The sequence below is a fragment of the Salmo salar genome, chromosome ssa17 (genome assembly GCF_905237065.1).
Source record: "Salmo salar chromosome ssa17, Ssal_v3.1, whole genome shotgun sequence".
NCBI lineage: Eukaryota > Metazoa > Chordata > Actinopteri > Salmoniformes > Salmonidae > Salmo > Salmo salar.
The window spans coordinates 30,693,986-30,827,936 of NC_059458.1; the positions used below are offsets into that span (position 1 = coordinate 30,693,986).

Below are 133,951 nucleotides of genomic sequence, written 5' to 3' on the forward strand. Positions count from 1 at the left end.
AGCACCTGAACAAAATCAGTCTTTCGGCGCGCGAGAGAGAAGGTGCGCGCTTATGAATTTACCTTTCCAATTGATCATAGTACTTTCCGTGTGAAATATTACAGTTTATTTACATTTTAGACTACCTGTGGATTAAGTAGAAATGTTGTTTGACTTGTTTGGACGAAGTTTACCGGTAGCTTTTTGGACTCCTTTGTCTGCATGTTGAACGAGTGGATTACTTAAATCAATGGCACTAACTAAACAGACCTTTTGGGATATAAAGAAGGATTTTATCGAACAAAACAACCATTCATGTTGTAGCTGGGACCATTGGGATTGCAAACAGAGGAAGATCTTCAAAGGTAAGTGATCGCTATTTGTGATTTTGTGAAGCCTGTGCTGGTTGAAAAGATTGATAATCGCATGGTATGCTTTCGCCATGAAGCCTTTTTGAAATTTGACAACGCAGTTGGATTAACAAAAAGTTAAGCTTTTAAATGATATAAAACACTTGCATGTTCATGAATGTTTAATATTACGAATATTTATTTGAATTTGCGCGCCCTGCAATTTCACCGGATGTTGTCGGCAGGTGTCCCGCTAGCAAGAAGCTAGCCCTAAATGACAGCTTGCTGGCCTTTTAAAAAAAAAAAAATTGTATTTCTTATAGCAAGACTTCGAAGACGGATGTAAGTTCTTTTTTTTCTGAATGTTAGATACAGCAGAAGAGCAAACATGCGATGGCGGTACCCTATGGCAGTTATTTATTCAAACCCATAACCATTCAATCTTCATGAAGAGAAGTGAAAGCCTTCTTCTGCATCTAATTCTAGTCCTTTATTAATCGATGATGTCATTAGAATGATGACGATATGGACAACTGAACTTATTTTGGGTTGGTGCCCCCCCTTGGGCTGTGCCGTGGCGGAGATCTTTGTGGGCTATACTCGGCCTTGTCCCGGGATGGTATGTTGGTGGTTGGAGATATCCCTCCAGTGGTGTGGAGGCTGTGCTTTGGCAAAGTGGGTGGGGTTATATCCTACCTGTTTGGCCCTGTCCGGGGGTTTCATCGGATGGGGCCACAGTGTCTCCTGACCCCTCCTGTCTCAGCCTCCAGTATTTATGCTGCAGTAGTTTATGTGTCGGGGGGCTAGGGTCAGTCTGTCACATCTGGAGTATTTCTCTTGTCTTTTCCGGTGTCCTGTGTGAATTTAAATATGCTCTCTCTAATTCTCTCTCTCTTTCTCTTTCTTTCTTTCTTTCTCTCTCTCGGAGGACCTGAGCCCTAGGACCATGCCTCAGGACTACCTGGCCTGATGACTCCTTGCTGTCCCCAGTTCACCTGGCCGTGCTGCTGCTCCAGTTCCAACTGTTCTGCCTGCAGCTATGGAACCCTGACCTGTTCACCGGACGTGCTACCTGTCCCAGACCTGTTGTCCCAGACCTGCTGGAACCCTGACCTATTCACCGGACGTGCTACCTGTCCCAGACCTGCTGTTTTTCAACTCTCTAGAGACAGCAGGAGCGGTAGAGATACTCTCAAAGATCGGCTATGAAAAAGCCAACTGACACTTACTCGTGTGTTGCTGACTTGTTGCACCCTCGACAACTACTATGATTATTATTATTTGACAATGCTGGTCATTTATGAACATTTGAACATCTAGGCCATGTGCTGTTATAATCTCCACCCGGCACAGCCAGAAGAGGACAGGCCACCCCTCAAAGCCTGGTTCCTCTCTAGGTTTCTTCCTAGGTTTTGGCCTTTCTAGGGAGTTTTTCCTAGCCACCGTGCTTCTACACCTGCATTGCTTGCTGTTTGGGGTTTTAGGCTGGGTTTCTGTACAGCACTTTGAGATATCAGCTGATGTAAGAAGGGCTATATAAATACATTTGATTTGATTTGATTTAATTTAACTGTTGAAAGGAGGAAGAATGAAGCAACAATAGAGAAAGAGAAGAGGTAGGCTAATAACATTAAGGGAAATATTTTTAACCTTTATTTAACTAGCCAAGACAGTTAAGAACAAATTCTTATTTACAATGACGGCCTATCCCGGCCAATTGTGCGCCGCCCCATGGGACTCCCAATCACAGCCGGATGTGATACAGCCTGGATTCGACCAGGGAATGTAGTGACACCTCTTGCACTGAGATGCAGTTCCTTAGACCGCTGCGCCACTCGGGAACATGGCCTGACTAATAACTAAGGGCAGGACACTGTGGCAGGTAAAGACTGGCAGACAGGTCCTACTATATGGTCCAACAGGTCTCCAGAAACTGACTATCAGAGGCTGTTGTGGCTACCAGCAGGGTATCTGTACTAGGGGCAGACTTGTCAGAGGAAACAGTCTCTGGGTCTGACACAGTCTGAGACTGGAAGGAGGGAGCGCTCTGGGCTCCATTGGCAGGAGCTGGCTTGATCCCTAGAGCAGGGCCAGGTAGTACCTCTATGACAGCGTAAAGGGCTCTGGCTCTGGCGGAGACCCCCCAACCGGACCAGGCAGGGACCTCCAGACGAGGGGAAACTCAGTCTCAGGGTCAGGAGCCAGATCTGCAATAATGGCTCTATATAATACTGGAAGCTTACATTTTTTCTGGATTTGGGGACTATGAAAAAAACCCTGGTAGCATGTCTGGTGGGGTAAGTGTGTATGTCAGAGCTGTGTGTAAGTTGACTATGCAAACAATTTTGAATTTTCAACACATTAATGTTTCTTATAAAACATTGAATGTTAGCTAGAGACTGGTATTCAGGCTAGTCCATTTCCCCTTGACACATGAATATCTTACATGTCGTTCTCACACACACTTGGTTGTGTATGCTGGCTACACATGTATAATATACAGTACTTACAAATCAAATCCGCTTGCTGTGTAGAGCATCGTTCAGATGCCACCCTTATCTTTGATTTCACACTCAATTTGCTGAGCCAATCAAACGGCTGTAGGGAGAGACTTACTTCACAGATACATCTTTGAGCAAGCAATGGTACTGACACACACAAGGGAAAACCTTCATATAGGTTAAGTTAATCTCACCAGTAGATTCACTTAGCTATGCATGATGATACATAATGTTATTACCTCCAACCTTGCAAAGGTGTTTTCCTGATACTGTTCTGTGTTTACTTTCACTTTCACTGGAGGAGGAGTTGCAGAAAGACTAGCAATTGTCCTTATCTCTATGGGAGGAGCTCACAACACAAAGCCACATTCAACATTGGCCAACAAGGTTGCAGAACAGAGCTTGTTATTTTTTAAACTATCCAATGTACTAAGTTACCATGCCTCTCTTGAAAACGGTTCCTAGCTTCAAATAATGCTTTGCCACACATCATCCAGAGGTCCATCACCTAGCCTCACCTAGCCAGACATTGCTGCCATGGCTCATGTTAACAGTTACCTTTCTATTCTACTGCTATTCTTTACTGAGGGTGAGTTACATCAGTTTTCATATGAAGTACTTGATAAGTCTGTAGGTCTAAAATGTAAGTTATACAGTATAATACATTTCAGAGTTGTGTTTCATTATGAGATGTAGATAACTACACTAAAATGTATAGGTGCATTATACATCAATTGTAACTGCATATAGTCCTTAAAGGAATACAATTAATTCATTATTATTATATAATAATTAAAATTATTATTATATTATTTGAAGCTAAGGTGCCTTTTTTACGGGTGAATGGCCGGTCCAGTCACCATCAGTATACAAACATCAGCATCTTCCTGTTCTATACTGTTTAAAAAAAAATGGAACTTAGAAAAGTCCTTGTAGCTTAAATATCCAAGTTGCATTGACATTTGAATTGGGAGATTTTTGAGCTGACATTGAATCCTCAGTTTAAAATACTGTGTTGGCTTAAAATACATGTGTCTTATTAACATATTTCCCAATGTCCCTCTCTGCAAGATGTATTTTACTTTATTTTTGTACATTTACTTGCCAGGGACCAGTTTACAGTTTAAATATATATTTCAATAGCTGCCATATGATGCATTATATCAGCTATAGCAAAAAAGTGGATTTGTTGTCAGGACAGAAAAAAGCACTGTCCAGTCAATTAATTGGATAAAAACTGAAACTGGAAAGAAGTCAAGGGGGACTGGACTCTAAGTACAACATTAACATACGTGTTTCAAACTTCATACACACAAAACAGCCTAGAAATGATTTTATTAGGATCTCTTTTAGCCCACCAAGGGCTAGTCTTTCAAGAGTCCTTTGAAATGTACAAACATACAGAATGGGAATTGAAATGATAGATGCAATACTGCATATACCTTTAAATGTATTTATGCTGTTGTTTAGTCCCTTCATAGTGTTCACTGCAGGTTGCTAAAATGTAGCGCTATATTAGATGTGTGTACTAAACAGCCTGTAACTTTCTTCATGCAGGGCTCTCTCAGCTGGTGAGAACACAGCAGTTTGTCACAGCAACCCTGGGAGAGGATGCTCAGTTCAGCTGCAGGCTCATGAAACCCAAAGACGTGCTTCAAGTCACCTGGCAGAAAGTGACACCAGGGGGGACTGAAAATGTGGCCACCTACAACAATCGATTTGGACCAGTAGTCAACCCACCTTTTCAGAGGAACGTGGAGTTTGAAGACGAGGGTCTGCAGAACTGCTCTATCGTCATCAGAGGAGTGTCAAGAGGAGACGAGTCCTGCTACAAGTGTCTGTTTAACGCCTATCCAGAAGGAGCTATCAGCGGCAGGACCTGCCTCCAAATTAATGGTAAAATATGATCACTGTAAGGAGGGGTTAATTCACTCTAAAATCCAAATTGTATAATGTGGATTCACCTTAACATTAGACTACTTTTGGGCCTCCTGAGTGGTGCAGCGGTCTAAGGCACTGGCCGGCCAGGATGTCCTTGTCCCATCGCGCTCTAGAGAGTCCTGTGGCGGGCCGGGCACATGTACGCTGACATGGTCGCCAGTTGTACAGTGTTTCCTCCGACACATTGGTGCGGCTGACTTCTGGGTCAAGCGAGCAGTGTGTCAAGAAGCAGTGCGGCTTGGCAGGGTCGTGTTTACATTTACATTTACATTTAAGTCATTTAGCAGACGCTCTTATCCAGTTTCGGAGGACGCATGGCTTTTGACCTTCGCCTTTCCTGTATCCGTACGGGAGTTGCAGCGATGGGACAAGACTGTAACTACCAATTTGATATCATGAAAATTGGGGAGAAAAATGGGTAAAAAAATTAATAAAATATATTAGACTACTTTTGAGGTCTTAAAACAATGTCTCATATCCCTTTAAAACAGGAACAATGGCCTCCAAATGCCTTCAATCCATTGTTCTACCTTGACCTGTGCGTAAATGATTAACCCAGGAACAATTCCCTCAAATCATCATGCATCCATTTGACCTTGATGTACATGAAAACATTATAGTATTTACATTAACTGTGAACTGTGTCTGTTGTCCTATAGAGCTGTATGGACCCTCACTCCTCATCACACAAACCAACAACAGTCACACCACTCTGTCCTGTTCTGCTACGGGACGACCTGCTCCTACAGTAACCTGGGACCACATAGAAAACATCAGTCTAGACAAATCCAGCATGGCTGATGTCACCCATTCCGATGAAACAGTCACTGTCACCATAACTGCCATGGTGGCAGCGTCCAGTCTACCTGACAAAGACACCAGGGTTAGGTGTGTAGCGTCATCCCGTGGTGCCGTCAAGGAGGTTTCCATGGTGATTCCAACTAGGGTTCAAGCTTCATTTGCAGGTGAGAAACGGTTAGGGTTAATACCACCATAATATATTGACATGATCAAGAACATGATGAAGTACTGTCTGTGTTCATGATGAGGTACTGCCTGTGTTCATGATGAGGTACTGCCTGTGTTCATGATGAAGTACTGCCTGTGTTCATGATGAAGTACTGCCTGTGTTCATGATGAAGTACTGCCTGTGTTCATGATGAAGTACTGTCTGTGTTCATGATGAATTACTGCCTGTGTTCATGATGAAGTACTGCCTGTGCTCATGATGAGGTACTGCCTGTGTTCATGATGAAGTACTTCCTGTGTATTTCTGTGCTAGGTCAATCTCAGGTCTCTGATGATGACAGGATCAGTGGTAAGTGGTTGTTATTCTAATAATGACAGGCCATAATCAACCTATTGACTGACTCTTTTACTGTTCAACTTTCAGGTGTAGTGCAGAGACATATTTACATGTATGAGGCGTTGGTGTGGTGTACCTGGGAATTTGACCTCTGTCTTCTCTTGTCATCTCTCTCATTCACAGGTGCAGTGGTTGGTGCAGTGATGGGTTCAGTGTTGTGTTCAGTGTGTCTCATTGCTGTATTCTGTGTAATATGGCTGCAAAAGAGGAGAAAAGATACCTCTTCCAGGTAGATAAAAACTATTACCTTGAAACTGAACAGTTACTCTGAATTGAATGTGATTTGACTGCCAGTTGTTTACCAGTTGATCTCTAATTTGATGTAGAAAACCCCCAGTTCCTGACCCTGAAATCAGCAGAACTCCCTTAAAGACACCAGCAACATCCAAACAGTAAGATGCTCATTCTTATGAACATTTAAGAGATTATGATGGATACCTATTTGAAAGAAAACATGATAATTACATTTTCTGAGAATGTGCTATACAGGTTAAAACTCATTCTCATGATTAAATAATTGTAATGAATGAATAATGAATCAGATGATGTGGTTCTTGTCAGTATATTGTTTATTTTGATTTATTTCAGTGTCACACCAACCTCCAGTCCATCACAAATGTGAGTATCTCTTCAACATTTTAGCAGCTTTTTAAGATAAATAATAATTATATAAAAAATAAAAAAACATTTGTTTTTTCAGGTCACACTTGTCAACCAGCTCAACAGTCAAGCGTAGGATGACTAAGAAGTAGGTTAACTTTCATAGTCTCTTAATGTCTTCTGTAATCTCTCTCATTGATCAAGAAACTTGGGAATGAAACTTGGAAATGTATTTCTGTGGTGTATGTTTCCTGCCGGTACATTGTCTGTTTTGATCTCTTTCACACAAAGCTCCAGTCCGTCACAAATGTGAGTATTTTTACAACTTTATTTGATTATCCCGATAGAAAGCGTGAAACAGACAGTATTGAGAATGTTACAAAAGCTTTTAGTATAAATTAACAAAAATACAAAAATCTGAACATAACAAAAACATTTCCTCTTGTTTCAGGATACCATCCCTCAGCTCGTCTGACAAGCGCAGGATACAACCAGCTCAGGAGGCTGTAAAGAAGTAGGTTTACACCTTCATTCTCTCACTGTCTGCTGTAGTCTCTCTTCTTGAGGAAGAAGCTCTGAAATGATGTACTACTGTGGTGGTCATAGAGTAGTCATGGTGACTGCATCATGCATTCAGCTGCATGTTAGTATTTCTTATGCTTTGTTACTCATCATGTCACTAATGTACTATATATTCTCTCAACTTGGGAAAGATGTGTATTTCTGTGATCAAAGAGTGGTCATGTTTATTACGTCAGTGTTTACATCACTGTCTGCAGGGCTGTTTCTAGATTTTTGCCCTTCCTCTTGGCAGCTTAAAAGTTAATGTCCTGCAGTTCAACAGTATGTTGAGACCCCGACTGACTTCCTAAAACATATATGATATATACTGTATAGAAAAACATTGTTTTGGTTGGGGGCCCTAAGCAGCCGCTCACTTCACTTAAGCCTAGAAACGGCACTGCTTATCAATACATTGACCATGTTCATTTCTTTCAGGACCACACCAATCTCCAGTCCATTCAAAATGTTGGTATTTGTACAACTATATTTGATCATCCTGGTAGAGTGCTTGAAAGAGATGATTGTGAATGTTAAAATGGGTTACAATAACCCCAAAATTCAAACATTACTTAAAAATGTACTTTTTGTGTTTCAGGATAGACTCCCTCAGCTCCTCAGCCAAGCGTATGATGCAACAAGCACAAGATGTTGTAGAGAAGTAGGTTTAAGTTCTCTTGGTTTTTATGGGTTTTTTATACCTATTCTCTCATTGAACAAGAAGCTCTGGAATGATGTTTTGAGGTGGTGGTCATGGTGACTGCATGCATGCAAATGAGTTGCATTTGTTGCGTTGCTGCATTGTTGTTATGTTATGTTACTCATGTCACTAGTATAGGATACTCCATTCAGTCAATATTTAAATTACCTTCTTTCATACAGATTATCTCCTCAGAGACCAGATGACCTGCAATGTAGAAGGTGAGCTGAAATAATCATGAATAATTACAAAGATGCAGTCAGAAGTATATATATTTTTTAATAAATATCTATGCCATTTTGTTGTATCTATTTTAGGAAACTTTTAGAGGGTTACGAGGACTGAGTGACTACCATACTGTTTCACACACATCTGTGTGGTTCAGAGACCGTTTCTATCCATAGGCATTGTGGGTACTGAATAGTGGACTGAATGGCTGACACACATAGGCCTGCTGGTTATTGTATATGTAAATACACTATGTAAATATAGTTTGTAGTTGGTTAATGATGAAACATGATAAATCCACACTAGACTTGTTTGTGGTTTTATTCTTCACTTTTTTATAAATCAAGTGTTGTGATATTATAGTCTACACAATGTCATAATGTAGACTACTTTCATGGTGTGTGTTGTTGTGTGTGTGTGTGTTTTCTTTCTTCACTTCTTATAAATCAAATGCTGTAAAATACACAATGTTGTAATGTACTTTGTTGTGTTTTTGTTTTCTACTTTCTAAATAAAATGTTTAAACAACGTTGTAGTGTATGTTGTGACATGGCTTGTTATACAATGTGTCATAAATCTGCTGCTGGAAATGCTTCAAGTGTGAATTGTCTGATTCTTCTGCCACTCAAGAGACCAACCAAAAATACATACAATTGCCACTAGAGGTCACCTAAATATAACTTTAGAGAGAGATTGTTGAGAAACGGGATTGACACTAGTTTTGCAGCACTCATGCAACTGCGCGCCACCGATGGTCCACTTGATCCACAGTTTACTTGACTGACTCTCTCTGACGTCTCTCATAAAGAGGCAGAACGCATCACACCTGGTCTCTTCAGTTTAAAGACTTTTGAAACATGGATTTGATAGTCAGTGTACCAGATTGTTTTACACCATACAGAGGACATAAGTAATTCTCACTAACTCCTTGCACTGCTCAATGGTTAAGTAGTTGTTAAAGCAGAGTTAATTTGTTATAGGTCCCAGTTAAAATAAAACGTTGTGTTATGTTTGATATTTAATAAGGCTAAAAACTTTAATAATAACGTTTAAAATTGTCGATATTGAATTATTTTCTAAAGGTGATACAAACCTATAGGGTTTTATTTATTTATTTCACCTTTATTTAACCAGGTACGCTAGTTGAGAACAAGTTCTCATTTGCAAATGTGACCTGGCCAAGATAAAGCATAGCAATTCGACACATACAACAACACAGAGTTACACATGGAATAAACAAAACATACAGTCAATAATACAGTAGAACAAAAGAAAACAAAAAGTCTATATAAAGTGAGTGCAAATGAGGTAGGTTAAAGCAATAAATAGGCCATGGTGGCGAAGTAATTACAATATAGCAATTAAACACTGGAATGGTAGATGTGCAGAAGATGAATGTGCAAGTAGAGATACTGGGGTGCAAATGAGCAAGATAAATAAATAAATACAGTATGGGGATGAGGTAGGTAGATAGATGGGCTATTTACAGATGGGCTATGTACAGGTGCAGTGATCTGTGAGCTGCTCTGACAGCTGGTGCTTAAAGCTATTGAGGGAGATATGAGTCTCCAGCTTCAGAGATTTTTGCAGTTCGTTCCAGTCATTGGCAGCAGAGAACTGGAAGGAAAGGCGGCCAAAGGAGGAATTGGCTTTGGGGGTGACCAGTGAGATATACCTGCTGGAGGGCATGCTACGAGTGGGTGCTGCTATGGTGACCAGTGAGCTGAGATAAGGCGGGGCTTTCCATAGCAGAGACTTGTAGATAACCTGTAGCCAGTGGGTTTGCGACGAGTATGAAGCGAGGGCCAACCAATGAGAGCGTACAGGTCGCAATGGTGGGTAGTGTATGGGGCTTTGGTGACAAAACGGATGGCACTGTGATAGACTGCATCCAGTTTGTTGAGTAGAGTGTTGGAGGCTATTTTATAGATGACATCACCGAAGTCGAGGATCGGTAGGATGGTCAGTTTTACGAGGGTGTGTTTGGCAGCATGAGTGAAGGATGCTTTGTTGCGATATAGCAAGCCGATTCTAGATTTAATTTTGGATTGGAGATGCTTGATGTGAGTCTGGAAGGAGAGTTTACAGTCTAACCAGACACCCAGGTATTTGTAGTTGTCCACGTATTCTAAGTCAGAGCCGTCCAGAGTAGTGATGCTGGACGGGCGAGCAGGTGCAGGCAGTGATCGATTGAATAGCATGCATTCAGTTTTACCTGCGTTTAAGAGCAGTTGGAGGCCACGGAAGGAGAGTTGTATGGCATTGAAACTCGTCTCGAGGTTAGTTAACACAGTGTCCAAAGAGGGGCCAGAAGTATACAGAATGGTGTCGTCTGCGTAGAGGTGGATCAGAGAATCACCAGCAGCAAGAGCAACATCAATGATGTATACAGAGAAGAGAGTCGGCCCGAGAATTGAACCCTGTGCCACACCCATAGAGACTGCCAGAGGTCCGGACAACAGGCCCTCCGATTTGACACACTGAACTCTATCAGAGAAGTAGTTGGTAAACCAGGTGAGGCAATCATTTGAGAAACCAAGGCTGTCGAGTCTGCCAATAAGAATGTGGTGATTGACAGAGTCGAAAGCCTTGGCCAGGTCGATGAATATGGCTGCACAGTAATGTCTCTTATCGATGGCGGTTATGATGTCGTTTAGGACCTTGAGCGTGGCTGAGGTGCACCCATGACCAGCTCTGAAACCAGATTGCATAGCGGAGAAGGTACGGTAGGATTCGAAATGGTCAGTAATCTGTTTGTTAACTTTGCTTTCGAAGACCTTAGAAAGACAGGGTAGGATAGATATAGGTCTATAGCAGGTATATATATAGGTATATACCCCCTTTGTTTCTTATGAAGCCTAAAGACTGAATATCAGACAGTAGCATGGATGTGTGTAACTGTTTGCTCCCTCAACTCTGCTGCCAACAGCCAATCGGCTGTAAAAGCCGCCGGCTAGTGAGCATTCTGAATTTGTAGGCTCTGAGGTGCTTGCTGAAGGCACATACAGCGCATTCGGAAAGTATTCAGACCCCTTCCCTTTTTCCACATTTTGTTACTTACAGCAGGGGTGGGCAACTCCAGTTCTCGGGGCCTGATTGGCAGAGGTGTGGACTCGAGTCACACGACTTGGCCTCGAGTCAGACTTGACTCACAAATATGATGACTTGCAACTCGACTTTGACTATAACACCAATGACTCGTGACTTAACTTGGACTTGAGCCTTTTGACTCGAACTGACTTGATATCCTCCCCAAGTCCAATATTTAAAATGATGCTATTAAAAAAAGCATAAACTCTTCATTTAACAGATTACAGTTTGAATCGGACAGCAGCCAATTAAATTGTGCCAGCTGGGAAAAAGTTGCACGTGGTAGTGCAGAGGATCGTCAGCGGCTGAATTCAGATGGAGCCCTTGGAAAGATGATACCCCAAATTATTATTTTTGGTTATAAATACTACGCGGTATCAACAAAAAATTGATTGCAACTTGCAAAACATTTGGGAAGAAAATTACAGGAGGCGCAACAACTTCCAACTTTGTTTGACATTTGAAGCTGCACAAAGAACGGTAAGTTGTGGCTAATATAGCCGACAGCTAACGTTATATAATTTATAACTTTGCTAGTGTAGCATGTAGGTTAACGTAATGTTAAATCAATGAGCCTCCACACAGTCAGTCAGTGTGGGAAGGTGATCATTGCACCCAAGATTGAGCTACAACTGGCTAGGCAGCTGGTAGCCTAAATCCTGCCTGATGTTACTTCTGTTCCTAAAACCATTGACATACGTTAGCCTACTGTAACCACACAGAGAGGGGATGTGTGTGTGTGTGTGTGTGTGTTAAGGTTGGGCGATTGTGTACAAGCCTACATCGCCCGTGTCACGTCCTGATCATAGTAAGTTGTTATTTTCTATGGTAGAGTAGGTCAGGGCGTGACAGGGGGTGTTTGTCCGTTTTTGTATTTCTAGGTTTAGTTTCTAGGTTTGAATTTCTAGGTTGGTTTTATTTTGGCATGACCTCCAACTAGAGGCAGCCGGTTGTCGTTGTCTCTAATTGGAGGCCATATTTAAATTGATGTTTGTCCCACTTGTGTTTGTGGGTGATTATATTTTGTGAGTATGTTTCTTCCTCCTGCGTCACGGTTTGTCGTTTTGTCTTTCAGTTTATTTTGGTCTTGCATTTAAGTTTCACAATCGAATAAATATGTGGAACGAAACAGACGCTGCATTTTGGTCCGATCATTTAAACAGCCGTGACAACCCGATTGAGCCCCATAGCGATCATTGATAGTCGATCGCTATGGGGGAGGTCTTTCTCATGGCTACCCATGTATTTCCATGGAAATATAAAGTTTATTTGGAAAGTAATAAATATATATATTTTTAAAGCATTCATGATTTGCGTAAATGTAATATACTAACTATTACTTTTGTTGAAAATATGAAATGGTATTACATTTGGTGAAGAGCACATTATGACTTGTTTAGGACTCGAAACTCAAAGTTTAGGACTTGAGACTTGACTCGGACTTGCCTGTCTTGACTTGGGACTTGACTTGGGACTTGAGAGCTAAGACTTGAGACTTACTTGTGACTTGTAAAACAATGACTTGGTCCCACCTCTGCTGATTGGTGTCACTTTTTCTCCATCCCTAGCAAACACAGCTGATTAATCCAATTGCATTCTAAACTGAAGATCATGATTAGGTGATTATTGGTGTCAGTTAACGCAGCCTTGTTCTAAAATGTATTAAATACCTTTTTTCCCTCATCAATCTACACACAATACCCCATAATGACAAAGCGAAAACACCTTTTTTTGTTTTACAAACAAACAAAAAAATAATACGTATTTACATAAGTATTCAGATCCTTTGCTATGAGACTCGAAATTGAGCTCAGGTGCATCCTGTTTCCATTGATCATCCTTGAGATGTTTCTACAACTTGATTGGAGTCCACCTGGGGTAAATTCAATTGATTGGACATGCCTGCTTCTGGAGACAGGAGGATATTTCATCCCTCAAAACGGGCATGAAAAGCATTGAGCTGGTCACTTGGACCCGTGCGAAGGCTCTTCGCTCCTGGGGTTACCGGATTCCAGAAATTGGAACTAGTAATGGGGTTGCCAAGCTAGGAAGTTTAGCAAGATAGCCGACATTAGCCAGGAGGCTTTTTAGTCTAATTGAGGCTATCTAGGCTCTTTCACCGCAGCATGGTCCTTTTCAAATAACCAAGCAACTTAACACTACATATACTAAACAATAGAGCTACCCAGACAACTCCACTGTGGGGAGGCAGGAATAGCTAGTAATAGCTAACTCACCTCGGTGAGTTAGCCAACCTAGCTAGCACGCTATGCAGCACTTGTTAAGCTAGCCCAGTCTCAAGTCTACGTACGACCGGATCACAGAGGTGGAACTGGACCCTTCATCAACAAGTCTAGGAAGAAACGTAATCGGTGGTTGACCAAGACAGACGCATACACAACGCCCAGGCAGACAAGACATTTCCTCCGACCAAAGACCCAATCCATCTCTGCATCCCGCAAGGAAGTCACTATCGGAAACCACAAGGCCCCTGAAGAATGCTACATGATTGTCAAGAGAACCTGTGCCCATGACTAGGAAACAGTGCCAGCTGCGGGCAAGCCACTTTTACCGACACCATCTCCTAGTCCTGCACACAAACTGATTAGAGTGAGGGCAGCCAGAACATGCACCAAGCCAAGACATACAAGGTTTCAAACCCGATCCCGGCTTGTTAGCCTTTTTCGTTTCGGTCGTGTTTGCCATCTTACTCATTGCTACAGCCAGGCAATTCCAAAGAATAACTTAGTGGTTTGTAGGAAACCAGGAGAACAAATCCAAACTCCAGCACACAACGTCCAGGGGTGTGCACGCTCTACCATAAAGGGACAGTTTAGTTGGTGCAGAAGGGACATTCTGAACTTTGAAGGCCGAACCTAGGCGCTAATGACGCCAAATGCATTACTTTACTTAAGTAATAATTACTATTACTTAAATTGATACCCAAGATTTACTCAACCAAACACACACCATAAGTCTATTTTTTTCATCACTTTTTACTACCACAAGAACTCATACACCTTACATCAATAAAAGTTCAACACGTGCTATCATTTTGAAATGGAATGAGGTTAAATAAATTAAGGATAAAATATTGCAGACAAAGAAAATAAGTGGACTAATGTCATATTTTGTAAGAGAAGTGAACATTATCTAAGCTCATCCTCTCTTTGGTCTTTCCATAAGTAAACAGCAGGTGCTGCTGCTGTCTTGATAAAGCCACAATCTGGAGTTTGTGTTTTAGCCCAATGATAGCAACATTAGCTGAGGGATGGGGATGGAGAAAGGTAACATCACAAGCATCGATACTGCAATAACACAAAAACATATATTATATTTGGTTAGTGTTAGTGTTGATTGAAACTAACCATAACCGGCATCAGTTCTACACTTGATAAAAACACCCTTCAGCCTTGTGGTGGTGCAGAATCTATCATTGTTTGTGTCTAAAGAAGGAAGTGGACCTGTTGATGTGTCTGTGGTAGATCATAAGACCTCTCTGTGGTGAGTTCTCCACAAAGACCCCAGTCACAAAGACCAAGATGCACTAGCAGAGGTGTAACACGAATACAAGCTAGACAACAGCAGCACTTCCTATGCTCAGCTCTCAAGGTCCATTATAACTAAGTCAACCCAGCATCATTTTGGTTGGCTTTTTACCTGGTTCCTATATTAAGCAAATAACGCTGAATAGCCGTTAAGTTCTGTACTCGGTCTGTGCAGACAATATTGAGTAACGATTGGTTCTGCAGGTGGTCAGTATGTTTGTATTCAGTCTGGTTCTGGTTCTGTGGGGTCTGTGCACAGCTGTTGAAGGTAACAGGGATGTATTGCATGATAGATAACATTTCTTAACATCTGTCATCTTTGCAACAAACTGTGGATTGCAGTTCAAATGCAGTTAGTCAATAAGAAATCAACTTTCCATAAAACAGTACACTCAATCTGTTTCCCTTCATGTTTGCAGTGACTGAAATAAAGATATCCTTCTGCCCAAGCGAAACACCTCATCAAATATTTTTTGTAATGGATAAGATAGAGTGATAAGTGGGGGGAAATGACTGTCAAGTGTAATTTCGGACCGACCATAATGGTACCGACTTCACTTATGACCCCAGATTCACACTACATATAAACTCAGCAAAAAAAGAAACGTCCTCTCACTGTCAACTACATTTAGTTTCAGCAAACTTAACATGTGTAAATATTTGTATGAACATAAGATTCAACAACTGAGACAAACTGAACAAGTTCCACAGACCTGTGACTAACAGAAATGGAATAATGTGTCCCTGAACAAAGGGGTCAAAATCAAAAGTAACAGTCAGTATCTGGTGTGGCCACCAGCTGCATTAAGTACTGCTGTGCATCTCCTCCTCATGGACTGCACCAGAATTGCCAGTTCTTGCTGTGAGATGTTACACCACTTTTCCACCAAGGCACCTGTATGTTCCCTGACATTTCTGGGGGAAATGGCTCTAGCCCTCACCCTCCGATCCAACAGGTCCAAGACGTACTCAATGGGATTGAGATCCGGGCTCTTCACTGGCCATGGCTGAACACTGACATTCCTGTCATTCCTAAATGTGAATCTGACCATCACCCCTGGTGAGACAAAACCGCAACTCGTCAGTGAAGAGCACTTTTTGCCAGTCCTGTCTGGTCCAGCGACGGTGGGTTTGAGCCCATAGGCGACGTTGTTGCCGGTGATGTCTGGTGAGGACCTGCCTTACAACAGGCCTACAAGCCCTCAGTCCAGCCTATTGCGGACAGTCTGAGCACTGATGGAGGGATTGTGCGTTCCTGGTGTAACTTGGACAGTTGTTGTTGCCATCCTGTACCTGTCCTGCAGGTGTTATGTTCGGATGTACCGATCCTGTGCAGGTGTTGTTACACGTGGTCTGCCACTGCAAGGACGATCAGCTGTCCGTCCTGTCTCCCTGTAGCGTTGTCTTAGGCGTCTCACAGTACAGACATTGCAATGTATTGCCCTGGCCACATCTGCAGTCCTCATGCCTCCTTGCAGCATGCCTAAGGCACGTTCACGCAGATGAGCAGGGACCCTGGGCATCTTTCTTTTGGTGTTTTTCAGAGTCAGAAGAAAGGCCTCTTTAGTGTCCTCTAAGTTTTCATAACTGTGACCTTAATTGCCTACCGTCTGTAAGCTATTAATGTCTTAACCACCATTCCACAGGTGCATGTTCATTAGTTGTTTATGGTTCATTGAACAAGCATGGGAAACAGTGTTTAAACCCTTTACAATGAAGATCAGTGAAGTTATTTGGATTTTTACGAATTATCTTTATAAGACAGAGTCCTGAAAAAGGGACGTTTCTTTTTTTGCTGAGTTTAGAGACTGGCAGTGTTTCTACACATCACCAACATACAACCATCTGATATAGGGAAAGGGGGATACCTAGTGAGTTGTCCAACTGAATGTATTCAACTGAAATGTGTCTTCCGCATTTAACCCAACCCCTCTGAATCAGAGAGGTGCAGGGGGCTTTGCTCAGGGGCAGAACGACAGATGTTTACCTTGTCAGCTCTGGGATTCAATCCAGCAACCTTCTGGTTACTGGCCCAACACTCTAACCACTAGAACTACACCTGTGAGTGTGTACATCATGGAGGAACATAATTTTATTTCAATATTTCTGTCAAAGCTGTGTTTGGTCTGACGGTGTATATTTAAAAAAATAAAGGAGAGCCACACACTCTAGGAGCTCAGATGCACAAATGTCCAACGTTTCGACAGACAAGCTGTCTTCAGGGTATGATGAATATTACCTCTGATTACTTCCCTAAATTCAGTGGCTTTTAAATTGCTAGTGTGAAAATGAAAATCACATTTGAGAGAAAATCCTCTCACAAACTCCCTCACAAACCCGAGGGGCCTCATTTATAACCATTGCGTAAATTTCACACTAAATATCTGTGTGCGCCATTTCTGAAAAGACTGTGCACCTATAAAAATAGAGATTTATAAACTTGGAGCACGCCATGCATAGGCATGTTTCCCATTATAAATCAGACCCGTACTGAAACTGTATGCGCGTAAAAGAGCATTAAAACTCCACCTGAAAACGCTCATCATTCAGCTGTATATGGTCCTGGTGCACCAAAAAATACGAATTTCTGCATCTTGTTGTGTAAAAATCATTCCTTTCCCAAATTAGCCATGGATGGTGATAGGGATTTTGACTTTTGGTTTTACTTAATTCTCTGTACTGGCCAATGAATAGAACAGCGATTCTGAACCAACCATCGGTGATTGTGGAGGCCAGGTCATCTGATGCAGCACTCCATCACTCTCCTTCTTGGTCAAATAGGCCTTACACAGCCTGGAGGTGTGTTGGGTCATTGTCCTGTTGAAAAACAAATGATAGTCCCACTAAGCGCAAACCAGATGGGATGGCGTACTGAGTAAAGGGTCTGAATACTGATGTAAATGTAATACTCTAGTTTTTTTTAATACATTTTCCAAAAATGTGAAACCTGTATTTGCTTTGTCATTATGGGGTATTGTGCATAGATTGATGGGGGGGCGAGGATAATAATTTAATCAATTTTAGAATAAGGCTAACAACAAAATGTGGAAAAAGAATACTTTCTGAATGCACTGTATATATGGTACCAGTCAAAAGTTTGGACACACCTACTCATTCACGGGTTTTTATTTTATTTTTTACTATTTTCTACATTGTAGAAAAGACATCAAAACTATGAAATAACATATGAAATCATGTAGTAGCCAAAAAGTGTTAAACAAATCAAAATATTTTTTGAGATTCTTCAAAGTAACCACCCTTTATGACAGCTTTGCACACTCTTGGAAAAACCCTTGAATGAGTAGGCGTGTCCAAACTTTTGACTGGTACTGTATAGTATTACAATGGTTCCCCCTCTAGTTTTTGTCTTGCTCAACAGGAGAGCAGGGACGTGAGTGTCTGTCGCTGTGCTGCATTTGAAAAAGGACTTAGTCACAGCGGTATGAACAGATAGTGATGCAACATTTGAAGTAAAAATTCCAGGAAAGTGTCCCGTCTGATTACCTAAATATGTGATACTTTATATTTGTGTAAGATCCTTGCATCACCTGATTGTGTGGAATTCTCTCCGTACTTTAGATTTTTTACCATTTGTTCTTTGTAACAGGCCTTATATAGTTCATATTCTGTACTGTAGACTACATCAATTGTTAAGAAATATGTTTAATTTCACTATCTGTTGTTATGTACATTAGATAAGTGAGATGCAGCTGGAATCGTCCTCTGGTTGAGTGAGACATGTTCACATGTATCAATGTCACCACAGTAACATAAGAACACACCTGCCAACTAGGATATAAGACAGGTACTTCCCAAGATATAATGAACATGTTTTGGATCTGATGTTTGGGTCAGAACACACCTTTTTATGCAATTTCCCATTAGGGGTTTCTATGGAAACTACACACATGCACACAATTTAACACACACACACACACACACACTGCAGTACACTACAGTGCCCCTGGAGAAGTTTGTCTCATCTGACCTGGGATTTTAACCGGCAACCCTTTCACCAGATGACTCCTCATACACATTCCAACACCCTTTAAACAATAACAGGATATCAAAGTTTACAGTGATATCAGATAAGGAGTGTCTACTTTTGACTGCTCCTCCTTTCCTGGAATTGGATTCAGTACAACACTCAGTTACCACAGAGGCTGCTGAAAGTGGCCAGAGTACTGTAATAACCCTCCAGTCAGGATGGTTCCTCCTTCATTCTTTTCTACAGTAACCCTCAGACCTTCTGTTGGGCCACTCCCCCTGAGACACCCTCAGATAGTGGGGTCACAGCCAGAGATCAGCCATTATTGACAGTGACCCTGGAGTTGGCTCTGGGATTCGAACCAGCGACTTTTCACTTATTGGCCCAATGCCCTTAACTGCTAGGCTACCTGCCACCCTTAGGCTACTCCCAGCTAGAATGTAAATGGTAAAATAACAGAACGATGGGATTAATACACATCTATAATTTAATAGGCATGCTGTTTGTAATAAAATGTACCATTACAATTAAGATAAAAACAAATTATATACAAATCTAACTGTGTTATACTCAGTGGTGGAAAAAGTACCCAATTGTCATACTCAAGTAAAAGTGAACCAGCAAAAAACTACTTCAGTAAAAGTGTTAGAGTATTTTGGTTTAAGTATCAAAAGTAAATGTAAATTCCTAAAATATATACAAACCAGACGGCACCATTTTCTTGTTTATTTACGGATAGCCAGGGGCAAACTCCAACACTTAGACATCATTTACAAACGAAGCATGTGTGTTTAGTGAGTCCGCCAGATCAGAGGCAGTCAGGATGACCAGGGATGGTGGGACTGTGTGAATCGGACACTTTTCCTGTCCTGTAACAGGTACTTTTGAGTGTCAGGGAAAATGTATGGAGTAAAAATAACATTTTCTTTAAGAATGTAGTGGAGTCAAAAATATAAATAGTAAAGTACAGATACCCCAAAAAACTACTTAAGTAGTACTTCAAAGTATTTTTTTACACCACTGGTTATAGTAAGGTTAACATCACTTTCAATTAATAAATTCATAACTATCTTAAACACTTTCAGTTTCACTTGTGTAATGCAACTCGTGTCTTCTACCCACTGGGGCAGTGGACTTCCCCCTTTTGATATGACATTCAGACACAGTCAGTCACTACACATCTCCTAGGAAGAGGAAATCCCACAACCCCTAACACCAGACTAACAATGGAGACCAGCAACCACCAGGAGAAGAATCTGGTAACTTCCTGCTGACACAATTACCAGAACAGCACTTAATGTGAGAAGCATGTTGTGAAAACTCTAAACCCCTATGACACACACATACTACTGTAATGGATTTAAAATGTCTGACTCATAAAATGTTCACCTTATTCCCATAACACAGAGTCATCATTTCCCACATTGTAAAATGTTTTTTTTTTTTATGCAGATTGACTGAAATGTACTGTTCATCAAGTGTAGGCCTATTTATACTGAACAAAAATATGAAAACGCAACACGTAAAGTGTTGGTCCCATGTTTGATGAGCTGAAATAAAAAATCCCAGAAGTTTTACATATGCACAACAAACTTATTTCTCTCCAATTTTCTGCACAAATTTGTTTACATCCCTGTTAGTGAGCATTTCTACTTTGCCAAGATAATCCATCCACCTGACAGGTGTGGCATATCAAGAAGCTGATTAAACAGCATGATCATTACATAGGTACACCTTGTGCTGGGGACAATAAAAGGCCACTAAAATGTGCAGCTGTGTCACACAACAATGCAGATGTCTCAAGTTGAGAGAGTGTGCAATTGACATGCTGACTGCAGGAATGTCCATCAGAACTGTTGCCAGAGAATTTAATGTTAATTTCTCTACCATAAGCCACCTCCAACGTCATTTTAGAGAATTTGGCAGTTCGTCCAACCAGCCTCACAACCGCAGACCACATGCAACCACTCCAGCCCAGGACCTCCACATTCAGTTTCTTCACCTGAGGGATCGTTTGAGACCAGCCACCCGGATAGCTGATGAAACAGAGGAGTATTTCTGTCTGTAATAAAGCCGTTATGTGGGGAAAAACTCATTCTGAATGGCATGGGCCTGGCTGCCATTGGGTGGGTTTATGCCCTCCCAGGCCCACCCATGGCTGCACCCCTGTCCAGTCAATCCATAGATTAGGGCCTAATACATTTACTTCAATTGACTGATTTCCTTATATTAACTGAAACACAGTAAAATAATTACATTGTTGCATGTTGAGTTTATTTCTGTTCGGTATAGCTTCTGGGGGTGCAGCATAAGCAGCAAATTTGTGTGGAACTATCTGTAGTTGTAGTAGCCTGTTGATGCCTTTGATGTGATGGCCTCTAAATTGGAGTTTAGTTTGGTACAGAGCCTGTGAACAAAAATAATGTTACGTCAACAAACTATAGCTAAATAGATTTCCCATTTAATTTTTTTTGCTATGACGTCATTAAGGTTCAGCCTACTGTGAGCCACAGAAAATACAAGAACTAACTGTTCCTTCTTCCTTGTCATGTATTTTACAGTAGATGTCACATTGTAATTGGCTACGGCCGGGAACCACTGGGGAACTAGGCTACTCTCTAGGCTTCCCGCATCAACAATTTAAGGGCTTTCCAAAAGCATTCTTGCACTTTCGCTGAATCTGACTCACTTCACGTGCAACTAACGAAGCAATATATTATGGTACAACGTGAGAAACAAAACCATGAGCTTTAGTCAACATTCACTAGCTGAGAATGAATACTTTTCTCATTCTCTTATGCCTGCTCTCTGAAGGTAAATTGTTTTCCATGGCTTTCTGACTTGGGGTTGATTCTGCTCATATAAGATAATATAGGTTAGGTTAGCAACATTTACCAAGTTTGACAGGTAATTGATTATATTGTATGTAGGCTAAACTTGTTTTATTTATTTACCTGTTAACATTCCTTCTTCCTTTTGTAGCGGTCTCTGTCAACGTCGTAGCTAGAGGAGACACCAGGGTTGACTTCAATGCCGACGCATCATATACCTGCACCCATGCGGACTCGACAGGTGTGCTGCAAGTCACCTGGCAGAGGCTGTTCAAAGACGACTCGGTGGAGAATCTGGCCACCTACAGCAAGCGGTTTGGAGCTCAAATCATAGACCCGCACCGAGGCAAGGTGGTTTTCACGGAGGCATCTCTCAACTCGACGTCCATTACCGTGAAGAATGTAACATGGGCGGACGAAGCCTGCTATATTTGTTCCTTCAATGTTTACCCGAGTGGATCAAGACGCAAGCAGACGTGTCTTACAGTTCAAGGTATTTAATGCACTGAATAACAACAGTTTTAGGGCTTACCTCTATTGTTCTCTATTCAGTTGAAGTTATATTTTAATGTTAGTGATATTGTAACTCAAAATAATAATCGTAAATCAGCACAGGTACAAACAAGCACATCAGGTCAACTAATTATCCAGCCCAGGATTAGACCTAGTTGAATCAGGTGTGCTGGTACTGGAATAGAAGTGAAAGTCACTGGGGGTATCCTCTTATCGAGCATTCATAAAGACTTCATAAGGAATACCTTCAGTACATTCGGAAAGTATTCAGACCCCTTGACTTTTTGCACATTTTGTTACGTTACAGCCTAAAATGGATTTAAAAAAAATAAAGATTTGCAAAAATGTCTAAACATGTTTTTGCTTTGTCATTATGGGGTATTGTGTGTAGATTGATGAACTTTTTTTATTTACTCCGTTTAAGAATAAATCTGGAACATAACAACATTTGGAAAAAGGGAAGCAGTCTGAATACTTTCCGAATGCACTGTAGATGCTTCACTAATACATTTATAAGCAAAACCAATACAGGTAATATAAAGGTCCTTACATCTGGTGCTTCGCCAAATATAGAATAATCCTTTAGTCACCCTTTTTACAGCAGGACATTTGCTAAAGCATGATATCTGAATAATACAGTATGGGCGGTGTAAAGGTTTATTAGGGGTTTATTAGGAGAATAGAAACACTATGCTTTAGAACACCAGCTAACTGCAACTATAAATCACCATATTGGCATTGTTACATCACTGGCAGGATTTAAAACAATGTCTGAAACCCAAAACTTTCAGAAAGACCATGAACTCTGCATGCATTAATTAATAAGGAAAATTGGCTGGTGTCAAACCATATATGAAAACATGATACATATTTTGAAAGCAGTTCTTAATTGATCTGCCTGATAAAATAAGTGATATCAATAAAATCAATATGATCTAATATTCCCTGTTTCATCTATTCAAAGGTGTATCTGAAGTGAGAGCCACAATGCAAAAAGTCCCCAGCACTGAATCTAAAGCAGACATGGAAGTTGTGGTCAGTTGCTCTGCCACGGGTAAACCAGCACCTTGGATCCAATGGAACATTTCTGCAGCAGTACCCATAAAGACACCTAACAACTGGACTGTCATTAACAAAGACCAAACTGTCACAGCCATTAGCAACATCACCCTCCAACTGTTGCCAGGCTCAGGGGGATACGTGGACTGTATCGTAAACAATGGGATGAGGACACAGAGACACGAGCGGGTCCTGCTTCCTATTCTCCCTGGAGAGAGGGAGGTTGAAGAGGGTACGTAATGTTGACCTATTATATACTTCTAAACCGTACTCTTTTAGCGTGTCAGATTAGTCCAACTTGAAAACAACTATGAGAAAACATCATCCCTAGCTCTATAAATAGCATGCCAAATTCATGATGTTAATAGTAAACATTTACATTTGGATACATGAATTTGGCGTTCCATTTACAGGCTACATCATCCCCAGGGACATGTTGTGAAAGCCTTGTGACCAGCATCATCGTGCAATAGTGCAACATTCTGTTTCCTGAGATCAGAACGCAGCGATTTCAGGCTGGTTCCAAGAGGCTAATGTTGTGATGCTATTAGTGCTGTTAGTAATCTTATCTCACCTGTTGGGTTTAATGTTGTCTACCATGGCAAAGCATCACGAGTCACTCCCTTTTAAAATCACACTGTAGTCAAGTGTTGTGTTGAGTTCTGGGTACTTTCCAGCCCCTCAGGGAAGCTACATGATGGATGATATGATTGGATAGATGGGACAGAACATGATGTCAACATGTTATTCAAACTGAATGCATTTAAAAGGAAGGATGTAAAATTACTCGCCTTTCTCTTCTGAGTAAATGCTGTCTCTCCAAACACATGCTCACTGGAATTTCATGTTTCATCTTCCAGATGACAAGAGGACATCCCCGTGGGCTGTTGCCATTCCAGTATTCCTAATCATTTCCCTTTTAGTCATCTTTGGCTGTGTCGAGCTTCAAAAGAAAAAAGGTGAGTCCGTACAAGATTATCTGTAATATGTAATATCTTTATTTGAATATTCTTAGTAAGACAAATGGAATGAATTGAGTCATCAACTCTATATATGGTTCTGACTTTTATCAAATAAACTGTGAACAGCGTATGTCTTGGAGCTCAGGAATGTTTATGGAGAACGTCCTTTTAGATTCACTGTAGTACAGTATAGTAACCTTCACATTCTATCTGGCAGGTTGCAGGCAAGCAGTGTTGACAACCACAGCAGACGAGCAGGACCCTCTTAGGAGCATTGTGTAAACATCTGTCTGTTGCTGACCGTGCTTATATGCACTGTAGCTGACAGATGTTTTTGTTGAGGACTGGAGCACCTGTTGTTACTGAGCCTGGATGTTGAACCTTGTTGAGTCATTCTTACGCAGTCATAAATAAGCTAATTATCACATGCATTATACAAGCCATGATATGGTTAATGCTGTTTAGAGGTACTGAAGTGGCATTTTAGGTTTCAGAGATTGATGGCCTCTTGTAGGTGAGTGTTGTGATGTGAGGTAGGTTACCTGTTGCCTGGCTACCCAAACTCCTTGCTCCGGCCAAATGTTACGCCACGCCCAAGGACGTTAGTTTCTTCTTCGCAGTGATTCTGGATTTGAATACCTCCCCAACCTTTCACCGAATGCCAACACATTCTGGGCCATCTGATTTGTCCGGTAACGATGGGTTGAGTCAGAACTAGAACACCCGTGGGTAAAACAGCAGTTTGAAAATTCATCATTCGATTTTACTCTGATTGGTTAGAGACAATCCAATCGCTGAATACATTGTTTGTACAACGCCCGTCATGACCCTCGTCACCTCCAACGACTTCAATAATAACCCTAACCTTATTCAGACTAAAGTATGTAGTGAACGACAAAGCAGCTGAAAAATGTAGTTTGAGTCGTCAGGCTAGGTTACCTCATCTATTAGGACAACACCACCTACTGTTTGAATGTACTTTATTATAACATACACCAAGTAGAATAGATTTATCTATTTATTTTATCTTCTAAATAACTTAGTAATTTATTTCAACCCATTTCAATACGATTGCACTTTTGTTCAAGTTAAGTTTACAGTGTATTGTTATTATAATTCTATGGACCTACAGGTAGTTTTGTTTTTCTTCATGTTATGTCAGTGTAATGTGTGAATGTATTTGAGCCCTTAGAATGTAATGATGATAATGTTTGCTCTTTGATTGTTTGATATATCCTCATGTTTGAGTTCCTATTGTTATTTATTTAGATCATGGATGTTGCTTGTTGTGTTTGACCCCACTTGATTTGACACTGTTTATAAATCAGGCTATTATTCTCACTTGATCTGTACAATGTTTTCAGTTGATTAAGATTCAGAAACATTCTTTATATGGATTGTGTTAACCCCATTTTGATATTAAACTATTCGCTGTATTTAAAAAAACACAAACTTCCCATTGTCACCTTGTTTACACTAACATCACCAATTTAAAATAAGGGTAGGTTTTCCAAGCTCGATTTACAGTAACATCCAGATTTAAAATCCGGGGAAGGTTCTTATAGCTCTGTTTACAGTAACATCACCATTTAAGATCTGGGGTAGGTTGTTATAACTCTGTTTACAGTAATATCACCATTTAAAGTTAGGGGTAGGTTGTTATAGCACTGTTTATAGTAACATCACCATTTTAAATAAGGGGTAGGTTGTTATAGCTCCTCCTTGTTTACAGTAATATCACAATTTTAAATCAGGGGAAGGTTCTTATAGCTCTGTTTACAGTAACATCACCATTTAAGATCTGGGGTAGGTTGTTATAGCTCCTCCTTGTTTACAGTAATATCACCATTTAAAATCAGGGGAAGGTTCTTATAGCTCTGTTTACAGTAACATCACCATTTAAGATCTGGGGTAGGTTGTTATAGCTCCTCCTTGTTTACAGTAATATCACCATTTTAAATCAGGGGAAGGTTCTTATAGCTCTGTTTACAGTAACATCACCATTTAAGATCTGGGGTAGGTTGTTATAGCTCCTCCTTGTTTACAGTAATATCACCATTTAAAATCAGGGGTAGGTTGTTATAGCTCTGCACCAGGCTCACTTGGCTATGTGTGTGTAATATTTCAGCTCCTTTCTGTTTTATGACCTGAGAAGTGGTCCTTTAACCTTAGCAATTAAAACTGGTAAAACAATGGTTCTGGCATTGGCTAACACACTATGGAAGAAAAGCATAAAAAAACATCTATTTAAAATCTCACCAGGTGAAGTTACTTTTAGCCTAGTGTATGGGGAGGGGCATATGTCATTCAACCTCATGTTGGTTGGACACAGAGGGAAATTCAATTTCCCTCTCTTTACTCTCAAGTGACTATAAGAGAACTCACATTTTCACCAGGTCTCCTGCACACTACAACTACCTGTTTATTCTGCTAGTAGTCTAGTCATTTCTAAAGGTGAGCTAATTAGTTTTATGCATGGTATACTGCATTTTCAGATTTATTTTCTGAATGTACACAATATTGCTGATACTATTGCTTTTCTTTCTGAAATGTAGTGCTTTTTACAGCAGTTCAAACCTGTATTTCACTACATTCATTATTTTGTATAGGCTATCTATAGCTATAGGCCACGTGTCAAACTCATTCCATGGAGGGCCGAGTGTCTGCGGGTTTTCGCTCCACCCTCGCACTTCATTTATGAATTAAGGTCACTAATTAGTAAGTAACTTGCCTCATTTGGTTGTCTAGGTCTTAATTGAAAGGATAAAACAAAAACCTGCGGACACTCAGCCCTCCATGCAATGAGCTTGACACACCTGCTATAGGCTAAATTAAAGGTCAATTATGAATGTAGTGTAGTGAAATGCATGTAGTGTAGTGAAAGTCACTGTATAAACTGTATAGTGTAGTGAAATTCACTATATCAACTGTATAGGGTAGTGAAAGTCACTGTATAAACTGTATAGGGTAGTGAAAGTCACTGTATAAACTGTATAGGGTAGTGAAAGTCACTGTATAAACTGTATAGTGTAGTGAAAGTCACTGTATAAACTGTATAGTGTAGTGAAAGTCACTGTATAAACTGTATAGTGTAGTGAAAGTCACTGTATAAACTGTATAGGGTAGTGAAAGTCACTGTATAAACTGTATAGGGTAGTGAAAGTCACTGTATAAACTGTATAGTGTAGTGAAAGTCACTGTATAAACTGTATAGTGTAGTGAAAGTCACTGTATAAACTGTATAGTGTAGTGAAAGTCACTGTATAAACTGTATAGTGTAGTGAAAGTCACTGTATAAACTGTATAGTGTAGTGAAAGTCACTGTATAAACTGTATAGGGTAGTGAAAGTCACTGTATAAACTGTATAGTGTAGTGAAAGTCACTGTATAAACTGTATAGTGTAGTGAAAGTCACTGTATAAACTGTATAGTGTAGTGAAAGTCACTGTATAAACTGTATAGGGTAGTGAAAGTCACTGTATAAACTTTATAGTGTAGTGAAAGTCACTGTATAAACTGTATAGTGAACAATGATTTAATCAGTGAACAAAGTAAGAGGATTGATCTATAGTCATAGTTCCTTATATTCACTGATGTCCACACATTCTGGAGTTTGTTACTTTAATAATTCACCACATGAACCCATACTGCAGTCAGTTACTAACCCATACTGCTGTCAGTTACTAACCCATACTGCAGTCAGTTACTAACCCATACTGCAGTCAGTTACTAACCCATAGTGCTGTCAGTTACTAACCCATACTGCAGTCAGTTACTAACCCATACTGCTGTCAGTTACTAACCCATACTGCTGTCAGTTACTAACCCATACTGCTGTCAGTTACTAACCCATACTGCTGTCAGTTACTAACCCATACTGCTGTCAGTTACTAACCCATACTGCAGTCAGTTACTAACCCATACTGCAGTCAGTTACTAACCCATACTGCAGTCAGTTACTAACCCATACTGCAGTCAGTTACTAACCCATACTGCAGTCAGTTACTAACCCATACTGCTGTCAGTTACTAACCCATACTGCAGTCAGTTACTAATCCATACTGCAGTCAGTTTAAAAGCCCCTTCATTCATAACTTCCTCCTACTGTACCTAGACTAGATTATAGACTACTCCCCCTTCTGAGTACTACATCACAATACTATACTTTATATTGCAGGAATCTCCAACTCTGTTCCTGGAGAGCTACCGTGCTATAGGTTTTCAATCCAACTCTTTTCTAGCACACATTATTTAAATAATTTGCTGGTTGTGAGTTGATTTATGTTAGATGCAACTGGAGTTGGAGTATAAACCTACAGGACGGTATCTCTCCAGGAACAGGGTTGGAGTATAAACCTACAGGAGGGTGTCTCTCCAGGAACAGGGTTGGAGTATAAACCTACAGGAGGGTATCTCTCCAGGAACAGGGTTGGAGTATAAACCTACAGGAGGGTATCTCTCCAGGAACAGGGTTGGAGTATAAACCTACAGGAGGGTATCTCTCCAGGAACAGGGTTGGAGTATAAACCTACAGGAGGGTATCTCTCCAGGAACAGGGTTGGAGTATAAACCTACAGGAGGGTGTCTCTCCAGGAACAGGGTTGGAGTATAAACCTACAGGAGGGTATCTCTCCAGGAACAGGGTTGGAGTATAAACCTACAGGAGGGTATCTCTCCAGGAACAGGGTTATTATTATTATTATTATTGGCAGACTCAACAGCCTTGGTTTCTCAAATGACTGCCTCTCCTGGTTCACCTACTACTTCTCAGACAGAGTTCAGTGTGTCAAATCGGAGGGCCTGTTTTCCGGACCTCTGGCAGTCTCTATAGGGGTGCCACAGGGTTCAATTCTCGGGCCGATTCTTTTCTCTGTATACATCATTGATGTCGCTCTTGCTGCTGGTGATTCTCTGATCCACCTCTACGCAGACGACACCATTCTGTATACTTCTGGCCCTTCTTTGGACACTGTGTTAACAAACCTCCAGACGAGCTTCAATGCCATTCAACTCTCCTTCCGTGGCCTCCAACTGCTCTTAAATGCAAGTAAAACTAAATGCATGCTTTTCAACCGATCGCTGCCCGCACATGCCCGCCCATCCAGCATCACTAATCTGGACTGTTCTGACTTAGAATATGTGGACAATTACAAATAACTAGGTGTCTAGTTAGACTATAAACTCTCCTTCCAGACTCACATTAAGCATCTCCAATCCAAAATTAAATCTAGAATCGGTTTCCTATTTCACAACAAAGCATCTTTCACTCATGCTGCCCAACATACCCTCGTTAAACTGACTATCCTACCGATCCTTGACTTCTGTGATGTCATTTACAAAATAGCCTCCAACACTCTACTCAGCAAATTGGTTGCAGCCTATCACAGTGCCATCCGTTTTGTCACCAAAGCCCCATATACTACCCACCACAGCGACCTGTATGCTCTCGTTGGCTGGCCCTCGCTTCATATTCGTCGCTAAACCCACGGGCTCCAGGTCATCTATATGTCTTTGCTAGGTAAAGCCCCGCCTTATCTGCCGAAATTGTTTCAACCCCTATTACTAGCCTGTTCAACTTCTCTTTCGTATCGTCTGAGATTCCCAAAGATTGGAAAGCTGCCGCGGTCATCCCCCTCTTCAAAGGGGGTGACACTCTAGACCCAAACTGCTACAGACCTATATCTATCCTACCCTGTCTTTCTAAGGTCTTCGAAAGCCAAGTTAACAAACAGATTACCGACCATTTCGAATCACACCGTACCTTCTCCGCTATGCAATCTGGTTTCAGAGCTGGTGATGGGTGCACCTCAGCCACGCTCAAGGTCCTAAACGACATCATAACCGCCATCGATAAGAGACTTTACTGTGCAGCAGTATTCATCGACCTGGCCAAGGTTTTCGACTCTGTCAATCACCACATTCTTATTGGCAGATTCGACAGCCTTGGTTCCTCAAATTATTGCCTCGCCTGGTTTACCAACTATTTCTCTGATAGAGTTCAGTGTGTCAAATCGGAGGGCCTGTTGTCCGGACCTCTGGCAGTCTCTATGGGTGTGGCACAGGGTTCAATTCTCGGGCCGACTCTCTTCTCTGTATACATCATTGATGTTGCTCTTGCTGCTGGTGATTCTCTGATCCACCTCTACGCAGACGACACCATTCTGTATACTTCTGGCCCCTCTTTAGACACTGTGTTAACTAACCTCCAGACGAGCTTCAATGCCATACAATTCTCCTTTCGTGGCCTCCAACTGCTCTTAAACGCAGGTAAAACTAAATGCATGCTATTCAATTGATCACTGCCCGCACCTGCTCGCCCGTCTAGCATCATTACTCTGGACGGCTCTGACTTAGAATACGTGGACAACTACAAATACCTGGGTGTCTGGTTACACTGTAAGCTCTCCTTCCAGACTCACATCAAGCATCTCCAATCCAAAATTAAATCTAGAATCGGCTTCCTATATCGCAACAAAGCATCCTTCACTCATGCTGCCAAACACACCCTCGTAAAACTGACCATCCTACCAATCCTCGACTTCGGTGATGTCATCTATAAAATAGTCTCCAACACTCTACTCAACAAACTGGATGCAGTCTATCACAGTGCCATCCATTTTGTCACCAAAGCCCCATACACTACCCACCATTGCAACCAGTACGCTCTCGTTGGTTGGCCCTCGCTTCATACTCGTCGCCAAACCCACTGGCTACAGGTTATCTACAAGTCTCTGCTATGGAAAGCCCCGCCTTATCTCAGCTCACTGGTCACCATAGCAGCACCCACTCTTAGTATGCGCTCCAGCAGGTATATCTCACTGGTCACCCCCAAAGCCAATTCCTCCTTTGGTCGTCTTTCCTTCCAGTTCTCTGCTGCCAATGACTGGAACGAACTGCAAAAATCTCTGAAGCTGGAGACTCATATCTCCCTCACTAGCTTTAAGCACCAGCTGTCAGAGCAGCTCACAGATCACTGCACCTGTACATAGCCAATCTGTAAACAGCCCATCTATCTACCTACCTCATCCCCATACTGTATTTATTTATTTATCTTGCTCCTTTGCACCCTAGTATCTCTACTTGCACATTCATCTTCTGCACATCTACCATTCCAGTGTTTAATTGCTATATTGTAATTACTTCGCCACCATGGCCTATTTATTGCCTTAACTTACCATAAATTCCGGACTATAAGCTTTTTTCCCACGCTTTGAACTTCGCGGCTTAAACAATGACGCGGCTAATATATGGATGTTTCCCGCTTTCAAATTTGTGGGTCCTGACAGCGTGGAGCATTGTCAAAAAATCCACTATCATCAACAGGTTTCGAAAGGCTGGAGTGCTGCATGTTGAAAAGGGCTCAGCGGGGGACTTGCCTCCGGATGAAAGTGACGAGAGCGACAATGAAAACGATCCAATATCGGATGAAACAATTCTGAGGCTATTCAACTCCGACACCGAGGAGATGGTTTCAGTGCACAGGAGGAGGAAGATAGTGACCAATGACTTTCTTGGTAGGCTACTGTTTACTGCTAATTTTAGATTTTTTGTTACAAGCCGTGTTTCGTTAAAGCCTATTTATTTTTGTTACAAGCCGTGCTTCGTTAAAGCCTATTTATTTTTTGTTACAAGCCGTGTTTCGTTAAAGCCTATTTATTTTTGTTACAAGCCGTGTTTCGTTAAAGCCTATTTATTTTTGTTACAAGCCGTGTTTCGTTAAAGCCTGTGTAAAGTTCATTTGTTTCAATGTACCGGTAGGCACCTGCGGCTTATAGACATGTGCGGCTTACTTATGTTCAAAATATGTTTTTTAAATTAATTCAGTGGGTGCGGCTTATATTCAGATGCGCTTAATAGTCCAGAAATTACGGTACCTCATTTGCACTCACTGTATATAGACTTTTTGTTTTCTTTTGTTCCACTGTATTATTGACTGTTTTTTTTTTATTCCATGTGTAACTCTGTGTTGTTGTATGTATCAAATTTCTATGCTTTATCTTGGCCAGGTCGCAGTTGCAAATGAGAACTTGTTCTCAACTAGCGTACCTGGTTAAATAAAGGTGAAATAAAAGAAAAAAGAAATCTCAGCTCACTGGTCACCATAGCAGCACACACCCGTAGCAAGTGCTCCAGCAGGTATATCTCACTAGTCACCCCCAAAACCTATTCCTAATTTGGCCGCCTTTCCTTCCAGTTCTCTGCTGCCAATGACTGGAACGAATTGCAAAAATCACTGAAGCTGGAGACTCATATCTCCCTCAATAACTATACGCATCAGCTGTCAGAGCAGCTCACAGATCATTGCACCTGTACATAGCCCATCTGTAAATAGCCCATCCAACTACCTCATCCCCATATTGTTATTTATTTATTTTGCTCCTATGCACCCCAGTATCTCTACTTGCACGTTCATCTTCTGCACATCTATCACTCCAGTGTTTAATTACTAAATTGTAATTACTTCGCCACTACGGCCTATTTATTGCCTTACCTCCCTAATCTTACCTCATTTGCACACACTGTATATATATTTTTTTCTATTGTGTTATGGACTGTACGTTTGTTTATTATATGTGTAACTCTGTGTTGTTGTTTGTGTCGAACTGCTTTGCTTTATCTTGGCCAGGTCGCAGTTGTAAATGAGAACTTGTTTGTAAATGAGAACTTGTTCTCAACTGGCCTACCTGGTTAAATAAAGGTGAAATAAAATAAAAATGAGATACCTGCTTTATGACTCATGTGCTGTTCATTGTGTCTGTTGTTGTTCTATAGAGCTGTATGGACCCTCACTCCTCATCACACAAACCAACAACAGTCACACCACTCTGTCCTGTTCAGCTACTGGACGACCTGCTCCTATAGTAACCAGGGACCACATTCCACCACGGTCGATGTCACCCACCCCAATGAACTGTCACAACTACTACAACAGTGTCCAGTCTACCTTACAAAGACACCAAGGTTAAGTGTGTGGTACCTTCTGGTGGTGCCACTAAGGACGTTTCTATGGTGATGTCAGTCAGTGATTAAGTCTGATTGGCTGGTGAAAGAGGCCATGGTTTGTCAATACATGCATGATAATTGGCATGATAGGTCAATCTCAAATCTCCAATATCTGGATCAGTGGAAACTCAGTGATTGGTATAGTGCCAAGTCATAGTCAACCCACTTACTTACTGTAATAGTGCCAAGTCATAGTCAACCTACTTACTTACTGTAATAGTGCCAAGTCATAGTCAACCTACTTACTTACTGTAATAGTGCCAAGTCATAGTCAACCAACTTACTTACTGTAATAGTGCCAAGTCATAGTCAACCAACTTACTTATTGTAATAGTGCCAAGTCATAGTCAACCTACAGTATTTACTTATTGTAATAGTGTCAAGTCATAGTAAACTATTTTCTTATTTTAAGAGTGCCACGTCAGTTAACCTATGTATGTATTGGTATAGTGCCGTGGCAGTGTTGTGGTGCAAAGGGAGAAATTACAATGTTATTTATAACATGTCATGTTGTTTACCCAAATTTACCCCCATAAACCCTCAATCTTTAGCTGGGTCACTGTGGTGGAAGATCAGGTTTTTATTCAGATATCTGAGAGAAAGTACAGTTTTACTGTGACATTGATTGACAAACTTACATGTGTTTTTCCTAAATACCATTAATGCTGTTATTCTGGAATATGTGCTGTGCCTTCCAGTGGAATATGAGATTTGACTGCTTTCAGATTACTTTATCAAATGTTCTCTTTTTTGATGCACAGAGCCTGATAACCCTGAAATCAGGAGGACTCCCGCAACTAGATTCATTATGATTATATTACTTAAATAATATGTATGTGGACAAAACATTATATTACAATGTTTTTTGCTGTTTGCAAAAACAATATATTTGCTCATATTCCTTTTGAAGGTTACGTTGCAAATTCAAACATTTTACTCAAACTACAACATGTTCCACAATGACTGTAGTCCCATTGACAGGTTTTGCATTAAACCTTTATGGTAGACTGTATAGATGCACTATTCCCCACAAAGATCTCTGAATTGACCAAATTGAAATGTGACAATTCTTCTTTGTTGTTTCTCAGAAACTGCTGAGCATGGTGTTGGTTGAGCAGGAGCAGCACTACTTCAAGTCTGAGGCAGAGTTACCGCTCAGCTTACCTACTTGTCTGTCTGTCTGTCTGTCTGTCTGTCTGTCTGTCTGTCTGTCTGTCTGTCTGTCTGTCTGTCTGTCTGTCTGTCTGTCTGTCTGTCTGTCTGTCTGTCTGTCTGTCTGTCTAGAAGCGTCACTACAGACACCCTGGTTCGGATCCAGGATGTATCACAAGCAGCCATGATTGGGAGTCCCATAGGGCGGCACACAATTGGCCCAGCGTCGTCCGGGTTTGGCCGGGGTAGGCCGTCATTGTAAATAAGAATTAGTTTTTAACTGACTTGCCTAGTTAAAAAATAACTAAATACAAATAGACATACAGTAGAAAAGAAGAGCTCCATTTTGGTTTAGCCTGACCACCCATCCACATTGCTCTGGCCAAACGCCACGCCCCTTTCTTCTCCACGATGAGTCTGGATTTGCTTTCCTCCCCAACCTCTTCTACAATCCAAACACATTGATCTTCACATGATATACATTTCCATCACACCACAATGGATTTTAATTTTTTTACTTCAACAACGAATCAAAGCGGATCATTCAAACTCTGTATTGTGAACCTCTTGCTAAAGTAGTAAATTGACAATTATGGGATAAGATAAACCTAGAAATGGCCATGAGACAAAGTTGCCCCCTATATCCTTGCTACTATTTGCATTATCTAACCACTAGCTCATCTGAGGGCAAAAGGGGGTGCAACTCAATATTAGGAAGGTGTTCCTAATGTTTTATACACTTCGTGTATTGTCTTTGGTGACGTGCTGCTGCTCAGCTGTGATATTTGTAACTTCTGACTATTCTACACCACACAATACTACTAGTCAGCTGCTTATCAAAACCTTAAATATTAGAATCAGGTGTGGTAGAACAGGGCTGGAACAAAAACCTGCACAACCGTGTGGAGACCCCTGATTTATATTTACTAAAGTTCCTATGTCTGATGAATGTATGTTTGGCTGTAAATTGTGTCTTTGTGATAACTCACTTTTGTTTACATGTATTTAGTGCTAAGCCTGTCTTCAGTAAACTTTAAAGTACAAGGTTTATGTTGATGATTTGTGTATTTTCCAGGAGCTTGCACGATTGTCTTGTTAAAAGATATTAGGGCATATCTTTCCAGTTTATCACATATTGGTTTAAATGGGTTTCTGGTTGTTCACTTCCCTCTGGAAAATCAGCTGTTAGTATTTCACAGTAACATTGAATAAATACTAATAACTACCTTGTTTCTATTGCCTTTTTAATACTTTTACTACAGATAGATGACACACATTACTAACGGCTTCACACATAACTACAAGTTTGGTAAACGTTCCTACATAATAGTACAGCTACACTTTAGGATTGAATGGTGGGAAACCGGTTACAGGGATTCACCAGGATTACCGCCCAAAACCGCTCCCTTTTACCGGGATAAATAACTGCAAGAAACCGGTAAATTAATAAACTATGTTAATGAACAGTATTGCGTGAAATGGAACTGTGATGTCTAAATCTGGCTTCTCTACGACCCCTGCATGATGAATCATCCACGCTCAGGGTGAGGACAGACAGACCAACTGTATTATGGTCTCGTCATGGTGACAGGTAGTGACAGGTAGGCCTACATTTGCTGCAGCATAACCTATCCTACAGTAATATAAAGACCAAATGCGTGTCTAATTTACCCATCTCCTTCTGGCTTTCGGGAGTCACCTTGTTATTCCATTTTTTTAATTGCAACTGCTGATTTGAATATCATTGCTTTAAATCAGTGCAACCGTGAGCACTCTCTGTCTCTCTCTCCGTCAACTCCATTCAAATTGCATCCAAAATAGATAATCCTGTTCTAGATTGACATATAGCCCGATATATTGATGTTCTAGGCTACATAAGTCAGGTAATACATTCAATGCAGCATTAGCCTTATATTTACCTAATTAATTATGGGTTATGCATAATAGGCTCCTAATTTATAGCCTCTCTCTCTTGTGTATTATGCAAGCAGCTGTGCTCCATTGGCCTCTCCTTAAAAACGACCCTTAGGTCTTGGAGTCCTATGCAAGAAAAGCTAGACTATACATCTTCTTAGGGCTAGGGGGCAGTTTCCTGAATTTCCACCTGACTGACGTGCCCAAAGTAAACTGCCTGTTACTTAGGCCCAGAAGCCAGGATATGCATATAGTTGATAGCATTGGATAGAAACCACTCTGAAGTTTCTAAAACTGTTAAAATAATGTCTGAGACTATAACAGAATTGATATGGCAGGCACAAATACGACCAGAATTTAAAAAAAACAGCTCCCAGGCTCTTATTATGGAAACCTATTGCTTTATATATATATATATATATATATATATATATATATATATATATATATATAGATATATATATATGTATATATAGCAATAGGTTTCCATAATAAGAGCCAATATATATATATATATATATATATATATATATATATATATATATATATATATATATATATATATCCATCACCCAAATTGCAATTCCTATGGCTTCCACTGGATGTCAACAGTCTTTATTCAAGGTTTCAGGCTTATTTTTTGAAAACGAACAAGTATTTGGAGTTTATGTTAGGAGAGCACCTGAACAAAATCAGTCTTTCGGCGCGCGAGAGAGAAGGTGCGCGCTTATGAATTTACCTTTCCAATTGATCATAGTACTTTCCGTGTGAAATATTACAGTTTATTTACATTTTAGACTACCTGTGGATTAAGTAGAAATGTTGTTTGACTTGTTTGGACGAAGTTTACCGGTAGCTTTTTGGACTCCTTTGTCTGCATGTTGAACGAGTGGATTACTTAAATCAATGGCACTAACTAAACAGACCTTTTGGGATATAAAGAAGGATTTTATCGAACAAAACGACCATTCATGTTGTAGCTGGGACCATTGGGATTGCAAACAGAGGAAGATCTATTGATTTATTGAATCGCTATTTGTGATTTTGTGAAGCCTGTGCTGGTTGAAAAGATTGATAATCGCATGGTATGCTTTCGCCATGAAGCCTTTTTGAAATTTGACAACGCAGTTGGATTAACAAAAAGTTAAGCTTTTAAATTATATAAAACACTTGCATGTTCATGAATGTTTAATATTATGAATATTTATTTGAATTTGCGCGCCCTGCAATTTCACCGGATGTTGTCGGCAGGTGTCCCGCTAGCAAGAAGCTAGCCCTTAATGACAGCTTGCTGGCCTTTTAAAAAAAAAAAAAAGGTATTTCTTATAGCAAGACTTCGAAGACGGATGTAAGTTCTTTTTTTTCTGAATGTTAGATACAGCAGAAGAGCAAACATGCGATGGCGGTACCCTATGGCAGTTATTTATTCAAACCCATAACCATTCAATCTTCATGAAGAGAAGTGAAAGCCTTCTTCTGCATCTAATTCTAGTCCTTTATTAATCGATGATGTCATTAGAATGATGACGATATGGACAACTGAACTTATTTTGGGTTGGTGCCCCCCCTTGGGCTGTGCCGTGGCGGAGATCTTTGTGGGCTATACTCGGCCTTGTCCCGGGATGGTATGTTGGTGGTTGGAGATATCCCTCCAGTGGTGTGGAGGCTGTGCTTTGGCAAAGTGGGTGGGGTTATATCCTACCTGTTTGGCCCTGTCCGGGGGTTTCATCGGATGGGGCCACAGTGTCTCCTGACCCCTCCTGTCTCAGCCTCCAGTATTTATGCTGCAGTAGTTTATGTGTCGGGGGGCTAGGGTCAGTCTGTCACATCTGGAGTATTTCTCTTGTCTTTTCCGGTGTCCTGTGTGAATTTAAATATGCTCTCTCTAATTCTCTCTCTCTTTCTCTTTCTTTCTTTCTTTCTCTCTCTCGGAGGACCTGAGCCCTAGGACCATGCCTCAGGACTACCTGGCCTGATGACTCCTTGCTGTCCCCAGTTCACCTGGCCGTGCTGCTGCTCCAGTTCCAACTGTTCTGCCTGCAGCTATGGAACCCTGACCTGTTCACCGGACGTGCTACCTGTCCCAGACCTGTTGTCCCAGACCTGCTGGAACCCTGACCTATTCACCGGACGTGCTACCTGTCCCAGACCTGCTGTTTTTCAACTCTCTAGAGACAGCAGGAGCGGTAGAGATACTCTCAAATATCGGCTGTGAAAAAGCCAACTGACACTTACTCGTGTGTTGCTGACTTGTTGCACCCTCGACAACTACTATGATTATTATTATTTGACAATGCTGGTCATTTATGAACATTTGAACATCTAGGCCATGTGCTGTTATAATCTCCACCCGGCACAGCCAGAAGAGGACTGGCCACCCCTCAAAGCCTGGTTCCTCTCTAGGTTTCTTCCTAGGTTTTGGCTTTTCTAGGGAGTTTTTCCTAGCCACCGTGCTTCTACACCTGCATTGCTTGCTGTTTGGGGTTTTAGGCTGGGTTTCTGTACAGCACTTTGAGATATCAGCTGATGTAAGAAGGGCTATATAAATACATTTGATTTGATTTGATTTAATTTAACTGTTGAAAGGAGGAAAGAATGAAGCAACAATAGAGAAAGAGAAGAGGTAGGCTAATAACATTAAGGGAAATATGTTTAACCTTTATTTAACTAGGCAAGACAGTTAAGAACAAATTCTTATTTACAATGACGGCCTATCCCGGCCAATTGTGCGCCGCCCCATGGGACTCCCAATCACAGCCGGATGTGATACAGCCTGGATTCGACCAGGGAATGTAGTGACACCTCTTGCACTGAGATGCAGTTCCTTAGACCGCTGCGCCACTCGGGAACATGGCCTGACTAATAACTAAGGGCAGGACACTGTGGCAGGTAAAGACTGGCAGACAGGTCCTACTATATGGTCCAACAGGTCTCCAGAAACTGACTATCAGAGGCTGTTGTGGCTACCAGCAGGGTATCTGTACTAGGGGCAGACTTGTCAGAGGAAACAGTCTCTGGGTCTGACACAGTCTGAGACTGGAAGGAGGGAGCGCTCTGGGCTCCATTGGCAGGAGCTGGCTTGATCCCTAGAGCAGGGCCAGGTAGTACCTCTATGACAGCGTAAAGGGCTCTGGCTTTGGCGGAGACCCCCCAACCGGACCAGGCAGGGACCTCCAGACGAGGGGAAACTCAGTCTCAGGGTCAGGAGCCAGATCTGCAATAATGGCTCTATATAATACTGGAAGCTTACATTTTTTCTGGATTTGGGGACTATGAAAAAAACCCTGGTAGCATGTCTGGTGGGGTAAGTGTGTATGTCAGAGCTGTGTGTAAGTTGACTATGCAAACAATTTTGAATTTTCAACACATTAATGTTTCTTATAAAACATTGAATGTTAGCTAGAGACTGGTATTCAGGCTAGTCCATTTCCCCTTGACACATGAATATCTTACATGTCGTTCTCACACACACTTGGTTGTGTATGCTGGCTACACATGTATAATATACAGTACTTACAAATCAAATCCGCTTGCTGTGTAGAGCATCGTTCAGATGCCACCCTTATCTTTGATTTCACACTCAATTTGCTGAGCCAATCAAACGGCTGTAGGGAGAGACTTACTTCACAGATACATCTTTGAGCAAGCAATGGTACTGACACACACAAGGGAAAACCTTCATATAGGTTAAGTTAATCTCACCAGTAGATTCACTTAGCTATGCATGATGATACATAATGTTATTACCTCCAACCTTGCAAAGGTGTTTTCCTGATACTGTTCTGTGTTTACTTTCACTTTCACTGGAGGAGGAGTTGCAGAAAGACTAGCAATTGTCCTTATCTCTATGGGAGGAGCTCACAACACAAAGCCACATTCAACATTGGCCAACAAGGTTGCAGAACAGAGCTTGTTATTTTTTAAACTATCCAATGTACTAAGTTACCATGCCTCTCTTGAAAACGGTTCCTAGCTTCAAATAATGCTTTGCCACACATCATCCAGAGGTCCATCACCTAGCCTCACCTAGCCAGACATTGCTGCCATGGCTCATGTTAACAGTTACCTTTCTATTCTACTGCTATTCTTTACTGAGGGTGAGTTACATCAGTTTTCATATGAAGTACTTGATAAGTCTGTAGGTCTAAAATGTAAGTTATACAGTATAATACATTTCAGAGTTGTGTTTCATTATGAGATGTAGATAACTACACTAAAATGTATAGGTGCATTATACATCAATTGTAACTGCATATAGTCCTTAAAGGAATACAATTAATTCATTATTATTATATAATAATTAAAATTATTATTATATTATTTGAAGCTAAGGTGCCTTTTTTACGGGTGAATGGCCGGTCCAGTCACCATCAGTATACAAACATCAGCATCTTCCTGTTCTATACTGTTTAAAAAAAAATGGAACTTAGAAAAGTCCTTGTAGCTTAAATATCCAAGTTGCATTGACATTTGAATTGGGAGATTTTTGAGCTGACATTGAATCCTCAGTTTAAAATACTGTGTTGGCTTAAAATACATGTGTCTTATTAACATATTTCCCAATGTCCCTCTCTGCAAGATGTATTTTACTTTATTTTTGTACATTTACTTGCCAGGGACCAGTTTACAGTTTAAATATATATTTCAATAGCTGCCATATGATGCATTATATCAGCTATAGCAAAAAAGTGGATTTGTTGTCAGGACAGAAAAAAGCACTGTCCAGTCAATTAATTGGATAAAAACTGAAACTGGAAAGAAGTCAAGGGGGGCTGGACTCTAAGTACAACATTAACATACGTGTTTCAAACTTCATACACACAAAACAGCCTAGAAATGATTTTATTAGGATCTCTTTTAGCCCACCAAGGGCTAGTCTTCCAAGAGTCCTTTGAAATGTACAAACATACAGAATGGGAATTGAAATGATAGATGCAATACTGCGTATACCTTTAAATGTATTTATGCTGTTGTTTAGTCCCTTCATAGTGTTCACTGCAGGTTGCTAAAATGTAGCGCTATATTAGATGTGTGTACTAAACAGCCTGTAACTTTCTTCATGCAGGGCTCTCTCAGCTGGTGAGAACACAGCAGTTTGTCACAGCAACCCTGGGAGAGGATGCTCACTTCAGCTGCAGGCTCATGAAACCCAAAGACGTGCTTCAAGTCACCTGGCAGAAAGTGACACCAGGGGGGACTGAAAATGTGGCCACCTACAACAATCGATTTGGACCAGTAGTCAACCCACCTTTTCAGAGGAACGTGGAGTTTGAAGACGAGGGTCTGCAGAACTGCTCTATCGTCATCAGAGGAGTGTCAAGAGGAGACGAGTCCTGCTACAAGTGTCTGTTTAACGCCTATCCAGAAGGAGCTATCAGCGGCAGGACCTGCCTCCAAATTAATGGTAAAATATGATCACTGTAAGGAGGGGTTAATTCACTCTAAAATCCAAATTGTATAATGTGGATTCACCTTAACATTAGACTACTTTTGGGCCTCCCGAGTGGTGCAGCGGTCTAAGGCACTGGCCGGCCAGGATGTCCTTGTCCCATCGCGCTCTAGAGAGTCCTGTGGCGGGCCGGGCACATGTACGCTGACATGGTCGCCAGTTGTACAGTGTTTCCTCCGACACATTGGTGCGGCTGACTTCTGGGTCAAGCGAGCAGTGTGTCAAGAAGCAGTGCGGCTTGGCAGGGTCGTGTTTCGGAGGACACATGGCTTTTGACCTTCGCCTCTCCTGTATCCGTACGGGAGTTGCAGCGATGGGACAAGACTGTAACTACCAATTTGATATCATGAAAATTGGGGAGAAAAATGGGTAAAAAAATTTATAAAATATATTAGACTACTTTTGAGGTCTTAAAACAATGTCTCATATCCCTTTAAAACAGGAACAATGGCCTCCAAATGCCTTCAATCCATTGTTCTACCTTGACCTGTGTGTAAATGATTAACCCAGGAACAATTCCCTCAAATCATCATGCATCCATTTGACCTTGATGTACATGAAAACATTATAGTATTTACATTCACTGTGAACTGTGTTTGTTGTTGTCCTATAGAGCTGTATGGACCCTCACTCCTCATCACACAAACCAACAACAGTCACACCACTCTGTCCTGTTCTGCTACGGGACGACCTGCTCCTACAGTAACCTGGGACCACATAGAAAACATCAGTCTAGACAAATCCAGCATGGCTGATGTCACCCATTCCGATGAAACAGTCACTGTCACCATAACTGCCATGGTGGCAGCGTCCAGTCTACCTGACAAAGACACCAGGGTTAGGTGTGTAGCGTCATCCCGTGGTGCCGTCAAGGAGGTTTCCATGGTGATTCCAACTAGGGATCAAGCTTCATTTGCAGGTGAGAAATGGTTAGGGTTAATACCACCATAATATATTGACATGATCAGGAACATGATGAAGTACTGCCTGTGTTCATGATGAGGTACTGCCTGTGTTCATGATGAAGTACTGCCTGTGTTCATGATGAAGTACTGCCTGTGTTCATGATGAAGTACTGCCTGTGTTCATGATGAATTACTGCCTGTGCTCATGATGAAGTACTGCCTGTGTTCATGACGAAGTACTGCCTGTGTTCATGATGAAGTACTGCCTGTGTTCATGATAAGTACTGCGTCAGGATACTGCCTGGTCATGATGAAGTACTGCCTGTGTTCATGACGAAGTACTGCCTGTGTTCATGATAAGGTACTGCCTGTGTTCATGATGAAGTACTGCCTGTGTTCATGATGAAGTACTGCCTGTGTTCATGATGAAGTACTGTCTGTGTTCATGATGAATTACTGCCTGTGTTCATGATGAAGTACTGCCTGTGTTCATGATGAGGTACTGCCTGTGTTCATGATGAAGTACTTCCTGTGTATTTCTGTGCTAGGTCAATCTCAGGTCTCTGATGATGACAGGATCAGTGGTAAGTGGTTGTTATTCTAATAATGACAGGCCATAATCAACCTATTGACTGATTCTTTTACTGTTCAACTTTCAGGTGTAGTGCAGAGACATATTTACATGTATGAGGCGTTGGTGTGGTGTACCTGTGAATTTGACCTCTGTCTTCTGTCATCTCTCTCATTCACAGGTGCAGTGGTTGGTGCAGTGATGGGTTCAGTGCTGGTTTCAGTGTGTCTCATTGCTGTATTCTGTGTAATATGGCTGCAAAAGAGGAGAAAAGATACCTCTTCCAGGTAGATAAAAACTATTACCTTGAAACTGAACAGTTACTCTGAATTGAATGTGATTTGACTGCCAGTTGTTTACCAGTTGATCTCTAATTTGATGTAGAAAACCCCCAGTTCCTGACCCTGAAATCAGCCCAACTCCCTTAAAGACACCAGCAACATCCAAACAGTAAGATGCTCATTCTTATGAACATTTAAGAGATTATGATGGATACCTATTTGAAACATGATAATTACATTTTCTGAGAATATGTGCTATACAGGTACATTCTTCATGATTAAATAATTGTAATGAATGAATAATGAATCAGATGATGTGGTTCTTGTCAGTATATTGTTGATTTTGATTTATTTCAGTGTCACACCAACCTCCAGTCCATCACAAATGTGAGTATCTCTTCAACATTTTTAGCAGCTTTTTAAGATAAATAATAATTATATAAAAAATAAAAAAACATTTGTTTTTTCAGGTCACACTTGTCAACCAGCTCAACAGTCAAGCGTAGGTTGACTAAGAAGTAGGTTAACTTTCATAGTCTCTTAAGGTCTTCTGTAATCTCTCTCATTGATCAAGAAACTTGGGAATGAAACTTGGAAATGTATTTCTGTGGTGTATGTTTCCTGCCGGTACATTGTCTGTTTTGATCTCTTTCACATCAAGCTCCAGTCCGTCACAAATGTGAGTATTTTTACAACTTTATTTGATTATCCCGATAGAAAGAGTGAAACGGACAATATTGAGAATGTTACAAAAGCTTTTTGTATAAATTAACAAAAATGTTAACATAAAAACATTTCCTCTTGATTCAGGATACCATCCCTCAGCTCGTCTGAGAAGCGCAGGATACAACCAGCTCAGGAGGCTGTAAAGAAGTAGGTTTACATCTTCATTCAGCTCCTCAGCCAAGTGTATGATGCAACAAGCACAAGATGTTGTAAAGTAGGTTTAAGTTCTCTTGTTTTTTGGGTGGGGTTTTTATACCGTATTCTCTCATTGAACAAGAAGCTCTGGAATTATGTTTTGAGGTGGTAGTCATGGTGACTGCATACATGCAAATGAGTTGCATTTGTTGCATTGTTGTTATGTTATGTTATGTTACTCACATCACTAATATAGGATACTCCATTCAGTTGATATTTAAATGACCTTCTTTCATACAGATTATCTCCTGAGAGACCAGATGACCTGCAATGTAGAAGGTGAGCTGAAATCATTAGAAATAATTACAAAGATGCAGTCAGAAGTACATCTTTTTTAAAATAAATATCTATGCCATTTTGTTGTATCTATTTTAGGAAACTTTTAGAGGGTGAGGAGGACTGAGTGACTACCATACTGTCTGTCACACATCTGTGTGGTTCGGAGACTGTTTCTATCCATAGGCATTGTGGGTACTGAATAGTGGACTGAATGGTTGACACACAGGCCTGCTGGTTATTGTATATATAGATACAGTATGTATGTAAATATATTTTGTAGTTGATTAATGATGAAACATGATAAATCCACACTACACTTGTTTTGTTTTATTCTTCACTTTTTTAAATAAATCAAGTGTTGTGATATTATAACCCACACAATATCATAATGTAGACTACTTTCATGGTGTGTGTTGTTGTGTGTGTGTGTTGTTTACTTTCTTCACTCTTTATAAATCAAATGCTGTAAGATACACAATGTTGTGATGTCCTTTGTTGTCACTGTGTGTTTGTTTTCTACTTTTATCAATACAATTTTAAATAATGTTGTAGTGTATGTTGTGACATCGCTTGTTATACAATGTGTCATAAATCTGCTGCTGGGAATGCTTAAAAAAGGAATTGTCTTTGATTCTTCTGCAACTCAAGAGACCAACCGAAGTTACAAACAAGTGCCACTAGGGGTCACCTAAATATAATTTTAGGGAGAGAGGTCGTATTGAAATGGGTTTGATACTGTAGTTTTGCAGCTGACTCTCTCTGACATCTCATGAAGAGGCAGAACGCATCACACCCTGGTCTGTTCAGTTTAAAGATTGTTGAAACATGGATTTGATAGTCAGCGTACCAGATTGTTTTACACCATACAGAGGACTGAATTCAATAATTCTCACTAACTTCATGGTCATGTTAACTGACTGATAGTATCTCATAGAACAAAACGTATAAGATCTCCGAAGCCTGTGTTAACCTCTGACGTTATTTTCAGCGTTTATTCCAAAACCCTATTCTTTCCCCATTAATGTTCCCCATAGGAATGGCTGAACAATTTTACCCATAGGAAGGGCTGAATGAACCAGAGGTAACTCATTTTTCCCATAGGAAGGGCTGAACGAACCAGAGGTAACTCATTTTTCCCATAGGAAGGGCTGAACGAACCAGAGGTAACTCATTTTTCCCATAGGAAGGGCTGAACGAACCAGAGGTAACTCATTTTTCCCATAGGAAGGGCTGAACGAACCAGAGGTAACTCATTTTTCCCATAGGAAGGGCTGAACGAACCAGAGGTAACTCATTTTTCCCATAGGAATGGCTGAACGAACCAGAGGTAACTCATTTTTCCCATAGGAAGGGCTGAACGAACCAGAGGTAACTCATTTTTCCCATAGGAATGGCTGAACGAACCAGAGGTAACTCATTTTTCCCATAGGAAGGGCTGAACGAACCAGAGGTAACTCATTTTTCCCATAGGAATGGCTGAACGAACCAGAGGTAACTCATTTTCGGTTTTTAGGACTACAAGCTGGCGAGCTCTATAACCTGGAAAAACTCCAAACACCTTTGACAGAACTACTGAAATGCAAAAGATGTGTACCTCCATGATGTGAAGAAAATGTATGAAATGTATGCATTCACTACTGTAAGTCGCTCTGGATAAGAGCGTCTGCTAAATGACTAAAATGTAAGACTCACAGGTGTAGTTCCCTTCATCAGATGATTGTATGTTGGTGATGTGTAGAAACACTCTCTGTCTGTAGTGTAGAATTAGACTTTACAATACAGTGTCCTTATTACTGTGTAGGCCGAACTTCTGTAAGTACAGTGTAACAAGTACTGTAATTACTCATTGTTACCCTGTATTAGGGTTAGGGTACAAATTAAATAGATCATGCAATATCTCTTACCGTCAACAGCTGTGAATCGACCCCACAGCACCAAAAGCAGAGCAAGTCTGGATACACTTCCACACTTACTGACCAACAGCAGAACCAAACGTTGACCCGACACTTCCTGCTCAGACCGACTACAGATATGATGTATTTACTCAGTAGAGGAACACAATAAAAACTTAATCCAACCAAAGTGATGCTCCTTTGACTGGTTCCTCTTGCACAGGGGTTTCTGAGAAAGATCAAATATTAACAACTGTAACGTTTAACACTAGTTATTTTAGAGGCCTCTTCAGTGGACTAAGCAGAATGTTGTAAATGTGTGAAACTTCCTCCTCAGCAGGGTCATTGTAAGCTCACTTCCATTTTAATTCCAGATCAATTCAGAAAGTAAACCAAATTCCAATTCTAATTCCAAATGTTCCTAATTGAAAGGCACTGAAGAGCATTGGAATAGGACTTCAAATTGGAATTTCAGTGTACTGCATGAATTGACTGGAATTTAATTGGAATTGACCCCAACCTTGCGCCTCAGCATTAAGTGTCCCGCTTGCGTCGCCTCATTAGCTTTTGAGGTGGCGTGATCAGCTAAGATGCATGAGGGAGAATGGTCACGTGTGCTAGCAAGGCCCCAAGTTCGTGCCAGGTATGGGCTGAATCGGGGGAAGCGGTAGTCGCTAAGCACCTTTTCAATAAGTAAGGGGCAGGAGATGCTGCTGTCTTGTTAACTCCACAATCTGGAGATTGTGTTTCAGCCCAGTGGTAGTCCCGCCACAAACTGAGGTACAAAGACATCATAGCGCAATAATACAAAATAAAATACAAGAAGTGCAGAATATATTTGGGGTTATGACGCGGTAAGACAGTTGGGTAACGTCATTTGGACTATACATCATAAGAGCATTGTAATATTGACATAATATCTACATAACAAGGCAGTGTACTTTTTGCAGTTATGACAGGTGTCAGAACATATGTTGACTTAATGACACTTCCCACTTACGCAAAAATTGCTTCTCCTATCAGGGTTTCTTCTGTAGAACTACAACGTGTACACATTGGCTGTTTGTGTTGATTGAAACTAACCATAACCTGCATCAGTTCTACACTTGATAAAAACACCTTTCAGCCTTGTGGTGGTGCAGAATCTATCATTGTGTCTAAAGATGGAAGTAGACCTGTTGATGTGTCTGATCATAAGACCTCTCTGTGGGGCTCCACAAAGACCCCAGTCACAAAGACCAAGATGCGCTAGGAGAGGTGCAAGTGTTTCTGTGAAACAGTAAGACAGGTAGAAGCTAGACAACAGCACCACTTCCTCCTCTCAGCTCTCAAGGCCCATTATAACCAAGTCAAGCCAGTGAAATGAGCATCACTTTGGTTTGATTGAGTTTTATTTTGTTCCTCTACTGAGTAAATAACGTTGCATTGAATTCATATCTGTAGTCGGTCTGAGCAGGAAGTGTCGGGTCAACGTTTGGTTGTGCAGTTGGTCAGTATGTGTGGAAGTGTATCCAGACTTGCTCTGCTTCTGGTGCTGTGGGGTCTATTCACAGCTGTTGACGGTAAGAGAGATGTATCCCATGATCTATTTAATTTGTACACAAGCCCTGAACCTTACAGGAATACCTACAGGAGTTAGACCTACACAGTAATAAGGACACTGTATTGTAAAGTGTAACCAAATAGTTCACTAGTTTTAATACAGTTAGTCAATAAGAATAAACTTTCTTTTTTACTTCCCTACCACTAGCTACTCATGCTCTTAATTAAACACAAACACAAAAACAAAATGCCAACTATACAAAACATTCTCTAAGATGGTTGAAACATTTCCAAATTCTGTCAAATACAGTATGTCTATCTGGCTTATGTTTGATTTTATAAGTCTAATGGGATGTAGCTAGATAGTAACAAACTGGAGGTTTGAACTGAGGGTAGAAATGGGGCTTTCCAGTTAATGGCTTTACATTGTTTTGCAGCAAGTATACCTAGATTACAAAACTTTCTCTGATATTGATCCCCAATATTTACATTTCCCAACAAACATAATCGTGAAATGATTGCACATACATTATCCTAGAATGGTGTCAGTTTGTCACAGGACCACAGCATCTGTAATAAGGTACTTTGTACTTTTTGCATCTCCAACAGAGATGTGACATTTCTGGGTGACATTACATGCATTCTGGCAGGAGTATAGTAAGTCCTATAAATGATCTTACATTGCATTAGTTCATGTCTTTAGTTGTAGGAGCAGGTATGAACATTTTCACGTATCTGTGACCAATGGTGCTCCTCAATTTCTTCATTTATATCTGTTTACCATTTGTTCATTATAGGTTCTGAACCATCAGGTAGAGTTTCAATCAGCTCTTGATATAACTTGGCAATCAACTTCTTTGTCGTAGCAGCTTCTTTCAGTATGTTTTCTATGCTAGATGCCTTAGGTTCATCCAGATTCTGTTGAAGTGATTGAATATGATTTCTGAGTTGTGAGAACTGAAAGAAATCGGCCTTGGATAATGTAATTCATTCAATGACAGTATATATCCATCATAGTAAACATGTTAAAAATTAATGATGCCACTTCGGAACATGACTTAAAGGTGTCATCACTAAATGCTGGAGGTAAGGTGGTGTTATTCCAAATAAGGGTGCCTGGCAATGTTGTTTCTTTCCACCTCATGAATTTGATGGTGGTATGATAGATTACATTGAAAAAAACTGTGGAGATTGTCTGAGGACATCCTATTTCTTATAAACCCTGTTTGATCTGAGTGAATTAACCTTTGCATTACTGTTTCTATGCCAATGAAAAGCCAATACCTTAGCAATGATTTTGTAATCCACGTTCAAAAGTTATACTGGGCAGAAGATCCGCATGACAGTGGATCATTATCTTTCTTCTTAAGTAGGGTGATTTTAGCCAGACATAGTGACTGGGGAAGTTCATTTTTCTCTAGAGCTGCTGTGAGCATAAGTAACATAGGCCTTAGTAATCTGGGATTAAAGTGTCTATAACATTCCACTGGGAATCCATAATTACCAGGAGATTTCCCAATCTGTAGATTATTTATGGCCTCCAACAGTTCACCTGGGGAAATGTTTTATCCATATTCCTTTTCTCTGGTTCATTTATAATTGGTCAAATGGCCTTATTGAGGAAATTGTCTATATATTCCTTTCAACTTTTGTTTTCAGATTGATACAGTTTTTCATAAAATGTTTTAAAGACTGAGTTAATTTCAGAAGGATCCATTCTTATGCTACCATCTGGGGTTTGAATGCTATGGATGGTATATTCCTCTTTCTTAATTTGCCAAGCAAGCGTTTCCCCTGCACTTTCACCTTGCTCAACATATTGTTGCTTGGATTTTATGGCAGCAATCTCTGCAGATTGAGAGTTTATTGTGTTATATTCAAGCTTCAAAGTGTTCAACTGTTGAAGGGTGTCAACATTTCTATCTAAACTGTGTTTTCTTTCTAAGAGGTGGATTTTCTGTTCTAGTATTTCTAATTATTTATTGGTCTTATTTTTCTTATGTGAAGAGTAAGACATGATACAACCTCTCATGTATGATTTAAGAGCTTCCTAGACTACAGTTGAGCATACTTCATTGTCCACATTTATTTCCAAAAACATGTCTATCTGTGTGTTGCAATATGAGGTAAACTCCTTATCTCCAAGAAACATTGTGTTGGATCTCTATGTCTCTGCTATTGGCATTGGAGGTTTGAGCTTAAACGTTAAAGACAATGGGCTATTGTCCGTAATTGTTCTAGGAAGGTATTTACATTCAGAAACACAGTCAATTATAGCCAAGTTTACAATAAATAAGTAAATGACTGAATATGAGTTTTGGAGGTGAGAGTAATAGGAGTATTGTCTTTCAGTTGGATGTTTCTATCTCCACAGTTCACACAGACCCATCTCTTTAATGTTGTGGTTTAATACCTTAGACATGTTAGGAAGAGGATATAGTTTAGTTGATGACTTGTCTAGAGTTGCATCCCGTACACAGTTAAACCCCCCCATATTATATTTATGTTACATTGAGATAGTTTTAGTATGAGGTTATTAATTCACTTTGGGTCATCTTCATTTGGGCATTAACAATTCAGTAAAGTGACTTTTTACCATTATAAAACATCCATTTGTGTCTGTAGTAATTTCTGTAGACTGAAATGGGACTTTTTATTCATGAGAATTGATAGTACTACTCATGCTCAATCAAACCGATCTCATGAAATAATATACTCACAAACTTTTTCCCTTCCTGTTTACAGTGACCCAAGAGAAAACATTGGAGACAGGAGGAGCAGATGCCACTCTTCTCTGCCCAAACCAAACTCTCACTGACATCATGACAGTAGTATGTCACAAAAATAGAGTTATAAGTGAGGGTCATGAGTGTAGAGTTTCACAAGACTTTGAAACAAATCATACCAACAGCTCTTGTGACCCCAGAGTCACACTGCAGATAGAGAATGACAGAGTGTTTCTACACATCACCAACATACAACCATCTGATGAAGGGAACTACACCTGTGATTGTACATATTATAAAGGCAGTTCTGATATAAACATACATATTTCTGTCAATGGTAAGTGTTTGGTCTGATGGGATTGTTCACAATCATTTTAAAATGAACTCCAGCATATCTTATCACCACATATTTAGTGGAATGCCTGTCATGTGCTTACCTTTATGTTCTGTCAGTGTTTTGTGGTGTTGTTTCGTATTCAAGATGGGGGAAGAGAAACAAATAAGATCATAATATATTTTCCCCTTTCTCAGGAAACCAAGTGCAACAGGCCACAGACAACAGTCTCTTCTATTGGGGGATGATAACAGGTGTTGCAGCATGTGTAGCTGCCCTGGTGTTTGGTGGCGTAATCATGAGAAAAATTCATCTCAGGTACGATAATTGTAACAGCTGTCGTCAGGAATGGAGGACCAAAACGCAGCGGGTTGTATACTCATCTTCTTTTAATAGGAGAAAGAAGGAAAACCAAACCGTATACAAAAATCACAAAAAATGATGAATGACGAAATACAGTCTTGTCAGGCATAGACAGCTAAACAAGCACAACCTCCCACAAATCACAAACACACCCTAATATATAGGACTCTCAATCAAAGGCAACTAGACAACCCCTGCCTCCAATTGAGAGTCCACACCCCAATTAACTAAACATAGAAACAGACTAACTAGAAAGAACATAGAAATAGACTAACATAGAGCAGTGACCAAAAAACCCAGAAATAATAAATCAAACACCCTACTACATAAACCATCACCCCGAAACACATAAACAAAATACCCTCTGCCACGTCCTGACCAAACTACAATAGCAAATAATCTTTATACTGGTCAGGACGTGACAATAATACCAATAGCCTGGTTAAAGAGTTGCTGTAATGAGTGTTTGTCAGCTTTTTGGTATTTTAATAATTACTTGGAAGCACTGTAGTAAAAATGGTGCATTCTCATATACATATCAGATCTACAATGAGGATAGAGTACTGAATTGGTGTCTCAGAAATACATGCAATGATATGAGTTCAGGTGGGCCTTCGCTCTTCAGCAAACAAAGGAAAGGAGGGGTGCTCAACAACAATGATGAAAAGCATGAGAAGGGCTTACCAAGAAAAACATCCAAAAGGACTAAATTGAGGCAGAAAGTAATTGGAAAGGCAGACATGGATTTATTTTAGGTCACTTTAATCCATTTTATTGGATGATAACAGGTGACAGTTGAGTGCCCCAACTCCTTTCTGTCTCGAATTAGTCCTTTTGGAAGTTTCTATGTAAGCCCTTTACATACAATACTATATATCCTACTGACACATTTTAAATACCCAAACACAATGTATAACACACAGGCTACTTGACCTACTTTAAGTCTGACTCTATGAGTTTGTGCTGATCACTACCCCCTGGGAAAAAACTGGATGAATCAGTGTTGTTTACACTTCATTTCAACAACAAAACAAAATGTGAAGACAACGTGGGACTGATTGGATTTGCAAAAACTAATCAATGTAAGGGAATTTCCTATTTTTCCCACCAAACTTTTAACCTAAATCCAAAAACATGGTGCCATTTTTTGCTGAATTCATGTTGAATCACGTTAGTTGACAACTCAACCAAAACGAAACTAGGCTAGATGTTCAACTGACATCTGTGACCAGTGAGTAGTTTCCAATAGCTGCACTGTTGTGGCTTCTCACTTCTCATTTCCTGTCAAAAACGAGTGTGGTAAAAAAAACACGTACTCTGCCCACAATCATTTAGCTCCGGAAAATGTGCTGTGTAAAACAGGTTTCATTTGGTGCCATGTTAACTCTTGTTATTTTTTGCTCAACAGGAGAACACAGCTACAAGTGTCTGGAACCGTCAACGAGGTGCCACAACACTGCTTGCTGTTGCCTGTTAGTCAGATGAAGGCATCTGGGTCCTCATTTATAACCGTTGTGTACATTTCACAATAAATATCTGCTTGCATAATTTCAGAAAAGTCTGCACACGTTCAAAAATATTGAGATGTATAAACTTGGTGGTTGCCATACATAAGCATGTTTCCTGTTATAAGTCAGACCGTCCTGAACCTGTGCGCGCGTGAATGAGAATCTGCCTGAAAAACGGCCTTCATTCACCATTTATAGTGACAATAACGCCTTTTTTTGCTGTGTACTTTGGAAGTACTGGAATTATACCATGGTAGTTTCCAAATAGAAATGGCGAGTTTGATCAAATGTCTCTGGAGGTGTTGGCAGAATGTTTTAAACGTTTACAGTGACATTTGCTGTATTTGACAATTTCTGAAGAAAAAAACTATTGCAAATTGTTGGGGACCTCTAAACAGATTGTTTGAATTCAATAATGTATTTTTCATATGCTGCACTGACCTCAAATTCTGAAACATTGTCTACTTGGAAACAAATGACAACTATAGTATAGGCCTACTTACAGTGGTATTCCACCCAGTGGTCAAAACCTGGTTTGAAAAGACGTCAGTATGACATCTTTTTATGACGTCTTATTCTGTCGCAAACTGGATGAAATAGGACATTTTTTAACAGATTTTTACTGACCAGAATCTGACGTCTTTTTCTGACCAACATGTGACCATCTGGTCATAATTGTGACCACTATATTATGTGCTATATTATGTATCCTACTGATCATAGTAAAGACCTCATCATAACCTGGTAATGACCACCTGACTACAGCTTATTACCTACACTCTTAGAAAAAAAGTGTTCCAAAAGGGTACTTCAGGTGTCCCCATAGAATAACCCTTTTTGGTTCTAGGAAGAACCCTTTTTGGTTCCACGTAAAACCCTTTTGGTTTCCATGTAGAACCCTCTGTGGAAAGGGTTCTACATAGAACCCAAAAGGGTTTGTCATGATGCTGGCCTGTTGGAGGTTTATGACCCCCATAAATTCCTTTCCCCTTTTTCCTCTCTCTACTCTACCAATGTGACTATTGAAAATCCCTTCGTTAACATACAGAGTCTGGTGACATCAAAAGATGGAAAACGGAACCATATTTCGGTAATCCAACCAGTTGAAAATATGCGATGGGACTTAATGAATATGATGTCAGATCAGTTGACGTCTGAGACATGATTACTGACGATAGGACGACATAAACTGTATCTTGGAAAATCTACATATTCTAATTATCAGATTCACATGGAATTGTTGTGCAATTTAAATGTTTAAATATTAAACTATTTGTGAAAAGATGAAATGTAATTTTTAACTTCTTAATGAGAGAACGGTTTGTCAGAAGAACACCACTCTGCTCACTCAGAGGCCCCGCCCAAGTGAACAGACATGGGTTGTAAACTATGAAACACAGCCCTCTCTCCCAATCCTATATAAGCCCCTTGACGAAAATGTAACTTTCTGTTCCGAGGACGTTAGGGCGACGGTGCTACGTTAAAAGGGCTCAGATAATAACCTGTTCCGAGGACGTTAGGGCGACGGTCCTACGTTAAAAAGGCTCAGATAATAACCTGTTCCAACGACGTGTGGACTTGAGGTTCCCACGTTGAAAAGACAAATACCACCTACAGAACTAAGCCAATTTTGGGGGCCCTAACGAAATTACGACCAATCTAATTAAGCGCAGCTTAGACTAAATATTTATTGCATTTTCCTTTTTCAAATGGGCGGTAATTTAGAATGCATAAGATACTGTATTTACGATAGCATAGCTTCTCCCTTTGTTACTCAGTCTTTCCGCTCTTTCACTCAAACCCCTCCCCCTTTTCTTTGTGTAACCAGCCGCTATATCGGCTCCGTTCACCAGGTCCATCAATGTATGATTGATTCTGTGTATATGTAAGTCTGTGCGATTATTTAGGTATTTAGTAAATAAATAATTAAACCAAATTTTGTATTGCTAATTCAATTTGTTAGCCAGGGTTCATGAAGATAACCAAGAATTTACAACTTTCAGATGAGACTAAACAAGGTGAAGATTAAATATTGACTGCTATTGATGTAGAAGATTACTAGGTCTTTAAGAGTTTATTCGGAAGATAACAGCTCTACAAACATTATTTTGTGGTTCCCCGACTTTCTAGTTAATTATTTACCTGATTAGCTTAATCAGGTAATATTAATTACAGAGAAATGATTTTACAGAATAGCATGTCATATCACTTAATCCGGCATAGCCAAAGACACAACAGGTTCTACCTGGAACCAAACAGAGTTCTTCAAGAGTTCTCCTATGGGGACAGCCAAATACGTTTTTTCCCCTAAGAGTGTAAGATCTGCAGAGGATGAAGTTGGACATTGAAAACATTGTTCATTACATTTCTATTTGTATCCATAGTTACCAATTAAAGTTAACCTGCAACAGTGGTGTGATGGGCTAGATCCTCATCAAGGACATCTGAGCACAGAAGGCGATCTGGAGCGTAGTGGTCCTCTTGAAGAGTGGTGTAATGGGTCAGATCTGGAGCAGAGTGGTCCTCTTGAAGAGTGGTGTAATGGGTCAGATCTTGAGCATAGTGGTCCTCTTGAAGAGTGGTGTAATGGGTCAGATCTGGAGCAGAGTGGTCCTCTTGAAGAGTGGTGTGATGGGTCAGATCTTGAGCATAGTGGTCCTCTTGAAGAGTGGTGTGATGGGTCAGATCTGGAGCAGAGTGGTCCTCTTGAAGAGTGGTGTGATGGGTCAGTTCTGGAGCATAGTGGCCCTCTTGAAGAGTGGTGTGATGGGTCAGATCTGGAGCATAGTGTCCTCTTGAAGAGTGGTGTGATGGGTCAGATCTGGAGCAGAGTGGTCCTCTTGAAGAGTGGTGTGATGGGTCAGATCTGGAGCATAGTGGTCCTCTTGAAGAGTGGTGTGATGGGTCAGATCTGGAGCATAGTGGTCCTCTTGAAGAGTGGTGTGATGGGTCAGATCTGGAGCAGAGTGGTCCTCTTGAAGAGTGGTGTGATGGGTCAGATCTGGAGCAGAGTGGTCCTCTTGAAGAGTGGTGTGATGGGTCAGATCTGGAGCAGAGTGGTCCTCTTGAAGAGTGGTGTGATGGATCAGATGAAGTGAAGACAATCAGCACATTACAATTTTATCAAGTTAATATTTTATAAGCAAACTAGAAAAGGACACTCTTGAAGAAACGTTGTACTCAGCCAGTTAAAAGTATTTCCATGGTACTAGTTGAATAATGCTGTGGCAGTTATAGCTTAGAGATGTATTTAAAAAAATACTTTGCGTCATTCCCCAACACGGCTCAGGGGCATATTTTAGGACTTTCCAGAAGGCCCATAACACATCAACCTCCTGAGTTTTCATGACACTTACTGTAAGCATAAAAATATTACTTTTTTATGATTTGCATTATGTGGGCATGCAGAACATAACAGTAACACACAGTAAAAGATTTGTAACAGTGAGAATCTACTAAAAGTGGTAGCAAAGGCATGTTTGCTCTTCTGTCCCTTCATTTTGAAGTGGGACATTAATCCATTGGTCATCAATCAGAAATATTTTAAGAAAGAGGTTATTAAAATTAGACAGTAGTTCAATAATGAAAATGTTGAACTCCTCTCTAAATGGTCAAGTTTATCTTAATCCTAATACATGTTGTAATATTCAAACTTTTTTTATAAACACACAGCTCCATAATCCTGAGGTCATTGTCCTGGACAAGGTTCCCCAATATAGGACAGCGTGGCAGTCTTAAAAAACAAAGTTAAATGCAAAAATGTAAGTATGTGTAAAGAGGCAATAAAGCGACAGTAAAATATTATATTGTTCAAAAGGTTATGCGTCTGTCATATAATTCCTGCAACAAACAGTGTTAGAAATTGATGTAATTGGTATATCTCTTCCTCTTCTCTACATCTGCATGTGTGTGAGTTTGAGGGAGTGAAAGAGAGAATGAGCAAGAGAGAAATGGGAGAAACTTTACATGACTCACCAGGGGAGGTGTTTGTTCAATCAGGAAACTTTACATGACTCACCAGGGGAGGTTTTGTTGAATCAGGAAACTTTACATGACTCACCAGGGGAGGTGTCTGTTGAATCAGGACACAAGGCTTTTGCACCTGAAAAAAATCTGAGTTAAAATAGGATTTGATTTGCTTTACAATGTTATATTATTAGAAGTGGTGCTTTTTCAATTAGATCTACTTACACTACACTCTTAGAAACAAGGGTCCAAAAGGTTGTTCAGCTGTCCTCATAGGCAAAGCCTTTTTGGTTCCAGTTTGAACCGTTTTGGGTTCCAGGTAGAACCCTCTGTGTCAATTACTATGGATTTAAGAAGGGGTGGTCCTGCGCTCTCAATTCCCTGGGATGTGGCAGAATAGGTCACTGGTAACTGAGTGGGTGGCCAACCACCTCTGTAGAGGCCATGCATCAGGCCATTGACATGTTTCAGGAACTGTAAAGACAGAGACAAATCAAGGTCTTCACTAAGTTACGCTTAGCCTAGCAAGTACATTGACTATGTTGCCCTTCAGCAATATGTCAGTTAGGCAGGCAGGCAGACAGACGGAGAGAGATAGAGAGAGATAGACAGCAAAGCATAGGCTATTTCCATTTCTTAGTCAGCAGGCTGGATAACTTCTCTACTCCTTCCCTTTTTTCCCTCGTCCATCCAAGTTAGAAGATTCCTGCAAGAAACAGACATTTAAGAATGAACAAAGACGTTAGAATGCGTGTTGAGGGGGAGTCGGGATATGCTAAATTTATGGTATTCTCAAATACAAAATACCCCAAAATACAAGGATCTCTGACGAATCAATAAAAACTTCACATTCATATTGGGAGTACAAGTTTCAAGAATTAGCCTAGCTTACTGTTTTACACACACAAGCAATCTAGGTTTCGTGTTTTCATGTCTCTCTCTTCACACACACACACACACACACACACACACACACACTTAATATCAATTAACTAAACAGAAATCTAAATGGCAGCGCCTACAACAAGTCAAAATGGAAATGTAGCTACCATGTCCATGGAGGATTATCCTGAGAGCTAAGAGAGCGCTAGCTACAATTATCCAGCTAAACTAGCAAACTAGCTAACTGATAAGGCAATTTATATGCTTAAAGGTAATTATTAAAGAATTCCACCCTGAAACGTAACTATTAGTGATTACTAGTTTATGTAGCATGTATAATGAACGTAAAGTACTAAATGTAAGTCCAATAAGGTTCGGTAGAGACATGTGAGGGAGAGAAATGTGTGTGTGTGTGTGACTAAGAAGATACCGAGAACAATTAAACTGTGTATGACTTGACCTGGCTAGAACTCTGAGAAACTTACGATAGGACATGGAGTCCTTTCAAGGTTCCTCTAATCTCGGGGGGATGGAACTGCCAGTTTGGTAATGATGAACAGTGGTGAGAACCATGGGGAAGGATACATTTTACCTACTGTTCGTGTGTATGTATGTGCGTAGGCTATCTACTGTTTGTGTGGAGGAATGCGCGTAAGTAGGGAGTGAGTTATAAAATGGCATGTCTTTGTATTGTGGACTTTCTCGTGAATAAACTGTACGAACCTTTAGCATAAGCTGAGTCTTTGCCTAATTATCATTAAACCCAGGGTCTTACAAACCTCGGGGATTGGTCAAAGCTTATTGATTGTTAGTTATTATCATTGGGATTGAAAATTCTTGTGACACTAACTACAGTAGCTAGCTAGCAAATAACTTATTTCCTTGACGTTCTTCTCCTCAACAAACCGTCACTTTACTTTCAAAAGTAAAACAAGAATGCAGGACAACAGGGATTATCACTAAGCAGTCAAATCTTTTCGAAGTTTTGTCTGTACATTTTGAGAAACTGTTGTTGATTTCCACCTGTGTGTTGTTGTGTAGTTTACCGGGAGCTCTGTCTTAACTGCCATATGGATAGTGATGGGGAGTCGACTTCAAAATAATAGATTCCTCAACTCTTTGCCTGTCGAGTCCTGGTGTCAACTCCCATTTCTGGTTGTCAAACTCCGATTTCGCTAGGAATCGATTCATCGACTTCTAAGATTCTGTATTTTTGCAAGGGATTAAACTATTTTCCGTAGTTTATTTAGAGAACACATACTCACGCATCTTTCACAGCAAAGAAAGGGCGAGGGAGAGAGAGATGGGAGGGGCACAGCCAGGCATAGGTAGGCATGTCGGCCACCAGGCAGACAATCAGAAATGTGTATTGGTAATCAAAAGATCTAGGCTATAGGCTATGGTATTGCTGTATTTCGCAATTTCTTGGCATGCAATCTCTCGCGCAAATTTCCAAAAATAGGGGCTATCAATAAGTAGATTGAGCAATTCTACACTCAACAGACCAAAGACCAAACACACACTAGTGAGAGAAAGAGGTGCAGGTGAGGGAGAGAGGATTAGGGCAGGAAGAGAGACAGTCAGAACCGTGCGCATATGCTATATCTTGGTAATCTCTATCTAGAAATGCCTCGTAAATTCACCAAAAGTACATTAAAATTGGCTATATATTACTCTATTAATGACTATGGCTTAGCTATTCTTCATAGTGCCAGTGAATTGAACATGAACATTGTCAAATGCATCAGTTTAATTAGGCCTAGATGTACAATAAAAAGTATTGTGCCTATAGCGTATTTAATGAAACCCTGGCGGGTTGTTGATGTCCTAGGTCCGGCCAGATAGCTTGGTCCGGCAGACCGGTCAGATAGCTTGGTCCGGACAGAGAAATAGGTCCGGCCAAATATGTCTGGCTGGCCAGATAGGTAGGTCCAACCCGCCAGATAGGTAGATCCGGCCCGGCTGGCCTGACAGATTGGTGGCTCCGGCCAGCCAGAGTAGCTAGGTCCAGCCAGCCAGATTGCTAAATCCGGATGGCCGGTCTGCCAGACAGCTAGGTATGGCCGGCCAGATAGGTAGATCTGTCCAGTTGGCCTGCCAGATTGGTAGATCCAGCCGGGCCAGCCAGGAAGGTAGTTTCGGCTTGATGGCCAGGTAGCTAGGTCAGGCCGGCCAGGTAGCTAGTTCAAGCCGGCCAGAATGCTAGGTCTGGAAGGCCGGTCGGCCAGATAGCTAGGTAAGGCCCACCGGCTGGCCAGATAGCTAGGTCTGGCCGGCCAGTAAGCTAGGTCCGGTCGTCCGGCCGGCCAGGTAGCTAAGTCCAGCCGGCACAGAATGCTAGGTCCGGACGGCCGGTCGGCCAGATAGCTAGGTACGGGTGGCTGATCTCAGACGATCCCGCAGGTGAAGAAGTTGGATGTGGAGGTCCTGGGCTGGCGTGGTTACAGGTGATCTACGGTTGTGAGGCTACGGTTGTGTCAAATTCTCTAAAACGATGTTGGAGGCGGCTTATGGTAGAGAAATTAACATTACATTCTCTGGCAACAGCTCTGGTGGACATTCCTGCAGTCAGCATGCCAGTTGCATGCTCCCTCAAAACTTGAGACATCTGTAGCATTGTGTTGTGTGATAAAACTGCAAATATTAGAGTGGCCTTTAATTGTCCCCAGCACAAGGTGCACCTGTGTAATGATCATTCTGTTTAATCAGCTTCTTTATATGGCCCAACTGTCAGGTGGATGGATTATCTTGGCAAATGAGACATGCTCACTAACAGCGATGCAATACATTTGAGAAAAATAAGCTTTTTGTGCATATGGAAAACTTATGGGATCTTTTATTTCAACTCATGAAAGATGGGAATGACACTTAACATGTTGTGTTTATATTTGTGTTCATTATGCGCTCCACTCTTCTCTTTGGTCTTTTAATAAGTAAACGGCAGGTGGTGCTACTGTCTTGACAAAGCCACAATCTGGAGTTGTGTTTCAGCCCAATGATAGCCATATTAGCTGAGGGATGGGGATGGAGAAAGGTAACATCACAAACATGGATACCGCAATAATACAAAAACATATATTATATTTGGGGTTAGTGTTGATTGAAACTAACCAATACCTGCACTTGACCCTCCCTCTGCTTAGAGAGAAACAGCTGCATGTGAGCTCTCACATTTTTCAACATGTTTTTTTTTTACAATAAGATAGTTTTGGAGTTAGATAAACTTGGATTTTTTGGCAGGGACATATACAGGATGCTACCCTCCACAACATAACCTTCACTCCAGAACAACTCTCCAAACCTACAACCCAATTTTGAACAAAATGACCTAGAAAGGATTCCTTTTTCCAAGCTATACAGATGGTGATCTGGCAAACAAAGACCTGAGAACCTGGAACTGAGACAGACCAGATACAACTTCAATTTGCACTGAGGTGTGAAGTGAAAGGTGTCGAAGCCTTTGAGCCCAACAAATGGGCAGGTTATCCCAATCAAATCCAGAGGCCTTTGAAGCAGTTCACAGACCATCCAGCCATTTTCTACAATAAATCATTTCCAGAAATAAAAGCTTCTCCCAAGTGGGTGTGACACCTACTCCCGTTGGCTGCTGCTTGGATTCCACCTGGCGATCTGTTCACCGTCTGCCCTGGCTTGTCTCCCCCTGGCACTGTTGGGGCGAGTGACTCTGAACTTACAATGGCTAGCCCCAAGTCGTTATATATTTTTTCTTGTGCATTTTGCTATTTACCTAATGACTCCTACATGCTTTGTTGACGATGGACTTTCTTGTTTACCCACCCGTGGGACAGACTATGTTTGTTCCCACACTCGGGACTCTGACTCTTTACTGGTTACACAGACTTTTGGCCTCCCATCCTATTCTAACCACCTCTTGCCGGCTTTGTATTCATGTTACCTGATGCAATTGCTGTACAATATGATCGTTGCCATCTAATGCACATTCAAATATCATAAATCAGCACTGTAGAGCTCGCCCTGTCCTCTGCCGTGCCTTGATTGTATTACTGCTGATGATATCTGGAAATGTGCATGTACACCCTGGCCCATCTACGGTTGCTAGCCCCAATTCTGACTTGTGCTCTGATATCTGCTTTGGTGATTTCTGCTCTCATAAAAGCCTGGGTTTTCAGCACGTTAACACTAGAAGCTTATTACCTAAAATGGATCAATTGAAAGTGTGGGTTCACAGCTCCAATCCAGATGTGTTGGTCATTCCTGAGACATGGTTAAGGAAGAGTGTTTTGAATACTGATGTTAACCTTTCTGGTTATAAACTTTTTCGGCAAGACAGATCTTCCGAAGGTGGGGGAGTGGCAATCTTTACCAAGTTTTACAGCCTGTGTTCGTAATGGCTGCTCAGTGAAACGTCCTGTCCTGATTTGCCATAGACGCTTGGTAAAAAACTTTAATGAGCAAGCCTTCCTTCATGACCTGGCCTTTGTAAATTGGTATAGAATCAGCTTGATCCCCTCTGTCGAAGATGCTTGGACATTATTTTTTATATTTTCAGTGGTATTGTTAACAAACACACCCCCATTAAGAAAATTAGAATTAAAACAGAGTTAGCCCCTGGTTTAACCGTGATCTTGCAGAGTTACTCCACCTCAAGAATTGCATTTGGCGAAAGGCTCGGCACACACGTAATCAGGTTGACAGGCGCTTGTTCAGGCAAATGAGAAATAAGTGCACTCAGGCTATCCGGAAGGCCAAAGTTAGTTACTTTAAGGAGCAGTTCTCTCTCTGTGGGTCTAACCCCAAGAAGTTCTGGAAAACAGTTTAAGACCTGGAGAATAAACCGTCCTCCTCACAGCTGACCATGTCCCTTAACGTTGATGATGTGGTTGTTACTGACAAGATGCACATGGCTGAGCTCTTTAATCACCACTTCATTAAGTCAGGATTCCTATTTGACTCATTCATGCCTCCTTGTCCGTCCAACATTTCCTAATCGCCCACCTTTTCTAATGTGACTAGCCCCTCTTTTTCCCATCCCCGCTACAAGGTTTCTCCCTGCGGCGGTCACTGAGTCTGAGGTGCTAGAGGAGCTCCTTAAACCTGACCCCAAAAAAACTTCTGGGTCAGACGGTTTAGACCCTTTCTTTTATAATGTTGCTGCCCCTATCATCGCCAAGCCCATCTCTGACCTTTTTAACCTGTCTCTCCTCTCTGGGGAGGTTCCCATTGCTTGGAAGGCAGCCACGGTTTGTCCTTTATTTAAACGGGGAGATCAAGCTGATCCTAACAGTTATAGGCCTATTTCTATTTTGCCCTGTTTATCAAAAGTGTTGGTAAACTTGTCAATAATCAACTAATTGGCTTTCTTGATGTCTATAGTATTCTCTCTGGTATGCAATCTGGTTTCCACTCAGGTTATGGATGTGTCACTGCAACCTTAAAGGTCCTCAATGATGTCACCATTGCCCTTGATTCTAAGCAATGTTGTGCTGCTATTTTTATTGACTTGGCCAAAGCTTTTGATACGGTAGACCATTCCATTCTTGTGGGCCGGCGAACGAGTATTGGTGTCTCTGATGGGTCTTTGGCCTGGTTTGCTAACTACCTCTCTCAAATAGTGCAGTGTATAAAGTCAGAACATCTGCTGTTTCAGCCACTGCCTGTCACCAAGGGTGTACCCCAAGGCTCGATCCTAGGTGCCACGCTCTTCTCAATTTACATGAACAACATAGCTCAGGCATTAGGAAGCTGTAATAGCGTGTGTGTAGGTGGCAGGGAAGTCAGGCGCAGGAGAATCGAACTTGGTATAAATGGAGTCGTTTAACCTCTCTAGGGTCGGCGGGACGAAATTGTCCCACCTACGTAACAGCCAGTGAAATCCTGTTGCGCGTTATTCAAATACCTTAGAAATGCTATTACTTCAATTTCTCAAACATATGACTATTTTACACCATTTTAAAGACAAGACTCTCGTTAATCTAACCACACTGTCCGATTTCAAAAAGGCTTTACAACGAAAGCAAAACATTACATTATGTCAGCAGAGTACCCAGCCAGAAATAATCAGACACCCATTTTTCAAGCTAGCATATAATGTCACATAAATCCAAACCACAGCTAAATGCAGCACTAACCTTTGATGATCTTCATCAGATGACACACCTAGGACATTATGTTATACAATACATGCATGTTTTGTTCAATCAAGTTCATATTTATATCAAAAACCAGCTTTTTACATTAGCATGTGACGTTCAGAACTAGCATACCCCCCGCAAACTTCCGGTGAATTTACTAAAAATGTACTAAATTACTCACGATAAACGTTCACAAAAAGCATAACAATTATTTTAAGAATTATAGATACAGAACTCCTCTATGCACTCGATATGTCCGATTTTAAAATAGCTTTTCGGTGAAAGCACATTTTGCAATATTCTCAGTAGATAGCCCGGCATCACAGGGCTATCTATTTAGACACCCAGCAAGTTTAGCACTCACCAAAGTCAGATTTACTATAAGAAAAATGTTATTACCTTTGGTGTTCTTCGTCAGAATGCACTCCCAGGACTTCTACTTCAATAACAAATGTTGGTTTGGTTCAAAATAATCCATAGTTATATCCAAACAGCGGCGTTTTGTTCGTGCGTTCAAGACACTATCCGAATGGTAAAGAAGGGTGACGAGCACGACGCATTTCGTGACAAAAAAATTCTAAATATTCCATTACCGTACTTCGAAGCATGTCAACCGCTGTTTAAAATCAATTTTTATGCCATTTTTCTCGTAAAAAGCGACAATATTCCGACCGGGAATCTGCGTTTAGGTAAAAAGACGAAAGAAAATAAAGCATGGGGTCGACTCGTGCACGCGCCTAAGCCCATTGTCCTCTGATCGGCCACTTGCCAAAAGCGCAAATGTGTTTCAGCCTGGGGCTGACTCGATATCATTCAGCTTTTTCCCGTCTCTGAGAGCCTATGGGAGCCGTAGGAAGTGTCACGTTACAGCAAAGATCCTCAGTCTTCAATAAACAGAGACAAGATTCTCAAGGAATAGTCAGAGAGGGCACTTCCTGTAAGGAATCTTCTCAGGTTTTTGCCTGCCATATGAGTTCTGTTATACTCACAGACACCATTCAAACAGTTTTAGAAACTTTAGGGTGTTTTCTATCCAAAGCCAATAATTATATGCATATTCTAGTTTCTGGGCAGTAGTAATAACCAGATTAAATCGGGTACGTTTTTTTATCCGGCCGTGTAAATACTGCCCCCTACCCCCAACAGGTTAATAGACTTAACAAAACTCCAAAATCAAAGTTACAAGATAAAGAAAAGTGGGTACAAGAACCCGTCACGCACCAATACATAATACACGAACATACAAACAAACAATCTCTGACAAGGACATGATGGGAAACAGAGGGTTAAATACACAACATGTAATTGATGGGATTGGAACCAGGTGTGAAGGAAGACAAGACAAAACCAATGGAAAATGAAAAATGGATCAGTGATGGCTAGAAGATCGGTGACGTCGACCGCCGAGCACCGCCCGAACAAGGAGAGGGACCGACTTCGTGGAAGTCGTGACAGAAGCTCTCTTATCCATTTATATGCAGATAATACAGTCTTATACTCAGCTGGTCCCTCGCCAGATTTTGTGTTTAACGCTCTACAACAAATCTTTCTTAGTGCCCAACAAGCTTTCTCTGCCCTTCACCTTGTTCTGAACACCTCCAAAACAAAGGTCATGTGGTTTGGTAAGAAAAATGCCCCTCTCGCCACAGGTGTGATTACTACTGAGGGTTTAGAGCTTGAGGTAGTCACATCATACAAGTACATGGGAGTATGGCTGGATGGTACACTGTCCTTCTCTCAGCACATATCAAAGCTGCAGGTTAAAGTTAAATCGTAATCGCTCCTCTTTCACCCCAGCTGCCAAACTAACCGTGATTCAGATGACCATCCTACTCATGCTAGATTACAGAGACGTAATGTATAGATCTGCAGGTAATAGTGATCTCTTGAGCGGCTAGATGTTCTTTACCATTCTGACATCAGATTTGCCACCAATGATCCTTATAAGTCACATCACTGCACTCTATACTCCTCTGTAAACTGGTCATCTCTGTATACCTGTCGCAAGACCCAGTGGTTGATTCTTATTTATAAAACCCTCTTAGGCCTCAATCCCCCTGTCTAAGATATCTACTGCAGCCCTCATCCTCCACATACAACACCCGTTCTGCCGGTCACATTCTGTTAAAGATCCCCAAAGCACACACATCCCTGGGTTGCTCGTCTTTTCAGTTCACTGCAACTAGCGACTGGAACGAGCTGCAAAAAACACTCAAACTGGACAGTTTCATCTCAATCTCTTTGATCAAAGACTCAATCATGGACACTCTTACTGACAGTTGTGGCTGCTTTGCGTGATGTATTGTTGTCTCTACCTTCTTGCCCTTTGTGCTGTTGTCTGCGCTCAAAGGGCAAGATAATAATAATGTTAATAATAATAATAATGTTTATACCCTGTTTTGTGCTGCTACCATGTTGTGTTGCTGTGCCATGTTGTGTTGCTACCATGTGTTGTCATGTTGTATTGCTTCCATGCTATGTTGTCATGTGTTGCTGCCATGCTATGTTGGTGTCTTAGGTCTCTCTTTATGTAGTGTTGTGTTGTCTCTTTTGTCATGATGTGTGTTTTGTCCTATATTTATTTAATTTATATATATTTTTAAACCCAGCCCCCAACCCCGCAGGAGGCCTTTTGCCTTTTGGTAGGCCGTCATTGTAAATAAGAATGTGTTCTTAACTGACTTGCCTAGTTAAATAAAGGTTCAATAAAAATGTAAATTAAAAAATCGGTTAAAAGAACCCTTCAGCCTTATGGTGGTGCAAAATCTATCATTGTTTGTGTCTAAAGATGGAAGTGGACCGGTTGATGTGTCTGTGGTTGATCATAAGACCTCTCTGTGGTGAGAGCTCTACAAAGACCCGAGTCACAAAAACCAGGTTGCACTAGCAGAGGTGCCATTGTTTCTGCATAGGAGTAACATAAATACAAGCTAGACAACAGCACCTCCTCCTCTCAGCTCTCAAGGCCCATTATAACCAAGTCAAGCCAGTGAAATGAGCATCACTTTGGTTTGATTGAGTTTTATTTTGTTCCTCTACTGAGTAAATAACGTTGTATTGAAGTCATATCTGTAGTCGGTCTGAGCAGGAAGTGTCGGGTCAACGTTTGGTTGTGCAGTTGGTCAGTATGTGTGGAAGTGTATCCAGACTTGCTCTGCTTCTGGTGCTGTGGGGTCTATTCACAGCTGTTGACGGTAAGAGAGATGTATCCCATGATCTATTTAATTTGTACACAAGCCCTGAAATGTACAGGAATACCTACAGGAGTTAGACCTACACAGTAATAAGGACACTGTATTGTAAAGTGTAACCAAATTGTTCACTACAGTTTTAATGCAGTTATTCAGTAAGAATAAACTGTCATTTTTACTACCACTAGCTACTCATGCTCTTTATTTAATTTTTTTAATCAAAAACAACACAAAAACAAAATGGCAACTATACAACATTTTCTCTGAGATGGTGAACATAACATTTCCAAATTCTTTAATATGTATGGTGTAATATGTATGGTTTAATATGTATGGTGTAATATGTATGGTTTAACTCCAGTTTGTTATTGAGGGTGGATATGGGGCTTTCCAATTGATGGCTTTATTTATTTTTTGCAGCAAGTAGACCTAGATTACAAAAATGTCTATCATATTGATGACCAATATTTACATTTCCAAACAAACATAATCGTGGAGATGAATGGATATAAATTCCTAGACACAGTGAAATGATTGCACATATATTATCCCAGAATGGTGTCAGTTTGTCACAGGACCACAGCATATGTAATAGAGTTCCTTTGTACTTTTTGCATCTCCAACAGAGATGTGACATTTCTGGGTGACATTACATGCATTCTGGCAGGAGTATAGTAAGTCCTATAAATGATCTTACATTGCATTAGTTCATGTCTTTAGTTGTAGGAGCAGGTATGAACATTTTCACGTATCTGTGACCAATGGTGCTCCTCAATTTCTTCATTTATATCTGTTTACCATTTGTTCATTATAGGTTCTGAACCATCAGGTAGAGTTTCAATCAGCTCTTGATATAACTTGGCAATCAACTTCTTTGTCGTAGCAGCTTCTTTCAGTATGTTTTCTATGCTAGATGCCTTAGGTTCATCCAGATTCTGTTGAAGTGATTGAATATGATTTCTGAGTTGTGAGAACTGAAAGAAATCGGCCTTGGATAATGTAATTCATTCAATGACAGTATATATCCATCATAGTAAACATGTTAAAAATTAATGATGCCACTTCGGAACATGACTTAAAGGTGTCATCACTAAATGCTGGAGGTAAGGTGGTGTTATTCCAAATAAGGGTGCCTGGCAATGTTGTTTCTTTCCACCTCATGAATTTGATGGTGGTATGATAGATTACATTGAAAAAAACTGTGGAGATTGTCTGAGGACATCCTATTCCTTATAAACCCTGTTTGATCTGGAGTGAATTAACCTTTGCATTACTGTTTCTATGCCAATGAAAAGCCAATACCTTAGCAATGATTTTGTAATCCACGTTCAAAAGTTATACTGGGCAGAAGATCCGCATGACAGTGGATCATTATCTTTCTTCTTAAGTAGGGTGATTTTAGCCAGACATAGTGACTGGGGAAGTTCATTTTTCTCTAGAGCTGCTGTGAGCATAAGTAACATAGGCCTTAGTAATCTGGGATTAAAGTGTCTATAACATTCCACTGGGAATCCATAATTACCAGGAGATTTCCCAATCTGTAGATTATTTATGGCCTCCAACAGTTCACCTGGGGAAATGTTTTATCCATATTCCTTTTCTCTGGTTCATTTATAATTGGTCAAATGGCCTTATTGAGGAAATTGTCTATATATTCCTTTCAACTTTTGTTTTCAGATTGATACAGTTTTTCATAAAATGTTTTAAAGACTGAGTTAATTTCAGAAGGATCCATTCTTATGCTACCATCTGGGGTTTGAATGCTATGGATGGTATATTCCTCTTTCTTAATTTGCCAAGCAAGCGTTTCCCCTGCACTTTCACCTTGCTCAACATATTGTTGCTTGGATTTTATGGCAGCAATCTCTGCAGATTGAGAGTTTATTGTGTTATATTCAAGCTTCAAAGTGTTCAACTGTTGAAGGGTGTCAACATTTCTATCTAAACTGTGTTTTCTTTCTAAGAGGTGGATTTTCTGTTCTAGTATTTCTAATTATTTATTGGTCTTATTTTTCTTATGTGAAGAGTAAGACATGATACAACCTCTCATGTATGATTTAAGAGCTTCCTAGACTACAGTTGAGCATACTTCATTGTCCACATTTATTTCCAAAAACATGATCTGTGTGTTGCAATATGAGGTAAACTCCTTATCTCCAAGAAACATTGTGTTGGATCTCTATGTCTCTGCTATTGGCATTGGAGGTTTGAGCTTAAACGTTAAAGACAATGGGCTATTGTCCGTAATTGTTCTAGGAAGGTATTTAGATTCAGAAACACAGTCAATTATAGCCAAGTTTACAATAAATAAGTAAATGACTGAATATGAGTTTTGGAGGTGAGAGTAATAGGAGTATTGTCTTTCAGTTGGATGTTTCTATCTCCACAGTTCACACAGACCCATCTCTTTAATGTTGTGGTTTAATACCTTAGACATGTTAGGAAGAGGATATAGTTTAGTTGATGACTTGTCTAGAGTTGCATCCCGTACACAGTTAAACCCCCCCATATTATATTTATGTTACATTGAGATAGTTTTAGTATGAGGTTATTAATTCACTTTGGGTCATCTTCATTTGGGCATTAACAATTCAGTAAAGTGACTTTTTACCATTATAAAACATCCATTTGTGTCTGTAGTAATTTCTGTAGACTGAAATGGGACTTTTTATTCATGAGAATTGATAGTACTACTCATGCTCAATCAAACCGATCTCATGAAATAATATACTCACAAACTTTTTCCCTTCCTGTTTACAGTGACCCAAGAGAAAACATTGGAGACAGGAGGAGCAGATGCCACTCTTCTCTGCCCAAACCAAACTCTCACTGACATCATGACAGTAGTATGTCACAAAATAAGAGGTATAAGTGAGGGTCATGAGTGTAGAGTTTCACAAGACTTTGAAACAAATCATACCAACAGCTCTTGTGACCCCAGAGTCACACTGCAGATAGAGAATGACAGAGTGTTTCTACACATCACCAACATACAACCATCTGATGAAGGGAACTACACCTGTGATTGTACATATTATAAAGGCAGTTCTGATATAAACATACATATTTCTGTCAATGGTAAGTGTTTGGTCTGATGGGATTGTTCACAATCATTTTAAAATGAACTCCAGCATATCTTATCACCACATATTTAGTGGAATGCCTGTCATGTGCTTACCTTTATGTTCTGTCAGTGTTTTGTGGTGTTGTTTCAAGATGGGGGAAGAGAATCAAATAAGATCATAATATATTTTCCCCTTTCTCAGGAAACCAAGTGCAACAGGCCACAGACAACAGTCTCTTCTATTGGGGGATGATAACAGGTGTTGCAGCATGTGTAGCTGCCCTGGTGTTTGGTGGCGTAATCATGAGAAAAATTCATCTCAGGTACGATAATTGTAACAGCTGTCGTCAGGAATGGAGGACCAAAACGCAGCGGGTTGTATACTCATCTTCTTTTAATAGGAGAAAGAAGGAAAACCAAACCGTATACAAAAATCACAAAAAATGATGAATGACGAAATACAGTCTTGTCAGGCATAGACAGCTAAACAAGCACAACCTCCCACAAATCACAAACACACCCTAATATATAGGACTCTCAATCAAAGGCAACTAGACAACCCCTGCCTCCAATTGAGAGTCCACACCCCAATTAACTAAACATAGAAACAGACTAACTAGAAAGAACATAGAAATAGACTAACATAGAGCAGTGACCAAAAAACCCAGAAATAATAAATCAAACACCCTACTACATAAACCATCACCCCGAAACACATAAACAAAATACCCTCTGCCACGTCCTGACCAAACTACAATAGCAAATAATCTTTATACTGGTCAGGACGTGACAATAATACCAATAGCCTGGTTAAAGAGTTGCTGTAATGAGTGTTTGTCAGCTTTTTGGTATTTTAATAATTACTTGGAAGCACTGTAGTAAAAATGGTGCATTCTCATATACATATCAGATCTACAATGAGGATAGAGTACTGAATTGGTGTCTCAGAAATACATGCAATGATATGAGTTCAGGTGGGCCTTCGCTCTTCAGCAAACAAAGGAAAGGAGGGGTGCTCAACAACAATGATGAAAAGCATGAGAAGGGCTTACCAAGAAAAACATCCAAAAGGACTAAATTGAGGCAGAAAGTAATTGGAAAGGCAGACATGGATTTATTTTAGGTCACTTTAATCCATTTTATTGGATGATAACAGGTGACAGTTGAGTGCCCCAACTCCTTTCTGTCTCGAATTAGTCCTTTTGGAAGTTTCTATGTAAGCCCTTTACATACAATACTATATATCCTACTGACACATTTTAAATACCCAAACACAATGTATAACACACAGGCTACTTGACCTACTTTAAGTCTGACTCTATGAGTTTGTGCTGATCACTACCCCCTGGGAAAAAACTGGATGAATCAGTGTTGTTTACACTTCATTTCAACAACAAAACAAAATGTGAAGACAACGTGGGACTGATTGGATTTGCAAAAACTAATCAATGTAAGGGAATTTCCTATTTTTCCCACCAAACTTTTAACCTAAATCCAAAAACATGGTGCCATTTTTTGCTGAATTCATGTTGAATCACGTTAGTTGACAACTCAACCAAAACGAAACTAGGCTAGATGTTCAACTGACATCTGTGACCAGTGAGTAGTTTCCAATAGCTGCACTGTTGTGGCTTCTCACTTCTCATTTCCTGTCAAAAACGAGTGTGGTAAAAAAAACACGTACTCTGCCCACAATCATTTAGCTCCGGAAAATGTGCTGTGTAAAACAGGTTTCATTTGGTGCCATGTTAACTCTTGTTATTTTTTGCTCAACAGGAGAACACAGCTACAAGTGTCTGGAACCGTCAACGAGGTGCCACAACACTGCTTGCTGTTGCCTGTTAGTCAGATGAAGGCATCTGGGTCCTCATTTATAACCGTTGTGTACATTTCACAATAAATATCTGCTTGCATAATTTCAGAAAAGTCTGCACACGTTCAAAAATATTGAGATGTATAAACTTGGTGGTTGCCATACATAAGCATGTTTCCTGTTATAAGTCAGACCGTCCTGAACCTGTGCGCGCGTGAATGAGAATCTGCCTGAAAAACGGCCTTCATTCACCATTTATAGTGACAATAACGCCTTTTTTTGCTGTGTACTTTGGAAGTACTGGAATTATACCATGGTAGTTTCCAAATAGAAATGGCGAGTTTGATCAAATGTCTCTGGAGGTGTTGGCAGAATGTTTTAAACGTTTACAGTGACATTTGCTGTATTTGACAATTTCTGAAGAAAAAAAACTATTGCAAATTGTTGGGGACCTCTAAACAGATTGTTTGAATTCAATAATGTATTTTTCATATGCTGCACTGACCTCAAATTCTGAAACATTGTCTACTTGGAAACAAATGACAACTATAGTATAGGCCTACTTACAGTGGTATTCCACCCAGTGGTCAAAACCTGGTTTGAAAAGACGTCAGTATGACATCTTTTTATGACGTCTTATTCTGTCGCAAACTGGATGAAATAGGACATTTTTTAACAGATTTTTACTGACCAGAATCTGACGTCTTTTTCTGACCAACATGTGACCATCTGGTCATAATTGTGACCACTATATTATGTGCTATATTATGTATCCTACTGATCATAGTAAAGACCTCATCATAACCTGGTAATGACCACCTGACTACAGCTTATTACCTACACTCTTAGAAAAAAAGTGTTCCAAAAGGGTACTTCAGGTGTCCCCATAGAATAACCCTTTTTGGTTCTAGGAAGAACCCCTTTTGGTTCCACGTAAAACCCTTTTGGTTTCCATGTAGAACCTTCTATGGAAAGGGTTCTACATAGAACCCAAAAGGGTTTGTCATGATGCTGGCCTGTTGGAGGTTTATGACCCCCATAAATTCCTTTCCCCTTTTTCCTCTCTCTACTCTACCAATGTGACTATTGAAAATCCCTTCGTTAACATACAGAGTCTGGTGACATCAAAAGATGGAAAACGGAACCATATTTCGGTAATCCAACCAGTTGAAAATATGCGATGGGACTTAATGAATATGATGTCAGATCAGTTGACGTCTGAGACATGATTACTGACGATAGGACGACATAAACTGTATCTTGGAAAATCTACATATTCTAATTATCAGATTCACATGGAATTGTTGTGCAATTTAAATGTTTAAATATTAAACTATTTGTGAAAAGATGAAATGTAATTTTTAACTTCTTAATGAGAGAACGGTTTGTCAGAAGAACACCACTCTGCTCACTCAGAGGCCCCGCCCAAGTGAACAGACATGGGTTGTAAACTATGAAACACAGCCCTCTCTCCCAATCCTATATAAGCCCCTTGACGAAAATGTAACTTTCTGTTCCGAGGACGTTAGTGCGACGGTGCTACGTTAAAAGGGCTCAGATAATAACCTGTTCCGAGGACGTTAGGGCGACGGTCCTACGTTAAAAAGGCTCAGATAATAACCTGTTCCAACGACGTGTGGACTTGAGGTTCCCACGTTGAAAAGACAAATACCACCTACAGAACTAAGCCAATTTTGGGGGCCCTAACGAAATTACGACCAATCTAATTAAGCGCAGCTTAGACTAAATATTTATTGCATTTTCCTTTTTCAAATGGGCGGTAATTTAGAATGCATAAGATACTGTATTTACGATAGCATAGCTTCTCCCTTTGTTACTCAGTCTTTCCGCTCTTTCACTCAAACCCCTCCCCCTTTTCTTTGTGTAACCAGCCGCTATATCGGCTCCGTTCACCAGGTCCATCAATGTATGATTGATTCTGTGTATATGTAAGTCTGTGCGATTATTTAGGTATTTAGTAAATAAATAATTAAACCAAATTTTGTATTGCTAATTCAATTTGTTAGCCAGGGTTCATGAAGATAACCAAGAATTTACAACTTTCAGATGAGACTAAACAAGGTGAAGATTAAATATTGACTGCTATTGATGTAGAAGATTACTAGGTCTTTAAGAGTTTATTCGGAAGATAACAGCTCTACAAACATTATTTTGTGGTTCCCCGACTTTCTAGTTAATTATTTACCTGATTAGCTTAATCAGGTAATATTAATTACAGAGAAATTATTTTACAGAATAGCATGTCATATCACTTAATCCGGCATAGCCAAAGACACAACAGGTTCTACCTGGAACCAAACAGAGTTCTTCAAGAGTTCTCCTATGGGGACAGCCAAATACGTTTTTTCCCCTAAGAGTGTAAGATCTGCAGAGGATGAAGTTGGACATTGAAAACATTGTTCATTACATTTCTATTTGTATCCATAGTTACCAATTAAAGTTAACCTGCAACAGTGGTGTGATGGGCTAGGTCCTCATCAAGGACATCTGAGCACAGAAGGCGATCTGGAGCGTAGTGGTCCTCTTGAAGAGTGGTGTAATGGGTCAGATCTGGAGCAGAGTGGTCCTCTTGAAGAGTGGTGTGATGGGTCAGATCTTGAGCATAGTGGTCCTCTTGAAGGGTAATGGGTCAGATCTGGAGCAGAGTGGTCCTCTTGAAGAGTGGTGTGATGGGTCAGATCTTGAGCATAGTGGTCCTCTTGAAGAGTGGTGTGATGGGTCAGATCTGGAGCAGAGTGGTCCTCTTGAAGAGTGGTGTGATGGGTCAGTTCTGGAGCATAGTGGCCCTCTTGAAGAGTGGTGTGATGGGTCAGATCTGGAGCATAGTGTCCTCTTGAAGAGTGGTGTGATGGGTCAGATCTGGAGCATAGTGGTCCTCTTGAAGAGTGGTGTGATGGGTCAGATCTGGAGCATAGTGTCCTCTTGAAGAGTGGTGTGATGGGTCAGATCTGGAGCATAGTGGTCCTCTTGAAGAGTGGTGTGATGGGTCAGATCTGGAGCAGAGTGGTCCTCTTGAAGAGTGGTGTGATGGGTCAGATCTGGAGCAGAGTGGTCCTCTTGAAGAGTGGTGTGATGGGTCAGATCTGGAGCAGAGTGGTCCTCTTGAAGAGTGGTGTGATGGATCAGATGAAGTGAAGACAATCAGCACATTACAATTTTATCAAGTTAATATTTTATAAGCAAACTAGAAAAGGACACTCTTGAAGAAACGTTGTACTCAGCCAGTTAAAAGTATTTCCATGGTACTAGTTGAATAATGCTGTGGCAGTTATAGCTTAGAGATGTATTTAAAAAAATACTTTGCGTCATTCCCCAACACGGCTCAGGGGCATATTTTAGGACTTTCCAGAAGGCCCATAACACATCAACCTCCTGAGTTTTCATGACACTTACTGTAAGCATAAAAATATTACTTTTTTATGATTTGCATTATGTGGGCATGCAGAACATAACAGTAACACACAGTAAAAGATTTGTAACAGTGAGAATCTACTAAAAGTGGTAGCAAAGGCATGTTTGCTCTTCTGTCCCTTCATTTTGAAGTGGGACATTAATCCATTGGTCATCAATCAGAAATATTTTAAGAAAGAGGTTATTAAAATTAGACAGTAGTTCAATAATGAAAATGTTGAACTCCTCTCTAAATGGTCAAGTTTATCTTAATCCTAATACATGTTGTAATATTCAAACTTTTTTATAAACACACAGCTCCATAATCCTGAGGTCATTGTCCTGGACAAGGTTCCCCAATATAGGACAGCGTGGCAGTCTTAAAAAACAAAGTTAAATGCAAAAATGTAAGTATGTGTAAAGAGGCAATAAAGCGACAGTAAAATATTATATTGTTCAAAAGGTTATGCGTCTGTCATATAATTCCTGCAACAAACAGTGTTAGAAATTGATGTAATTGGTATATCTCTTCCTCTTCTCTACTTCTGCATGTGTGTGAGTTTGAGGGAGCGAAAGAGAGAATGAGCAAGAGAGAAATGGGAGAAACTTTACATGACTCACCAGGGGAGGTGTTTGTTCAATCAGGAAACTTTACATGACTCACCAGGGGAGGTTTTGTTGAATCAGGAAACTTTACATGACTCACCAGGGGAGGTGTCTGTTGAATCAGGACACAAGGCTTTTGCACCTGAAAAAAATCTGAGTTAAAATAGGATTTGATTTGCTTTACAATGTTATATTATTAGAAGTGGTGCTTTTTCAATTAGATCTACTTACACTACACTCTTAGAAACAAGGGTCCAAAAGGTTGTTCAGCTGTCCTCATAGGCAAAGCCTTTTTGGTTCCAGTTTGAACCGTTTTGGGTTCCAGGTAGAACCCTCTGTGTCAATTACTATGGATTTAAGAAGGGGTGGTCCTGCGCTCTCAATTCCCTGGGATGTGGCAGAATAGGTCACTGGTAACTGAGTGGGTGGCCAACCACCTCTGTAGAGGCCATGCATCAGGCCATTGACATGTTTCAGGAACTGTAAAGACAGAGACAAATCAAGGTCTTCACTAAGTTAGGCTTGGCCTAGCAAGTACATTGACTATGTTGCCCTTCAGCAATATGTCAGTTAGGCAGGCAGGCAGACAGACGGAGAGAGATAGAGAGAGATAGACAGCAAAGCATAGGCTATTTCCATTTCTTAGTCAGCAGGCTGGATAACTTCTCTACTCCTTCCCTTTTTTCCCTCGTCCATCCAAGTTAGAAGATTCCTGCAAGAAACAGACATTTAAGAATGAACAAAGACGTTAGAATGCGTGTTGAGGGGGAGTCGGGATATGCTAAATTTATGGTATTCTCAAATACAAAATACCCCAAAATACAAGGATCTCTGACGAATCAATAAAAACTTCACATTCATATTGCGAGTACAAGTTTCAAGAATTAGCCTAGCTTACTGTTTTACACACACAAGCAATCTAGGTTTCGTGTTTTCATGTCTCTCTCTTACACACACACACACACACACACACACACACACACTTAATATCAATTAACTAAACAGAAATCTAAATGGCAGCGCCTACAACAAGTCAAAATGGAAATGTAGCTACCATGTCCATGGAGGATTATCCTGAGAGCTAAGAGAGCGCTAGCTACAATTATCCAGCTAAACTAGCAAACTAGCTAACTGATAAGGCAATTTATATGCTTAAAGGTAATTATTAAAGAATTCCACCCTGAAACGTAACTATTAGTGATTACTAGTTTATGTAGCATGTATAATGAACGTAAAGTACTAAATGTAAGTCCAATAAGGTTCGGTAGAGACATGTGAGGGAGAGAAATGTGTGTGTGTGTGTGACTAAGAAGATACCGAGAACAATTAAACTGTGTATGACTTGACCTGGCTAGAACTCTGAGAAACTTACGATAGGACAGGGAGTCCTTTCAAGGTTCCTCTAATCTCGGGGGGATGGAACTGCCAGTTTGGTAATGATGAACAGTGGTGAGAACCATGGGGAAGGATACATTTTACCTACTGTTCGTGTGTATGTATGTGCGTAGGCTATCTACTGTTTGTGTGGAGGAATGCGCGTAAGTAGGGAGTGAGTTATAAAATGGCATGTCTTTGTATTGTGGACTTTCTCGTGAATAAACTGTACGAACCTTTAGCATAAGCTGAGTCTTTGCCTAATTATCATTAAACCCAGGTTCTTACAAACCTCGGGGATTGGTCAAAGCTTATTGATTGTTAGTTATTATTATTGGGATTGAAAATTCTTGTGACACTAACTACAGTAGCTAGCTAGCAAATAACTTATTTCCTTGACGTTCTTCTCCTCAACAAACCGTCACTTTACTTTCAAAAGTAAAACAAGAATGCAGGACAACAGGGATTATCACTAAGCAGTCAAATCTTTTCGAAGTTTTGTCTGTACATTTTGAGAAACTGTTGTTGATTTCCACCTGTGTGTTGTTGTGTAGTTTACCGGGAGCTCTGTCTTAACTGCCATATGGATAGTGATGGGGAGTCGACTTCAAAATAATAGATTCCTCAACTCTTTGCCTGTCGAGTCCTGGTGTCAACTCCCATTTCTGGTTGTCAAACTCCGATTTCGCTAGGAATCGATTCATCGACTTCTAAGATTCTGTATTTTTGCAAGGGATTAAACTATTTTCCGTAGTTTATTTAGAGAACACATACTCACGCATCTTTCACAGCAAAGAAAGGGCGAGGGAGAGAGAGATGGGAGGGGCACAGCCAGGCATAGGTAGGCATGTCGGCCACCAGGCAGACAATCAGAAATGTGTATTGGTAATCAAAAGATCTAGGCTATAGGCTATGGTATTGCTGTATTTCGCAATTTCTTGGCTTGCAATCTCTCGCGCAAATTTCCAAAAATAGGGGCTATCAATGAGTAGATTGAGCAATTCTACACTCAACAGACCAAAGACCAAACACACACTAGTGAGAGAAAGAGGTGCAGGTGAGGGAGAGAGGATTAGGGCAGGAAGAGAGACAGTCAGAACCGTGCGCATATGCTATATCTTGGTAATCTCTATCTAGCAATGCCTCGTAAATTCACCAAAAGTACATTAAAATTGGCTATATATTACTCTATTAATGACTATGGCTTAGCTATTCTTCATAGTGCCAGTGAATTGAACATGAACATTGTCAAATGCATCAGTTTAATTAGGCCTAGATGTACAATAAAAAGTATTGTGCCTATAGCGTATTTAATGAAACCCTGGCGGGTTGTTGATGTCCTAGGTCCGGCCAGATAGCTTGGTCCGGCAGACCGGTCAGATAGCTTGGTCCGGACAGAGAAATAGGTCCGGCCAAATATGTCTGGCTGGCCAGATAGGTAGGTCCAACCCGCCAGATAGGTAGATCCGGCCCGGCTGGCCTGACAGATTGGTGGCTCCGGCCAGCCAGAGTAGCTAGGTCCAGCCAGCCAGATTGCTAAATCCGGATGGCCGGTCTGCCAGACAGCTAGGTATGGCCGGCCAGATAGGTAGATCTGTCCAGTTGGCCTGCCAGATTGGTAGATCCAGCCAGGCCGGCCAGGAAGGTAGTTTCGGCTTGATGGCCAGGTAGCTAGGTCAGGCCGGCCAGGTAGCTAGTTCAAGCCGGCCAGAATGCTAGGTCTGGAAGGCCGGTCGGCCAGATAGCTAGGTAAGGCCCACCGGCTGGCCAGATAGCTAGGTCTGGCCGGCCAGTAAGCTAGGTCCGGTCGTCCGGCCGGCCAGGTAGCTAAGTCCAGCCGGCACAGAATGCTAGGTCCGGACGGCCGGTCGGCCAGATAGCTAGGTACGGGTGGCTGATCTCAGACGATCCCGCAGGTGAAGAAGTTGGATGTGGAGGTCCTGGGCTGGCGTGGTTACAGGTGATCTACGGTTGTGAGGCTACGGTTGTGTCAAATTCTCTAAAACGATGTTGGAGGCGGCTTATGGTAGAGAAATTAACATTACATTCTCTGGCAACAGCTCTGGTGGACATTCCTGCAGTCAGCATGCCAGTTGCATGCTCCCCTCAAAACTTGAGACATCTGTAGCATTGTGTTGTGTGATAAAACTGCAAATATTAGAGTGGCCCTTAATTGTCCCCAGCACAAGGTGCACCTGTGTAATGATCATTCTGTTTAATCAGCTTCTTTATATGGCCCAACTGTCAGGTGGATGGATTATCTTGGCAAATGAGACATGCTCACTAACAGCGATGCAATACATTTGAGAAAAATAAGCTTTTTGTGCATATGGAAAACTTATGGGATCTTTTATTTCAACTCATGAAAGATGGGAATGACACTTAACATGTTGTTTTTATATTTGTGTTCATTATGCGCTCCACTCTTCTCTTTGGTCTTTTAATAAGTAAACGGCAGGTGGTGCTACTGTCTTGACAAAGCCACAATCTGGAGTTGTGTTTCAGCCCAATGATAGCCATATTAGCTGAGGGATGGGGATGGAGAAAGGTAACATCACAAACATGGATACCGCAATAATACAAAAACATATATTATATTTGGGGTTAGTGTTGATTGAAACTAACCAATACCTGCACTTGACCCTCCCTCTGCTTAGAGAGACACAGCTGCATGTGAGCTCTCACATTTTTCAACATGTTTTTTTACAATAAGATAGTTTTGGAGTTAGATAAACTTGGATTTTTTGGCAGGGACATATACAGGATGCTACCCTCCACAACATAACCTTCACTCCAGAACAACTCTCCAAACCTACAACCCAATTTTGAACAAAATGACCTAGAAAGGATTCCTTTTTCCAAGCTATACAGATGGTGATCTGGCAAACAAAGACCTGAGAACCTGGAACTGAGACAGACCAGATACAACTTCAATTTGCACTGAGGTGTGAAGTGAAAGGTGTCGAAGCCTTTGAGCCCAACAAATGGGCAGGTTATCCCAATCAAATCCAGAGGCCTTTGAAGCAGTTCACAGACCATCCAGCCATTTTCTACAATAAATCATTTCCAGAAATAAAAGCTTCTCCCAAGTGGGTGTGACACCTACTCCCGTTGGCTGCTGCTTGGATTCCACCTGGCGATCTGTTCACCGTCTGCCCTGGCTTGTCTCCCCCTGGCACTGTTGGGGCGAGTGACTCTGAACTTACAATGGCTAGCCCCAAGTCGTTATATATTTTTTCTTGTGCATTTTGCTATTTACCTAATGACTCCTACATGCTTTGTTGACGATGGACTTTCTTGTTTACCCACCCGTGGGACAGACTATGTTTGTTCCCACACTCGGGACTCTGACTCTTTACTGGTTACACAGACTTTTGGCCTCCCATCCTATTCTAACCACCTCTTGCCGGCTTTGTATTCATGTTACCTGATGCAATTGCTGTACAATATGATCGTTGCCATCTAATGCACATTCAAATATCATAAATCAGCACTGTAGAGCTCGCCCTGTCCTCTGCCGTGCCTTGATTGTATTACTGCTGATGATATCTGGAAATGTGCATGTACACCCTGGCCCATCTACGGTTGCTAGCCCCAATTCTGACTTGTGCTCTGATATCTGCTTTGGTGATTTCTGCTCTCATAAAAGCCTGGGTTTTCAGCACGTTAACACTAGAAGCTTATTACCTAAAATGGATCAATTGAAAGTGTGGGTTCACAGCTCCAATCCAGATGTGTTGGTCATTCCTGAGACATGGTTAAGGAAGAGTGTTTTGAATACTGATGTTAACCTTTCTGGTTATAAACTTTTTCGGCAAGACAGATCTTCCGAAGGTGGGGGAGTGGCAATCTTTACCAAGTTTTACAGCCTGTGTTCGTAATGGCTGCTCAGTGAAACGTCCTGTCCTGATTTGCCATAGACGCTTGGTAAAAAACTTTAATGAGCAAGCCTTCCTTCATGACCTGGCCTCTGTAAATTGGTATAGAATCAGCTTGATCCCCTCTGTCGAAGATGCTTGGACATTATTTTTTATATTTTCAGTGGAATTGTTAACAAACACACCCCCATTAAGAAAATTAGAATTAAAACAGAGTTAGCCCCTGGTTTAACCGTGATCTTGCAGAGTTACTCCACCTCAAGAATTGCATTTGGCGAAAGGCTCGGCACACACGTAATCAGGTTGACAGGCGCTTGTTCAGGCAAATGAGAAATAAGTGCACTCAGGCTATCCGGAAGGCCAAAGTTAGTTACTTTAAGGAGCAGTTCTCTCTCTGTGGGTCTAACCCCAAGAAGTTCTGGAAAACAGTTTAAGACCTGGAGAATAAACCGTCCTCCTCACAGCTGACCATGTCCCTTAACGTTGATGATGTGGTTGTTACTGACAAGATGCACATGGCTGAGCTCTTTAATCACCACTTCATTAAGTCAGGATTCCTATTTGACTCATTCATGCCTCCTCGTCCGTCCAACATTTCCTAATCGCCCACCTTTTCTGATGTGACTAGCCCCTCTTTTTCCCATCCCCGCTACAAGGTTTCTCCCTGCAGGCGGTCACTGAGTCTGAGGTGCTAGAGGAGCTCCTTAAACCTGACCCCAAAAAAACTTCTGGGTCAGACGGTTTAGACCCTTTCTTTTATAATGTTGCTGCCCCTATCATCGCCAAGCCCATCTCTGACCTTTTTAACCTGTCTCTCCTCTCTGGGGAGGTTCCCATTGCTTGGAAGGCAGCCACGGTTTGTCCTTTATTTAAACGGGGAGATCAAGCTGATCCTAACAGTTATAGGCCTATTTCTATTTTGCCCTGTTTATCAAAAGTGTTGGTAAACTTGTCAATAATCAACTAATTGGCTTTCTTGATGTCTATAGTATTCTCTCTGGTATGCAATCTGGTTTCCACTCAGGTTATGGATGTGTCACTGCAACCTTAAAGGTCCTCAATGATGTCACCATTGCCCTTGATTCTAAGCAATGTTGTGCTGCTATTTTTATTGACTTGGCCAAAGCTTTTGATACGGTAGACCATTCCATTCTTGTGGGCCGGCGAACGAGTATTGGTGTCTCTGATGGGTCTTTGGCCTGGTTTGCTAACTACCTCTCTCAAATAGTGCAGTGTATAAAGTCAGAACATCTGCTGTTTCAGCCACTGCCTGTCACCAAGGGTGTACCCCAAGGCTCGATCCTAGGTGCCACGCTCTTCTCAATTTACATGAACAACATAGCTCAGGCATTAGGAAGCTGTAATAGCGTGTGTGTAGGTGGCAGGAAAGTCAGGCGCAGGAGAATCGAACTTGGTATAAATGGAGTCGTTTAACCTCTCTAGGGTCGGCGGGACGAAATTGTCCCACCTACGTAACAGCCAGTGAAATCCTGTTGCGCGTTATTCAAATACCTTAGAAATGCTATTACTTCAATTTCTCAAACATATGACTATTTTACACCATTTTAAAGACAAGACTCTCGTTAATCTAACCACACTGTCCGATTTCAAAAAGGCTTTACAACGAAAGCAAAACATTACATTATGTCAGCAGAGTACCCAGCCAGAAATAATCAGACACCCATTTTTCAAGCTAGCATATAATGTCACATAAATCCAAACCACAGCTAAATGCAGCACTAACCTTTGATGATCTTCATCAGATGACACACCTAGGACATTATGTTATACAATACATGCATGTTTTGTTCAATCAAGTTCATATTTATATCAAAAACCAGCTTTTTACATTAGCATGTGACGTTCAGAACTAGCATACATTCACCGGCAAACTTCCGGTGAATTTACAAAAAATGTACTAAATTACTCACGATAAACGTTCACAAAAAGCATAACAATTATTTTAAGAATTATAGATACAGAACTCCTCTATGCACTCGATATGTCCGATTTTAAAATAGCTTTTCGGTGAAAGCACATTTTGCAATATTCTCAGTAGATAGCCCGGCATCACAGGGCTATCTATTTAGACACCCAGCAAGTTTAGCACTCACCAAAGTCAGATTTACTATAAGAAAAATGTTATTACCTTTGGTGTTCTTCGTCAGAATGCACTCCCAGGACTTCTACTTCAATAACAAATGTTGGTTTGGTTCAAAATAATCCATAGTTATATCCAAACAGCAGCGTTTTGTTTGTGCGTTCAAGACACTATCCGAATGGTAAAGAAGGGTGACGAGCACGACGCATTTCGTGACAAAAAAATTCTAAATATTCCATTACCGTACTTCGAAGCATGTCAACCGCTGTTTAAAATCAATTTTTATGCCATTTTTCTCGTAAAAAAGCGACAATATTCCGACCGGGAATCTGCGTTTAGGTAAAAAGACGAAAGAAAATAAAGCATGGGGTCGACTCGTGCACGCGCCTAAGCCCATTGTCCTCTGATCGGCCACTTGCCAAAAGCGCAAATGTGTTTCAGCCTGGGGCTGACTCGATATCATTCAGCTTTTTCCCGTCTCTGAGAGCCTATGGGAGCCGTAGGAAGTGTCACGTTACAGCAAAGATCCTCAGTCTTCAATAAACAGAGACAAGATTCTCAAGGAATAGTCAGAGAGGGCACTTCCTGTAAGGAATCTTCTCAGGTTTTTGCCTGCCATATGAGTTCTGTTATACTCACAGACACCATTCAAACAGTTTTAGAAACTTTAGGGTGTTTTCTATCCAAAGCCAATAATTATATGCATATTCTAGTTTCTGGGCAGTAGTAATAACCAGATTAAATCGGGTACGTTTTTTTTATCCGGCCGTGTAAATACTGCCCCCTACCCCAACAGGTTAATAGACTTAACAAAACTCCAAAATCAAAGTTACAAGATAAAGAAAAGTGGGTACAAGAACCCGTCACGCACCAATACATAATACACGAACATACAAACCAACAATCTCTGACAAGGACATGATGGGAAACAGAGGGTTAAATACACAACATGTAATTGATGGGATTGGAACCAGGTGTGAAGGAAGACAAGACAAAACCAATGGAAAATGAAAAATGGATCAGTGATGGCTAGAAGATCGGTGACGTCGACCGCCGAGCACCGCCCGAACAAGGAGAGGGACCGACTTCGGTGGAAGTCGTGACAGAAGCTCTCTTATGCATTTATATGCAGATAATACAGTCTTATACTCAGCTGGTCCCTCGCCAGATTTTGTGTTTAACGCTCTACAACAAATCTTTCTTAGTGCCCAACAAGCTTTCTCTGCCCTTCACCTTGTTCTGAACACCTCCAAAACAAAGGTCATGTGGTTTGGTAAGAAAAATGCCCCTCTCGCCACAGGTGTGATTACTACTGAGGGTTTAGAGCTTGAGGTAGTCACATCATACAAGTACATGGGAGTATGGCTGGATGGTACACTGTCCTTCTCTCAGCACATATCAAAGCTGCAGGTTAAAGTTAAATCGTAATCGCTCCTCTTTCACCCCAGCTGCCAAACTAACCGTGATTCAGATGACCATCCTACTCATGCTAGATTACAGAGACGTAATGTATAGATCTGCAGGTAATAGTGATCTCTTGAGCGGCTAGATGTTCTTTACCATTCTGACATCAGATTTGCCACCAATGATCCTTATAAGTCACATCACTGCACTCTATACTCCTCTGTAAACTGGTCATCTCTGTATACCTGTCGCAAGACCCAGTGGTTGATTCTTATTTATAAAACCCTCTTAGGCCTCAATCCCCCCTGTCTAAGATATCTACTGCAGCCCTCATCCTCCACATACAACACCCGTTCTGCCGGTCACATTCTGTTAAAGATCCCCAAAGCACACACATCCCTGGGTTGCTCGTCTTTTCAGTTCACTGCAACTAGCGACTGGAACGAGCTGCAAAAAACACTCAAACTGGACAGTTTCATCTCAATCTCTTTGATCAAAGACTCAATCATGGACACTCTTACTGACAGTTGTGGCTGCTTTGCGTGATGTATTGTTGTCTCTACCTTCTTGCCCTTTGTGCTGTTGTCTGCGCTCAAAGGGCAAGATAATAATAATGTTAATAATAATAATAATGTTTATACCCTGTTTTGTGCTGCTACCATGTTGTGTTGCTGTGCCATGTTGTGTTGCTACCATGTGTTGTCATGTTGTATTGCTTCCATGCTATGTTGTCATGTGTTGCTGCCATGCTATGTTGGTGTCTTAGGTCTCTCTTTATGTAGTGTTGTGTTGTCTCTTTTGTCATGATGTGTGTTTTGTCCTATATTTATTTAATTTATATATATTTTTAAACCCAGCCCCCAACCCCGCAGGAGGCCTTTTGCCTTTTGGTAGGCCGTCATTGTAAATAAGAATGTGTTCTTAACTGACTTGCCTAGTTAAATAAAGGTTAAATAAAAAATGTAAATTAAAAAATCTGTTAAAAGAACCCTTCAGCCTTATGGTGGTGCAAAATCTATCATTGTTTGTGTCTAAAGATGGAAGTGGACCGGTTGATGTGTCTGTGGTTGATCATAAGACCTCTCTGTGGTGAGAGCTCTACAAAGACCCGAGTCACAAAAACCAGGTTGCACTAGCAGAGGTGCCATTGTTTCTGCATAGGAGTAACATAAATACAAGCTAGACAACAGCACCTCCTCCTCTCAGCTCTCAAGGCCCATTATAACCAAGTCAAGCCAGTGAAATGAGCATCACTTTGGTTTGATTGAGTTTTATTTTGTTCCTCTACTGAGTAAATAACGTTGTATTGAAGTCATATCTGTAGTCGGTCTGAGCAGGAAGTGTCGGGTCAACGTTTGGTTGTGCAGTTGGTCAGTATGTGTGGAAGTGTATCCAGACTTGCTCTGCTTCTGGTGCTGTGGGGTCTATTCACAGCTGTTGACGGTAAGAGAGATGTATCCCATGATCTATTTAATTTGTACACAAGCCCTGAAATTTACAGGAATACCTACAGGAGTTAGACCTACACAGTAATAAGGACACTGTATTGTAAAGTGTAACCAAATTGTTCACTACAGTTTTAATGCAGTTATTCAATAAGAATAAACTGTCATTTTTACTACCACTAGCTACTCATGCTCTTTATTTAATTTTTTTAATCAAAAACAACAACACAAAAACAAAATGGCAACTATACAACAATTTCTCTGAGATGGTGAACATAACATTTCCAAATTCTTTAATATGTATGGTGTAATATGTATGGTTTAATATGTATGGTGTAATATGTATGGTTTAACTCCATTTTGTTATTGAGGGTGGATATGGGGCTTTCCAATTGATGGCTTTATTTATTTTTTGCAGCAAGTAGACCTAGATTACAAAAATGTCTATCATATTGATGACCAATATTTACATTTCCAAACAAACATAATCGTGGAGATGAATGGATATAAATTCCTAGACACAGTGAAATGATTGCACATATATTATCCCAGAATGGTGTCAGTTTGTCACAGGACCACAGCATATGTAATAGAGTTCCTTTGTACTTTTTGCATCTCCAACAGAGATGTGACATTTCTGGGTGACATTACATGCATTCTGGCAGGAGTATAGTAAGTCCTATAAATGATCTTACATTGCATTAGTTCATGTCTTTAGTTGTAGGAGCAGGTATGAACATTTTCACGTATCTGTGACCAATGGTGCTCCTCAATTTCTTCATTTATATCTGTTTACCATTTGTTCATTATAGGTTCTGAACCATCAGGTAGAGTTTCAATCAGCTCTTGATATAACTTGGCAATCAACTTCTTTAGCGTAGCAGCTTCTTTCAGTATGTTTTCTATGCTAGATGCCTTAGGTTCATCCAGATTCTGTTGAAGTGATTGAATATGATTTCTGAGTTGTGAGAACTGAAAGAAATCGGCCTTGGATAATGTAATTCATTCAATGACAGTATATATCCATCATAGTAAACATGTTAAAAATTAATGATGCCACTTCGGAACATGACTTAAAGGTGTCATCACTAAATGCTGGAGGTAAGGTGGTGTTATTCCAAATAAGGGTGCCTGGCAATGTTGTTTCTTTCCACCTCATGAATTTGATGGTGGTATGATAGATTACATTGAAAAAAACTGTGGAGATTGTCTGAGGACATCCTATTCCTTATAAACCCTGTTTGATCTGAGTGAATTAACCTTTGCATTACTGTTTCTATGCCAATGAAAAGCCAATACCTCAGCAATGATTTTGTAATCCACGTTCAAAAGTTATACTGGGCAGAAGATCCGCATGACAGTGGATCATTATCTTTCTTCTTAAGTAGGGTGATTTTAGCTAGACATAGTGACTGGGGAAGTTCATTTTTCTCTAGAGCTGCTGTGAGCATAAGTAACATAGGCCTTAGTAATCTGGGATTAAAGTGTCTATAACATTCCACTGGGAATCCATAATTACCAGGAGATTTCCCAATCTGTAGATTATTTATGGCCTCCAACAGTTCACCTGGGGAAATGTTTTATCCATATTCCTTTTCTCTGGTTCATTTATAATTGGTCAAATGGCCTTATTGAGGAAATTGTCTATATATTCCTTTCAACTTTTGTTTTCAGATTGATACAGTTTTTCATAAAATGTTTTAAAGACTGAGTTAATTTCAGAAGGATCCATTCTTATGCTACCATCTGGGGTTTGAATGCTATGGATGGTATATTCCTCTTTCTTAATTTGCCAAGCAAGCGTTTCCCCTGCACTTTCACCTTGCTCAACATATTGTTGCTTGGATTTTATGGCAGCAATCTCTGCAGATTGAGAGTTTATTGTGTTATATTCAAGCTTCAAAGTGTTCAACTGTTGAAGGGTGTCAACATTTCTATCTAAACTGTGTTTTCTTTCTAAGAGGTGGATTTTCTGTTCTAGTATTTCTAATTATTTATTGGTCTTATTTTTCTTATGTGAAGAGTAAGACATGATACAACCTCTCATGTATGATTTAAGAGCTTCCTAGACTACAGTTGAGCATACTTCATTGTCCACATTTATTTCCAAAAACATGTCTGTGTGTTGCAATATGAGGTAAACTCCTTATCTCCAAGAAACATTGTGTTGGATCTCTATGTCTCTGCTATTGGCATTGGAGGTTTGAGCTTAAACGTTAAAGACAATGGGCTATTGTCCGTAATTGTTCTAGGAAGGTATTTACATTCAGAAACACAGTCAATTATAGCCAAGTTTACAATAAATAAGTAAATGACTGAATATGAGTTTTGGAGGTGAGAGTAATAGGAGTATTGTCTTTCAGTTGGATGTTTCTATCTCCACAGTTCACACAGACCCATCTCTTTAATGTTGTGGTTTAATACCTTAGACATGTTAGGAAGAGGATATAGTTTAGTTGATGACTTGTCTAGAGTTGCATCCCGTACACAGTTAAACCCCCCCATATTATATTTATGTTACATTGAGATAGTTTTAGTATGAGGTTATTAATTCACTTTGGGTCATCTTCATTTGGGCATTAACAATTCAGTAAAGTGACTTTTTACCATTATAAAACATCCATTTGTGTCTGTAGTAATTTCTGTAGACTGAAATGGGACTTTTTATTCATGAGAATTGATAGTACTACTCATGCTCAATCAAACCGATCTCATGAAATAATATACTCACAAACTTTTTCCCTTCCTGTTTACAGTGACCCAAGAGAAAACATTGGAGACAGGAGGAGCAGATGCCACTCTTCTCTGCCCAAACCAAACTCTCACTGACATCATGACAGTAGTATGTCACAAAAATAGAGTTATAAGTGAGGGTCATGAGTGTAGAGTTTCACAAGACTTTGAAACAAATCATACCAACAGCTCTTGTGACCCCAGAGTCACACTGCAGATAGAGAATGACAGAGTGTTTCTACACATCACCAACATACAACCATCTGATGAAGGGAACTACACCTGTGATTGTACATATTATAAAGGCAGTTCTGATATAAACATACATATTTCTGTCAATGGTAAGTGTTTGGTCTGATGGGATTGTTCACAATCATTTTAAAATGAACTCCAGCATATCTTATCACCACATATTTAGTGGAATGCCTGTCATGTGCTTACCTTTATGTTCTGTCAGTGTTTTGTGGTCTTGTTTCAAGATGGGGGAAGAGAATCAAATAAGATCATAATATATTTTCCCCTTTCTCAGGAAACCAAGTGCAACAGGCCACAGACAACAGTCTCTTCTATTGGGGGATGATAACAGGTGTTGCAGCATGTGTAGCTGCCCTGGTGTTTGGTGGCGTAATCATGAGAAAAATTCATCTCAGGTACGATAATTGTAACAGCTGTCGTCAGGAATGGAGGACCAAAACGCAGCGGGTTGTATACTCATCTTCTTTTAATAGGAGAAAGAAGGAAAACCAAACCGTATACAAAAATCACAAAAAATGATGAATGACGAAATACAGTCTTGTCAGGCATAGACAGCTAAACAAACACAACCTCCCACAAATCACAAACACACCCTAATATATAGGACTCTCAATCAAAGGCAACTAGACAACCCCTGCCTCCAATTGAGAGTCCACACCCCAATTAACTAAACATAGAAACAGACTAACTAGAAAGAACATAGAAATAGACTAACATAGAGCAGTGACCAAAAAACCCAGAAATAATAAATCAAACACCCTACTACATAAACCATCACCCCGAAACACATAAACAAAATACCCTCTGCCACGTCCTGACCAAACTACAATAGCAAATAATCTTTATACTGGTCAGGACGTGACAATAATACCAATAGCCTGGTTAAAGAGTTGCTGTAATGAGTGTTTGTCAGCTTTTTGGTATTTTAATAATTACTTGGAAGCACTGTAGTAAAAATGGTGCATTCTCATATACATATCAGATCTACAATGAGGATAGAGTACTGAATTGGTGTCTCAGAAATACATGCAATGATATGAGTTCAGGTGGGCCTTCGCTCTTCAGCAAACAAAGGAAAGGAGGGGTGCTCAACAACAATGATGAAAAGCATGAGAAGGGCTTACCAAGAAAAACATCCAAAAGGACTAAATTGAGGCAGAAAGTAATTGGAAAGGCAGACATGGATTTATTTTAGGTCACTTTAATCCATTTTATTGGATGATAACAGGTGACAGTTGAGTGCCCCAACTCCTTTCTGTCTCGAATTAGTCCTTTTGGAAGTTTCTATGTAAGCCCTTTACATACAATACTATATATCCTACTGACACATTTTAAATACCCAAACACAATGTATAACACACAGGCTACTTGACCTACTTTAAGTCTGACTCTATGAGTTTGTGCTGATCACTACCCCCTGGGAAAAAACTGGATGAATCAGTGTTGTTTACACTTCATTTCAACAACAAAACAAAATGTGAAGACAACGTGGGACTGATTGGATTTGCAAAAACTAATCAATGTAAGGGAATTTCCTATTTTTCCCACCAAACTTTTAACCTAAATCCAAAAACATGGTGCCATTTTTTGCTGAATTCATGTTGAATCACGTTAGTTGACAACTCAACCAAAACGAAACTAGGCTAGATGTTCAACTGACATCTGTGACCAGTGAGTAGTTTCCAATAGCTGCACTGTTGTGGCTTCTCACTTCTCATTTCCTGTCAAAAACGAGTGTGGTAAAAAAAACACGTACTCTGCCCACAATCATTTAGCTCCGGAAAATGTGCTGTGTAAAACAGGTTTCATTTGGTGCCATGTTAACTCTTGTTATTTTTTGCTCAACAGGAGAACACAGCTACAAGTGTCTGGAACCGTCAACGAGGTGCCACAACACTGCTTGCTGTTGCCTGTTAGTCAGATGAAGGCATCTGGGTCCTCATTTATAACCGTTGTGTACATTTCACAATAAATATCTGCTTGCATAATTTCAGAAAAGTCTGCACACGTTCAAAAATATTGAGATGTATAAACTTGGTGGTTGCCATACATAAGCATGTTTCCTGTTATAAGTCAGACCGTCCTGAACCTGTGCGCGCGTGAATGAGAATCTGCCTGAAAAACGGCCTTCATTCACCATTTATAGTGACAATAACGCCTTTTTTTGCTGTGTACTTTGGAAGTACTGGAATTATACCATGGTAGTTTCCAAATAGAAATGGCGAGTTTGATCAAATGTCTCTGGAGGTGTTGGCAGAATGTTTTAAACGTTTACAGTGACATTTGCTGTATTTGACAATTTCTGAAGAAAAAAACTATTGCAAATTGTTGGGGACCTCTAAACAGATTGTTTGAATTCAATAATGTATTTTTCATATGCTGCACTGACCTCAAATTCTGAAACATTGTCTACTTGGAAACAAATGACAACTATAGTATAGGCCTACTTACAGTGGTATTCCACCCAGTGGTCAAAACCTGGTTTGAAAAGACGTCAGTATGACATCTTTTTATGACGTCTTATTCTGTCGCAAACTGGATGAAATAGGACATTTTTTAACAGATTTTTACTGACCAGAATCTGACGTCTTTTCTGACCAACATGTGACCATCTGGTCATAATTGTGACCACTATATTATGTGCTATATTATGTATCCTACTGATCATAGTAAAGACCTCATCATAACCTGGTAATGACCACCTGACTACAGCTTATTACCTACACTCTTAGAAAAAAAGTGTTCCAAAAGGGTACTTCAGGTGTCCCCATAGAATAACCCTTTTTGGTTCTAGGAAGAACCCTTTTTGGTTCCACGTAAAACCCTTTTGGTTTCCATGTAGAACCCTCTGTGGAAAGGGTTCTACATAGAACCCAAAAGGGTTTGTCATGATGCTGGCCTGTTGGAGGTTTATGACCCCCATAAATTCCTTTCCCCTTTTTCCTCTCTCTACTCTACCAATGTGACTATTGAAAATCCCTTCGTTAACATACAGAGTCTGGTGACATCAAAAGATGGAAAACGGAACCATATTTCGGTAATCCAACCAGTTGAAAATATGCGATGGGACTTAATGAATATGATGTCAGATCAGTTGACGTCTGAGACATGATTACTGACGATAGGACGACATAAACTGTATCTTGGAAAATCTACATATTCTAATTATCAGATTCACATGGAATTGTTGTGCAATTTAAATGTTTAAATATTAAACTATTTGTGAAAAGATGAAATGTAATTTTTAACTTCTTAATGAGAGAACGGTTTGTCAGAAGAACACCACTCTGCTCACTCAGAGGCCCTGCCCAAGTGAACAGACATGGGTTGTAAACTATGAAACACAGCCCTCTCTCCCAATCCTATATAAGCCCCTTGACGAAAATGTAACTTTCTGTTCCGAGGACGTTAGGGGCGACGGTGCTACGTTAAAAGGGCTCAGATAATAACCTGTTCCGAGGACGTTAGGGCGACGGTCCTACGTTAAAAAGGCTCAGATAATAACCTGTTCCAACGACGTGTGGACTTGAGGTTCCCACGTTGAAAAGACAAATACCACCTACAGAACTAAGCCAATTTTGGGGGCCCTAACGAAATTACGACCAATCTAATTAAGCGCAGCTTAGACTAAATATTTATTGCATTTTCCTTTTTCAAATGGGCGGTAATTTAGAATGCATAAGATACTGTATTTACGATAGCATAGCTTCTCCCTTTGTTACTCAGTCTTTCCGCTCTTTCACTCAAACCCCTCCCCCTTTTCTTTGTGTAACCAGCCGCTATATCGGCTCCGTTCACCAGGTCCATCAATGTATGATTGATTCTGTGTATATGTAAGTCTGTGCGATTATTTAGGTATTTAGTAAATAAATAATTAAACCAAATTTTGTATTGCTAATTCAATTTGTTAGCCAGGGTTCATGAAGATAACCAAGAATTTACAACTTTCAGATGAGACTAAACAAGGTGAAGATTAAATATTGACTGCTATTGATGTAGAAGATTACTAGGTCTTTAAGAGTTTATTCGGAAGATAACAGCTCTACAAACATTATTTTGTGGTTCCCCGACTTTCTAGTTAATTATTTACCTGATTAGCTTAATCAGGTAATATTAATTACAGAGAAATGATTTTACAGAATAGCATGTCATATCACTTAATCCGGCATAGCCAAAGACACAACAGGTTCTACCTGGAACCAAACAGAGTTCTTCAAGAGTTCTCCTATGGGGACAGCCAAATACGTTTTTCCCCTAAGAGTGTAAGATCTGCAGAGGATGAAGTTGGACATTGAAAACATTGTTCATTACATTTCTATTTGTATCCATAGTTACCAATTAAAGTTAACCTGCAACAGTGGTGTGATGGGCTAGATCCTCATCAAGGACATCTGAGCACAGAAGGCGATCTGGAGCGTAGTGGTCCTCTTGAAGAGTGGTGTAATGGGTCAGATCTGGAGCAGAGTGGTCCTCTTGAAGAGTGGTGTAATGGGTCAGATCTTGAGCATAGTGGTCCTCTTGAAGAGTGGTGTAATGGGTCAGATCTGGAGCAGAGTGGTCCTCTTGAAGAGTGGTGTGATGGGTCAGATCTTGAGCATAGTGGTCCTCTTGAAGAGTGGTGTGATGGGTCAGATCTGGAGCAGAGTGGTCCTCTTGAAGAGTGGTGTGATGGGTCAGTTCTGGAGCATAGTGGCCCTCTTGAAGAGTGGTGTGATGGGTCAGATCTGGAGCATAGTGTCCTCTTGAAGAGTGGTGTGATGGGTCAGATCTGGAGCATAGTGGTCCTCTTGAAGAGTGGTGTGATGGGTCAGATCTGGAGCATAGTGTCCTCTTGAAGAGTGGTGTGATGGGTCAGATCTGGAGCATAGTGGTCCTCTTGAAGAGTGGTGTGATGGGTCAGATCTGGAGCAGAGTGGTCCTCTTGAAGAGTGGTGTGATGGGTCAGATCTGGAGCAGAGTGGTCCTCTTGAAGAGTGGTGTGATGGGTCAGATCTGGAGCAGAGTGGTCCTCTTGAAGAGTGGTGTGATGGATCAGATGAAGTGAAGACAATCAGCACATTACAATTTTATCAAGTTAATATTTTATAAGCAAACTAGAAAAGGACACTCTTGAAGAAACGTTGTACTCAGCCAGTTAAAAGTATTTCCATGGTACTAGTTGAATAATGCTGTGGCAGTTATAGCTTAGAGATGTATTTAAAAAAAATACTTTGCGTCATTCCCCAACACGGCTCAGGGGCATATTTTAGGACTTTCCAGAAGGCCCATAACACATCAACCTCCTGAGTTTTCATGACACTTACTGTAAGCATAAAAATATTACTTTTTTATGATTTGCATTATGTGGGCATGCAGAACATAACAGTAACACACAGTAAAAGATTTGTAACAGTGAGAATCTACTAAAAGTGGTAGCAAAGGCATGTTTGCTCTTCTGTCCCTTCATTTTGAAGTGGGACATTAATCCATTGGTCATCAATCAGAAATATTTTAAGAAAGAGGTTATTAAAATTAGACAGTAGTTCAATAATGAAAATGTTGAACTCCTCTCTAAATGGTCAAGTTTATCTTAATCCTAATACATGTTGTAATATTCAAACTTTTTTTATAAACACACAGCTCCATAATCCTGAGGTCATTGTCCTGGACAAGGTTCCCCAATATAGGACAGCGTGGCAGTCTTAAAAACAAAGTTAAATGCAAAAATGTAAGTATGTGTAAAGAGGCAATAAAGCGACAGTAAAATATTATATTGTTCAAAAGGTTATGCGTCTGTCATATAATTCCTGCAACAAACAGTGTTAGAAATTGATGTAATTGGTATATCTCTTCCTCTTCTCTACATCTGCATGTGTGTGAGTTTGAGGGAGTGAAAGAGAGAATGAGCAAGAGAGAAATGGGAGAAACTTTACATGACTCACCAGGGGAGGTGTTTGTTCAATCAGGAAACTTTACATGACTCACCAGGGGAGGTTTTGTTGAATCAGGAAACTTTACATGACTCACCAGGGGAGGTGTCTGTTGAATCAGGACACAAGGCTTTTGCACCTGAAAAAAAATCTGAGTTAAAATAGGATTTGATTTGCTTTACAATGTTATATTATTAGAAGTGGTGCTTTTTCAATTAGATCTACTTACACTACACTCTTAGAAACAAGGGTCCAAAAGGTTGTTCAGCTGTCCTCATAGGCAAAGCCTTTTTGGTTCCAGTTTGAACCGTTTTGGGTTCCAGGTAGAACCCTCTGTGTCAATTACTATGGATTTAAGAAGGGGTGGTCCTGCGCTCTCAATTCCCTGGGATGTGGCAGAATAGGTCACTGGTAACTGAGTGGGTGGCCAACCACCTCTGTAGAGGCCATGCATCAGGCCATTGACATGTTTCAGGAACTGTAAAGACAGAGACAAATCAAGGTCTTCACTAAGTTACGCTTAGCCTAGCAAGTACATTGACTATGTTGCCCTTCAGCAATATGTCAGTTAGGCAGGCAGGCAGACAGACGGAGAGAGATAGAGAGAGATAGACAGCAAAGCATAGGCTATTTCCATTTCTTAGTCAGCAGGCTGGATAACTTCTCTACTCCTTCCCTTTTTTCCCTCGTCCATCCAAGTTAGAAGATTCCTGCAAGAAACAGACATTTAAGAATGAACAAAGACGTTAGAATGCGTGTTGAGGGGGAGTCGGGATATGCTAAATTTATGGTATTCTCAAATACAAAATACCCCAAAATACAAGGATCTCTGACGAATCAATAAAAACTTCACATTCATATTGGGAGTACAAGTTTCAAGAATTAGCCTAGCTTACTGTTTTACACACACAAGCAATCTAGGTTTCGTGTTTTCATGTCTCTCTCTTACACACACACACACACACACACACACACACACACTTAATATCAATTAACTAAACAGAAATCTAAATGGCAGCGCCTACAACAAGTCAAAATGGAAATGTAGCTACCATGTCCATGGAGGATTATCCTGAGAGCTAAGAGAGCGCTAGCTACAATTATCCAGCTAAACTAGCAAACTAGCTAACTGATAAGGCAATTTATATGCTTAAAGGTAATTATTAAAGAATTCCACCCTGAAACGTAACTATTAGTGATTACTAGTTTATGTAGCATGTATAATGAACGTAAAGTACTAAATGTAAGTCCAATAAGGTTCGGTAGAGACATGTGAGGGAGAGAAATGTGTGTGTGTGTGTGACTAAGAAGATACCGAGAACAATTAAACTGTGTATGACTTGACCTGGCTAGAACTCTGAGAAACTTACGATAGGACAGGGAGTCCTTTCAAGGTTCCTCTAATCTCGGGGGGATGGAACTGCCAGTTTGGTAATGATGAACAGTGGTGAGAACCATGGGGAAGGATACATTTTACCTACTGTTCGTGTGTATGTATGTGCGTAGGCTATCTACTGTTTGTGTGGAGGAATGCGCGTAAGTAGGGAGTGAGTTATAAAATGGCATGTCTTTGTATTGTGGACTTTCTCGTGAATAAACTGTACGAACCTTTAGCATAAGCTGAGTCTTTGCCTAATTATCATTAAACCCAGGGTCTTACAAACCTCGGGGATTGGTCAAAGCTTATTGATTGTTAGTTATTATCATTGGGATTGAAAATTCTTGTGACACTAACTACAGTAGCTAGCTAGCAAATAACTTATTTCCTTGACGTTCTTCTCCTCAACAAACCGTCACTTTACTTTCAAAAGTAAAACAAGAATGCAGGACAACAGGGATTATCACTAAGCAGTCAAATCTTTTCGAAGTTTTGTCTGTACATTTTGAGAAACTGTTGTTGATTTCCACCTGTGTGTTGTTGTGTAGTTTACCGGGAGCTCTGTCTTAACTGCCATATGGATAGTGATGGGGAGTCGACTTCAAAATAATAGATTCCTCAACTCTTTGCCTGTCGAGTCCTGGTGTCAACTCCCATTTCTGGTTGTCAAACTCCGATTTCGCTAGGAATCGATTCATCGACTTCTAAGATTCTGTATTTTTGCAAGGGATTAAACTATTTTCCGTAGTTTATTTAGAGAACACATACTCACGCATCTTTCACAGCAAAGAAAGGGCGAGGGAGAGAGAGATGGGAGGGGCACAGCCAGGCATAGGTAGGCATGTCGGCCACCAGGCAGACAATCAGAAATGTGTATTGGTAATCAAAAGATCTAGGCTATAGGCTATGGTATTGCTGTATTTCGCAATTTCTTGGCATGCAATCTCTCGCGCAAATTTCCAAAAATAGGGGCTATCAATAAGTAGATTGAGCAATTCTACACTCAACAGACCAAAGACCAAACACACACTAGTGAGAGAAAGAGGTGCAGGTGAGGGAGAGAGGATTAGGGCAGGAAGAGAGACAGTCAGAACCGTGCGCATATGCTATATCTTGGTAATCTCTATCTAGAAATGCCTCGTAAATTCACCAAAAGTACATTAAAATTGGCTATATATTACTCTATTAATGACTATGGCTTAGCTATTCTTCATAGTGCCAGTGAATTGAACATGAACATTGTCAAATGCATCAGTTTAATTAGGCCTAGATGTACAATAAAAAGTATTGTGCCTATAGCGTATTTAATGAAACCCTGGCGGGTTGTTGATGTCCTAGGTCCGGCCAGATAGCTTGGTCCGGCAGACCGGTCAGATAGCTTGGTCCGGACAGAGAAATAGGTCCGGCCAAATATGTCTGGCTGGCCAGATAGGTAGGTCCAACCCGCCAGATAGGTAGATCCGGCCCGGCTGGCCTGACAGATTGGTGGCTCCGGCCAGCCAGAGTAGCTAGGTCCAGCCAGCCAGATTGCTAAATCCGGATGGCCGGTCTGCCAGACAGCTAGGTATGGCCGGCCAGATAGGTAGATCTGTCCAGTTGGCCTGCCAGATTGGTAGATCCAGCCGGGCCAGCCAGGAAGGTAGTTTCGGCTTGATGGCCAGGTAGCTAGGTCAGGCCGGCCAGGTAGCTAGTTCAAGCCGGCCAGAATGCTAGGTCTGGAAGGCCGGTCGGCCAGATAGCTAGGTAAGGCCCACCGGCTGGCCAGATAGCTAGGTCTGGCCGGCCAGTAAGCTAGGTCCGGTCGTCCGGCCGGCCAGGTAGCTATGTCCAGCCGGCACAGAATGCTAGGTCCGGACGGCCGGTCGGCCAGATAGCTAGGTACGGGTGGCTGATCTCAGACGATCCCGCAGGTGAAGAAGTTGGATGTGGAGGTCCTGGGCTGGCGTGGTTACAGGTGATCTACGGTTGTGAGGCTACGGTTGTGTCAAATTCTCTAAAACGATGTTGGAGGCGGCTTATGGTAGAGAAATTAACATTACATTCTCTGGCAACAGCTCTGGTGGACATTCCTGCAGTCAGCATGCCAGTTGCATGCTCCCTCAAAACTTGAGACATCTGTAGCATTGTGTTGTGTGATAAAACTGCAAATATTAGAGTGGCCTTTAATTGTCCCCAGCACAAGGTGCACCTGTGTAATGATCATTCTGTTTAATCAGCTTCTTTATATGGCCCAACTGTCAGGTGGATGGATTATCTTGGCAAATGAGACATGCTCACTAACAGCGATGCAATACATTTGAGAAAAATAAGCTTTTTGTGCATATGGAAAACTTATGGGATCTTTTATTTCAACTCATGAAAGATGGGAATGACACTTAACATGTTGTGTTTATATTTGTGTTCATTATGCGCTCCACTCTTCTCTTTGGTCTTTTAATAAGTAAACGGCAGGTGGTGCTACTGTCTTGACAAAGCCACAATCTGGAGTTGTGTTTCAGCCCAATGATAGCCATATTAGCTGAGGGATGGGGATGGAGAAAGGTAACATCACAAACATGGATACCGCAATAATACAAAAACATATATTATATTTGGGGTTAGTGTTGATTGAAACTAACCAATACCTGCACTTGACCCTCCCTCTGCTTAGAGAGAAACAGCTGCATGTGAGCTCTCACATTTTTCAACATGTTTTTTTTTTACAATAAGATAGTTTTGGAGTTAGATAAACTTGGATTTTTTGGCAGGGACATATACAGGATGCTACCCTCCACAACATAACCTTCACTCCAGAACAACTCTCCAAACCTACAACCCAATTTTGAACAAAATGACCTAGAAAGGATTCCTTTTTCCAAGCTATACAGATGGTGATCTGGCAAACAAAGACCTGAGAACCTGGAACTGAGACAGACCAGATACAACTTCAATTTGCACTGAGGTGTGAAGTGAAAGGTGTCGAAGCCTTTGAGCCCAACAAATGGGCAGGTTATCCCAATCAAATCCAGAGGCCTTTGAAGCAGTTCACAGACCATCCAGCCATTTTCTACAATAAATCATTTCCAGAAATAAAAGCTTCTCCCAAGTGGGTGTGACACCTACTCCCGTTGGCTGCTGCTTGGATTCCACCTGGCGATCTGTTCACCGTCTGCCCTGGCTTGTCTCCCCCTGGCACTGTTGGGGCGAGTGACTCTGAACTTACAATGGCTAGCCCCAAGTCGTTATATATTTTTTCTTGTGCATTTTGCTATTTACCTAATGACTCCTACATGCTTTGTTGACGATGGACTTTCTTGTTTACCCACCCGTGGGACAGACTATGTTTGTTCCCACACTCGGGACTCTGACTCTTTACTGGTTACACAGACTTTTGGCCTCCCATCCTATTCTAACCACCTCTTGCCGGCTTTGTATTCATGTTACCTGATGCAATTGCTGTACAATATGATCGTTGCCATCTAATGCACATTCAAATATCATAAATCAGCACTGTAGAGCTCGCCCTGTCCTCTGCCGTGCCTTGATTGTATTACTGCTGATGATATCTGGAAATGTGCATGTACACCCTGGCCCATCTACGGTTGCTAGCCCCAATTCTGACTTGTGCTCTGATATCTGCTTTGGTGATTTCTGCTCTCATAAAAGCCTGGGTTTTCAGCACGTTAACACTAGAAGCTTATTACCTAAAATGGATCAATTGAAAGTGTGGGTTCACAGCTCCAATCCAGATGTGTTGGTCATTCCTGAGACATGGTTAAGGAAGAGTGTTTTGAATACTGATGTTAACCTTTCTGGTTATAAACTTTTTCGGCAAGACAGATCTTCCGAAGGTGGGGGAGTGGCAATCTTTACCAAGTTTTACAGCCTGTGTTCGTAATGGCTGCTCAGTGAAACGTCCTGTCCTGATTTGCCATAGACGCTTGGTAAAAAACTTTAATGAGCAAGCCTTCCTTCATGACCTGGCCTTTGTAAATTGGTATAGAATCAGCTTGATCCCCTCTGTCGAAGATGCTTGGACATTATTTTTTATATTTTCAGTGGTATTGTTAACAAACACACCCCCATTAAGAAAATTAGAATTAAAACAGAGTTAGCCCCTGGTTTAACCGTGATCTTGCAGAGTTACTCCACCTCAAGAATTGCATTTGGCGAAAGGCTCGGCACACACGTAATCAGGTTGACAGGCGCTTGTTCAGGCAAATGAGAAATAAGTGCACTCAGGCTATCCGGAAGGCCAAAGTTAGTTACTTTAAGGAGCAGTTCTCTCTCTGTGGGTCTAACCCCAAGAAGTTCTGGAAAACAGTTTAAGACCTGGAGAATAAACCGTCCTCCTCACAGCTGACCATGTCCCTTAACGTTGATGATGTGGTTGTTACTGACAAGATGCACATGGCTGAGCTCTTTAATCACCACTTCATTAAGTCAGGATTCCTATTTGACTCATTCATGCCTCCTTGTCCGTCCAACATTTCCTAATCGCCCACCTTTTCTAATGTGACTAGCCCCTCTTTTTCCCATCCCCGCTACAAGGTTTCTCCCTGCGGCGGTCACTGAGTCTGAGGTGCTAGAGGAGCTCCTTAAACCTGACCCCAAAAAAACTTCTGGGTCAGACGGTTTAGACCCTTTCTTTTATAATGTTGCTGCCCCTATCATCGCCAAGCCCATCTCTGACCTTTTTAACCTGTCTCTCCTCTCTGGGGAGGTTCCCATTGCTTGGAAGGCAGCCACGGTTTGTCCTTTATTTAAACGGGGAGATCAAGCTGATCCTAACAGTTATAGGCCTATTTCTATTTTGCCCTGTTTATCAAAAGTGTTGGTAAACTTGTCAATAATCAACTAATTGGCTTTCTTGATGTCTATAGTATTCTCTCTGGTATGCAATCTGGTTTCCACTCAGGTTATGGATGTGTCACTGCAACCTTAAAGGTCCTCAATGATGTCACCATTGCCCTTGATTCTAAGCAATGTTGTGCTGCTATTTTTATTGACTTGGCCAAAGCTTTTGATACGGTAGACCATTCCATTCTTGTGGGCCGTGAACGAGTATTGGTGTCTCTGATGGGTCTTTGGCCTGGTTTGCTAACTACCTCTCTCAAATAGTGCAGTGTATAAAGTCAGAACATCTGCTGTTTCAGCCACTGCCTGTCACCAAGGGTGTACCCCAAGGCTCGATCCTAGGTGCCACGCTCTTCTCAATTTACATGAACAACATAGCTCAGGCATTAGGAAGCTGTAATAGCGTGTGTGTAGGTGGCAGGAAGTCAGGCGCAGGAGAATCGAACTTGGTATAAATGGAGTCGTTTAACCTCTCTAGGGTCGGCGGGACGAAATTGTCCCACCTACGTAACAGCCAGTGAAATCCTGTTGCGCGTTATTCAAATACCTTAGAAATGCTATTACTTCAATTTCTCAAACATATGACTATTTTACACCATTTTAAAGACAAGACTCTCGTTAATCTAACCACACTGTCCGATTTCAAAAAGGCTTTACAACGAAAGCAAAACATTACATTATGTCAGCAGAGTACCCAGCCAGAAATAATCAGACACCCATTTTTCAAGCTAGCATATAATGTCACATAAATCCAAACCACAGCTAAATGCAGCACTAACCTTTGATGATCTTCATCAGATGACACACCTAGGACATTATGTTATACAATACATGCATGTTTTGTTCAATCAAGTTCATATTTATATCAAAAACCAGCTTTTTACATTAGCATGTGACGTTCAGAACTAGCAAACTTCCGGTGAATTTACTAAAAATGTACTAAATTACTCACGATAAACGTTCACAAAAAGCATAACAATTATTTTAAGAATTATAGATACAGAACTCCTCTATGCACTTGATATGTCCGATTTTAAAATAGCTTTTCGGTGAAAGCACATTTTGCAATATTCTCAGTAGATAGCCCGGCATCACAGGGCTATCTATTTAGACACCCAGCAAGTTTAGCACTCACCAAAGTCAGATTTACTATAAGAAAAATGTTATTACCTTTGGTGTTCTTCGTCAGAATGCACTCCCAGGACTTCTACTTCAATAACAAATGTTGGTTTGGTTCAAAATAATCCATAGTTATATCCAAACAGCGGCGTTTTGTTCGTGCGTTCAAGACACTATCCGAATGGTAAAGAAGGGTGACGAGCACGACGCATTTCGTGACAAAAAAATTCTAAATATTCCATTACCGTACTTCGAAGCATGTCAACCGCTGTTTAAAATCAATTTTTATGCCATTTTTCTCGTAAAAAAGCGACAATATTCCGACCGGGAATCTGCGTTTAGGTAAAAAGACGAAAGAAAATAAAGCATGGGGTCGACTCGTGCACGCGCCTAAGTCCATTGTCCTCTGATCGGCCACTTGCCAAAAGCGCAAATGTGTTTCAGCCTGGGGCTGACTCGATATCATTCAGCTTTTTCCCGTCTCTGAGAGCCTATGGGAGCCGTAGGAAGTGTCACGTTACAGCAAAGATCCTCAGTCTTCAATAAACAGAGACAAGATTCTCAAGGAATAGTCAGAGAGGGCACTTCCTGTAAGGAATCTTCTCAGGTTTTTGCCTGCCATATGAGTTCTGTTATACTCACAGACACCATTCAAACAGTTTTAGAAACTTTAGGGTGTTTTCTATCCAAAGCCAATAATTATATGCATATTCTAGTTTCTGGGCAGTAGTAATAACCAGATTAAATCGGGTACGTTTTTTTATCCGGCCGTGTAAATACTGCCCCCTACCCCCAACAGGTTAATAGACTTAACAAAACTCCAAAATCAAAGTTACAAGATAAAGAAAAGTGGGTACAAGAACCCGTCACGCACCAATACATAATACACGAACATACAAACAAACAATCTCTGACAAGGACATGATGGGAAACAGAGGGTTAAATACACAACATGTAATTGATGGGATTGGAACCAGGTGTGAAGGAAGACAAGACAAAACCAATGGAAAATGAAAAATGGATCAGTGATGGCTAGAAGATCGGTGACGTCGACCGCCGAGCACCGCCCGAACAAGGAGAGGGACCGACTTCGGTGGAAGTCGTGACAGAAGCTCTCTTATCCATTTATATGCAGATAATACAGTCTTATACTCAGCTGGTCCCTCGCCAGATTTTGTGTTTAACGCTCTACAACAAATCTTTCTTAGTGCCCAACAAGCTTTCTCTGCCCTTCACCTTGTTCTGAACACCTCCAAAACAAAGGTCATGTGGTTTGGTAAGAAAAATGCCCCTCTCGCCACAGGTGTGATTACTACTGAGGGTTTAGAGCTTGAGGTAGTCACATCATACAAGTACATGGGAGTATGGCTGGATGGTACACTGTCCTTCTCTCAGCACATATCAAAGCTGCAGGTTAAAGTTAAATCGTAATCGCTCCTCTTTCACCCCAGCTGCCAAACTAACCGTGATTCAGATGACCATCCTACTCATGCTAGATTACAGAGACGTAATGTATAGATCTGCAGGTAATAGTGATCTCTTGAGCGGCTAGATGTTCTTTACCATTCTGACATCAGATTTGCCACCAATGATCCTTATAAGTCACATCACTGCACTCTATACTCCTCTGTAAACTGGTCATCTCTGTATACCTGTCGCAAGACCCAGTGGTTGATTCTTATTTATAAAACCCTCTTAGGCCTCAATCCCCCCTGTCTAAGATATCTACTGCAGCCCTCATCCTCCACATACAACACCGGTTCTGCCGGTCACATTCTGTTAAAGATCCCCAAAGCACACACATCCCTGGGTTGCTCGTCTTTTCAGTTCACTGCAACTAGCGACTGGAACGAGCTGCAAAAAACACTCAAACTGGACAGTTTCATCTCAATCTCTTTGATCAAAGACTCAATCATGGACACTCTTACTGACAGTTGTGGCTGCTTTGCGTGATGTATTGTTGTCTCTACCTTCTTGCCCTTTGTGCTGTTGTCTGCGCTCAAAGGGCAAGATAATAATAATGTTAATAATAATAATAATGTTTATACCCTGTTTTGTGCTGCTACCATGTTGTGTTGCTGTGCCATGTTGTGTTGCTACCATGTGTTGTCATGTTGTATTGCTTCCATGCTATGTTGTCATGTGTTGCTGCCATGCTATGTTGGTGTCTTAGGTCTCTCTTTATGTAGTGTTGTGTTGTCTCTTTTGTCATGATGTGTGTTTTGTCCTATATTTATTTAATTTATATATATTTTTAAACCCAGCCCCCAACCCCGCAGGAGGCCTTTTGCCTTTTGGTAGGCCGTCATTGTAAATAAGAATGTGTTCTTAACTGACTTGCCTAGTTAAATAAAGGTTCAATAAAAAATGTAAATTAAAAAATCGGTTAAAAGAACCCTTCAGCCTTATGGTGGTGCAAAATCTATCATTGTTTGTGTCTAAAGATGGAAGTGGACCGGTTGATGTGTCTGTGGTTGATCATAAGACCTCTCTGTGGTGAGAGCTCTACAAAGACCCGAGTCACAAAAACCAGGTTGCACTAGCAGAGGTGCCATTGTTTCTGCATAGGAGTAACATAAATACAAGCTAGACAACAGCACCTCCTCCTCTCAGCTCTCAAGGCCCATTATAACCAAGTCAAGCCAGTGAAATGAGCATCACTTTGGTTTGATTGAGTTTTATTTTGTTCCTCTACTGAGTAAATAACGTTGTATTGAAGTCATATCTGTAGTCGGTCTGAGCAGGAAGTGTCGGGTCAACGTTTGGTTGTGCAGTTGGTCAGTATGTGTGGAAGTGTATCCAGACTTGCTCTGCTTCTGGTGCTGTGGGGTCTATTCACAGCTGTTGACGGTAAGAGAGATGTATCCCATGATCTATTTAATTTGTACACAAGCCCTGAAATGTACAGGAATACCTACAGGAGTTAGACCTACACAGTAATAAGGACACTGTATTGTAAAGTGTAACCAAATTGTTCACTACAGTTTTAATGCAGTTATTCAGTAAGAATAAACTGTCATTTTTACTACCACTAGCTACTCATGCTCTTTATTTAATTTTTTTAATCAAAAACAACACAAAAACAAAATGGCAACTATACAACATTTTCTCTGAGATGGTGAACATAACATTTCCAAATTCTTTAATATGTATGGTGTAATATGTATGGTTTAATATGTATGGTGTAATATGTATGGTTTAACTCCAGTTTGTTATTGAGGGTGGATATGGGGCTTTCCAATTGATGGCTTTATTTATTTTTTGCAGCAAGTAGACCTAGATTACAAAAATGTCTATCATATTGATGACCAATATTTACATTTCCAAACAAACATAATCGTGGAGATGAATGGATATAAATTCCTAGACACAGTGAAATGATTGCACATATATTATCCCAGAATGGTGTCAGTTTGTCACAGGACCACAGCATATGTAATAGAGTTCCTTTGTACTTTTTGCATCTCCAACAGAGATGTGACATTTCTGGGTGACATTACATGCATTCTGGCAGGAGTATAGTAAGTCCTATAAATGATCTTACATTGCATTAGTTCATGTCTTTAGTTGTAGGAGCAGGTATGAACATTTTCACGTATCTGTGACCAATGGTGCTCCTCAATTTCTTCATTTATATCTGTTTACCATTTGTTCATTATAGGTTCTGAACCATCAGGTAGAGTTTCAATCAGCTCTTGATATAACTTGGCAATCAACTTCTTTGTCGTAGCAGCTTCTTTCAGTATGTTTTCTATGCTAGATGCCTTAGGTTCATCCAGATTCTGTTGAAGTGATTGAATATGATTTCTGAGTTGTGAGAACTGAAAGAAATCGGCCTTGGATAATGTAATTCATTCAATGACAGTATATATCCATCATAGTAAACATGTTAAAAATTAATGATGCCACTTCGGAACATGACTTAAAGGTGTCATCACTAAACGCTGGAGGTAATGCGGGGTTATTCCAGCTAGGGTGACTGGCAATATTGGTTCTTTCCACCTCATGAATTTGATGGTGGTATGATAGATTACATTGAAAAAAACTGTGGAGATTGTCTGAGGACATCCTATTTCTTATAAACCCTGTTTGATCTGAGTGAATTAACCTTTGCATTACTGTTTCTATGCCAATGAAAAGCCAATACCTTAGCAATGATTTTGTAATCCACGTTCAAAAGTTATACTGGGCAGAAGATCCGCATGACAGTGGATCATTATCTTTCTTCTTAAGTAGGGTGATTTTAGCCAGACATAGTGACTGGGGAAGTTCATTTTTCTCTAGAGCTGCTGTGAGCATAAGTAACATAGGCCTTAGTAATCTGGGATTAAAGTGTCTATAACATTCCACTGGGAATCCATAATTACCAGGAGATTTCCCAATCTGTAGATTATTTATGGCCTCCAACAGTTCACCTGGGGAAATGTTTTATCCATATTCCTTTTCTCTGGTTCATTTATAATTGGTCAAATGGCCTTATTGAGGAAATTGTCTATATATTCCTTTCAACTTTTGTTTTCAGATTGATACAGTTTTTCATAAAATGTTTTAAAGACTGAGTTAATTTCAGAAGGATCCATTCTTATGCTACCATCTGGGGTTTGAATGCTATGGATGGTATATTCCTCTTTCTTAATTTGCCAAGCAAGCGTTTCCCCTGCACTTTCACCTTGCTCAACATATTGTTGCTTGGATTTTATGGCAGCAATCTCTGCAGATCGAGAGTTTATTGTGTTATATTCAAGCTTCAAAGTGTTCAACTGTTGAAGGGTGTCAACATTTCTATCTAAACTGTGTTTTCTTTCTAAGAGGTGGATTTTCTGTTCTAGTATTTCTAATTATTTATTGGTCTTATTTTTCTTATGTGAAGAGTAAGACATGATACAACCTCTCATGTATGATTTAAGAGCTTCCTAGACTACAGTTGAGCATACTTCATTGTCCACATTTATTTCCAAAAACATGTCTATCTGTGTGTTGCAATATGAGGTAAACTCCTTATCTCCAAGAAACATTGTGTTGGATCTCTATGTCTCTGCTATTGGCATTGGAGGTTTGAGCTTAAACGTTAAAGACAATGGGCTATTGTCCGTAATTGTTCTAGGAAGGTATTTAGATTCAGAAACACAGTCAATTATAGCCAAGTTTACAATAAATAAGTAAATGACTGAATATGAGTTTTGGAGGTGAGAGTAATAGGAGTATTGTCTTTCAGTTGGATGTTTCTATCTCCACAGTTCACACAGACCCATCTCTTTAATGTTGTGGTTTAATACCTTAGACATGTTAGGAAGAGGATATAGTTTAGTTGATGACTTGTCTAGAGTTGCATCCCGTACACAGTTAAACCCCCCATATTATATTTATGTTACATTGAGATAGTTTTAGTATGAGGTCATTAATTCACTTTGGGTCAACTTCATTTGGGCATTAACAATTCAGTAAAGTGACTTTTTACCATTATAAAACATCCATTTGTGTCTGTAGTAATTTCTGTAGACTGAAATGGGACTTTTTATTCATGAGAATTGATAGTACTACTCATGCTCAATCAAACCGATCTCATGAAATAATATACACAAACTTTTTCCCTTCCTGTTTACAGTGACTCAAGAGAAAACAATGGAGACCGGAGGAGCAGATGCCACTCTTCTCTGCCCAAACCAAACTCTCACTGACATCATTACTGTAGTATGTCACAAAATAAGAGGTATAAGTGAGGGTCATGAGTTTAGAGTTTCACAAGACTTTGAAACAAATCATACCAACAGCTCTTGTGACCCCAGAGTCACATTGCAGATAGAGAATGACAGAGTGTTTCTACACATCATCAACATACAACCATCTGATGAAGGGAGCTACACCTGTGATTGTACATATTATAAAGGCAGTTCTGATATAAACATACATATTTCTGTCAATGGTAAGTGTTTGGTCTGATGGGATTGTTCACAATCATTTTAAAATGAACTCCAGCATATCTCATCACCTGTAACGGCGTTCTTCATAAATGGACCAAGGCGCAGCAGGTATGTGAATACTCATATTTAATTACAAATAAGGAGTAAAGCATCCACTTAACAATACAATAAAGGTGACAACAGCTACAGTTCTGCAGGCTAGAAACGCAGTGCAAAAACAACCACCCACAACCCCAAAGAAAAACACACACACCTATATAGGACTTCCGATCAAAGGCAACTCAACACACCTGCCTTCAATTGGAAGTCCCAATCAACAATACAAACATTCCCCATACACAAAACTGCCACGTCTTGACCCCAAAACTAAAACAATAGCTCCATCTGCTGGTCAGGACGTGACAGTACCCCCCCCTCAAGGTGCAGACCCCGGAATGCACCTACCAACAGAAAACACCAACAAAAAACCCATAAACAATAACCCCTAAACAATAAGGGAGGGAAGGGAGGGTGGCTACCGTCACCGACGGCACTGTGCTACACCCTCCCTCCCCAACCCACCTATCCTGGAGGTGGCTCAGGTGCAGGACGTGGACCTCGCTCCACCTTCGGCGCCCACTTTGGTGGCGCCGATAGCTGCGCCGGGCAGACGGGCCACTCGGGCTGACCCTGGCAGACGGACCACTCGGGCTGGGCCGGAGGGCATGCGGGCCACTCGGGCTGGGCCGGAGGGCAGGAGGGCCACTCGGCCTGGGCCGGAGGGCAGGAGGGCCACTCGGGCTGGGCCGGAGGGCAGGAGGGCCACTCGGGCTGGGCCGGAGGACAGGAGGGCCACTCGGGCTGGGCCGGAGGACAGGAGGGCCACTCGGGCTGGGCCAGAGGACAGGAGGGCCACTCGGGCTAGGCCGGAGGACAGGAGGGCCATTCGGGCTAGACCGGAGGACAGGAGGGCCACTCGGGCTAGACCGGAGGACAGGAGGGCCACTCGGGCTAGACCGGAGGACAGGAGGGCCACTCTGGCAGATCCTGACGGGCAGTCTGGCCACTCTGGCAGAACCGGGCAGTCTGGCCACTCTGGCAGCTTCTGACTAGCGGCAGCTTCTGACTAGCGGGCAGCTCTGGCGACTTACGACTGGCGGGCAGCTCTGGCGACTTACGACTGGCGGGCAGCTCTGGCGACTTACGACTGGCGGGCAGCTCTGGCGACTTACGACTGGCGGGCAGCTCTGGCGACTTCACGACTGGCGGGCAGCTCTGGCGACTTACGACTGGCGGGCAGCTCTGGCGACTTACGACTGGCGGGCAGCTCTGGCGACTTACGACTGGCGGGCAGCTCTGGCGACTTACGACTGGCGGGCAGCTCTGGCGACTTACGACTGGCGGGCAGCTCTGGCGACTGTTGACTGGCGGGCAGCTCTGGTGACTGTTGACTGGCGGGCAGCTCTGGTGACTGTTGACTGGCGAGGCTGGGCTGACACACTAGAGTCCTGATGCGTGGGGCTGGTATTGGACGTGCCAGCCTGGAGACACGCACCTCCATGCTAGTGCGTCTAGCGGGAAACACCGGACCGAAAGGGCGCACTGGCGGTCTTGAGTGCAGGGTTGGCATCACCCCTTCCGGCTCGATGCTCACCTTGCCCTGGCACCTGCGGGGCGCTGGTACTGGGCGAACTGGGCTGTGCGTCCGTATAGGCGAGATGGTGCGTACCTCAGCGTAACATGGCGCCCTCCACCTCATACGCACCTCCCTGTAGTCACGGGTAGCTGGCTTACGGCTCTTCCCTGGCCTGGCCAAGCTACCCGTGTGCCCCCCCCAAAAAAATTATTGGGGGGTGCCTCTCGGGTTTCCTACCCAACCGTGTTCCAGCATAACGTTCCCGTTGGTTCCTCTGTCCAGCTGCCTCCACTCTCCTGAGTGCCTCCACCTGTTCCCATGGGAGGCGATCCCTTCTGGCCAGGATCTCTTCCCAGGTGTAGGCTCCCTTGCCGTCCAGGACGTTCACCCATGTCCATTCCTCCCTTTTCTTCTCCTGTGGCTTCCTCCTCTTCTGCTGCTTGGTCCTGGTTTGGTGAGTGGTTCTGTAACGGCTGTCTTCATAAATGGACCAAGGCGCAGCAGGTATGTGAATACTCATATTTAATTACAAATAAGGAGTAAAGCATCCACTTAACAATACAATAAAGGTGACAACAGCTACAGTTCTGCAGGCTAGAAACGCAGTGCAAAAACAACCACCCACAACCCCAAAGAAAAACACACACACCTATATAGGACTTCCAATCAAAGGCAACTCAACACACCTGCCTTCAATTGGAAGTCCCAATCAACAATACAAACATTCCCCATACACAAAACTGCCACGTCCTGACCCCAAAACTAAAACAATATCTCCATCTGCTGGTCAGGACGTGACATCACCACATATTTAGTGGAATGCCTGTCATGTGCTTACCTTTATGTTCTGTCAGTGTTTTGTGGTCTTGTTTCGTAAAGTCTGTCATAGAAGTTACATCTGACAGAACTGAGACTTTCTGTAGTCACAATATTGGATTTTGTCATCAATACATGTAATAATGTCTTAAAATGGAGACTGTCAAAACACAATGCCTTAATGTAAATGAACAAGATGGCGGAAGAGAAACATACAAGATCATAATATATATTTTCCCCTTTCTCAGGAACACAAGTGCAACAGGCCACAGACAACAGTCTCTTCTATTGGGGGATGATAACAGGCGTTGCAGCATGTGTAGCTGTCCTGGTGTTTGGTGGCGTAATCATGAGGAAAATTCATCTCAGGTAAGATAATACTAATAGCCTGGTTAAAGAGTTGCTGTAATGAGTGTTTGTCAGCTTTTTGGTATTTTAATAATTACTTGGAAGCACTGTAGTAAAAATGGTGCATTCTCAAATACATATTAGATCTACAATGAGGATAGAGTACTGAATTGGTGTCTCAGAAATACATGCAATGATATGAGTTCAGGTGGGCCTCTTCAGCAAACAAAGGAAAGGAGGGGTGCTCAACAACAATGATGAAAAGCAAGAGAAGGGCTTACCAAGAAAAACATCCCAAAGGACTAATTTGAGGCAGAAAGTAATTGGAAAGGTAGAGATGGATTTATTTTAGGTCACTTTAATCCATTTTATAGGATGATAACAGGTGACAGTTGAGTGCCCCAACTCCTTTCTGTCTCGAATTAGTCCTTTTGGAAGTTTTTCTTGGTTAGCCCTTTACATACAATACTATATATCCTACTGACACATTTTAAATACCCAAACACAATGTATAACACACAGGCTACTTGACCTACTTTAAGTCTGACTCTATGAGTTTGTGCTGATCACTACCCACTGGGCAAAAACTGGTTGGAACAATGTTGTTTCCACTTCATTTCAACAAAATGCAATATGATGACAATATAGGACTGATTGGATTTGCAAAAAGTAATCAATGTAAGGGAATTTCCTATTTTTCCCCCCAACTTTTAACCTAAATCCAAAAACATAGACATGTGCGGCTTATTTATGTTCAAAATAATATATATATTTTTTAATTCAGTGGGTGCAGCTTATATTCAGGTGCGCTCAATAGTCCGGAAATTACGGTATGTAGGTGGCAGGGAAGTCAGGTGCAGGACAAACCAAAGTGGTTCAAAATGGAGTATTCATTAAAGAAAACAAACTCCAAAACCAACGTACTAAATAATCCGGGTAAAAATAACCCATCGCACACCGATACATAATCAACACGTACATAACATAACAAACAATCACCGACAAGGATATGAGGGGAAACAGAGGGTTACATACACAACATGTAATTACTGGGATAAGAAACAGGTGTGTAAGGAGACCAGACAAAACCAATGGAAAATGAAAAACGCATCAAGAAGACCGGTGACGTCGATCGCCGAGCACCACCCGAACAAGGAGGGGCATCGACTTTGGCAGAAGTCGTGACAGCATGTTTCCTGTTATAAATCAGACCGTCCTGAACCTGTGCGCACGTGAATGAGAATCTGCCTGAAAAACGGCCTTCATTCACCATTTATAGTGACAATAACGCCTTTTTTTGCTGTGTACTTTGGAAGTACTGGAATTATACCATGGTAGTTTCCAAATAGAAATGGCGAGTTTGATCAAATGTCTCTGGAGGTGTTGGCAGAATGTTTTAAACGTTTACAGTGACATTTGCTGTATTTGACAATTTCTGAAGAAAAAAAACTATTGCAAATTGTTGGGGACCTCTAAACAGATTGTTTGAATTCAATAATGTATTTTTCATATGCTGCATTGACCTCAAATTCTGAAACATTGTCTACTTGGAAACAAATGACAACTATAGTATAGGCCTACTTACAGTGGTATTCCACCCAGTGGTCAAAACCTGGTTTGAAAAGACGTCAGTATGACATCTTTTTATGACGTCTTATTCTGTCGCAAACTGGATGAAATAGGACATTTTTTAACAGATTTTTACTCACCAGAATCTGACGTCTTTTTCTGACCAACATGTGACCATCTGGTCATAATTGTGACCACTATATTATGTGCTATATTATGTAGGCTACTGGTCATAGTAAAGACCTCATCATAACCTGGTAATGACCACCTGACTACAGCTTATTACCTACACTCTTAGAAAAAAAGTGTTCCAAAAGGGTACTTCAGGTGTCCCCATAGAATAACCCTTTTTGGTTCTAGGAAGAACCCTTTTTGGTTCCACGCAGGGGCGGAAATCCCGGGGGGGACGGGGGGGACACGACCCCCCCATCCTGGGAAAAATATGATTTGTCCCCCCCAATATATCACTGAAACATAACTATGTAATTTAAATAATATTAATAATACGCAATGAAAGCAATTGTGCTGATTATAGACACTTAATAGCGCGTTTTTAAGTTTCAAAAGATTGCGACACCCCCACCCTTTGCCTCACAATGGTTTGATCCACTGCCAGTTCCTTAGCTTGCTCCGTAACAGAGAGGTCGTATCTACTGTCTGAAAGGCACTCAATGAACGTAACTGACGTGAGGTTAGCCAGTCAATCGCGCACACACACTAGCTGAATATGCAGAGGTAGCGCGCAAATATTAACTATTAAGCTAGCTAGTACCTATTCCATTTATGTGGCCTCGTCAAAGATGGAATCTTTGCTATCGTCAATTTATTCCGAAATCAGCATGCAGATGATGTAAGTTAGTGCTTCAAAGTCCCTGTGATAAGGTTAGCGATAAACTGAAATCCAAACTGAACAGGTTCTAATTTTAAGACAATGGTCTTAAATATATTTAATGGTCTCGTTGCAAAAGCTAAATTGTCGCAAGGGAACTTTTATTTATTTTATTTCAACTTTATTTAACTCAGGTAACAAAGATTATAGCAAACACCACTGAAACGGAATTGGCGCTCACTAGCTTTGCAAATTCAGCTATTGTTGGAAGCCAGCCAATATGAAACAAACTATTAAAATTACAAAAGGTTGCAGCATATGTTGTGTAAATGGTGAACTCATACAGCTGTCAACTCTTGTCATTTTAATCCGTTTCACATTTGCTAGCTACCTTTTAGATCGAAGTCCATATAGAATGATAGAAGATAAGATGATAGAAGCCCATCTCCTACTGTAAATAACCTACACACTGTGTGTGTGAGTAGCCAGCCAGCCAGGTAGAAAAATGGCAGAAAAAAGAAAAAAGACGGACATCAGAGTATTTTTCAGTACACCAAAACGCAAAGTAAGAACCCTAGTAGCCTAATATCTCAAAGACTAGTTGATAAAATGTTCATAAGAAAGAAGTGAAATGCTAATAGAAATGTTTCACATTGATGTCATTAGGCAGAGCAGGCAACAGATGGCACACAGACAGCAGAGTTGGGGACAGATATGCAGGGACAGACTGGCAGAGACAGGGAGTCTCAGGTAAGTTTGTTGAGTCTTTGTTTGGCAACATTATGAAAGGTTCTAATTTTTTGTTATCTTGTAAAATAGGGACATAATTGGAAAATGCCATAGATACCCCCACTCTCAACTTAAACTGGTGACTGAACTAAGATTTGTTTAAGGCAATGGTATTGCTGTTTTGATTAATTGTGTAGTTTTGGGTACCGGTAGTTAGGAGTACAGAATGAAATTCTGAACATCATGGCCAATACAGTCATTCAAGGCATTGCAGCTGAGATTAGGTCTCTTCCGATTGTACAATTTTCAGTAATTGTTGATGGTACTCAAGATGTCTCTGGTGCTGAACAGGAGAGTGTCTGCCTGCGTTATGTTGACCATGACCTTGTCCCTCACAAGGAGTTTATTGGGCTATACAGGGTGTCGGAGACAACAGGCGAGGGCATTGCGAAAGTGGCAACTGATGTGTTGTTGAGGCTCAATTTGCCCATGTCTGGCTTACGTGGGCAGAGCTACGATGGTGACTCTAAACATGGCAGGAAAATACACAGGTGCACAGGCAATTGTGAGGAGGCAGCAGCCATTAGCCCTCTATGTGCATTGTGGAGCACACTGTGTAATCTGATTACACAGGCTGGCTGCACAGCCTCCCCACTGATCCGGGATTCCCTTTCTTGGGTCCATCAGTTAGGTGTCCTCTATGGCCAGTCAGGAAAGTTTAAGAGCATGTTTGAATCAGTTGCCACGTCCAAAGATACAAATCTGACCACCCTGAAACCCCTATGTCCAACGAGGTGGACTGTGCGGAATACTGCTATTAGAGCTGTGCTAGGGCAGTATGAGCGGGTACTAAGCAGCCTAGAGGAGATGGCAACAACTGCATCCAAGACAGCTTCAACCGCCAGTGGCTTATTCGAGCACTTCAGCAAAGGCAAGACTGTGTTGGGCCTCACACTTGCCTCTGCTGTTCTTGGAGAGCTTGAATGTCTAAACATTTCACTGCAGAAGAAAACTCAGACTGTCTCTGGTATGCAGGCTGCAGTCGAGTGTGTGCGGTCATCTCTTAGGGGCAAGAGAAATGACGAAAGCTACCTTGCACTGTATGAGAAAGCAACAACATTGATTGACTCTATTGAATCCATTGAGACACACTCAAGACGATTTGCTGGCAAAGCAGTGGATCACTCTAGGGCAGAATTTTTTGTGTTGGATGGTGTGGAGGTTCAGTTTGGCGACCGTTCTGACCAGGACAGTCTAAACGTCCTGCAAAAGTTGGAAAGAGCGCTTCTCACGGGGGAGTTGGATGAGTCTCTAGATCAGTACCCAGAGCTAAACATAGATTCTCTTTCAGTGCAGATCCCTCTCTTTCACAACAAATACCCCTGTAGCAGCAGTGGAGAGGCAGCAGAGGTCCTCAGGAGGCTTTAGTACATTACAGTACACTTACTAATTATTTATTTCATGTAATTTTATTTAAAATGTCATACTTTGTGTGACATACTTGTCCATAGCTGCTGTTTGAAGAGTTGAGACACAGACTGAAGGATATTTTGGTTGATTTATTTGGGTTATTCATTGAAGTAGTTATTTTGCTTTTAGAACTGTACTTATTTTTAGCTTTTTGTTCTTGTAAAGCTATTGTAGTAGACTCAGGCCAGTGGCACATATTTAATGACTTTATAAATGTATCAGAAAAAGTAAAATTAAAAGGTCAATTCAATACGGAGAACAACTTTGTGATGTTACTCAATGGAGATTATTTTAGACGAGATCACACCATGTTCATTGTATTTACGAAAACTGCACCCATACAGTGTACAGTACCATTGCCACCTACTGGCTTTTCTTGGTATTGCTGGTTGTAAATACAAATACCTGCAGACATACTGGACTGATAAGGAACACTGCTATAACTATTATTAGTAGTAGTATTATGATGATTTAAACATTTGAACAAGTTGGGACAACCCTTCTGTTAACTACTGTACCTATCAATTATCCAGTAGTAGTAAGTATGGTTCCTCAATATACATTTAACATATTACAACGTAGGCTATGTGTTACAGCACTACTTTTGGTGTCCCCCTCAAGAATTGCTCTTGAGAAAATGTAATGTAATTGTCCCCTCCAAAGTTGATGTCAGATTTTCGCCCCTGGTTCCACGTAGAACCCTTTTGGTTTCCATGTAGAACCCTCTGTGGAACTCATGATGCTGGCCTGTTGGAGGTTTATGACCCCCATAAATACCTTTCCCCTTTTTCCTCTCTCTACTCTACCAATGTGACTATTGAAAATCCCTTCGTTAAGTTAGGGACAGACGTCCCGCTAGCGGAACGCCTCACCAATTGTCACGTCCTGACCAGCAGAGGGCGTATTGCTTAGTCTAGGTCAGGATGTGGCAGGGGGTTTGTGTTTGTTAAATGTTGGGTTGATGATTGGGACTTCCAATTGAAGGCAGGTGTGTATAGTTGCCTTTGATTGGAAGTCCTATATAGGTGTGTGTGTTTGTCTTTGGGGTTGTGGGGAATTGTTCTGTTGAGCCTATGCTTTGCCAGACTGTTGGTTGTTCGTTCATTCTCGTGAGTTCGTTTTGTTGTTTTGATGTTCATTTAGTCTGTAAATAAATACACACGATGAGCATACACATACCTGCTGCGTTTTGGTCCTCTTCTCTCCAGTACGACATTTTCAGAGCTCGTCAGAGCTCGTCAGAGCTGCCCGCCAGTCAACAGTCGTCAGAGAGGTCAGACTGCGCTGAACTGCCGGAGTGGCCAGACTGCGCTGAACTGCCGGAGTGGCCAGACTGCGCTGAACTGCCGGAGTGGCCAGACTGCGCTATACTGCCGGAGTGGCCAGACTGCGCTGAACTGCCGGAGTGGCCAGACTGCGCTGAACTGCCGGAGTGGCCAGACTGCCCTGAACTGCCGGAGTGGCCAGACTGCCCTGAACTGCCGGAGTGGCCAGACTGCCCTGACCTGCCGGAGTGGCCAGACTGCCCTGACCTGCCGGAGTGGCCAGACTGCCCTGACCTGCCGGAGTGGCCAGACTGCCCTGACCTGCCGGAGTGGCCAGACTGCCCTGACCTGCCGGAGTGGCCAGACTGCGCTGAACTGCCGGAGTGGCCAGACTGCGCTGAACTGCCGGCGTGGCCAGACTGCGCTGAACTGCCGGAGTGGCCAGACTGCGCTGAACTGCCGGAGTGGCCAGACTGCGCTGAACTGCCGGAGTGGCCAGACTGCCCAGACTGTCCCCAGTTGCCAGACTGCCCAGACTGTCCCCAGTTGCCAGACTGCCCAGACTGTCCCCAGTTGCCACCCTCCCTTCCCTCCCTTATGGTTTAGGGGTTATTGTTTGTTGGGTTTTTGTTGGGGTATTGGGGATTTTCTTGTTTTTCTTTTTTAGGTGCATCCTGGAGTCTGCACCTTGAGGGGGGGTACTGTCACGTCCTGACCAGCAGATTGCTTAGTCTAGGTCAGGATGTGGCAGGGGGTTTGTGTTTGTTAAATGTTGGGTTGATGATTGGGACTTCCAATTGAAGGCAGGTGTGTATAGTTGCCTTTGATTGGAAGTCCTATATAGGTGTGTGTGTTTGTCTTTGGGGTTGTGGGGAATTGTTCTGTGTTGAGCCTATGCTTTGCCAGACTGTTGGTTGTTCGTTCATTCTCGTGAGTTCGTTTTGTTGTTTTGATGTTCATTTAGTCTGTAAATAAATACACACGATGAGCATACACATACCTGCTGCGTTTTGGTCCTCTTCTCTCCAGTACGACATTTTTAAGGATGACTACGACTTATTCTATGACACCAATATCCAATGGTATAGCGTGGCGCGAAATACAAATACCTCAAAAATGCTATAACTTCAATTTCTCAAACATATGACTATTTTACACAATTTTAAAGATGAGACTCTCGTTAATCTAACCACACTGTCCGATTTCAAAAAGGCTTTACAGCGAAAGCAAAACATTAGATTAAGTCAGGAGAGTACCCTCCCAAAAATAATCACACAGCCATTTTCAAAGCAAGCATATATGTCACAAAAACCAAAACCACAGCTAAATGCAGCACTAACCTTTGATGATTTTCATCAGATGACACTCCTAGGACATTATGTTATACAATACATGCATGTTTTGTTCAATCAAGTTCATATTTATATCAAAAACCAGCTTTTTACATTAGCATGTGATGTTCAGAACTAGCATGCCCACCGCAAACTTCCGGTGAATTTACTAAATTACTCACAATAAACGTTGACAAAAAACGTAACAATTATTTTAAGAATTATAGTTACAGAACTCCTTTATGCAATTGCGGTGTCAGATTTTAAAATAGGTTTTCGGTGAAAGCACATTTTGCAATATTCTGAGTACATAGCCCGGCCATCACGGCTAGCTAATTTGACACCCGCCAAGTTTGGCCCTCACCAAACTCAGATTTACTATGGATTACCTTTGCTGTTCTTCATCAGAATGCACTCCCAGGACTTCTACTTCAACAACAAATGTTATTTTGGTTCGAAATAATCCATAGTTATATCCAAATAGCTCCGTTTTGTTCGTATGCGTTGAGGTCAGTATCCGAAGGGTGACCGCTGGCGCATTTCGTGACAAAACATTTCAAAATATTCCATTACCGTACTCGAAGCATGTCAAATGCTGTTTCAAATAAATTTTATGATATTTTTCTCGTAAAATAGCGATAATATTCCAACCGGGCGACGTTGTGTTCATTCAAACACTGAAAGAAAAACATGGAGTCGTCTCATGCACGCGCGCCTCAGTATCATTGTTCTCAGCAGGACCACTCACAAAAACCCCTGCTGTTTTTCTCCCAGAGACTGGAGAGCTCTCATTACACTTTCTGGCGCCTTCCTAGAGCCAATGGAAGCCTTAGAAAATGTCATGTTACAGCAGAGATGCTGTATTTTTGATAGAGATGCCTTAGAAGGAGAACAAATTGTCAGACAGGGCACTTCCTGTATAGATTCTTCTCAGGTTTTGACCTGCCATATGAGTTCTGTTATACACAGACACCATTCAAACAGTTTTAGAAACTTTAGAGTGTTTTCTATCCAAATCTAATAATTATATGCATATTCTAGTTTCTGGGCAGGAGTAGTAACCAGATTAAATCGGGTACGTTTTTTATCCGGCCGTGAAAATACTGCCCCCTATCCCAAACAGGTTTTAACATAGAGAGTCTGGTGACATCAAAAGATGGGAAACGGAACCATATTTCCGGTAATCCAACCAGATGAAAATATGCGATGGGACTTAATGAATGGCGTCTGAGACATGATTACTGACGATAGGACGACATAAACTGTATCTTGGAAAATCTACATATTCTAGTTATCAGAGTCACATGAAATTGTTGTGCAATTTAAATGTTTTAAATATTAAACTAGTTGTGAAAAGATGAAATTGAATTTTTAGCTTCTTAATGAGAGAACGGTTTGTCAGAAGAACACCACTCTGCTCACTCAGGGCCCCGCCCAAGTGAACAGACATGGGTTGTAAACTATGAAACACAGCCCTCTCTCCCAATCCTATATAAGCCCCTTGACGAAAATGTAACTTTCTGTTCCGAGGACGTTAGGGCGACGGTGCTACGTTAAAAAGGCTCAGAGAATAACCTGTTCCGAGGACGTTAGGGCGACGGTCCTACGTTAAAAAGGCTCAGATAATAACCTGTTCCAACGACGTGTGGACTTGAGGTTCCCACGTTGAAAGGACAAAGACCACCTACAGAACTAAGCCAATTTTGGGGGCCCTAACGAAATTACGACCAATCTAATTAAGCGCAGCTCAGACTAAATATTTATTGCATTTTCCTTTTTCAAATGGGCGGTAATTTAGAATGCATAAGATACTGTATTTACGATAGCATAGCTTCTCCCTTTGTTACTCAGTCTTTCCGCTCTTTCACTCAAACCCCTCCCCCTTTTCTTTGTGTAACCAGCCGCTATATCGGCTCCGTTCACCAGGTCCATCAATGTATGATTGATTCTGTGTATATGTAAGTCTGTGCGATTATTTAGGTATTTAGTAAATAAATAATTAAACCAAATTTTGTATTGCTAATTCAATTTGTTAGCCAGGGTTCGTGAAGATAACCAAGAATTTACAACTTTCAGATGAGACTAAACAAGGTGAAGATTAAATATTGACTGCTATTGATGTAAAAGATTACTAGGTCTTTAAGAGTTTATTCGGAAGATAACAGCTCTACAAACATTCTTTCGTGGTTCCCCGACTTTCTAGTTAATTATTTACCTGATTAGCTTAATCAGGTAATATTAATTACAGAGAAATGATTTTACAGAATAGCATGTCATATCACTTAATCCGGCATAGCCAAAGACACAACAGGTTCTACCTGGAACCAAACAGAGTTCTTCAAGAGTTCTCCTTTGGGGACAGCCAAATACGTTTTTTCCCCTAAGAGTGTAAGATCTGCAGAGGATGAAGTTGGACATTGAAAACATTGTTCATTACATTTCTATTTGTATCCATAGTTACCAATTAAAGTTAACCTGCAACAGTGGTGTGATGGGCTAGATCCTCATCAAGGACATCTGAGCACAGAAGGCGATCTGGAGCGTAGTGGTCCTCTTGAAGAGTGGTGTAATGGGTCAGATCTGGAGCAGAGTGGTCCTCTTGAAGAGTGGTGTGATGGGTCAGATCTTGAGCATAGTGGTCCTCTTGAAGAGTGGTGTGATGGGTCAGATCTGGAGCAGAGTGGTCCTCTTGAAGAGTGGTGTGATGGGTCAGTTCTGGAGCGTAGTGGTCCTCTTGAAGAGTGGTGTGATGGGTCAGATCTGGAGCATAGTGGTCCTCTTGAAGAGTGGTGTGATGGGTCAGATCTGGAGCATAGTGTCCTCTTGAAGAGTGGTGTGATGGGTCAGATCTGGAGCATAGTGGTCCTCTTGAAGAGTGGTGTGATGGGTCAGATCTGGAGCATAGTGGTCCTCTTGAAGAGTGGTGTGATGGGTCAGATCTGGAGCAGAGTGGTCCTCTTGAAGAGTGGTGTGATGGGTCAGTTCTGGAGCGTAGTGGTCCTCTTGAAGAGTGGTGTGATGGGTCAGATCTGGAGCGTAGTGGTCCTCTTGAAGAGTGGTGTGATGGGTCAGATCTGGAGCATAGTGGTCCTCTTGAAGAGTGGTGTGATGGGTCAGTTCTGGAGCGTAGTGGTCCTCTTGAAGAGTGGTGTGATGGGTCAGATCTGGAGCATAGTGGTCCTCTTGAAGAGTGGTGTGATGGGTCAGATCTGGAGCATAGTGTCCTCTTGAAGAGTGGTGTGATGGGTCAGATCTGGAGCGTAGTGGCCCTCTTGAAGAGTGGTGTGATGGGTCAGATCTGGAGCATAGTGGTCCTCTTGAAGAGTGGTGTGATGGGTCAGATCTGGAGCATAGTGGTCCTCTTGAAGAGTGGTGTGATGGGTCAGATCTGGAGCAGAGTGGTCCTCTTGAAGAGTGGTGTGATGGGTCAGTTCTGGGTCAGTTCTGGAGGGTAGTGGTCCTCTTGAAGAGTGGTGTGATGGGTCAGATCTGGAGCGTAGTGGTCCTCTTGAAGAGCGGTGTGATGGGTCAGATCTGGAGCATAGTGGTCCTCTTGAAGAGTGGTGTGATGGGTCAGATCTGGAGCATAGTGGTCCTTTTGAAGAGTGGTGTGATGGGTCAGATCTGGAGCATAGTGGTCCTCTTGAAGAGTGGTGTGATGGGTCAGATCTTGAGCATAGTGGTCCTCTTGAAGAGTGGTGTGATGGGTCAGATCTGGAGCGTAGTGGCCCTCTTGAAGAGTGGTGTGATGGGTCAGATCTGGAGCATAGTGGTCCTCTTGAAGAGTGGTGTGATGGGTCAGTTCTGGAGCGTAGTGGTCCTCTTGAAGAATGGTGTGATGGGTCAGATCTGGAGCAGAGTGGTCCTCTTGAAGAGTGGTGTGATGGGTCAGTTCTGGAGCAGAGCGGTCCTCTTGAAGAGTGGTGTGATGGATCAGATGAAGTGAAGACAATCAGCACATTACAATTTTATCAAGTTAATATTTTATAAGCAAACTAGAAAAGGACACTCTTGAAGAAACTTTGTACTCAGCCAGTTAAAAGTATTTCCATGGTACTAGTTGAATAATGCTGTGGCAGTTATAGCTTAGAGATGTATTTAAAAAAAAATACTTTGCGTCCTTCCCCAACACGGCTCAGGGGCATATTTTAGGACTTTCCAGAAGGCCCATAACACATCAACCTCCTGACTTTTCATGACACTTATTGTAAGCATAAAATTAAGACTTTTTAAATGATTTGCATAATGTGGGCATGCAGGACATAACAGTAACACACAGTAAAATATCTGTAACAGTCAGAATCTACTAAAAGTGGTAGCAAAGGCATGTTTGCTCCTCTGTCCCTTCATATTGAAGTGGGACATTAATCCAAAAGGTTATGCGTCTGTCATAATTCCTGCAACAAACAGTGTTAGAAATTGATGTAATTGGTATATCTCTTCCTCTTCTCTACATCTGCATGTGTGTGAGTTTGAGGGAGTGAAAGAGAGAATGAGCAAGAGAGAAATGGGAGAAACTTTACATGACTCACCAGGGGAGGTGTTTGTTCAATCAGGAAACTTTACATGACTCACCAGGGGAGGTTTTGTTGAATCAGGAAACTTTACATGACTCACCAGGGGAGGTGTCTGTTGAATCAGGACACAAGGCTTTTGCACCTGAAAAAAATCTGAGTTAAAATAGGATTTGATTTGCTTTACAATGTTATATTATTAGAAGTGGTGCTTTTTCAAGTAGATCTACTTACACTACACTCTTAGAAACAAGGGTCCAAAAGTTTGTTCGGCTGTCCTAATAGGCAAAGCCTTTTTGGTTCCAGTTTGAACCGTTTTGGGTTCCAGGTAGAACCCTCTGTGTCAATTACTATGGATTTAAGAAGGGGTGGTCCTGCGCTCTCAATTCCCTGGGATGTGGCAGAATAGGTCACTGGTAACTGAGTGGGTGGCCAACCACCTCTGTAGAGGCCATGCATCAGGCCATTGACATGTTTCAGGAACTATAAAGACAGAGACGAATCAAGGTCTTCACCAAGTTAGGCTTGGCCTAGCAAGTACATTGACTATGTTGCCCTTCAGCAATATGTCAGTCAGGCGGGCAGGCAGGCAGACAGACAGACGGATAGAGAGAGATAGTGTCACGTCCTGACCAGTATATAGGATATTTGGTTATTGTAGTTTGGTCAGGACGTGGCAGAGGGGAGTTGATGTATGTGTATGGGGTTTGTCACTGGTCTATGTCTGTGGTTCTATGTATAGTTAATTGGGGTTGGACTCCCAATTGAATTCAGGATTGTTGAGTTGCCTTTGATTGGGAGTCCTATATAGTAGGGTGTGTTTGTCTTTGTGTTTTGTGGGTAGTTGTTTTTGCACTGCGTTTAGTATAGCCTGCAAGACTGTTGTACTGTCGTGTTTCTTGTTTTTTCCCGTGTATGCTTTATTCTAAAGTAATTAAAAGATGAGAATCCACATTCCTGCTGCGTATTGGTCCTCCCCTTCAACAAAACAACATTTTCTGTGACAGAATTACGCACCACCAAAGGACCAAGCAGCGGAGGAGGAAGGAGCCGGGGTCGGAACCAGAGCCAGCCGGGCTGACATTGGAGGTGAGCGAGGGGTACGAGGCAGAGACTATGAAGGAATTAATGGGAAGATTAAAGGAGAGAGATGAGAGAGCTGCTAGTTTGGTACATAAGGTACGGCATTCGCCCTACGGAGTGTGTCGATGAAATGATGTCACCTGAGGCAGCTCTCCATACTCGTCCTGAGGTGCGTGCTGGTTGCCTGGTGAAGACTGTGCCTGCGCCCAGAAACAGGCCTCCTGCCTGTCTTCCCAGCCCTGCACGTCCTGTGCCTACGCCCAGAACCAGGCCTCCTGCATGTCTTCCCATCCTGGTCAAACCCGTGCCTCCTCCACGGACCAGTCCTCCAGTGGGTCTCCCTATCCTGGTCAAGCCTGTGCCTCCTCCACGGACCAGTCCTCCAGTGGGTCTCCCTATCCTGGTCAAGCCCGTGCCTCCTCCACGGACCAGTCCTCCAGTGGGTCTCCCTATCCTGGTCAAGCCCGTGCCTCCTCCACGGACCAGTCCTCCAGTGGGTCTCCCTATCCTGGTCAAGCCCGTGCCTCCTCCACGGACCAGTCCTCCAGTGGGTCTCCATATATCCTGGTCAAGCCCGTGCCTCCTCCACGGACCAGTCCTCCAGTGGGTCTCCCTATCCTGGTCAAGCCCGTGTCTCCTCCACGGACCAGTCCTCCAGTGGGTCTCCTCATCCTGGTCAAGCCTGTGCCTCCTCCAAGGACCAGTCCTCCGGTGGATCCCTCCACCCTGGTCTCTCCTGTGCCACCTCCTCAAACCAAGCCTCCAGCGGGTCTCCCCAGCCTGCTGAGTCCAGGGCCTGCGCCCAGAGCCAGGCCTCCCTTCATGTCTCCCCAGCCTGGTGAATCCTGAGCCGGAGCTGCCAGAGTGGCTCGACTGCCCGGAGCTGCCAGAGTGGCCCGACTGCCCGGTGCTGCCAGAGTGGCCCGACTGCCCGGACCTGCCAGAGTGGCCCGACTGCCCGGAGCTGCCAGAGTGGCCCGCCTGTCCTCCGGCCCAGCCCGAGTGGCCCGCCTGTCCTCCGGCCCAGCCCGAGTGGCCCGCCTGTCCTCCGGCCCAGCCCGACTGGCCCGCCTGTCCTCCGGCCCAGCCCGAGTGGCCCGCCTGTCCTCCGGCCCAGCCCGAGTGGCCCGCCTGTCCTCCAGCCCAGCCAGAGTGGTCCGTCTGCCCGGCGCAGCCATCGACGCCACCTAAGTGGGCGACGCCGAAAGTGGAGCGAGGTCCACGTCCCGCACCTGAGCCGCCTCCTATATAGGTGGGTTGGGGAGGGGGGGTGTAGCACAGTGCCGTCGTTGACGGCAGCCACCCTCCCTTCCCTCCCTTGTTGTTTAGGGGATTTTTTTGTTGTTGTTTTGGGGGTTTTCTGTGTTTTGTGTAGGTGCATTCCGGGGTCTGCACCTTTGAGGGGGGGTACTGTCACGTCCTGACCAGTATAGAGGATATTTGGTTATTGTAGTTTGGTCAGGACGTGGCAGAGGGGAGTTGATGTATGTGTATGGGGTTTGTCACTGGTCTATGTCTGTGGTTCTATGTATAGTTATTGGGGTTGGACTCCCAATTGAAGGCAGGTGTGTTGAGTTGCCTTTGATTGGGAGTCCTATATAGTAGGGTGTGTTTGTCTTTGTGTTTTGTGGGTAGTTGTTTTTGCACTGCGTTTAGTATAGCCTGCAAGACTGTTGTACTGTCGTGTTTCTTGTTTTTCCGTGTATGCTTTATTCTAAAGTAATTAAAAGATGAGCATCCACATTCCTGCTGCGTATTGGTCCTCCCTTCAACAAAACGACATTTTCTGTGACAGATAGCCTATGCTTTGCTGTCTATTTCCATTTCTTAGTCAGCAGGCTGGATAACTTCTGTACTCCTTCCCTTTGTTCCTCGTCCATCCAAGTTAGAAGATTCCTGCAAAAAACAGACATTTAAGAATGAACAAAGACGTTAGAATGCGTGTTGAGGGGGAGTCGGGATAGTGATAAATTTATGGTATTCTCAAATACAAAATACCCAAAATACAAGGATCTCTGACGAATCAATAAAAACTTCACATTCATATTGGGAGTACAAGTTTCAAGAATTAGCCTAGCTTACTGTCTTACACACACAAGCAATCTAGGTTTCGTGTTTCATGTCACTCTCTACACACACACACACACACACACACACACACACACACGCACACACTTAATATCAATTAACCAAACAGAAATCTAAATGTCAGCGCCTACAACAAGTCAAAATGAAAATGTAGCTACCATGTCCATGGAGGATTATCCTGAGAGCTAACAGTGAGCGAGCTACAATTTTCCAGCTAAACTAGCAAACTAGCTAACTGATAAGGCAATTTATATGCTTAAAGGTAATTATTAAAGAAGTCCACCCTGAAACGTAACTATTAGTGATTACTAGTTTATGTAGCATGTATAATGAATAATTAAAGTACTAAACGTAAGTCCAATAAGGTTCGGGTAGAGACATGTGAGGGAGAGAAATGTGTGTGTGACTAAGAAGATACCGAGAACAATTAAACTGTGTATGACTTGACCTGGCTAGAACTCTGAGAAACTTACGATAGGACAGGGAGTCCTTTCAAGGTTCCTCTAATCTCGGGGGGATGGAACTGCCAGTTTGGTAATGATGAACAGTGGTGAGAACCATGGGGAAGGATACATTTTACCTACTGTTCGTGTGTATGTATGTGCGTAGGCTATCTACTGTTTGTGTGGAGGTATGTGCGTAAGTAGGGAGTGAGTTATAAAATGGCATGTCTTTGTATTGTGGACTTTAGAACGTTCTCATGAATAAACTGTACGAACCTTTAGCATAAGCTGAGTCTTTGCCTAATTATTATTAAACCCAGGGTCTTACAAACCTCGGGGGATTGGTCAAAAGCTTATTGATTGTTAGTTATTATCATTGGGATTGAAAATTCTCGTGACAATAACTACAGTAGCTAGCTAGCAAATAACTTATTTCCTTGACGTTCTTCTCCTCAACAAACCGTCACTTTACTTTCAAAAGTAAAACAAGAATGCAGGACAACAGGGATTATCACTAAGCAGTCAAATCTTTTCGAAGTTTTGTCTGTACATTTTGAGAAACTGTTGTTGATTTCCACCTGTGTGTTGTGTAGTTTACCGGGAGCTCTGTCTTAACTGCCATATGGATAGTGATGGGGAGTCGACTTCAAAATAATAGATTCCTCAACTCTTTGCCTGTCGAGTCCTGGGTGTCAACTCCCATTTCTGGTTGTCAAACTTCGATTTCGCTAGGAATCGATTCATCGACTTCTAAGATTCTGTATTTTTGCAAGGGATTAAACTATTTTCCGTAGTCTATTTAGAGAACACATACTCACGCATCTTTCACAGCAAAGAAAGGGCGAGGGAGAGAGAGATGGGAGGGGCACAGCCAGGCATTGGTAGGCATGTCGGCCACCAGGCAGACAATCAGAAATGTGTATCGGTAATCAAAAGGTATAGGCTATGGTATTGCTGTATTTCGTAATTTCTTGGCTTGCAATCTCTCGCGCAAATTTACAAAAATAGGGGCTATCAATGAGTAGATTAAGCAATTCTACACTCAACAGACCAATGACCAAACACACACTAGCGAAGAGAAAGAGGAGCAGGTGAGGGAGAGAGGATTAGGGCAGGCAGAGAGACAGTCAGAACCGTGCGCATAGGCTATATCTTAGTAATCTCTATCTAGCAATGCCTCGTAAATTCACCAAAATTACATTAAAATAGGCTATATATTACTCTATTAATGAGTATGTGTCACGTCCTGGCCAGTATAAGGGTTAATTGTCATTTTAGTTTGGTCAGGACGTGGCAGAGGGTATTTGTTTTATGTGGTTCAGGGTGGTGTGTTAGTTAGGAGGGCGTTTGATTTATTATTTCCGGGTTTTGAGTTATGGTCTATGTTGATGTATTTCTATTTGTAGTCTGGTTGATCTGTTTCTATGTTGAGTTAATTGGGGTGGACTTCCAATTGAAGGCAGCTGTGTGGTGTTGCCTTTGATTGGAAGTCCTATATTAGTTGGGTGTGTTTGTCTGTGTATTTGTGGGAGATTGTTTCATGTTTAGCGTGTGTAAGCCTAACAGGACTGTCTGTAAATCGTGAGTTCGTTTTTTTTGTTATTTTTTTATGTTCATTTTTTTTGAGTTTATTAAATGATCAAAAATGAATTATCACAACCCTGCTGCATTTTGGTCATCTTTTTCCGACGATGATTTCGCTATATCGTCCTCCGACGAAGAAATCCCTGACGGTATGGCTTAGCTATTCTTCATAGTGCCAGTGAATTGAACTTGAACATTGCCAAATGCATCAGTTTAATTAGGCCTAGATGTACAATAAAAGGTATTGTGCCTATAGCGTATTTAATGAAACCCTGGCTGGTTGTTGATGTCCTAGGTCCGGCCAGATAGCTTGGTCCGGCAGACCGGTCAGATAGCTTGGTCCGGACAGAGAAATAGGTCCGGCCAAATATGTCTGACTGGCCAGATAGGTAGGTCCAGCCCGCCAGATAGGTAGATCTGGCCGGCTGGCCTGCCAGATAGGTGGCTCTGGCCAGCCAGAGTAGCTAGGTCCGGCCAGCCAGATTGCTAAATCCGGACGGCCGGTCTGCCAGACAGCTAGGTATTGCCGGCCAGATAGGTAGATCCAGCGGGCCGCCAGGTAGGTAGTTTAGGCTGGATGGCCAGGTAGCTAGGTCAGGCCGGCCAGGTAGTTAGTTCCAGCCGCCAGAATGCTAGGTCTGGAAGGCCGGTCGGCCAGATAGCTAGGTACGGCCCACCGGCTGGCCAGATAGCTAGGTCTGGCCGGCCAGTAAGCTAGGTCCGGTCGTCCGGCCGGCCAGGTAGCTAAGTCCAGCCGCCAGAATGCTAGGGTCCGGATGGCCGGTCGGCCAGATAGCTAGGTACGGGTGGCTGGTCTCAGACGATCCTGCAGGTGAAGAAGCTGGATGTGGAGGTCCTGGGCTGGCGTGGTTACAGGTGATCTACGGTTGTGAGGCTACGGTTGTGTCAAATTCTCTAAAACAACGTTGGAGGCGGCTTATGGTAGAGAAATTAACATTACATTCTCTGGCAACAGCGCTGGTGGACATTCCTGCAGTCAGCATGCCAGTTGCATGCTCCCTCAAAACTTGAGACCTCTGTAGCATTGTGTTGTGTGACAAAACTGCAAATATTAGAGTGGCCTTTAATTGTCCCCAGCACAAGGTGCACCTGTGTAATGATCATTCTGTTTAATCAGCTTCTTTATATGGCCCACCTGTCAGGTGGATGGATTATCTTGGCAAATGAGACATGCTCACTAACAGGTATGCAATACATTTGAGAAAAATAAGCTTTTTGTGCATATGGAAAACTTATGGGATCTTTTATTTCAACTCATGAAAGATGGGAATGACACTTAACATGTTGTGTTTATATTTGTGTTCATTATGCGCTCCACTGTTCTCTTTGGTCTTTTAATAAGTAAACGGCAGGTGGTGCTACTGTCTTGACAAAGCCACAATCTGTAGTTTGTGTTTTAGCCCAATGATAGCCACATTAGCTGAGGGATGGGGATGGAGAAAGGTAACATTACAAGCATGGATACCTCAATAATACAAAAACATATATTATATTTGGGGTTAGTGTTGATTTAAACTAACCAATACCTGCACTTGACCCTCCCTCTGCTTAGAGAGACACTGCTGCATGTGAGCTCTCGCATTTTCCAACATGTTTTTTACAATAATATAGTTTTGGCGTTAGATAAACTTGGATTTTTGGCAGGGACATATACAGGATGCTACCCTCCACAACATAACCTTCACTCCAGATCAAATCTCCAAACCTACAACCCAGTTTTGAACAAAATGACCTAGAAAGGATTCCTTTTTCCAAGCTATACAGATGGTGATCTGGCAAACAAAGACCTGAGAACCTGGAACTGAGACAGACCAGATACAACTTCAATTTGCACTGAGGTGTGAAGTGAAAGGTGTCGAAGCCTTGAGCCCAACAAATGGGCAGGTTATCCCAATCAAATCCAGAGGCCTTTGAAGCAGTTCACAGACCATCCAGCCATTTTCTACAATAAATCATTTCCAGAATTAAAAGCTTCTCCCAAGTGGGTGTGACACCTACTCCCGTTGGCTGCTGCTTGGATTCCACCTGGAGATCTGTTCACCGTCTGCCCTGGCTTGTCTCCCCCTGGCACTGTTGGGGCGAGTGACTCTTAACTTACAATGGCTAGCCCCAAGTCGTTATATATTTTTTCTTGTGCATTTTGCTATTTACCTAATGACTCCTACATGCTTTGTTGACGATGGACTTTCTTGTTTACCCACCCGTGGGACAGACTATGTTTGTTCCCACACTCGGGACTCTGACTCTTTACTGGTTACACAGACTTTTGGCCTCCCATCCTATTCTAACCACCTCTTGCCGGCTTTGTATTCATGTTACCTGATGCAATTGCTGTACAATATGATCGTTGCCATCTAATGCACATTCAAATATCATAAATCAGCACTGTAGAGCTCGCCCTGTCCTCTGCCGTGCCTTGATTGTATTACTGCTGATGATATCTGGAAATGTGCATGTACACCCTGGCCCATCTACGGTTGCTAGCCCCAATTCTGACTTGTGCTCTGATATCTGCTTTGGTGATTTCTGCTCTCATAAAAGCCTGGGTTTTCAGCACGTTAACACTAGAAGCTTATTACCTAAAATGGATCAATTGAAAGTGTGGGTTCACAGCTCCAATCCAGATGTGTTGGTCATTCCTGAGACGTGGCTAAGGAAGAGTTTTTGAATACTGATGTTAACCTTTCTGGTTATAAACTTTTCGTCAAGACAGATCTTCCGAAGGTGGGGGAGTGGCAATCTTTACCAAGGATCACCTTCAGTGCTCAACCAAGTCTGTCCCCAAACAATTTGATTTGCTAGATTTAAACTTTCAAATAGTTCTTTGTTGACTGTTGCTGGATGCTATCGTCCTCCATCAGCACTGGCCTGTACCCTACCTGCCCTAAATTCTCTCCTGGCCCCTTACACTAAGTCTGAATTTGTCCTGCTAAGTGACCTAAACTGGGACATGCTTAAACCACCTGACCAAGTCCTAAAGCAATGGGACACCCTAGATCTTTCTCAGATTATTACCAATCCCACAAGGTATGACTCCAAACACCCAGAAAAGGCTACTCTGCTCGATGCTATCCTCACAAATAATCATGAGAGGTATCAGTCTGGTGTTTTCAGTAATGACCTTAGTGATCACTGTTTTACAGCCTGTGTTCGTAATGGCTGCTCAGTGAAACGTCCTGTCCTGATTTGTCATAGACGCTTGGTAAAAGACTTTAATGAGCAAGCCTTCCTTCATGACCTGGCCTCTGTAAATTGGTATAGAATCAGCTTGATCCCCTCTGTCGAAGATGCTTGGACCTTATTTTTTATATTTTCAGTGGTATTGTTAACAAACACGCCCCATAAAGAAAATTCGAATTAAAACAGAGTTAGCCCCTGGTTTAACCGTGATCTTGCAGAGTTACTCCACCTCAAGAATTGCATTTGGCGAAAGGCTCGGCACACACGTAATCAGGTTGACAGGCGCTTGTTCAGGCAAATGAGAAATAAGTGCACTCAGGCTATCCGGAAGGCCAAAGTTAGTTACTTTAAGGAGCAGTTCTCTCTGTGGGTCTAACCCCAAGAAGTTCTGGAAAACAGTTTAAGACCTGGAGAATAAACCGTCCTCCTCACAGCTGACCATGTCCCTTAACGTTGATGATGTGGTTGTTACTGACAAGATGCACATGGCTGAGCTCTTTAATCACCACTTCATTAAGTCAGGATTCCTATTTGACTCATCCATGCCTCCTCGTCCGTCCAACATTTCCTAATCTCCCACCTTTTCTAATGTGACTAGCCCCTCTTTTTCCCATCCCCTCTAAAGTTTCTCCCTGCAGGCGGTCAATGAGTCCGAGGTGCTAGAGGAGCTCCTTAAACTTGACCCCAAAATCTTCTGGGTCAGACGGTTTAGACCCTTTCTTTTATAATGTTGCTGCCCCTATCATCGCCAAGCCCATCTCTGACCTTTTTAACCTGTCTCTCCTCTCTGGGGAGGTTCCCATTGCTTGGAAGGTAGCCATGTTTTGTCCTTTATTTAAACGGGGAGATCAAGCTGATCCTAACAGTTATAGGCCTATTTCTATTTTGCCCTGTTTATCAAAAGTGTTGGTAAACTTGTCAATAATCAACTAACTTGCTTTCTTGATGTCTATAGTATTCTCTCTGGTATGCAATCTGGTTTCCACTCAGGTTATGGATGTGTCACTGCAACCTTAGATGTCCTCAATGATGTCACCATTGCCCTTGATTCTAAGCAATGTTGTGCTGCTATTTTTATTGACTTGGCCAAAGCTTTTGATACGGTAGACCATTCCATTCTTGTGGGCCGGCCAATGAGTATTGGTGTCTCTGATGGGCCTTTGACCTGGTTTGCTAACTACCTCTCTCAAATAGTGCAGTGTATAAAGTCAGAACATCTGCTGTCTCAACCACTGCCTGTTACCAAGGGTGTACCCCAAGGCTCGATCCTAGGCGCCACACTCTTCTCAATTTACATGAACAACATAGCTCAGGCATTAGGAAGCTGTAATAGCGTGTGTGTAGGTGGCAGGGAAGTCAGGCGCAGGAGAATCGAACTTGGTATAAATGGAGTCGTTTAATAGACTTAACAAAACTCCAAAATCAAAATTACAAGATAAAGAAAAGTGGGTACAAGAACCCGTCACGCACCATACATAATACACGAACATACAAACAAACAATCTCTGACAAGGACATGATGGGAAACAGAGGGTTAAATACACAACATGTAATTGATGGGATTGTAACCAGGTGTGAAGGAAGACAAGACAAAACCAATGGAAAATGAAATATGGATCAGTGATGGCTAGAAGATCGGTGACGTCGACCTCCGAGCACCGCCCGAACAAGGAGAGGGACCGACTTCGGCGGAAGTCGTGACAGAAGCTCTCTTATCCATTTATATGCAGATAATACAGTCTTATACTCAGCTGGTCCCTTGCCGGATTTTGTGTTTAACGCTCTACAACAAATCTTTCTTAGTGCCCAACAAGCTTTCTCTGCCCTTCACCTTGTTCTGAACACCTCCAAAACAAAGGTCATGTGGTTTGGTAAGAAAAATGCCCCTCTCGCCACAGGTGTGATTACTACTGAGGGTTTAGAGCTTGAGGTCGTCACATCATACAAGTACATGGGAGTATGGCTGGATGGTACACTGTCCTTCTCTCAGCACATATCAAAGCTGCAGGTTAAAGTTAAATCGTAATCGCTCCTCTTTCACCCCAGCTGCCAAACTAACCGTGATTCAGATTACCTATCCTACTCATGCTAGATTACAGAGACGTAATGTATAGATCTGCAGGTAATAGTGATCTCTTGAGAGGCTAGATGTTCTATACCATTCTGACATCAGATTTGCCACCAATGCTCGTTATAGGACACACCACTGCACTCTATACTCCTCTGTAAACTGGTCATCTCTGTATACCTGTCACAAGACCCAGTGGTTGATTCTTATATATAAAAGCCTCTTAGGCCTCACTCCCCCCTATGTGAGATATCTACTGCAGCCCTCATCCTCCACATACAACACCCGTTCTGCCAGTCACATTCTGTTAAAGGTCCCCAAAGCACACACATCCCTGGGTTGCTCGTCTTTTCAGTTCACTGCAACTAGCGACTGGAACGAGCTGCAAGAAACACAAACTGGACAGTTTCATCTCAATCTCTTCGATCAAAGACTCAATCATGGACACTCTTACTGACAGTTGTGGCTGCTTTGCGTGATGTATTGTTGTCTCTACCTTCTTGCCGTTTGTGCTGTTGTCTGCGCACAAAGGGCAAGATAAT

General features: G+C 41.6%; 6 protein-coding genes and 3 long non-coding RNA genes across 18 annotated transcripts; 6 read left to right on the forward strand and 3 right to left on the reverse strand.

The window, feature by feature from the left end:
• The first annotated feature begins 3,196 nt into the window (after positions 1-3,196).
• LOC123728193 (nectin-4) lies at positions 3,197-8,755 on the forward strand. Of its 3 annotated transcripts, XM_045699390.1 has the most exons (14): positions 3,197-3,419; positions 4,388-4,726; positions 5,431-5,736; positions 6,054-6,089; positions 6,261-6,366; positions 6,464-6,529; positions 6,726-6,755; positions 6,838-6,885; positions 7,029-7,046; positions 7,189-7,251; positions 7,737-7,766; positions 7,897-7,959; positions 8,181-8,219; positions 8,316-8,755. In XM_045699390.1, the coding sequence occupies exons 1-14, from the start codon at positions 3,368-3,370 to the stop codon at positions 8,341-8,343; spliced, it is 1,224 nt and encodes a 407-aa protein (XP_045555346.1). In that variant the 5' UTR covers positions 3,197-3,367; the 3' UTR covers positions 8,344-8,755. The 3 variants fall into 3 exon arrangements, with proteins under 3 accessions (XP_045555346.1, XP_045555345.1, XP_045555347.1); XM_045699389.1 differs by having other exon boundaries at positions 7,737-7,959; XM_045699391.1 differs by lacking the exon at positions 7,737-7,766.
• A 12,656-nt stretch (positions 8,756-21,411) lies between these two features.
• On the forward strand, positions 21,412-25,650 carry LOC106575840 (OX-2 membrane glycoprotein). Its single transcript, XM_014152536.2, has 5 exons — positions 21,412-21,666; positions 21,835-22,176; positions 23,161-23,487; positions 24,116-24,214; positions 24,435-25,650. Exons 1-5 carry the CDS (start codon positions 21,627-21,629, stop codon positions 24,497-24,499), a joined length of 873 nt encoding a protein of 290 aa, XP_014008011.1. The 5' UTR covers positions 21,412-21,626; the 3' UTR covers positions 24,500-25,650.
• A 14,527-nt stretch (positions 25,651-40,177) lies between these two features.
• Positions 40,178-46,766, forward strand: LOC106596683 (nectin-4). 3 transcript variants are annotated; one of them, XR_001326738.2, is made up of 12 exons: positions 40,178-40,383; positions 41,352-41,690; positions 42,349-42,654; positions 43,189-43,224; positions 43,393-43,498; positions 43,596-43,661; positions 43,850-43,879; positions 43,963-44,010; positions 44,154-44,171; positions 44,303-44,432; positions 44,654-44,692; positions 44,789-45,313. XR_001326738.2 is itself a non-coding variant. In XM_045699392.1 (12 exons), exons 1-12 carry the CDS (start codon positions 40,332-40,334, stop codon positions 46,754-46,756), a joined length of 1,254 nt encoding a protein of 417 aa, XP_045555348.1. In that variant the 5' UTR covers positions 40,178-40,331; the 3' UTR covers positions 46,757-46,766. The 3 variants fall into 3 exon arrangements, 2 of the variants coding, with proteins under 2 accessions (XP_045555348.1, XP_014043430.2); XM_045699392.1 differs by lacking the exon at positions 44,789-45,313 and adding an exon at positions 46,606-46,766 and having other exon boundaries at positions 44,303-44,365; XM_014187955.2 differs by having other exon boundaries at positions 44,303-44,365.
• Positions 46,767-47,873: 1,107 nt separating this feature from the next.
• Positions 47,874-53,416, forward strand: LOC123728194 (uncharacterized). Its single transcript, XM_045699394.1, has 4 exons — positions 47,874-48,146; positions 50,872-51,189; positions 51,384-51,504; positions 52,958-53,416. Exons 1-4 carry the CDS (start codon positions 48,080-48,082, stop codon positions 53,079-53,081), a joined length of 630 nt encoding a protein of 209 aa, XP_045555350.1. The 5' UTR covers positions 47,874-48,079; the 3' UTR covers positions 53,082-53,416.
• Positions 53,417-56,001: 2,585 nt separating this feature from the next.
• On the reverse strand, positions 56,002-59,181 carry LOC123728195 (uncharacterized). 2 transcript variants are annotated; one of them, XR_006760059.1, is made up of 3 exons: positions 58,952-59,181; positions 57,249-57,729; positions 56,002-57,159 (listed from the first exon to the last, which is right to left on the reverse strand). It is a non-coding gene; the product is annotated as an uncharacterized lncRNA (long non-coding RNA). The 2 variants fall into 2 exon arrangements; XR_006760058.1 differs by having other exon boundaries at positions 58,929-59,181.
• A 7,739-nt stretch (positions 59,182-66,920) lies between these two features.
• LOC123728196 (uncharacterized) lies at positions 66,921-73,356 on the forward strand. The gene is made up of 4 exons (XM_045699395.1): positions 66,921-67,212; positions 69,970-70,287; positions 70,476-70,596; positions 72,050-73,356. Exons 1-4 carry the CDS (start codon positions 67,146-67,148, stop codon positions 72,171-72,173), a joined length of 630 nt encoding a protein of 209 aa, XP_045555351.1. The 5' UTR covers positions 66,921-67,145; the 3' UTR covers positions 72,174-73,356.
• A 1,695-nt stretch (positions 73,357-75,051) lies between these two features.
• Positions 75,052-78,266, reverse strand: LOC106577479 (uncharacterized). 3 transcript variants are annotated; one of them, XR_001322150.2, is made up of 3 exons: positions 78,037-78,266; positions 76,335-76,815; positions 75,052-76,245 (listed from the first exon to the last, which is right to left on the reverse strand). It is a non-coding gene; the product is annotated as an uncharacterized lncRNA (long non-coding RNA). The 3 variants fall into 3 exon arrangements; XR_001322148.2 differs by having other exon boundaries at positions 78,014-78,266; XR_001322151.2 differs by lacking the exon at positions 78,037-78,266 and adding an exon at positions 77,158-77,755.
• A 7,745-nt stretch (positions 78,267-86,011) lies between these two features.
• On the forward strand, positions 86,012-91,600 carry LOC123728197 (uncharacterized). The gene is made up of 4 exons (XM_045699396.1): positions 86,012-86,303; positions 89,062-89,379; positions 89,568-89,688; positions 91,142-91,600. Exons 1-4 carry the CDS (start codon positions 86,237-86,239, stop codon positions 91,263-91,265), a joined length of 630 nt encoding a protein of 209 aa, XP_045555352.1. The 5' UTR covers positions 86,012-86,236; the 3' UTR covers positions 91,266-91,600.
• A 3,382-nt stretch (positions 91,601-94,982) lies between these two features.
• Positions 94,983-97,363, reverse strand: LOC123728198 (uncharacterized). Of its 3 annotated transcripts, none has more exons than XR_006760062.1 (3): positions 97,134-97,363; positions 95,432-95,912; positions 94,983-95,341 (listed from the first exon to the last, which is right to left on the reverse strand). It is a non-coding gene; the product is annotated as an uncharacterized lncRNA (long non-coding RNA). The 3 variants fall into 3 exon arrangements; XR_006760061.1 differs by having other exon boundaries at positions 97,111-97,363; XR_006760060.1 differs by lacking the exon at positions 97,134-97,363 and adding an exon at positions 96,255-96,854.
• Between the last annotated feature and the right edge of the window lie 36,588 nt (positions 97,364-133,951).

Excerpts from the sequence above, each read along its gene's own strand:
- LOC123728193 (XM_045699389.1), top strand. The coding sequence starts at position 3,368 with ATGGCTCATGTTAACAGTTACCTTTCTATTCTACTGCTATTCTTTACT. Across the intron at positions 5,737-6,053 it reads GGTTCAAGCTTCATTTGCAG|GTCAATCTCAGGTCTCTGAT; the intron begins GTGAGAAACGGT and ends TTTCTGTGCTAG. Across the intron at positions 6,756-6,837 it reads ACCTCCAGTCCATCACAAAT|GTCACACTTGTCAACCAGCT; the intron begins GTGAGTATCTCT and ends TTGTTTTTTCAG.
- LOC106575840 (XM_014152536.2), top strand. The coding sequence starts at position 21,627 with ATGAATACTTTTCTCATTCTCTTATGCCTGCTCTCTGAAG. Across the intron at positions 23,488-24,115 it reads AGAGAGGGAGGTTGAAGAGG|ATGACAAGAGGACATCCCCG; the intron begins GTACGTAATGTT and ends TTCATCTTCCAG. Across the intron at positions 24,215-24,434 it reads CGAGCTTCAAAAGAAAAAAG|GTTGCAGGCAAGCAGTGTTG; the intron begins GTGAGTCCGTAC and ends TCTATCTGGCAG.
- LOC106596683 (XM_045699392.1), top strand. The coding sequence starts at position 40,332 with ATGGCTCATGTTAACAGTTACCTTTCTATTCTACTGCTATTCTTTACT. Across the intron at positions 43,499-43,595 it reads AGAAAAGATACCTCTTCCAG|AAAACCCCCAGTTCCTGACC; the intron begins GTAGATAAAAAC and ends AATTTGATGTAG. Across the intron at positions 43,662-43,849 it reads ACACCAGCAACATCCAAACA|TGTCACACCAACCTCCAGTC; the intron begins GTAAGATGCTCA and ends GATTTATTTCAG.
- LOC123728194 (XM_045699394.1), top strand. The coding sequence starts at position 48,080 with ATGTGTGGAAGTGTATCCAGACTTGCTCTGCTTCTGGTGCTGTGGGGT. Across the intron at positions 48,147-50,871 it reads TCTATTCACAGCTGTTGACG|TGACCCAAGAGAAAACATTG; the intron begins GTAAGAGAGATG and ends TCCTGTTTACAG. Across the intron at positions 51,190-51,383 it reads CATACATATTTCTGTCAATG|GAAACCAAGTGCAACAGGCC; the intron begins GTAAGTGTTTGG and ends CCCCTTTCTCAG.
- LOC123728196 (XM_045699395.1), top strand. The coding sequence starts at position 67,146 with ATGTGTGGAAGTGTATCCAGACTTGCTCTGCTTCTGGTGCTGTGGGGT. Across the intron at positions 70,288-70,475 it reads CATACATATTTCTGTCAATG|GAAACCAAGTGCAACAGGCC; the intron begins GTAAGTGTTTGG and ends CCCCTTTCTCAG. Across the intron at positions 70,597-72,049 it reads ATGAGAAAAATTCATCTCAG|GAGAACACAGCTACAAGTGT; the intron begins GTACGATAATTG and ends TTTGCTCAACAG.
- LOC123728197 (XM_045699396.1), top strand. The coding sequence starts at position 86,237 with ATGTGTGGAAGTGTATCCAGACTTGCTCTGCTTCTGGTGCTGTGGGGT. Across the intron at positions 89,380-89,567 it reads CATACATATTTCTGTCAATG|GAAACCAAGTGCAACAGGCC; the intron begins GTAAGTGTTTGG and ends CCCCTTTCTCAG. Across the intron at positions 89,689-91,141 it reads ATGAGAAAAATTCATCTCAG|GAGAACACAGCTACAAGTGT; the intron begins GTACGATAATTG and ends TTTGCTCAACAG.